The 121,108-nt window shown below is 44.2% G+C and overlaps 1 protein-coding gene across 1 annotated transcript; it reads left to right on the top strand.

Annotated features, from left to right (window-relative positions):
* Window positions 1-6,661: 6,661 nt before the first annotated feature.
* On the top strand, window positions 6,662-76,181 carry igdcc3 (immunoglobulin superfamily, DCC subclass, member 3; the record flags this gene model as incomplete). Its single annotated transcript, XM_084541958.1, has 14 exons — window positions 6,662-6,734; window positions 13,209-13,514; window positions 50,073-50,217; window positions 50,307-50,437; window positions 50,741-50,878; window positions 54,352-54,510; window positions 60,328-60,493; window positions 71,043-71,290; window positions 72,477-72,641; window positions 73,427-73,615; window positions 73,812-73,916; window positions 74,071-74,206; window positions 74,296-74,506; window positions 76,056-76,181. 14 exons carry the CDS (start codon window positions 6,662-6,664, stop codon window positions 76,179-76,181), a joined length of 2,298 nt encoding a protein of 765 aa, XP_084398084.1.
* Window positions 76,182-121,108: the final 44,927 nt, after the last annotated feature.

The raw sequence follows: 121,108 nt of genomic DNA, 5'->3' as shown, positions 1-121,108 counted from the left end.
TTTTTATTGATGTGCATTTAAAAAAAAAAAAAAAAAAATCATAAATGTTACATTTCCAAGTCAAAATATTCACACCTGAGTTGTTTATTTGTAATGCTCCTAGAGTTTCTTACCCTGTTTCAGCATAAACTGACTCAGGTAACTCAGATAAGGCTGATATTCACTAGATAGGTAGATAGACCAATCAGCCACAACATTATGACCACTGACAGGATGAGTAAATAACATTGACCATCTTGTGACAGTTCAATGTTCTGCTGGGAAACTTTTGGACCTGGCATTCATTCATGTGGATGTTACTTAGACATGTAGCACCCACCTAGACCAGACCAGACCAGACACAGTGGTCATAATGTTATACCAGATGGGTGTATATGCGGATGTTGCCCTGTGGCATTAGGTGTAGTTTGGGACTTCTTCTTTCAGATTGACCGTTTATTGAGTTTTGACTGTTTTCGGTTCTTCTTCACACTTTTGACCTCCCTATCTGTTGCGAGTTCGCCTCACTTCTTGTTTTCCATGCCAGGCACCCCCTCCCACCCCCACCCCATAGCAATGACACTCCTTGATGTACAGCAGCAGCCATCCCCAGCAGGATGCAGCCTGACACAGACACACACACAAAAACACTTTAGGAACAACTAAAAAAAACAAAACATGGAGAACAGCACAAGGTGTTGACCTGGCCTCCAAATTCACTAGATCCCAAACTGATCAAGTATCTGTGGGATGATCCACAGAGGCCCCTCCCCTCAAAGGCCCCCCCACTAACAACACCACAGGACACCCTCAGAAGGCCCATGTCCATTCTCTGATGAGTCACCACGAGGGAGACCTACACAATATTAGGAAGGTGGTCATAATGTTATGCCTGATCGGTGTATGCTGCATGCATGCTTCTTCCAGATGACGCAGAATTCTCCAGGTAAGGAGTTTTCCTTGGCACCTTTGCCTTAGTGCTTAGTGTTTTAGTTTGGATGTTTTTCTGTTTGCTGACAGACTGTAATGTTTTCCATAAAGGCTGTTATTTATTTATTTATTTATAACTGCTCGTGGTGCAGTGTCTGTTCTGTTTTAGTGGTAGACTAATCCCTCTGAGCTGATAATACAATTAAAAGCAACTCCTGGAGGATATATGTCAGGATTAGACCTAAACACATGGAGGTCAATGTAAACTGGTGAATCCTTCATGTAAATAATACTCTTACAGTCTTTTTAGATGAACAGCAGGTCAGTTTGACATTTAACTGTCTCTCTGTTACAGATAAGTTCCTTGTTGTTTTGCCTGCAGCCTGGATAGTGTTGTGTTAAAGTATTAACAGTGATCCCATGACAAGAGAGGAGGAGGAGGTGAACTGATCCAGACAGATGCAGAGTGTTTGTGGCGTTGAGTCTCTTCTCTGTGGGGTCAACGAGGTCACGCTGGTGTTTCACACAAACATTAGTGAAATCTCTGCAGGCGATATGTCAGCGCGACCTCCTCTCAAGGATTTTTCTGTGTGGGTTAAGTTGGAAAAGCGCAAAATGATCAGATCTGAAGCCTGTGTACTTGTTTTCCTCCCTTCAAAGCTTAGCATGTGTGCCCCTCATCTGATTTGGTTTCCTCTGCTGAGATAGTCAGGCTTCAGAGACCACTTTCAGGTCGACCTGTGGTTCCAGTGTGTTCATGAGAATCCTTTCTGGACAGTTTACGGCTGCAGATTTCTGCCATTAGTGTGATTGAGTCGCATGGTTTACCTTTATGTGTTGTTTCTATTTACAGTGACCTCCAGGGACACCAGAGATAAGATAGAAGAGTAACGGTTTAATTTCCACTGAGCTCCATATGTCATAATACTAACGGGCTGGGGGCCTTTTAGGTCCTGCATTATGTTTCCCATGGCAACGGTTCGTAGAAACGACATTGCTCTGGTGCCATTGTTACGCAACATAGCTGCCAAACGCTGAGATTTTCTGCTTATATTCACAAGTATCCTCCAAGAAGGAAGTGGTTGTGTTGAAACTGAGGGTGGACAAATGGAAAAGGCTGTTCTCTGTGGCTGAAGATGTAATGATCTTATTAACAATGCATGAACTGGAAACAAGAACTTGCTTTTACATCAATTTCTAAAGTAGGAAATGTCTTTATTTAATAAGATAAAATTACAACACAGTGAACTGATTAACAGTTGCATCCTGTTTACGTAATCCACATCTCACTTTCTGCATCTGAGGAATCAAACTGCAGTTTTAAAAGTGTAAGGGTGAACTCTTGTTCTTCAACAACCCCTCCAAGAACCCAAGTCTGAACCAGTTTTGTTTTTCATCCAGGACCCAGGAAAATTTGAAATTAGACGTCTGCCTGAGGATCTAAAGGTTCATAGCGGTCTGTATGGTACTAAAAGGTCAGTGATAAAGCCACGGGGCTATATGAAGAGCTTTAAACCTAATCAGTAAGATCTTAAAATCAGTTCACCTGCACTGGCTTCCTGTCTGTTTTATTACTGGTTTTTTAAAGTCTCAATGGCCGGGCCACCACCTCACTAGCTCCTGAGCTCCTACATCGTCACACTCCAACCAGAGCATTGACATCATCAAGGCTCCAACACAGAGGTGATAGAACCTTTTTGGTGGTGGCCCCCCCAAACTATGGAACAACCTACCCTGTCATTTGAAAGCTTCCCAGACCTTGGATCTTTTTAAATCATTGTTCACTAACAAGACCACGCCTCTTGATATTCAAAGAAGTTTATTTGACCAGGTTAAAGAGAAGGAAAAGATAGGAGATCGAACGGAAGGGTCGAGGGGTCGAGGGTTCGAGAGGAAGGAAAAGAGAATTGAGTAGCGACTGATGATGATCCTTGGACGACTGGACGTAGGAATCGAGGGAGAGAGATTCAGGGTGGGGGCACATCTCTGGAGGAGTCGGCTCCTTGACCCCCTGGTTCCTGCAAAGAGATTGTAAAGGAGAAGAGAGAACAGAGAGGGTCGGGGTGGAGGGGTTTGAGAACCGAGTCAAACGGGCGAGGAGAGGTTAGGTGCGTCTATATAGGCAGGTGCGGGTAATTGGGTGTTTGAGGCGTGGCCCTGTTCCTGAACCTCAGTTATTTACCTTGATTTAAAGACCCAGTTCTTCTCGCTTGCCTTCAGTCCAGGTTGAGGAACATACTGTATCTTGGCTTTTATTGTGCAAACACAAGTTTATTTTACTCTTTTATTTTATTTGGTGAAGTTTTATTGCTTATTTTATCTCATATTTATTGGTTTATGTTAATGGAGATTGTTGATTTATGTATATTTGTATTCCTTTTACAGCACATTTTAAGCTTGACTTGACTTGACGTTCTAAAACCAGAGTGATATGATCCCTCTTCCTGGTTCTGGCTTTTAACTAGAACCAGGAAATAGGATCCATGATATTTATTTATTGTTCAGACAAGGTAAAAAGGCCGTTACAATCATTAAAGCATGTAAAATAGTCTTTAAAAGATAATAGAGTTCCTGAATTGATTCACTGATGCTCTACGTCATTTAAAAAGGATTGTGTCGGGTTCCATACTGGATGCTTTATTCATATTATTGTCCATCTACAGATGTCATTTTGCTCACGGCGTACCTTTTTTTAAAATCACCATCAACGTAATCTCTCTGAGAACAGCTCGGGGATTGTACGGAACAACTCACAAACCACACTCCACCAATTAAGTTGGAGCAGGTTAATGGGCTGCGTGGCCTTCCTGGTTGGAGATGAACCACTCAGCAGATTAAGCAAATACCAGTGATGGCTATAATTGGTGTCCACTGTCTTCAACCTAAACTCACAGCTGCTGTTTTCAGCTGATACCGGAGCTCTCTTTATGACTTAATGGAGGTCACAAATCCCAAACTCCCTGAATAATAAGCCAGCAGCAAAGACTATTTAAAAAAAAAGCACGTCAAAATCCCCCTATTAACTACTATCTAGCCTCAGCGCCCACTTACAGATTCATCTTAGGGACTTTGCTCTAATCTTTTTTTAGTGGGGGTGAAATGTTTTTCTCCCCGTGGGCCTCAAACGGTTATTAAATAATCTCAGAAGTCTGGTCTCTTTGATGGGACTGCTAACCTCTCAGCCACCTGATACACGACGAGGGGAACCAATTAAAAGGCGCCATTTAAATGCTCTTAATTTTAGTCTGGGGTTTTAGTGTAAAATCTTAATTTAAAATAACAAGGAAATGTAGCTGTTAAGGTAGAGCAGAAAAACCATAGAAATGTTAAATACATTTTAATTTATTGTTCTTTTTTTTTTCAGCAAATCTAAAGATTCCTGGTAAAATTCATGAATGATAAAATAGAATAAGCACAACTTCGGTATTTAAATAAAATCCTAATAAGTCCTACGATAATTAAATGTATTTTTTACTCGGTTGCTGGCACTGTCCCGTTAAAAATGGCTCAAAACATCAACGGATTATCACACGAGTCCTGAAAATAGACAAAGAGACCCTAATCAAACAAATGAAACAGAAATATTATACTTGTGTATTTATTTATTCAAGATAATTAATCATTTGTTCATATAGGGTGAAGTGTAAAAACTAAGTGCCTCCGTGTTTCCAGTATCTGCTGTGACCTCCTCCTTGTAACTAAACATTTCTGGTAACTGCTGATCAGTGGTCTACAGCAGCTTGGAGGAATTTTAGCCCATTCCTCAGAACAGAACCACTTCAGTTCTGAGATGTTGGTGGGTTTCCTCACATCAACTGCTTGCTTCAGGTCCTTCCACAACATTTCTATTGGATTAAGGTCAGGACTTTGACTTGGCCGTTCCTAAACATTCATCTTGTTCTTCTTTAACCGTTCTTTTGTAGAACCACTTGTGTTCTTGGTTCTCGTTGTCTTGCTGCATGACCCAGTTTCTCTTCACGTTCAGCTCATGGACAGATGTCCTGACATTTTCTTGTCCTTTTAGATTATTTGTTATAAAATCAAAACTTCTGCTCATTTGTCACTGTGAATGTGAAACATTATATGCTAGTGCATAATAAATTTATGGAAAATAATTTCCTTAGTAAGTAGTTTTTGACACTTTTTCAGATGATATTTCATCATAAAAATCTAGATAAATATGTGGAAATCTTATTCATCATAACTTATTCCCTTTTAACTAAATGACACAAGCTGGTAGGATACTAATATTATGGCCATTGATTATAAATAGATTTTTCTTCACTTGTTTTGCAACTCCTACATGACTGATGAAACACTTATACCAGAAGTAATTTGGGTCGAAGGGTCTAATGGGTTGAGGGGAGGGGCCTCTGTGGATCATCCCACAGATACTTGATCAGTTTGGGATCTAGTGAATTTGGAGGCCAGGTCAACACCTTGTGCTGTTCTTCATGTTTTTTTTTTAGTTGTTCCTAAAGTGTTTTTGTGCGTGTGTCTGTGTCAGGCTGCATCCTGCTGGGGATGGCTGCTGCCATCAAGGAGTGTCATTGCTATGGGGTGGGGGTGCCTGGTCTGGTCTAGGTGGGTGCTACATGTCTAAGTAACATCCACACCAATGAATGCCAGGTCCAGAAGTTTCCCAGCAGAACACTGAATTGTCACAAGATGGTCACTCAATGTGCCACAGATTCTGCCAGAGCCACAAAGTTGAGCTGTGAAGTGCACGGCTGTGTCCGCTAGGGGGCGGTAGAGCACAGCTAAAAACAACCCTCCGCTGCTGCTGCTTTGTTGTAACTGGGTCCTTCTTGTTTGTTTATCATATCAGGTTCACATGCGTTGAAGCGTCATCTTTAAATAAAACACATCCACCTGACATGAATCATTTTCATTTATTTAATTAATTCTGTTTATTTCATAAAGCAAAAAAGAGTGTTCCAGTATGGACCGAATGGTTTATGGTTGCTCTTTTTTAATATTTCTTTCATCATGTATGTTTTTAGTTGTTTTTAAATCTACTCATTTAAAAAAAGTAAAAAAAATAAAATAAAATAAAGACAGGGACAGAGAGCTGGTTCTTTAGGAGCATCTCATGTGTATTTCTTATTATCTCTGTGATGTGTTGATCATGTTGTCTGCTCAGATTCATCCCCGGTTCTGTTATTGTTTGGAACATTATTACATCATAGTTAGGGTATCACGTGCAGGGCGGAGTATTACGTTGATTACGGTAATTATTATTAATAGTGGCTTCTTTTTTTAGTGACATGCAGCAGAAATCATGTCGTTTTCCTGCAGTTTTCTCATGTGTTGAGAGCGAATCAGTCGAGTCCTTTTGTTCCCGGTGCAGATTCGGATTCAGTGTGTGTGTGTGTGTGTGTGTGTGAAAGAGAGAGAGAGAGAGAGAGAGAGAGAGAGAGAGAGAGAGAGAGAGAGAGAGAGGGAAATAGGGGGGCAGTCTTTAGGATACAGCAGAGTGAGTGAGTGAGTGAGGAGAGAGGGAGAGAGTGGGATGCTGACAGACTCCTGATAGATGGCTAAAATGGCGAGAGCTTGTTCGACCCCAGCGAGCCTCCAAACTGTAGCACTGTAGGTCGGATCATGGACTAATTGTATCTGGAGCTGGATATCTGCGTTCCTGCGCTTTTCTTTTTCCCCTTTTCTTTTTTTTTTTTAACTGTTCACCCCTTTGTGCTCATCTCTGCAAGTGCTGGAATATAAATATACATATACATTTTGTTGCTGTGTTTAAATGGCATCCACAAGGCGCCGCCGCCTTGTTCCGGGCTTTTTGGGAATACTCGTCCTGCTGAACGCTTTTATCGGTAAGTGGCATTAGCGTAATGGAGAGGGGGAATGGTGGTGGTGGTGCCGCTGCGGGGTTTGCGGGGTGTGTGGGTAAGGGTTCGGAGAGGAGAGGAGGACGCGCCGCTGCCAGCACGCTTGCTCGGGGTTTGCAGGCTGCAGGCTGCAAGCTGCAGCGACTGACCAGTAACCCTGAACTTGGCCCCTCTCCTGTGTCCATTAGAGAGAGAGAGAGCTGGAGTGCACTGCGGAATTTGCACTCGTGGGTTTCTGACTTGCCCTTGTCCCTTATTGTGCATCAAAAAAAAGTTGTGCATTCTGTTGAAACTTGAAAGTTGTGTGCAGAGTTACTTCAAATCCGGATGGCTGGCTCAGTCATTGGATGCACCATAATAATACACGGGAGCCACGTGCAATGCTTCAGCACCGTTTCTGGATTATTTCTACTTATTTTTATAGGAAGAATTAAATAATGTTCTTGTGGAAGCTGTCCTCTCAGTGCATTTTGTTTTATTTTATTTTATTTGCATTGCAGTTGTAGCAAACTGTGCAGAAATAGACGTGATCAGCGTCCACATTTAAGGATCTATTTCTTCCTTCTAAAACTTCTACAGTAATTTCATTTCATATCAGGGGGCTTTTAAAGCAGATGGAGTTCTCTCCTGGTCAGTCTTTAGAGCCCACCTCCCCGTGGCCCGGGCGAAATGACAGTGGTTATTGCTCCGAGAGCAGATTAAAAGACCGTGGTTATTGCCTGCTGGGGAGAATATTTGTACAGATTAAATGTCAAGACTGTCTCTCTCCTCCTTTTCACATTTTCTTTCACATCCCTTTGTTGAGCGTGACAGACAGTTTCTCTCTCTCTCAGTGCGGGGGCCCCTTAATTCAAAGGCAGGAGAGAGTATTGAGTATTTTGCAAAGCACGCCACACGGGGAAACCACAAAGGCTCCGCTGGAATCATAAAGGCTAGTACACAGTGGTACATAACATGTTGAGTCAGAGGAGTGGGAACAAAAATGTCAGAAACACAGCTCCGTGATGGATGGAGCTCCAGCCTGGCCAATCGTCGCGCTAACGAAGCCCTTTCAGGCGCCTGTCCCCCCTCAGAGATTAGATTCGGTTTAGATGGAGGAGCTCCTTTTCTTTTCTTGTTTTTAATGACATTTTAAGCGGCGTCGATAAGAATGAAAGAGGCTCCAAGATGTGCATCTCATAGGGTTCAAAGTCTGAGGCACAAATGCGGGAGAGAGGGAGAGAGATCACCCAGAAGATCTGTCTCTCTTCTGGGAAAAGAAACTTTATTTCTTATCAAAGAGGAGTCGTTCGGCTTTGAGTGGATCGTCGGAGATGTGCTTCAGAGAGGACGGGGCAGTGTTGGCGTGAAGTCAGAGCAAGTGGGAGACATAAATAAAGTGTTAAGGACTTTCATTTAACTTTGTCCCTGTTTGGGTTCCGGCCTGCTAACACGTCTGTAAGAGGATTTCTTTTAATCCAAAAGTGTGTCCGGTTTATCGCTATCAGGTCAAGGATTAGGGGGGTTACAAGTCTGTTGCTGTGAGGGATGATTTTACAGAGCATTGGCCATGGACACGGCAAACAGCTGCCACACAACTACTTTTCTTCCAGCTCTTAGATCATTTCAAATCAAATCGAGCTCTATTGCCATTGTGGCATACAGTACATACAGGCGTTTCTGTCTGGGATATGTGCAGACTACAGTAAATAATTAAAAACGCAGATAAAATAAATAAGTTAAACCGAATAAATATGTATATGTTAGTTAAGTGCACATCCTGGATGCAGCCGTCTAACAGCTTGTGGAAGAAAGCTGTCTGCAGGAGTCTGCTGGGTCTCCTTTAATGCCCTGGTACCGTTCTCCTCATGGCAACGGTTTGAAAAGTTTATCAAGAGGGCTAGAGGGCTCTTCTCCGACGATGTTCAGTGTCCCGTTTCCTGCACCAGTTCTCGGGACAGGTTGGTCAGGGAGACTCCAGTCACTCTCCCCTCACCACCCTGTCGTCTGCCACCGTGCAGCTGGAGTTACCACGAGGACGCAGCCTACTCTCGTGTTGCATTTTGGCGTCTATAAATCCCATCATCGCCGTTTTATCACAATCGTCGCTGAGATTGTGTGAATGATCTCAAAAGCCAGAAAACTCATAACTGCATCCACATTTAATGAGCGCGAGCATTAAGGTAGCAAGAAAACAAGAGTGTTGATTAATAATTTATCAAGCCTGTGGGAGGGAATGCAAATACCAGAGCTGCGTGCACAGTCTCCCCCCCTGCAAACAGAATAAATATTGCTTTTCAGAAATTGTAGGGCTTTGAAAAGAAGAAGGAAAGAAACCGAGCTGTTCTCGTTTTAGTTTGGGGGCCACATGCAGCCCAATTTGATGTGCTGGAGCCTATCCCAGCTGTTACTGGGCGAGAGGCGGGGTCCACCCTGGACAGGTCTCCAGTCTATCACAGGGCTAATAATTTAGAATCACCATTTAACCTAACCAGCATGTCTTTGGACGGTAGGAGGAAGCTGGAGTACCTGGAGAGAACCCACGCAGACACAGGGAGAACATGCAAACTCCACACAGAAAGGAACCAGTCGACCCATGATGGATTAGAACCCAGAACCTTCTTCTTGCTGTGAGGCATCAGTGCTAACCACCTCACCTCTGTGCCGCACTGAAGCTAATATCTTCAGTGTAATCTTTGCACTTTGCAAATTCATCCCACTGGCCAGATTGGAGACTCTGGCGGGCCGGTTTTGGCCCCCCGAGCCGTGTGTTTGACCACCCTGTTTTAATGGCTCGTTAATAATGCTCGTTGATGCGTCGTCCACGCTGGTATACACTTTATCTAAGGACTTAAGCTGAAAACGTTTAATGCTCTCCACTCGTGTGGAACATATGGGTGCATCTTTTTATTTTCTGCAAAGTGATATCGCTGCTTCAGCTTTCCGTGTGTGCGTTTTTTTGCCAAGCGTGCAAACCGTCGTATCACATTTAAAACAAACCCGAAGCTGCACTCCTGCAGCTTCGGGTTTGTTTTAAATGTGGTATGACAAATTCCACAATTTAACCTGTTCTTAGAAATGTGCTTTCAGTTGTTATCATAGTGAACCTGCCAAAAATATCTAGCAGCTAAGCTAATTTAGGCTGTGTTTAATCTGTGCTATTACTCTGACAGTATAATTATATTGTACCTCTAGCAGTAGCCCATTATATCCTCACCCTGCCGCCCGTGAGAGGCCTGTGGTCTGTCCTGAGCTCACTTAGCTCTGTCAGTGGTGGCCATGCCTGCTAACCACATCTGTCTGTCTGTCTATCTGTGTCGTCTCCACTTCGCTGTTGGAGCTGTAAAACTTTTGAGCCACACTTATCCGTCAATAGTTGGTAAGCCCGACCGTGAGCCGTTCTTAGCCGACACTTGTCTCTGGTCTTACCGGGTAATCCTACGTGCAAGTGTCTGTTTTCTCTGCATGAGGAGAGCGTTAAGATGTGTGCGCCTCCTTATCCGACCATGAAAATCCACACTTGCGATTCATGTCTGCGAACATGTGTTTTTTTGTGGACAGAGCATGTTCCCCTTGCCTCTAGTTTCTGCAGCTGTGGCCTCCTCTCCTTCGGCATTCAAGGATTACCTTGACCTGAACAAAGTGCAAGATTCAGCCGTCCCCCCTCTCTCCCCCTCCCTCTCTCCCTCTCTCTGTGTGTGTTGTCCTCTCATCGTCTGCGTCTTATTGGATGCGTCGCTCTATTAATTTACTTTTTGTGCTCGCAATTATTTTTGCTGACATTTCTCACGCCGATGTTTGTGACCTTCTGCACACCCAGAGCGCAGGCCTTGCATTAATCAGTCACCGCGGCAGCATGCATTATTCATTAGGGGAAGGCCAGAACCCGAGAACTTTACTTTGTGTTTGCGTGCACAAAATGTTCAGGTTTTTAACTTCTTCTAAAAAGAATAAAAGAATAAAGAATAAAACAATATCCCTTACAGAGCTGCTGTTTACATGTGGAATGAATATTCCATTGTTATTCCTGTGCAGCATGAGTTTCTCAAAGTTTTGTCTTTTATTCCTTTAACCACCTTCTATTAAATGTCACCTTTGCCACATTTGCACAAATTGCAATGCATGCATATCCCTAAAATATGAAGTTTCCATCAAATCTCTAATAATTGCTGAATATTAGTGTGCATGCAAACAAACTGAACGCTCCAACTAATGAAATAAACTCTAATTATTTGCAGCACAAAATCATTAAAGTTGTTTAATCCTCTCCTGAACAATGATGCACTGAGGCATCGGGACGCTCGAGTGTTATTATCCTGTTTGCTGCGAGGCTTGACAGCGCTGACTAATTTAATTTGTCAGCTCTGAACGATTAAAATAAGTAAAAAAAAAATAATAAAAATAAAGCCTCAGATATGTTTCAGTTTATCCTCTGTACATGAAAGGGAGGCTGAGCGCGAAGCAATGTATGTTTGCATCCCCATTTTTCTTTTTATGTTTTTGTCCAGAAGCATTTTTCAGCGTGTATATATAATTCTCTTTGACGTTTATCCGTGCTCGGATGGAAACATCAAGTGTGACTGACTCAATGCATGGCTCCAGATATTATTTTTATCTGCTGCCTGGCTGCTCCCCCCCCCCCCCCCCCTTTTTTGCTGGATCAAAGGACGCGGTGCTCCGTGGCCGGCGTCGTTTTGGAGCAGCAGTAGCAGCAGCAGCAGCAGCTCGGGCGGTGGGATCGCCATCTGCCAGCTAAGGGTTAAATATTTCTCCCGACACCACCCCCTTGTTTTTCACAAGTGGTAGCACTGATGTCTCTGTGGTCTCATGGCCATGTTACTTACCGTGCTCATTGAGTGTAAAAAGGGGAAGGGGAAAGGGGGTGGGGGGAGTGGGGAGGGGGGGCACGTAAGGAGAGGATACAGAGCGAGATGGAGGGGAAGAGGAAATGTTTCATTGCGTTATACTTCATACGTGAAGAGTGTGTCGGTGAATTCCTCGTCGGCTCCGGAGGGGAAGCATTTCTCTTCTGGAATTTGAGGGATGAAGCCGGAGGTTCTCTCTTTTGACCCTTGTGCTTTTGCCCCCCTTCGCTGCCCTCCCCTAGCCACCTCCCACCAGATTCCAGGGCCTGGGGCAGAGACTGGTAGTGCTTAGTCCATCAGCAGCTGAAACATGATACCAAGAGAGCTCTCTAAGCTCCTCTTTTATACTCTAAGTCAGGTCAGCCTGTTTACATCCTATACAATCAATATAATCTTTTTTTTTTTTTTTTTTTAGTATCACTTTGGTGGACGAAACAGAGAAAGAGCGATGGTGGTGAGATAACCTGCCGGTGCAGCCCATGCAAGGCCGTGCACGTGTGCGTTTACGGTACAAGAGTACACATGCTCGGGGTGCATTCAGTCCATAGGCTATGAATTCCCTGGTGACTGTAGCCTGGAGGTATCTCAGTGAAGGCTTTTTATTTATGAGGTGCAAGGACTGGTGAGCAGCGATCAGGACATAACAGAAGGAGCAATAGTCCCTGTTTAGTAGCGCAGAGATGAATGAGGTAGATACAGGCTCGGTGTCTCAAAATTTAAAGAGTAAAATAGTAGTAAAAGCTTTCTGAGCTGCAAACCTCACGTTTTAAATTATACAGGATGCAGAACAAAGAGGTTCTTTGTGCATCTTTGCTCCGAGCTGGCATCCTCTGAAGTTTTACATGCATGAATACAGATAAAGTCAGCGTATTACCCGGAGTAGATGGCCATCAGAGGGTCTGGTCCAGAAGCTGTGGACGGGGCCGGCGGCAAAACATAGTTTGGTCGCGTAAAACGAGAAAGAAGGAAGGAAATCAATATCAGTTTAAGTGTGTGCTATTTTTGGAGTAACGTGTTTGTTGTCGGACGTTTAATTTCACGCTCTTCAAACCCACCAGACTCCACTGACCAAAATGCCTCTTTAAAACAAAATTCACGTGTACTCGTATATTTCTGCATTTGGCTTCAAATCTTGTAAAAAAATAAAAAATACAGCAACAAAACACCAGCTCTGCTATCCATCCTGCAGTCTTTACACTAAAGGTGATCCTTATCTCTGCAACAAACCCTGGAAAGCACGCTGTAGTACAGTAGTATAGTGAAAGGAACAATGTTTGAAGTCTCGTCTGCATGAACTGCATGAGAAGCGCCACGCTAACTGCTGTGAGATGTCTCAGGAGAGAACGATAACCCATGCTGTGATGTGTTAACACAGCTGAAAACAGATTTACATACTTATTCTGCTATTTTGGAGAATTTTATGTCGCTGGAGGCGGATGACAGGGAACAAATAAAAGAGAGAAATGGGCGACAGACGTCTCCAGGCGGGCTCAAGCTGGGGATGTAGGGGGGTGCTTCCCGGTCAGCGTATTAACCGCTGAGGCCTGGGCGCTTAAGCTGCGTGGCTGTGTTTGATGGAAGTTGCTCATTTGTGCGTCCCTGCGTGTCTCCTCAGGTGGGACGTGCGAAGCCGAGCTCTCCTTCACCCTGGAGCCCAGCGACATCATCGCCGTGCAGGAGCAGCCCCTCATGCTCCACTGCCAGGTGGACGGCATCCCCCCGATTACGACGCAGTGGAGGCACAACGGCCTCCTCTTGACTCAGGGCCCGCGTCACGCCACCTTCGCCAACGGCTCGCTGCTCGTCGCTCGCTTCCAGAAGACCAAATCCGACGGCTCGTCCGACGAGGGCGACTACGAGTGCGTGGCCCAGAACTCATTCGGGCTGGTGGTGAGCCGCAAGGCCCGCATTCAGGCAGCCAGTAAGTGCTTTGTGTGTTTTTAAAGCATGTACACCGATCAACCACAACATTATGACCACCGACAGGAGAAGTAAATAACATTGAGCATCTTGTGATAATTCAGTGTTCTGCTGGGAAACTTTTGGACCTGGCATTCATTGGTGTGGATGTTGCTTAGACATGTAGCACCCACCTAGACCAGACCAGGCACCCCCACCCCATAGCAATGACACTCCTTGCTATGGGGTGGTGGGGCCTGGGAAACACACACAAAACACTTTAGGAACAACTAAACAAATCATGAAGAACAGCACAAGGTGTTGACCTGGCCTCCAAATTCACTAGATCCCAAACTGATCAAGTATCTGTGGGATGATCCACAGAGGCCCCTCCCCTCAAAGGCCCCCCCACTAACAACAATGTGTTACCACAGGACACCCTCCGAAGACCCATGTCCATTCTCTGATGAGGCACAACTGTTTTGGAGGCACAAGGGAGACCTACACAATATTAGGAGGGTGGTCATAATGTTATGCCTGATCGGCGTACTTCCTTCTCAGGGAAAAATGAAAGGAAGTGAGTTTGTTTGCATGCAGATGATTTTATTTTCTGCATTTATGTCACCTGGTAGTGTGATAATAGTCACGGACATCGCTATAATACACATATAATGCTGCAAATAATTAAAGAGCATCAATTGAAATTGTGGCTGTGAACTGTGACTAGGATGCTGATCTACAGACGTGTTTTGAGCTGTGTTTTCAAATGCGTCCGGCTGATGGGGGGTGTAGAAGCAGCAGTGAGTTTAAGAGTCACGGTGCAGAGCAGCTGAAGGCTGAGGCTGCAGAATTTACATCCGTCTAACGCGGTGGACTTCAATCTGGAAGCAGCCGGGAAAAGACTTGGATTCTCGTCTTTATTCTTGTTAGTTAGAGTGTTGAGACTCAATCATTGTAAAATGTCTTTCTTTCTTTCTTTCTTTCTTTTACCTTTATTTAAACTCGTTAGTACACTGAGGCGAGCCTCATTTACAGTGCAGACGAGAGTACAGAGCAAAACAAACAAAATACACAACAGATATTCACAATAAAATACCATCTGCAGAGGCTCTCAGTCATCCAGGTCATGGTATATCTAGAAACTCTAAAGAAAGAAAAGCAAATAGGCTCGTAGAGTTTCTTGAAGACGTTTCATCCGAGTAGCTTCTTCAGCTCTTAAGGACTTGTGGAGAGTTATCCATGCATGTACAACTAGATACAGTACTTACCTGTAGATGGAGGAGACTGTTTGACCTTGTCCTCTTTCTCCGAGGGGTGATACTCTAACAACCTGTCATCCACGTTTTCCTCCAAGCTAAATCCGAACCTTCCCTGACTCGATGCAAAACAAATGTCTAATAATAGCACGTTGCTTAAAATATACACAGAGAACAGCAACGCCGCAGCTTTCTCACGTTGTCTCATAAATTGACTTAATTAAACAGAACCAGCTCACAACCGACCGCAGGGCCACAGGAGAATCAAACAAAAACAGGACAATTAAAGATTCACTTTCTTTCAGCCTGAAATTAAAGTCAATTAGCGAGACTTTATAGGCTCATTAGAGTTTAACGGCCTCGTCTGACGGCCCGTGAAAAATGTAGAAACATGAATTCAGATCACAATTAACTGTGTTTGGCTCATCCTGTTATTTGGCCAGATGTTAAATGTTGGGTAAAAGGTTGTGTTGTTGGTGTACACAAGAAAGAAAGGCAACTAGAAGACTAGAAAAATCTATTTCTTGAATAATACATAAAGTTTTGATGCAGTTGCGTCGGAAACCGTCTGATCTTACCCAAATCATACAACAATATTCATCTCTAATCTACTCTGTCAATGAGCAAATTGTACGATAATCAAGTAAATGTTTAAAGGGGTCGTAACGAGATGAAGACATATTCTCTCTCGCAGTTTTATTTTAATGAATGAATTGATATTTAAGGAATTAACAAAAACCATTGGACATTGGACACCTGTTATTTGGCCAGATGTTAATTGTTGGATAAAAGGTTGTGTTGTCGGCTGCAGTGTGTCTGTGGAGGTTCGCATATCTTTGGGATCGGTGGGATATCCCAGAAACTAAAGAAAGAAAGGCAACTAGAAGAAGTTTCAGTTCTAAAGGACTGGTGGGTGAGTTGGAGCTTAACTAGTGTCTAGTGTCGTCTGTCTTCCCTGGATAAAACGTGGAACGTAGTTGTCTTCAAAGAAGCGTCCTTCATCCTGCAGGTGTAGATGGACACAGATGAATCCACCTACACCTGAAGTATGGATTGAGAGGAGGGACCTCTGTGGATCATCCCACAGATACTTGATCAGTTTGGGATCTAGGGAATTTGGAGGCCAGGTCAACACGTTTTTGTATGTGTGTGTGGGATGGAGTGTCATTGCTATGGGGTGGGGGTGCCTGGTCTGGTCTAGGTGGGTGCTACATGTCTAAGTAACATCCACACCAATTAATGGCAGGTCCAAAAGTTTCCCAGTAGAACATTGAACTATCACAAGATGGTCAATGTTATTTACTTCTACTGTCAGTGGTCATAATGTTATGGCTGATCGGTGTACATATACAGTATGTGCATGTACACGATTGGCTGTTTCCAGAACACAAGATGGTCTCGTCACTTGTCTTCAAGAAACCCTCCATGTCTTTCTTTCTTTCTTTAGCGTTTTTTGTTTTTTTAATATAATCGTCATAAACGATTTTTAAACGCTGACGTAATAGTCAGTTTGACTGTGTCACGACTGAGTGACGCAATTTACAACACAAACAGAACCGCCCGCTCACGTTTGATTAACTGGTGATCTGTGCTCCAAATGTAAACACTGTAATTGAAATATCGCCTTAAGTAATCTCATTTTAGCTCAGTCCCAGTCGTCTGGAGCGCCGCTGTGCATGTAAATGTACTTAATAGAGCCCCGTCTGTTGAGTCATTTGAATATTTTAATACAAGTCTCGGAGTGTAATGAACTTTCTGATGCTCATCTGCAGCGCCGCTTAGAAAAAAAAAAAAAAACGAGGGGAGGCCTTTGAATTTAGCATTAACAAGCGCTCATGCTGAGTCTCCAAGCTGCTTTGTGAGACTCGGAGCAACCCGGCAACCCGCTCACCGGTCGAGGCATGGAGATGACATTTTCTCTGACTTGACTACCAGAGCCTTTATTTGAAGTTATTCTACTTCGCCGCGCTGAGTTCCCAGCATTGTTGCCATGGTTTAATTTTCTTTTTAATCATATCTGACTCACCGTCTGAATGCACACCTCTCCGGAAAATTCGGCGATACTGTGCCGCTCCACGCTGCGCCGGGTTAAGACTTCTTGAAGCCTCTGTTGTGTGTGTTCTCAGATGGACAGAGCCTCGCAGAAAGCCTGTTGAGTCACTGGCTGTGTGTGTGGACACGATATCCGCTGTGCTGCTGTGGCCGGTGCAGCTTTTCCACTCTGTGGGACGGGGAGGTTGGCATGGACGAAGAAGGGACAAGTCACTTCAGCTCAGTGGCTTGTCAAACGCACGCAACCTTTTAAGGGGCCTCCCTGATGAGTCTTTCTTTTCAAAAGACAGGTTGAATCTTCTACTGTAGAGACGTATTTAAAAAAGAAAAGTCAACAGTAGGAGGTTCTTTATAATCCAGGGAATCACTTTCTCACAGCTGTAAGAAGACACGCAAATGAAAAGAATCCTTAGATGTAGTAAGACAAACTTAATCATCAGAAGAGGCTGCAGAGAAATCAATTACACAGATCAGGCATATCATTATGACCACCTTCCTATGTTTATATTGTACATTACTTATTTATTAACTTCTGCACCGGCCGCACCAGTCACTTTATGTCTATCTGTTCTTTTTCGATTCTGGTCGAGTGTTTGCACCGTGGGCCTTTGAGTTACGAAAATTTCAGTCCTGTGTATGTGCTGCACACACGGCAGAGGTGACCATAATGCTGACTTTGACATTGACTAATATCGTGTAGGTCTCCCTTGTGGTGACTCATCAGAAAATGGACATGGACCTTCTGAGGGTGTCCTGTGGTGGGGGGTGCCCTTTAGGGGAGGGGCCTCTGTGGATCATCCCACAGATACTTGATCAGTTTGGGATCTAGTGAATTTGGAGGCCAGGTCAACACCTTGTGCTGTTCTTCATGTTTTTTTGTCGTGTAATTGCTATGGGGTGGGGGTGCCTGGTCCGGTCTAGGTGGGTGCTACATGTCTAAGTAACATCCACACCAATGAATGCCAGGTCTAAAAATTTCCCAGCAGAACTGTCACAAGACGGTCAGTAGTATTTACTTCTCCTGTCAGTGGTTATAATGTTGTGGCTGATAATGCACAGCAATGTGTGGCATATCTTGTATGGAGTCAGGTGTCTTTTTTTTTTCAAAATCATTTTAAATGTCCGATCAACGACTGCTTTGAGGTGCAACTTGAAATTCGACGTACAACTTTAAAGTTAAAGTTTTCCATTTAGCTTAAATATATGAAGCTCGTTACTGGAGACTGCTGCATATTTTAGTGAGATTAGTGCTCGGCAGGAATTATGCATTACCCTCTGAATTTTAAAAAACCTATTTCTTGAATTAAACATTGACTAAAGTGAGAATTCATCAAGTTTTGATGCAGTTGCTTCAGAAACCATCTGATCTTACTCAAGCTACACAACGACATTCATCTCTAACCTTCTCTGTCAATGAGCAAATTGTACGATAATCAAGTACAAGTTTAACGTAACGTCAACAAATTAATTATTTAACGTAATATTTTGCATTTTTTTAGCATGAGCTTTGATGAGATGAAGAGGAATTCTCTCTCGCAGTTTTGTTTTAATGAATGAATTCATATTTAACGAATGAACAAAAACCCAGAGCTCACGTTGGACCTGCTGGTTCAAGTTCAAAACCAACCGTGGTCGAGTTAATCCTGTTTTGTCTGGGGCTTTGTTTTCCTGCAGCTCTTCCCCTGCACCAGAGGATTATTAAAGCCACATTCTGACCCCTGACCCCTCTGACCTTTTGGGTTTTGTCAGTGGAGTCTGTTGGCGAGGCTCGGTCGTAGCGATCCCTCCTTAATAGAGTCTCAACGAGAAGCCGTCACTGAAAATAATCTTCCTGTCATCCTTCAAAGGCAATCGATGCAAACTCCTACAAACGTCCCGGTCGTGTTCATCGCTGTCGACTAATTCCTTCTCTGTTCCGGACGATTTGCAATGAAACAGACGTTGTATTTACAATGCTTGAGTTGTTTTTTGATGTAGGGGAAGAAAAAAAAATCCAGAGGTCTTTTAGAAGTCAGATTAATTAGGCTTTCATTAAACCCTTAGTTGTGGTAATTAACTTCCAGTCTGACATGGGGATCTTATATTCCCCCTCTTGTGTCAAGAAGCAAAATCCGATGTCTTTGAAAGGCTTTGTAGATGTTCCTTATTTTTCCTCAGGCTCCATGTTGCTGCAGGCACCTGTACCCCTCTTTAATACAGCATTCATTTCTCAGTCTGTTATACACTGCCTGGAAAAAATTAAAATGTCCTACACTCTAATATTTCGTTGGACCTCCTTTAGCTTTGATTCCAGCACATTCTCTGTAGCATTGTTTCTATAATCTTCTCCAATGTCACCAGATTTATTTCCATCCAGTGTTGCATTCATTTTCCACCAAGATCTTGTATTGATGATAGAGAGTCTGACCACTGTGCAAAGCCTTCTCCAGCACATCCCAAAGATTCTCAATGGGGTTAAGGTCTGGACTCTGTGGTGGCTGATCCATGTGTGAAAATGATGTCTCATGCTCCCTGAACCACTCTTTCACAATCTGAGCCCCATGAATCCTGGCATTGTCATCTTGGAATATGATCCATTGATGGAATAACCTGGTCATTCAGTATATTCAGGTAGTCAGCTGACCTCATTCTTTGGACACATAATGTTGCTGAACCGAGACCTGAGCAACTGCAGCAACCCCAGATCATAGCACTGCCCCCACAGGCTTGTACAGTAGACACTAGGCATGATGGGTGCATCACTTCATCTGCCTCTCTTCTTACCCTGATGGTTCTCCACTATCCTTCCAGTTTTTAATAATGCGTTGGACAGTTCTTAACCCAGTTTTAGTAGTTTCTTCAATCTCCTTAGATGTTTTCTCTGCTTGATGCATGACAATGATTTGACCCTTCTCAAACAGACTAACATCTTTTCCACGACCACAGGATGTGTCTTTAGTTGTTTAAGAAATGAGAAGCTACTCATTGCATCAGTTGGGGTTAAATAACTTGTTGCCAGCTGAAAGATAATCACCCATGCAGTAATTATCCAATAGGAGGCTCCCACCATTTGGTGCGAAGCGTTTCGTTTCCTGAAGAGAAACGGTCCAAAGCTAGAAAACTCTCCCTTTTCAGAGGTGAATGTTTGTTTCTCCCTCTGTTCTTAGTGTTGGTTAATGTCGACGCTCTCTTTGTGTGTTTTCGGGGCTAATTTGCTGCGTTATAGTTCCTCTCACAACAGAGCCCTGACTTGTACCACTGTGATGCAATGGGTGGTGTGATTACTGAAGCCTCTTTATAGCCCTCCCAGTGCACACAGCCTCCATCTTACCCTCCACACTAACACCCTCCATAAATTTCACTTTTTATTTGCTTGACAACCGTTTGTGGAGCTCGCTGTCGGGGGCTGGTGTGGGACGGACTCCCTGTCGGCCCCGAATCGGCAGTAGGTCTAGGAAACACTTATTTTTTTCTTTTTTCCTCCTCCCAAATGTTATCTCTTTGATGGTTTCTCTCCCTCTCTTTTCCTCACTTTCTCCGGGACCTCCTCATTAGCTTAGCTTCAGGAAGCTTTTCATCATTTGGATGAATGACAAGCTGGGTACAGTGGACCCGTCCAGGGCCCCTCCTTCCGCGGGACGGCCCGCGTCACTAGGCAACACACCACACAAGCCCACCCCTGTTACAAAATAGCTTTTAGGATCAATTGAAATGACTTGCTTTTGTCCGTTTGTCTGGAAGTAATTGGAAAGAGTTGAAGCTTTGTTGGGATTTTTTTTTTTCCCTCTTCCCCACCTCGTCCCGTTCTTTGACTGCAGTTGACCTTAGGGAACATTGGAAAAGATTTCAGTTTGTGTAAACATGAGTGGGGTGAAAACAAACAAAAAAATAAATAAGAGCAATAAATGCACGTTTTATTAGCTTTATTATAGGCGTTATTACTTTTATATAGTGCTTTAGTGTATATATAATTTCCACCTTGGTTAACTGTGGAAATCGTCACGGTGAATTGTGCGCTGCTATAATGGCCCGGCCTCTGAATGAGACTTTAATGAAAGCGAAGAACCCAGGGGGCTGAAGAGGATGAAATGGGAGAAGACAGAGGAAGCCTGTAAAAGTGTCTCAGCTCATACCCGTGCCTGTCGTTTTGTGCAAATTTAATTCCTCTCAGGGAAGTGAATGTAACGGCGTCTGATAGAAGCTGCACATGTGGTTTATGGTGGAGCATGCTACTTGTTTTCAGCTACCGGGACTCAGACGGTGGTTAGTGAGGGCGATTTATGTGGAGCTCGTGCTAGTTTACGTGAGTGTGTGTGTGTGTGTGTGCGTGGGGACCTTCCCGCGCCCACCCCTCTCGTGGCCTCCTGCCGAGGTGAACGTCGGAGCTCCATCCCCGCATCTCCTCGTAGCTCCCTTTGTCTGCGAGCCAAACCCCGCCCTCGCTCCGTCCCCTCTCCAACCCCTCGGCCCCTCTCTGCTCGCTTGCCACGTAGCAAGTCACCTCTCTTGTCGTATCGATTAGACAAATATGATTCTGACGTTTGGTCGTGCTTCCTTTGCATCTCTGTATGCTGGATACACAGGTCAGCCACAACATTATGACCACTGACAGGAGAAGTAAATAACATTGACCATCTTGTGACAATTCAGTGTTCTGCTGGGAAACTTTTGGACCTGATATTCATTCATGTGGATGTTCCTTAGACATGTAGCACCCACCTAGACCAGACCAGGCACCCCCACCCCATAGCAATGACACTCCTTGATGGCAGCAGCCATCCCCAGCAGGATGCAGCCTGACACAGACACACACACAAAAACACTTTAGGAACAACTAAAAAAAACATGAAGAACAGCACAAGGTGTTGACCTGGCCTCCAAATTCACTAGATCCCAAACTGATCAAGTATCTGTGGGATGATCCACAGAGGCCCCTCCCCTCAAAGGCCCCCCCACTAACAACATTCTGTTGCCAGACACCACAGGACACCCTCAGAAGGCCCATGTCCATTCTCTGATGAGTCACCACAAGAGAGACCTACACAATTTTAGGAAGGTGGTCATAATGTTATGCCTGATCGGTGTATGTTTGACTCTTCATGTCCTGCACATTTCTGTAGATAGAATTAAACTACACTGCAAACCATGGGGCATCGAACATTTTACAAAATATCTTAAGAAAAATACCGTTTTGGAGGAAACAAGGGAGACCTGCACAATATTATGGTTATAATGTTATGCCTGATCGGTGTAATTTACGGCACATTACATGTTAAAGCATTGCTAACTAATCATGCCGCCACAGATACAGAAAATCCGTTCCCGTCCCAGCTGTCAGTGATATTCCAGTCTTTAGTGCTTGTACTGTAGACGTGGCCTGTAAACGGCCTCTTCCTTCCTCTGGGCAGGTATGTGTGTTGACGTTAACCCAGAGAGCTGCCTCCCGCTGTGTGGTCAGCGCCCCCTCCATCTATCTGCCAGTTTGTCAGAACCATTGAAGGGAAGAAAGGGCTTTGAATCCTTTCTCTCTTTTCTTTTCTTTCCTTTCCTTTCTTTCTCCTGCGCTCTCGAGGCGCGGTAAAACGACGAGAGCTCCGACCTCCGCTGTGTAATTGCGCCAGAAACCGGTTATTACTGTACACCTGCAGACCGAATTCTCAGATCTCATTGCCTGATTGTGCTAGAACTGGCAACGCTGAAGAGATTTATTTATTTTTTTTTAGTTGCTTATTCCGGCAGCAATCTGTCTCTTTAAGGCGTCAAAGCAGGTTCATTTACCATGCTCCGGTTGGATGTATATCTACCGTCTCCTCGCTCTCTCACGCTCTCTCTTTTCCCGCCGCCTGTAAAGATGCAGTTTGTCCTCTGCGGGTTGTTTCTGCAGTCAGGAATCTGAATAAACGGCAATACCGGATACCGTCCCCGATGACGACTCTGGATGTTTACACTGACAAATGCTCCAACTTGTTCAATCCTCCTGTGGGGAGGGGAGCAGGGTGAATCTGTATTATTTCCGAAGAAGACACATCATTGACCTTGAAGCGTTGGGAAATCACCAAGGGATCGTGCACAGCTCACGCTGTGTGCCTTATTGTCTTAGTTTACTGTATGTCTTTGTGCGGTGGAGGAACAATGTGATGCAATTAATAAAGTCGGCCTTCAGTGAGATTTCCAGGCCAGTTTTAGTCACTTAATTGCTAATCAAATATTAATTAGAAAGCAGTAATTGCTGCTTATATTTTATGACAATGTTGATCATGCAGGGTGGTTGGGAAATGTAAAGAGCACACAACCCGTCTTGTTTTTCTTTTCTTTTTTTTTGCAGAATTTCATTATTGTCACTATTTCCTATTTCAGGAATGCAACATATTTGCGAGCACAATGGCTGCTATTGTACTTAATGGCGAGACGTCAGCCGCGCGCAGAGATATGACCCGTCTCTCTGTTCGAGATGAGCTTCTGTGCGGAGCAGAACGGAGCTGCGCCCGTAAGCTCTAAAAATACCCGCCCGTGTAAACAGCGTCACTTGGCAAGCGGTGGAGGTGAAACAGCTGGGTGACAGGAAATATGGTTTTAATCATAGCCGCGTCTTTCCGAAGGTGACAAAATAACAAACGGGATTATGTTCGCATGTGCGTTTGCGCTTTGTGAAAACAAACAAACTGATCTCTGCCAAAGTCCCGCAAAGAGGAACGCATACATACAGACATGTTGATTACGGAGAAGCAGCACAAACTTTGCTCTCTTTGCGCCAGTGTTTCCAGCAGCTCCTCTCGTCAGCTGTGTACACTGTCGCTGATCAGTCAGATAATGTCTGCTCGTTTCAGTGTCATTCAAAGCAGAGGTAACTTTGGAAAAAATATCGTTGAATGGAGGGGGGAAAAAAAGATGCATCCCGTTTCCTGTGTATTGAAACGCGTCCAGCTGATGGGTGTGTAGTAGCAGTAGTGAGTTTAATCGGCGGTTTAGGCCTCTACGTCAATTTGACAACGCAACTACGGCGACAACCCAGACCCTAACGCCATAGTCTGACGTGCACCTCCCCAGAAAAATTAAACTACGTGAAGCGGCGACGCAGACAACAAGAGCTGTGATTGGTCCACTTGGTAGTAGCGTGTTTCCACTTTAGTATTTCCGGCTGCTTCTCCATCTCCGCAATTTTTAAATCTATTGTTGGAACACATCGAGGTAAGGTTAACTGAGGAGGTTCGGAGATACAAACATTTGTACAACACATCTTGGGTGAAAGTTTCAGTCGCAGGAAGTGGAAACAAAAATTAACCCGACTGGCAAAAAAAGACACAGCGCCAGACGAGTATAAATTGCGTAGGTTACGGCGTCTATGTCGTCTATGTACCTTAAATGAGCCTTAAGAGTCACGGTGCAGAGCAGCTGAAGGCTCAGACTGCGTAATGCGAATGCAACTAATGTGGTGGACTTCAATCTGGAAGTAGCTGGAAAAAATTGGATTCTTGTCTTTATTCTTGTTGGTTGGTGTCTCAGTTTGTCAGTCATCGAGGTCATGATCTATCCAAAAATGTTAAAGAGTTCAGTTCTAAAGGACTGGTGGAGGAGTTGGGTCTTAAACAGGAACATCTGCGGGTGCTACCCATCAAGAAACTTGAACAGGGGAGGTGGACTGAGATAGAATCTGCGACGCAGTCTGAACATCTGTCCCTGAGAAGTTTGACACCTTGGGACTGGAGCATCTGATTGACATGGGTGGTTAGAGAAGCATTCACTGGAGAAAGAGGACGGGGTCAAACAGTTTCCTCCAGCGACGGGTAAATATCTGGTCGTTAACAGACACTAGTCATGCAACAGATGTTCCTGCTTAAACACCAACTCCTCCACCAGTCCTTTAGAACTGAAGACTTGGATGAAACGCATTAAAGAAAGTCTAGTTGCCTTTCTTTCTTTAGTGTTTTTGTCTCTCTCTATATATATATATTGTTGGATAGATATTAAATAAACCAAACATTTGCCCTTTAACTGCTCACAACACAAAGATGAGCTCAGGTTCTTTGTTGAAATTCAAGTTCAGTGTCGGGATCCCGTCAACGTGTCCGTGCTTCTGCACCCGCGTCTGACTCTGTCTGTTCTTTGTGTGTTGGCCCAAGTGGGACGCCGGATGTCTCCGGACCACCCTTGCTATTCTCAAACAAACAACTGAAAAGGGGGCCTAAAATTCCTTCCTGCCCGCTTTTAAGGCTCATGGGAGGAATTCCTGAGTAATAGAGGTGAAAGGTGAAAGGAGGGAGAGCAGAGGCCGGGCCAAAGGTTGGACGAGGAGGGCCGCTCTCTCCGAAAGGGCTATTTTTTTTCCTCGACCACCGCTTCATTCATTGAGGTTGCGTTTTATAATTCAGAGAGTGAAGAGCTGGGATCAGACAAAGGTAGGATTTACGTCGACAACAGGATTTGAATTTTTCTCCTTAACTGTGGAAGCTCAAAGATGTACGGGTTTGTTTTGAGCGTTGCACGTTGGTGTTCCCGTTCCTCCAGGCTCGGCTAGGGCCTTGGCTAGCCGCTCTCGCCACTGCCCCGTCACCGCGCTTCACTACACTTAACAGAGCCTTTATAGCCAGATTGCGCAGTTAAAAGTCTTTACGGGGTCTGCACCATCCACCAATAAAAAAAACTCCAAAACTCCCTCTTCCTGTCTTCTCCCTGGCATACATTTCTGCTTTGCATGTGTGAAACGTGCAATCAGGACGATGACGGGCAGGAGGTGGAGCCAGTAGTGGACATTATTATCGCCTTCTTAGTTTTTCACACACACACACACACACACACATACGCATATGCAGGGGCCTCACAGTCCAGTTTTGTTTAGGCAGGGATCTGGAAATCTTTCTGCCACCAAGCAGAAGAGTCTGAGACAAAGGCCAGTCAGTGATGGGCATGCGGCAGCTTTCCTTTTGGGCCTCCGCCACCTCTCCCCTCTCCAGCCTGCATGTGTGTTTGCGTCTGTGAGGGTACCCCTCGGAGCGGAGCAGCACCCATTGTCCGGCTGTGAAGCGCGGGGCAGTGGAGTGGCTGGGAACAGGCAGAGGCTGCGGAGATGTTCAGCCTCTGGTGGCTGCGCTTTGTGGCGGTGGCCTGAGCGTTTGTTCCCCTGACCGACTCAGCTAGACGCAGACCGAGGCCCCCTTTTGTCACCGCTGACTCTGGGTGGGTGTGTTTCCCCTTGCACCCTCCCACCTCTTTCTTCTCCCTCTGTTCCGTCATTGACTTAGAAATAGAGGGGTGAGAGGTCATGAGGGGCTGGACGACGGAGAGGGGTGGGTGGGGGTGGTTTATCTGGGAAACGGTGACCTTTTTGTGTGCACTAGGGCAGAATACCCCTCCCTTTTTTTCTTTTTTTTTTTTTTTTTTATTCCCCTCCCATTAGGTTTCCCCTCCTCCAATGCTCAGCCTCCTGCTCATTCCCCAGTGGGCACCCATCCCCCTGTCTGATGGCCCCGGGGCAGTGGCAGTGACCTTGGCTTTGGCAGTGAAATAAGGTAGAACCCAAACCTGCCACCGCACCGCCGCCCTGACCCTGCCCTTTTCCCAAACAAGCAACGCAGCAGCCTGGAAGGTGCAAGAGCTAAATAAGCACATTTCTCCCTCACTCACAAAGGACATTTATTTGTCTCCGTCGCGTGTTTTCTGTTTCTCCGTGAACAGGCTCTGTGCATGAATGTAGCCCTTTATCTCGGTTATTTCCAGCCACATTTCACACAATGCTGCGCCCAGAGGATTGCTCGAGGTTCTTCACACAGCTCCGATGATTGTGTTTTACATTAGATCCCTTTATATTTCCTTACATACGCGTGACCTCATGACCTCAAACCACGTCCTTGAGTCCTGTTCACGAAGCTGCACGTTATCATAATAATAAAATAAAAAAAAAAGCTATTCTTCGACGCCTCAATTGCTCGAGTGTTTACCAAGGCCGTTCTGTGCAAGGAGTAATGAAGTCATATGAGTAAGAAGCTGTAAATGATTGAAACGTGTTCAATGTGCACATGCATTGTTATTGTCTCTGCAGTCAGATTCTGAAATGAGTGATTTATTGTGAAAACCTGAGCTCGCTGAGATCCACAATCCGTAGTTGTCACATGGTGATGGAGCCCCTGATGCGTTTGGGGTTAAAAGCTTGTCAGGGGACCGGTGTGTGTGTGCGTGTGTGTGTGTGTGTGTGTGTGGATTCGGTCGCCAGGGATAAAATGAATTCCACAGGAACCAATTAGAAGAGGTTACCGCCAGCATAAGATGAAAGATTTCTGGGACGGGAAACTAACCTGTTTGCAGTATCTTGTTTTCGTTAGCGTCTGAACATTATTATCATATCGAGTGTTGTAAATGTATAAAATCTGAGGCTCGACGATGAAAAGGTGGCAGGGTGAGTAAGAGGTTTAGAGATTAGAATGAAAACGTGCAGTGAAATTAATTAAACTGCTTTCCATGCAGCTTTTGGATTTAATGCGTTTCTTTACCTTTTGTTGTGATCTGATTATCACTGGGTTTTGGACTATTAGTTGGACAAAACAAGACGTTTGAAGTAGGGCTGTCAAAATGAACGTGTTAACACGGATTAATCCATCATCATGATTAATCTGATTAAAAATTAACTCACTTGCAGCGCAGAATGACTCTAAACGTCTCTGGCAATGTATTTCGGGCAGTTTGTCCAAGTACCGTCGCGCTGTAGCAGAACCAACCGATTATGATGAAAGACGCCAAACAGCACGTTATCTTTATCTGTCCAAAATACGTTGCCACAGTCATTCTGTGCTGCAGGTGGGTTAATTATGTTAAAATGAATCCATCATCATGATTCAGATTAATCATGATGATGGATTAATCTGCGTTAATGCGTTCATTTTGGCAGCCCTAGTTTGAAGATGTCACCTTGGACATTGGAATCTAAATGCTCTCACTATTTTCCTCACATCTTTTTATTCATTCATTCATTTATTCATCTTCTGTAACTGCTTGTCCTATGAAGGGTCGCGGGGGGATGGAGCCTATCCCAGCTGCCACTGGGACGAGAGGCGGGGTACACCCTGGACAGGTCTCCAGTCTATCACAGGGCTAACACAGAGAGACAGACAACCATTCACACTCACACCTACGGCCAATTTAGAATCACCAATGAACCTAACCAGCATGTCTTTGGACGGTGGGAGGAAGCTGGAGAACCTGGAGAGAACCCACGCAGACACAGGGAGAACATGCAAACTCCACACATAAAGTCCCCAGTCGGACTGGATTAGAACCTAGAACCTTGTTTTAGATCAAACAGGTGGAATAATCAATCAAGAAGTCTGGTTCAAGATTTAAAAACCAAGCAGGGGTACATGAACGTAGAGAGAAATCGGTGGAGCGTGTGCCGGTGGTCACAGATGATCTCCAGTGCCCCTCTGGCTCTGGAGGCTGGACCTTGAACCGGGTAGGAACATTACATTCTGACGCTACGCCGTGACCCCCTCCCCACTGACCCAGGGCAGCTTTATTTCCGGGGACTGCTTTTCAACGACAGGCGGCGGGCTCGTTTAGCTTGAGGAAGCACGCCTTTTGACGGTTGCTAGAACACGCCGGATAAAAACTGATCCCCTGACCCCCGGGGCTCGTAATTCAACTCTGGAACTTGCACGTTGCCTACGCTTACCATCAAATAAATGCACTGACATGACCGTGCGTATGGGCTTGTATGGTCTGTGACTATACATACAGTACAATACGGCGATCTGCTGGTGCTGTAGCAACAAAGCAATATTGTGCATTACATCAACATGACGCTGTTATATCTCTCGCAAACCATTGGTGGGAGCCCTCTAGCCGCCGGAGCCCTCTAGCCGCCGGAGCTCGCTAGCCGCTAGCCGCCGGAGCCCGCTAGCCGCTAGCCGCCGGAGCTCGCTAGCCGCTAGCCGTCGGAGTCCGCTAGCCGCTAGAGCTCGCTGGAGGAGCGTGAACCTGTTGGCTAAATCCATTTGCTGCGCTCCAAATGTTATCTGTTGTTTGCCTTACTTATCATTATATCTATAGACAAAACAATGAAGCTCATTTTTGCACTGTTTCTTGTATTTTCATTTGCTTCTCGTGGGTCGGTTTTGTCGAACTGTGGTAGTGGGGTTCAAGGACATGCTCCCCACACACCCTTGGGTCCTTCCAGGTCAGTGACCAGCACCTCACTGGCTATTGGTAAATTGGACCAACATCCAATGCTGTCCTGTTGCTTGCCAGGAGAAATTCACGTATCTCTTCTTTCTTTGATGTGTATATCTGTCTTGCAAGACAGTTTTATACACACAGAAACTTCACTCATTGATTTGGTAAATTCCAGTATTGATGATAAGGAGTCAACTTCTAATATAAAACGAAAATGTTTTATCCTTCTTCTCCTCTTACTATCAGGCAATGTTCAGCCTAACCCAGGGCCCTTTCTGAAAAACATTAGTACCCCTGATGAATTCAAAGCCAGATCAGGCCTGGGCATCTTACATCTCAATGTCCGGAGCCTGCTCCCTAAAATTGATATAATTAAGATCTGGATACAGACAACTGAAACTGATATTCTTGTGTTGTCTGAAACTTGGTTAAATAAATCAGTCTCAGATCAGGTTATCTCTATAAATGGTTATAATGTATTCCGCTGTGATCGTCCCAGGAAAGGTGGAGGTGTAGCCATTTATATAAAAAATAAGTTTCATACTACTCTCCTTTCCTCTGTATCCATTAGCAAACAGTTTGAATTTTTGGCATTGAAACTTGAATTTCAACAGAGACAGTCCCTTACAATCATGGGCTGTTATAGGCCTCCCTCAGCCTGCAGTGAGGCTCTAAATTCTTTAAACAACTATGTCTCAGGGTTAAACTCTGGCGAGTTTGTCTTAGTGGGGGATTTAAATCTTGATTGGTTGTCATCAGCCTCAGATGGCCTGAAATCGATGTGTGATTCATTAAATCTAAGCCAATTAATAGACAGCCCAACCCGGCCTAACATTAAATACCCCATAAGATCATCGCTCCTTGATCTTATAATAACAAATACCCCCCACAGGTATACTGATGCTGGTGTTTTTGGAAATGATCTGAGTGACCATTGTGCCATTGCAGTGGTCAGGAATGCCAAACTTCCCAAAACTAAACCACGAATTTTACTTAAAAGAGATTTTAAACTTTTTCATGAGCAGGCTTTTCTGCATGATTTGTCCAACTTTGAGTGGGAACGAATCTCCCTCCTTGATGATGTTGAGCTGACCTGGAATTTCTTTCATTCTGAATTTTTAAAGTTAATCAATAAACATGCTCCCTTACGTAAGTTTAGGATAAAGGGGCGAAACAATCAATGGTTTTCCACTGAAATTGGAAACCTCCTCAAAGAAAGAGATCTTGCATGGGCCAGAGCACGAAAAACAAAACTGGAGGCTGATTGGCTCAATTTTCGTCAACTCCGCAACAAATGTACCTCCTTAATTAAGAGGGCTAAATCAGAATTTTATTTATCTGAAACCACCAAAAATTTAAATGATCCCAGGAAATTTTGGAACGTTGTGAGATCTGTTTCTGGTGCTATGCCCTCTAATGAACTGCCGAACTTTTTGGTCAAAGACACTGGAAACCTGACCGATAAATGTGCCATGTTAAATTATTTTAATGAACATTTTATCTCAGCAGGGCACTTGTTTGATTTTTTTAACAGTGATTCTAAAAGCACCATTTTAACTGATGAACCTTCTGTTGAAAGCTGTCTCCCTGTTGATTGTTCTTTTCATTTTGAACCTGTGTCTATTTCTGAGGTCCATAGTGCGCTAAAAAATTTGGACTCCAAAAAATCAGCTGGTCCAGATAGTTTGGATCCATTTTTTCTAAAGCTGGCTGCTGACTTAATTGCTGAGCCTCTAACGAGTATTTTTAATCTAAGTCTCAGTACAAACAAACTTCCTAAAGTTTGGAAATCTGCTTTTGTCCTCCCACTGCTAAAAGGTGGTGAACCCTCACTTGTTAACAATTACAGGCCTATTTCAAAATTATGTATTTTAGCCAAAGTATTTGAAAAATTGATCTGTGATCAACTGAAGGACTTCTTGGAACTGAGGAACATTCTAAATCCCCTTCAGTCAGGGTTTAGGAAGAAGCACAGCACTGCTACTGCTGCTCTAAAAGTCCTTAACGATGTGTTTGAGGCATTGGACTCAAAAAAGTTTTGTGTGGCTCTGTTCATTGACCTGTCTAAGGCATTTGATACTGTGGATCACAATATTCTGTTGGAAACTCTCTTCAAGAATGGCATCTCCAAACAAGCTGCCTCTTGGTTTGCTGATTATTTGGCAAATAGAACACAATGTGTTCGGATGGCTGGAGTTAGCTCCACCTTTCTTGAGGTCACAAAAGGTGTACCTCAAGGCTCAGTCTTAGGACCCATTCTGTTCACAATTTACATAAATGATCTCTGTGCAAACATGTCAAATGCCTCATACCATCTTTATGCAGATGACACTGTAATTTACTGCTGCTCACACTCGATTGCTCAGGCATTTGAATTTTTGCAGTCCGCCTTTGATGAAGTGCAGATTTGTTTGGAGAAATTGAAGCTGGTTTTAAATGCTGATAAATCCAAACTAATGATTTTCTCAATGTCATCTGTTCCCTTGGAGAATACCCCCAAAATCAGAACTGTCCGGGGTGAAACTCTAGAGCTGGTTACCAGCTATAAGTACCTGGGACTCATTATTGATGAGGAGCTTTCATTCAAGTTGCATGTTAAAAATTTGATCTCCAAATTACGGGTGAAGCTTGGTTTCTATTACAGAAACAAATCATGTTTTTCCCTTAGAGCTCGGAAGTTTCTGATGTCAGCTACTTTCTTGCCTGTGCTTGATTATGGAGATCTTGTGTATATGTCAGCTTCAACCAGCTGCCTTCAGTCCTTGACTCCTGTCTATCACTGTGCTCTGAGGTTTATCACTGGTTGTAGCCGCCTCACCCACCACTGTGAACTGTATGCAAAAGCTGGCATGCCTTCCCTGGACATAAGACGCTATACACACTGGTTGACTTTAGTTTATAAGGCTCTTCTTGGCTTGGTTCCCATGTATTTATGCACTTTTCTTCAGAGAACTAAAAGCCGTTATGCCCTGAGATCGAATGACATTCTGCATCTTACTGTTCCTCGTGTTCGAACTGAAATGGGTAAAAAAGCATTCAGCTTCTCTGCCCCCTCTGCTTGGAATGCCCTCCAATCTGAACTGAAAATGTCAGAACTTGTTTCACTGGAAGCTTTCCGCTCTATTTTAAAAAAACTTCAATGGAAATCGTTCGAACAGTGCCTATGTTCTTAACTTTTACTGTACCTACAACCTCTGCACTTTATTTCTCGCATCTTAAATTTTTTATATTTTCATGTTTCATCTTTTACTGGTTGTTTGTTATTGTTGTTTGTCTGTCCTGATTACCATGACGTGTGCTGCTGCCTTTCTTGGCCAGGTCACCCTTGTGAAAGAGGTCTTGATCTCAATGGGTTTTTTATCTGGTTAAATAAAGGTTATAAATAAAAAGCAACCACTGAAACATTTAAGTCAGGAACTTTAGGAATCCCTCTTTTTATCCTTCTTTCAGTGGCACTGAGAAGATGAGATGTTTATTTTATATCGTAAATAATCTGTACTCAGCTTCCAACTGCAGTTTTAATCATTTTTATATTTTAGACTCCTCAGGTGTTTTTTTTTTTCACGTTTCATGTCACGCGTTAGTGAGTCGTAAGGCGGAGCATTTCATTGCCCCAGCTTGAAAAGATGAAACATGATACTGGGAGTGTAATGGCCCTCTCCATTTTCCGGCATGGGCATTATTTGTTAGTGGGAAGACAGCTTTAGAGGGTTAGCTGGCTGATGGCGCGTTGTACGAGCCGGTGATATGTGCTTATGTCTGACAGCTTATGGTAGTGCCCCTCCCATCCACTCGAAGGAATGGATGAGATGAGGGCAGGACAGTCGGAGAGTTTCGCCGCCACAGGTTGCTCACAGGGGTCGGGAGTGGACGTGCAGTGAACACTTGTGCAGGCTATCTCCACAGTTATATGCTTGAAAAGTGATAAATCTGGCAAGAGATATTAATTAATTTGGTAAAAAAAAAAGCAGAATATATATTCCCTGGTTCCTTTTCTGTAACCTCTTGGTTCTGGAGGGTCGCTGGGGGGCTGGAGCCTATCCCAGCTGTGATTGGGCGCAAGGTGGGGTACACCCTGGACAGGTCGCCAGTCCATCACACATTCACACTCACACCTACGGCCAATTTAGATTCACCAATGAACCTAACGAGCATATCTTTGGACGGTGGGAGGAAGCTGGAGAACATGCAAACTCCTCACAGAAAGGGACCATGATGGATTCAAACCCAGAACCTTCTTGCCGTGAGGCAGCAGTTCTAAACCACCAGTGTGCAAATGAGTCAGAAATAAACGTGTCTTGCAGCCCTGAGGTGTAGCCCTGAGGTGCACACCGTTTCACCAAAACTGTCGGAAAAAAAAGTCCCGGCAATCATTGCTCTGAGTCGCTCGGAGGCACAATTAGCGATTTGCGCGTAATCTAGTATTAACAGCGTGGTAATCCTGATTGACTGACAGGAATTTGATTTACAGTAAAGGCCCTTTGTTTCATTATTCCCAACCTTCTTGAGAGAGAAAAAATAAATAAAAAATGTCTCTCAATTTATGTAAATCCAGAGCCGCTCTTTGTTTACCCAAACCCTGAAAACGGTATTTCATTATCTGATGGAACAGATACGGCATTGAACCTAGTATCTGCGTGGTCTTTGTTTGCACGCGCTATAGGTAGCAGCAGAGACAAAGGGCTTTCATTTCTCACCCACTGTCTTGTAACACTAAGTGGTTATGACAGGCCTTGCACTTGCCTTTCCTTGTCTTCTCCCCATGCTCGTCTTCTTCTGTGTTTTTTATTGTTCTTGCCGTTTTTTTGGGAGGGGGGGTGTGAGGTAGACACCGTGCTGTGGTCGTGGCAAGGGGGAGTCACGTGTTTGTACAAAAGGAGCTGGAGAGAAGAGGGAAGGGGCGGCAGTGGTGGTGGTTACTGACTGCATATTACAATTAATTCATCGGGATTAGCCGGTTTGGAGGCGAGTGTTGAGGTCGGTCGGGGCGGTGGGGGAGGGGGAGGGGGAGGGAGAGGGAGAGGGAAGGGGGGCTGGGTATCTCCGGCGAGCAAAGGGCAGCAATATCCCTGGTGACCGCAGTCAGCTGGCAGTGTGAATGAAAGGGACGGAGGAGGTCTGGTGGTAAAAGGAAAAAGAAAAGAATAGGAGGCAGACTGTGAGTTTCCAGCTGTCTCAACAAGAGGATGTGTCGCTGACGATGTCTTGACACGGCCACGTATGAGGTGACGGTGGTTTCCCATGCGTTAACAGCTGCCACTTCCCTGGTCATTATCTTAAACGCTCCATACTCTCAGAGGGGTGGCTGTCACTTCTTCGGCGGTTATATAATTATTCCATATTTATACGCCGCATGTTACGCAACACACGTCTTTTTACATGTGTGTCTTTACAAGTTCCTCAAGGCACGCTTTGGTTGGCAGACACTTCACCCACGTAGGTACCTTGTTAGTCATGACTGATGTTGCGGCATCTCTTCCTCGCTGTAATTAAGCATCTGATCTTTTGCTACCTCGTGTCGATTTATCCTCCATTAAACCCAGATCGAGCCGAGGCCTAAACTTTCCCTCAACAAGAAGAAGCGTCTAATAAAGCCGGCTTCATTATATATATATTTTTCCCTCATTCCGTCCCCGTCATTCCTCTCCTCCTTTTGCTGTGCCGTGTTGTAGCATGGCCCCTCCCTCCCTCCGTCCCTCCCCAATGCATCTCTGTTTGCCACACACGTGATGGCACTGGCGTTGCCCGGGATTGTGATTAATGGCCGCAATTCAGCCTGAAAAATTCCCCTGAGTGGGTGCCAGTTGGCTTACGCAGAGAAGAAACTCATTACTGCTGTCAGTTGAGCTGACGGAGCAGGGACGGGCGTGAGTGATCGCATGTGTGTGCGTGAACAGGCGAAAGGAAGGAGGGGGGGACGGCAGGGTACGGGAGAGGGAGAAACTTAATTTCTGTGCATGTCAGTAAGTGCGTGCATGCCTGTTCACCTTTTTCCGCACATCAGCCGTCATGCGTGAATAAGAGCGTCCACGTGCTTTTTTTTTTTAAAGCCGGGAGCAACGGTGACAGAGAGTCCCGGGGCTGGCATCCGAGTGAAGCGGATCATTTCTCAGAAACGAATGAGCCCCCACCCCCACCCCGCCCTGCCACAAACACTCCAACTTAATGTCTTTAATGGATAACCTGTGCACACCACATTGATTTATCTCCTTTACAATATGTTACATGTATTTGGAACATATGCACTCATGTTTGCGTATTTCTGCATATTCCCATCCACCATTCACACGTGCAGTGAGGTAAATGTATCAGGTGGGTGGGAAATTACGGCCATTAGGGCTACGCTAATGCTGGTTCTTGTAAAATAATGGAAATGCTTTCATCGCCCCTTCTTATTTATGGTCTTGTGGCAGCATGAGAGAAAAGGAAGAAATCTAAAATGGGAAAATCTGCACAAAACGGATAAGCGAAGACGTGCGCCATTTGCAGAGGAGAGATCTCTATCTCCATTCACTGCGCCCGCAAACGGGACCGAAATGAAGATTTGAAGACACACGTGTCACATATGGAAATTGGCTACGTACAGGATGTGTCTGAGGCTTCTGCTTTGCTGCTTAGGCTGTGACAAAACCCGGCCTGCGACCCCCGGAGCAAGCACTAAGGGGACGGTGGCAAGAAAAAAAAAGCCTTTCAACAGGAAGAAACCTTGAAAGAGAAGAAAAGCACATAATTATGATGCTATCTCAACTATAACAAACAATTTATACATTATATGAAATATCTACGCATGCATTTTTTATCAGTCTGTGTTTAAATTACAGTGGTAACGCGAAATACTGGATTTAGCGACAAATAGCAGCAGCCTGTTGAGTTCATCTACAGAAATACTAAGGCTGTTGGGACGTGCTATTTTATGGACAAACAACTTACGATGTAACCTAGCCTTATGCATGTTTTAGCTAGCATTTATCATTTAATTTCTTTACAGACACCCAACGTCTCTTTGTACCTTTTCCTTGTCAGCAGTGCTCTGTAGAATATGAGGAAAATAATATGTACTTTAGATTTAACTTCGAACATTGGTTTAGCAAAGTCTGAGCTTGACCAGAAGGTTTTTGGTTGAAGAACAGCCGACGAGACTAAAGCCCTGTTCACATGTGAAGCGCTTTGTCCTGTTGCTGCTGTTGCTGTTGTTGTTTCGTAGCAGACTGCTGGTCCCCAGTGGACGGTCCAGGCCGTTCACCGCTCCCTATCTGAAAAGAAAATAACGTCATGTGTCGATCCAACTTTCCCCTCTTCACGTCATTTTATTTATTTATATATTTTTTGTACCTTCTTCATAGTTTCTTGCCTCCGCGTCGCTGCTCGTCTCCTCCCGGTGTGTACACCTCTTTAATTCAATCAGCTCTAAATGTGTGGTCCCTCTCCGATACTACTAATCACCATGGCAACGGGTAAATAAAGGGCCGCCTCCATTACAGTACACTGTAGGTAAAAACACATTTTATTCAATTAATTTGGACCATAAAGTGCTGCAATCAATCTTGAGGCTGGTTTGTTCTTGCACGGGGAGGTTTTGTTCTCTTGTGTGTGTATATTTGTAGGAAAAGGCAGTTAGTGGGCGATGTGTCAACACAGAATATACAATAAAAACAAAGAAAACCTTAGTGACTCTGTTATAAACACGAATCTATATCTTTAATATAGGCTCAAATTTCATATTTAATGTTTAGTGCAATCGATGATTTTGAAAAATAGGAGGGAGGCACACCGGACACTGCTAGAATTTAAATGAAATAGACTGCTCATGATTTTATAGGTGCAGTTGTCGCTCTGATGATGGATTTGTTTGTGTAAATATTTGATAGGATTGCAAATTTGCAAGCTGTGATGTGAGGATTTGCAAACCAGCAAGGACAGCAGCGAGACAGATAAATGTCCAGTGGGAACCACCCCACTGAGCCCGCCCGCCCCCCCTTCTTCCAACCACCACGGGCTCCTCTTCTTGTGTGGGTGGGTGGGATGGAGTGATGGAGGGGTGAGATTTACGCAGCCGTTTCAGTCATTTGGGGACCCCCGTTTTTCAGGGTGCTGTGAGATGCAGTGGAGCGCATGGGACGGTCCCGCCCTGCGTCTTTCAGATTTCCCGTGGGAGTGCCAGATGTGGGGTCATCCATCTAACCCCGGGTTCAGACCAACCCCCCTCCCACTCCCAGCACCGACCCTTCAAAGTCACTGTTCTCTCAGAGAACCTCACAAACGCGTCAAGGTGTATTAATCTCAGAATTTTTTTTTGCGAGACTCGTGTTCTTTCCGCCCGGCGATGTGCGATCAAGAAACGGCGAAGAAAAGAGGAGAGATTCATCCCGGCGTCCTCAGAATGGCCTCCCCGTCCAACAGTTGTCCTCTAATGAGGGGGAAGTAATGAGTGTTACACTGAGGAGAATTGTGATGCCAAATGTCCATCCAGGTTGTTATTCAGAGCCTCCGCTGTCTGCCGGGCCTCGCTTATTCCTGGCTTCACAAAACAAGAGGCGTGCACCGTTCAAAGAAGAATTTAATGGCATTTCCATTTGAATATAAATGTTATTTAACCCCAGATGTCTCTTAACGTTTAAAAATATATTTCAAACTCGCAAAGACAAGACAAGACAAGGGATTAAGCGCTGCAGGACTTTTGCTTTTGTGCAGGGAGCGTACAGTGAATGGGCCGAGTGGATGAATGAACGGCAGCACATAATTCATGCGAGCTCTTACATAGCAGTAGGATGATGGACGAGGCGTCTCATTTAAATTCTAAAGCGGGCTGTTGTATGCTGAGGTGTTGGAGATATTAATTAGATAATGTGGCCTCTGGGCAAGTAGGGAATGGCACTGAGAAGGCGTAGCCGCTTGTCAACAACTATCAGGTGTGAAAAAGAGTGTCAACAGATTATTGTTTTTTTTTTATTTCATGTGCATCACTATCAGCAGGATGATGGCTTGGGGAATAATGGGTTTGAAAACTGAACAAAAAGAAACGTGCACGTGAGAGTAAATTGGGTGAAAATCTCCCTCTACGGCTAAAATAATTCGAGGAGCTTATTCCTCCCTGAAACGCTCAAACAGAAAAGGATTTCATTAACTTGAAAGATTTACTTATGGCAGCCTGGCAAGTTAAAGAAAAGGTAAGAAATAAGAGAGAGAGACCCAATCCTGACCCACTTTGCCTCTACGATAAGACTTAGATAGACTTTATTGATCCACGAGGGAAATGGCTCGGGTCGCAGTGGCTCAGTTGCTGAATAACATGAATAACGTTTGTCTAAAAAAAAATCTTTTCTTATAGTTTTCTGAACTATATATTCTGAGCTAAAGGTTATCAGAAGAACCAGAAGAAGTTAACTTCACATCTGAACAGAACTCCGGTGACTTTATTTAGTGTTTCATAAAGAACATAATTAGGTAGTTAGTAGAAAACCGCCTCATTTGACGAGAGAACTGGACTTAATCACACGTAATTTAATAAACTTAATAAGGGAGCAGTAGAAAATATAAATAGAACAGAACAGAATGTGTTCATGATGCAACTGAATTGCGAAGTACCCATGGCAGCAGTGCTTTTAAAAGAGTAAAATACAAATGTGTAAAAAAAATACTCTACAACATGCACCAACAAAATCAATCTAGTTGAGGAGGTCTGAATCCTCAAATGCTATTTACTTCACAACATTATTTTAAAACCACATACACCGGTCAGGCATAACATTATGACCACCATCCTAATATTGTGTAGGTCTCCCTTGTGGTGACTCATCAGAGAATGGCAACAGAATGTTGTTAGTTGGGAGGGGCTTTGAGGGGAGGGGCCTCTGTGGATCATCCCACAGATACTTGATCAGTTTGGGATCTAGTGAATTTGGAGGCCAGGTCAACACCTTGTGCTGTTCTTCATGTTGTTTTTTCTGTGTGTGTCTGTGTCAGGCTGCATCCTGCTGGGGATGGCTGCTGCCATCAAGGAGTGTCATTGCTATGGGGTGGGGGTGCCTGGTCTGGTCTAGGTGGGTGCTACATGTCTAACTAACATCCACATGAATGAATTCCAGGTCTAAAAGTTTCCCATCAGAACGTTGAATTGTCACAAGATGGTCGATGTTATTCACTTCTCCTGTCAGTGGTCATAATGTTGTGGCTGATCGGTGTAGATACTTAAGTCGAGAGTAGAAGAGCATAGACAACATGAGATTCCTCCAGGTGTGACGTGCGAAACACTAAAACTCGGCGACATTATTGGTGTGAAGGAACCGTCCCTCACGCCTCCGCCCCACATGTCATCCGCCCAATTATGACACAGTGGGGGCGTGACGGCGCCCACTCTGAACCGAGCACGCCACCGCGAAGACCCGGAAAGATGACGAACACTCGAGAGGCCAAACTGAACAGACACGCGAAGGGAGGACAGAGGGGACAGGTCTCTGTTCTGCATTAACCCTTTGAGAGATCAGGACGATAAACCTCTTAAACACCGACTGTGTCGACAACACAACCTTTTACCCAACATTTAACATCTGGCCAAATAACAGGATGAGCCAAACACAGTTAACTGTGATCCAAATTCATGTTTCCACATTTTTCACGGGCCGTCAGACGAGGCCGTTAAACTCTAATGAGCCTATAAAGTCTCGCTAATTGACTTTAATTTCAAGCTGAAAGAAAGTGAATCTTTAATTGTCCTGTTTTTGTTTGATTCTCCTGTGGCCCTGCGGTCGGTTGTGAGCTGGTTCTGTTTAATTAAGTCAATTTATGAGACAACGTGAGAAAGCTGCGGCGTTGCTGTTCCGTGTGTATATTTTAAGCAACGTGCTATTATTAGACATTTGTTTTGCATTGAGTCAGGGAAGGTTCGGATTTGGCTTGGAGGAAAACGTGGATATTATAGTTTGGGGGCCACACACAGCCCAATTTGATCTGAAGAGGGCTGGATCAGTAACATAATAATAAAAACTCCAGATTTTCCATTTGTTTTAGAGCAAAAAAGAACATTATGAAAATATTAACATTTAATGAACAACCAGAAATTCATTCGTTCGTTCATCTTCTGTAACTGCTTGTCCTTTGGAGGGTCAAGGAGGGGCTGGATCCTATCCCAGGTGTCATAGGGCGAGAGGCGAGGTACGTCCTGGACAGGTCTCCAGTCTGTCACAGGGCTAACACAGAGAGACACTCACACCTACGGCCAATTTAGAATCACCGATGAACCTAACCAGCATGTCTTTGGACGGTGGGAGGAAGCTGGAGAACCTGGAGAGAACCCACACAGACACAGGGAGAACATGCAAACTCCACATGGAAAGGAACCAGTCGGCCCATGATGGATTAGAACCCAGAACCTTCTTGCTGTGAGGCATCAGTGCTAACCACCAATATTGTATAAATACTTAAGGAAAAATAAGTGTAATTTCGGCGCATTGCTGCCACCTGCTGGTTAGTTCTGGCTCCCTGTGTCGTGTTATGTTCGCAACTCTTACGAAAACAGCGCAACCCCTAGAGGACAAATTAGGAACAGCAGTTACTTTTACTGAAAAACTCAACGTAAAGTCTTCTGTGTAATTTTCGCACTTTGTAAATTCACTGTCCGGTCGGAGGGTCGCTTTTGGCCCTTGCTGAGACACTCTGTGTTGAATCCCGTCTGGGACCTTAGATGGAGCTGAGACAGGACGTGTGAGCATAAATTATAATCCTGCATGTTGAAGGGATTAAATGTAAACACTCTGGTTTTGAGGGAAACACAAAATGTACTCCAGCCTGTTGAAGCCGTCGCTCAGACTGTCACCACTGTCAACTTTTAGGCTTGTTCTCACACATCAAATCCCTCCTCTGATTGCTTCTGGGTCTGTAATCCTTATCTATCACTCGTTCATTTATTTCATTTAAAAAACAACAAAAAAACAAAGTTGAAAGCAAAGAAAAACGAGAAACACTGGCAGTTAATTTCAAATCAGTTCTGCTTCTCATGTCAGCGGTTTGTCTTGTTATTTTAGCACTCCTCTCTCGTTTGTACCCCCACCACCCCCCACCACCCCTACCTCTTTTTCTCTCGCTTTTCTCTCTTTGCTCGTCGCTAATCTCACCCAAGCCGTGACTGGGAATCATTTGAATAATCCCTTAATTTTCAGCATCTGTTGTGCTTTAATGGGTCTCTCTTTAATTAGGGCCTGCGTGCTGAAGTGAGTAGAGGAGGCTAAAGTGTGGAGATTTGGGTGGGAGTGTTGGGTGTGTGTGTGTGTGGGGTGCTATAGTGGGTGGAGCGGAGGCCGGAGGAACGAGGGGGGTGTGGTGTGTGGTGGAGGGGGCTTAAGGTGGTAAGGGGTGTGGCAGAGGCACAGGCACAGCGCAGGGCACCAGGGGAGGCCCCCGGCTTTGTCTCTGGGGTTGAGAGGGTGGTTAGGTGGGGGGGTGGAGGGGCGGTGGGTGGGTGAAAAACAACTAGACAGTGAGCGATGTGCCTTTCCCATCATGCTGTCTTTGTGCCAAGGAAAGCTGTCGTCTATTCAACATCTTTGCTTCTACGAGAAATCTGCATTTACACAGTACTGGGGAATTATGCAGCGTGTTTATCAGCCATGATGGCCGACAATAAAACACTATTATTTAATGTTATACGGATGAATTCATCTGACAAAAGCAGGAATTATTTAAACCACGATCAGATAGATCAAATCAGCCACAACATTATGACCAGGATCAGTGAATAACATCTTGTGACAATTCAGTGTTCTGCTGGGAAACTTCTGGACCTGGCATTCATTCATGTGGATGTTACTTAGACATGTAGCACCCACCTAGACCAGACCAGGCACCCCCACCCCAATAAAAAAATAAATAAAAATGCTGTTGACAATAATATAACTGTTTTTTTCCCTGCTTGCATTGCAGGCTTGTTTGCATTAGTCCGTCCAGCGGCGTGACTGTCGGCAGTCCGTTGTGTTAATCAATAGCGTGGAGCTGGTGCGCGCTAAGTTAAATACATAAAGATGGATGGCTCCTATCAAGGGGTCTCTGTAGGAGGAGGAGGAGGAGGGAGCAGCGACGCTTTGTATTTATTCGTCATTTAAATTTGATGACAAAAACAAAAACATGTGTGCACACTGGAATAAAATCCAAACACAACTAAAACCAGACGACTGCAGTCGCTCATGATGGCAGCTCCAAAACAAACTGGAGTTTAAATTTTTTTTGGGGTTTTTTGCAATTGTACACTGATCAGGCATAACATTATGACCACCTTCCTAATACTGTGTAGGTCTCCAAAACAGTTGTGACTCATCAGAGAATGGACGTGGGCCTTCTGAGGGTGTCCTGTGGTGTCTGGCAACAGAATGTTGTTAGTGGGGGGCCTTTGAGGGGAGGGGCCTCTGTGGATCATCCCGCAGATACTTGATCAGTTTGGGATCTAGTGAATTTGGAGGCTAGGTCAACACCTTGTGCTGTTCTTCATGTTTTTTTTTTTAGTTGTTCCTAAAGTGTTTTTGTGTGTGTGTCTGTGTCAGGCTGCATCCTGCTGGGGATGGCTGCTGCCATCAAGGAGTGTCATTGCTATGGGGTGGGGGTGCCTGGTCTGGTCTAGGTGGGTGCTACATAAGTAACATCAACACCAATGAATGCCAGGTCCAAAAGTTTCCCAGCAGAACACTGAATTGTCACTAGATGGTCAATGTTATTAATTTCTCCTGTCAGTGGTTTTAATATTGTGGCTGACCGGTGTAGTTTTGAGTCGTTCATGGCTACGGTGTTGTTTCTTCTTCTAGCACCACTGTGACTCTAAGATGTGAATTTGCAAGGCCCCACCTTCTCCTCTAAATCTGATTCCATCTCTCCTGGCTGAAGGGCCGTCCATATAAATGATACCTGTCTTTGTTTCCCGAGCCTTACTGTCTTCATGCTAATGTGCACACCTGCCACTCGAGCTCAGGTGGCAGCTCGGCCGACGCTTTTTGCTCACGCGGGGGTCAAGACATGGTAAAGGTGTCGCTGTGACAAAGCATTAACCGAGGGGAATGGGTGTCAGGAGAAGACGGAGCAGCCCGTGCACTGCGTACCCCTTCTCTTTCATGGGCGATGAGCATCAGGCACCGCAAGCCGGCAGATTGATCACGGCAGTGCCCGAGCCTGGGTGCAGGGTTCGGGGAGGAGGAGGAGGAGGAGGAGATGCTGGTGGTGGTGGTGGTGGTGGTGGAAGGGTGGGGGCTAGCGGGGCAGGGAGCCAATAAAATATCACATCTGCATTAAAATGCCATCTCCAGGGTCCCGGCACCGGGTCTGCTATTTCAGGGATGCCTATTTAAAGGCTGTTGAAGTGCGGGCTCTCCACGCTGGAATAGCACCGTACACCATCTCCATTATTTATGGGACTCATCTCTATTTTACTGGTTTACCGAGGTGGGGGGGCGGGGGTGGTGGGAGGGGGGGCGGTGGGCGCGGCAGTCATCACCGCTGCTTGAACAACATGTGCTTAATGATGTCACAGGCTTGAGAGGACTCCTGGGGGTGGGGTGCGATGAAGAGCTGAGCAAACGGTGGAAATGTACGATGGAGGGCTTGGCGAAGGGGGGGGGGGGGGTGTAGGTGGAGGCGAAGGGAAGGGAAAGGAAGGGAAGTGGAGGGTTTGGGGGGGGCTTTGACATTATAACACGAGGGTTCACTGAAGCTTTACGCCATAGCTGCAGGTTTGAACGGTGCTGCAGGAAGTCTGTCCCTCTGCTGGCATCATTACCTCTGTCATAGCAATGAATCATCCAACAGCGTGGTGGGGGGTCGGGGTGGGCGAGGGGGGGGCGACGGGGGTGGCGGGCATCCACATGTGAACACAGGTCTGTAAAGAAAATAAAAAAAATTGCTATTGGCTGATCCGGTCAGCGCAGTGGGAGTTGTCGCGGGAACTGCAACAGTTTGGTCTTTTTAATCACCGTGTTAATTATTGTCTGTTGAGTATTTGTGCGAAAGTAATAAAGAGAATGGATCATTACTTTGGGCCATTAGACGAAAAAGCAATTCACCGATGGGTTATTCAGATAATCACCATTTAATCTACATTCCTTCATTAGATAAATGTGACTCGCTCGCACGGAGGCGCCCGTAAATCCATTAAAAATGCGATGTACATGACTTGTGGTGGGGAACTGAGTGATGGAGATACTCATCAATATCGGCTGCCCTTCCAGCTTGTTATTGGCCCTCAAATCCAATAACTGGTAATAGTATATCTGCGCTTGCGTTCATATTTCATCCTTTGTGGTTTTTCCAGATTCCAGGCTAAGCAATTCAAACTTCGGCCTTTTCAAACCGATTTCCGTGTTCTGCTTCACGCCAACGAAGAACGGGACGGTGCCAATCGCTTTGGACAAGATCTAATTTACAGCTTAGCATCTTGTTTAAATCACAGCGCTTCCACCGTCTCCGACCTTCCCTCATATTACTCCCTCAATCATTCTCCTTTTGCGGTTGTCACCGAGGAACTGTCAACCATATGTTCAACGGGCATTCTGCTCCCCCGCGCGCTCCTGTATGGATTTCTTTTTAGCGTGCACCCCGGCCATTCTCTGCCCCTATTGCAGTAATTAGACCTGCTCCATTTAAGCCAGCAGTGTCACGCTGGCAGTGGACAGTCTTTAATCATGTGTGAGTGTCTGTCAACACTTAGCAAAGCATGAGCGAAAAACAATGGAAGCGCAGGTCTGTAGCGGCCCGGGCATTCGTTGGGTGGTGGTGGGGTGTGAGTGGGGGGTAAGTGAGAGCGCCTCATTGCCTCGTGCTTGTCCTTCTCTCTCTTACAGCACGGAGTGGGATCGATATAGTCGTGGGTTTCTGTCGAAGCAGCTCTTTGCGTTTGTTAATATGCGCCGCGTGTGCATGTAGCTGGTGGCGGTTAACAAGTTTCTCTGCTGCATGCATTTAACCGCGTATGCAGATCTCTTGTGATGTTTTTAAAATTGTTTCAGTTTTTTTGTTGCTTTTTTTTTTTAGTTTCAGGGGTGTGGGCCTCTTAGAGAAGTCATGTTTTATGCATGAGGGCTATGGGTGGGGCCCGTTAGGGGGTTGTGTCAGCGGACGCACACAACAGCCAGATCAGCGGACACCATGACTACTTGGCAGAGATGCACAAGAAAGCTCTCGTAGGCACTGAACCCCCTTTGTTCCCCAACGTTCGAGTGCCCCTGTGTTCTCGGTGGACAGGGCATGCAGCAGTGTGCGTGCATTGGTGTATCTTCATTTGGGACTGTATTCTAAAGACAGTTGATCACATCAGTGACCAAAGGGTATTTAATTCAGTGCTATATGCACGGTTTATACTTCTGCATCACTTTCAGGTAGGAGGAAGTGCCTGTTGGCTATGGCACTAGGGTTTCCACAAGAGCCGTGATTGGTCCGCTTGGTATTTCCAGCTGCTTCTCCATCTCCGCAATTTTCAAATTGATTGTTTTGGATCAATAAAGACGGAACACATCGAGAAAAGGCTGACCGAGAAGGTTCGGAGATACAAAAATTTGTAGGACTCGTCTTCGGTGAAAGTTCGGCGAAACTTCAGTCGCCATTGTTGAAAGTGAAGCAGGAAGTATAAATGGTTCGCACCGACGTATGTAGGTTACGCCACCCATGTCACCCGTGCAGAGGCATAATTCGCTCTTGGATGGGAAATATACCATTTTTTACAACCTGGACCTTATTTCTGGCATAAAATACGATCGTTTACTCACCCATATAACTTTGGTGTTGTTTGGACGATACTTACATCCGCTTATATCCATATAGTGGGAGTGACTGGGGCACCGAAACGCAGCCTCTAAATAACGCATTATGTGCCGCGAAACTCGTTCATTTCACGCTATTCCCCGTTGAGTCTGGAGTTACCTGTTATCATCATCCGATGAACGAATTTCACGGCAGATAATGTGTTATTTAGAGGCTGCGTTTCGGTGCCCCAGTCACTCCCACTATACGGATAAACGCGGATCTAAATATCGTCCGAACGACTCCAAATGACACCAAAGTTATATGGGTGAGTAAACGATCGTATTTTATGCCAGAAATAAGGTCCAGGTTGTAAAAAAAAAGGTAATTCCCCTTTAAGGAAGCCAGTCGTAGCCTGTTCACAGCAGACCAAGTCAGAAAGCATTGCTTTTGTCAAAACTGTCTAGAGCAGAAGTGAGAAACCCACAAACGTGCTCTTATGATTCAACTCTCGATTGAAACATACAATAATAACTTCTGGCAAGTTTGTAGTGGGTTTCATTTTATTTTATAGCCTCAGAAAATTGAAATGTTCAAGAGCTTTCACTTCAGCGCGGTAAAAGGGAGAAGAGGAAAAGAGATGGACGGGCACAGTGAAGGTGGTTTCGTGATGAAATATCTCCCTGACATCAAAGCCGCCGATGCTTTGCGGCGAAGTTGTCCTAAAACATTTTATGGGTAGAAGGTTGTGAGTCCCGGGTGGAAAAAAAATAAAAATTGCAGTTGGGCCCTTGAGATAGGCACTTAGGCTGAATTACACCAGTAAAATGTACAGCTGTTTAAGTGCGGCCTCGTAGCGGAGGGGCAAAATAAAAATAATATGAGCCAGAGAAAAAAAAAAAAAAGAAAAACTGTCAGGCTAAGAGCAGGCGGCTTTTTATTTGAGACAAAATACCACATGCCACAATGTGCCGCCTCTTCTCACAGAGATGTCGCGGCTCGTGAAGAGAGAAACCGTCACTGTGTGCTAAATTAGCCTGGCCTCGTTTTCATTAGGGCTCCGTATATCCATTCAGAGATCTAAGTTCAAGCTCTGAAATGGAATAATCACAGTTTTAGACTACATTACAGACACTGGTGTAAAGTACAGCCTCTCTACATGAAGGATCTATCTGTCGCCACTTCTCTTGTCCATTAACTTTAACGTTTGGGCTTTGGTTTTTATCTAACTGGCTTCTAAGCGGCTGTGGCTCAGCAGGTAGCTCGGCGGGTTAGCGGTCCCCAAATGTCCTTGAACGAGACGCTGAACCCCCGCTTGCTCCCAGTCCTCGACGAATGGATAGATGTGTCACTGGGCCTGATCAGACCTCGCATCAAGATCCAATCTGGTCGAGCCGATCACGTAGCCCCCCCAGGTCGCACTGAGATCGCATTCAAAAGATCAGACCTCTTTTGAATGGGTCGCTTTAGAGACTGCATGAAAAGGAAAAGGCACCGTAAGTGATGTTTGTGCAAAAGTAAATAAATCTAAGTAAGAATTTACAGATTAAAGTGTTTAATATGAGTACACGAGTGAGACTGTGTGTTAATTATTGATGCGGTCATGCTGGGATGTATGTAGACCAAGACTGGTCACATTAGCTATAGTAACTTGCACATAAAAAACGCTCTTGAGAACCACAAGTAAAAAAAGACAAATAGTTGAAGATTGTTAAAAAATAAAAGTAATAAAATAATTTAAAAAACAAATAAATAAATAAATACAAAATAAATAAATAAAACTAAAATATAATAAAATAAATAAAAATGAAATAAAATTAATTAATTAAAATAAAAAATAAAATAAAATAAAATAAATATATAAATAAAGATCTAAAATAAAATAAAATAGACAGACAGAGACAGAAGTGAATATATGTAGATAATAAGGTGGAGTTACAGAGAGGTGAGTTGTTGTACAGCTGGACTGTGTAGGGTGTGAATGAATTCCTGTAGCGTTCACTGTGGGAGTGGAGCTGGATCAATCTGTTAAGTTTATTAAGTTTATTTACCTTCATTACCAGAGATTACGGTGCATACGGAAAGTTATGATATGAGCTTTTGTTTGGGTCTAACTAACGTCAGGACGGAGAATAATACAGAATAACTAAAGGTGTGATCACACGTACATTGCTCAGGACAGATCTGAAAGTGAGGTCTGAACTGACTGTGATTGTAAAGAGCTTCGAGTACCAATAGGTTGAAAAGTGCTATATACTATAAATAAAAAACTATTTACCTTTGAAATGCAGACATTATTAACTGTGCAACATCTTTTAATCAACTCTCTACAGTAGTATAAAATGAACGCAGATGAACATGTCAGGTTTAATGCAGACGCAGTCGACAAGTCGGTAAAGAAGAAGTAAACTAACAGAGCAACACAAACACACAGAGACAAGCCGAGCATGTCTCAGGAAGTAAATAATAAGCCTCCTAACTAATGCTGCTGACTACTCGCTCACGCTCTAAGTAATTAACGCAGAGTCAGGGAAGGAGGTTACGAAATAATAAGGGATTCGTTCCTCCCGTTATCCTGACAGTGTTCGGATAAGTCCTCGTTCGTCCGAGTTAATTATGGCTGACATTTAAATGAGTGCACTTCTGTTGGAGACGGTGGAGTGAATGTTGAAGAAGAGGGCCTCTCTCTCTAATTGAGTTTGTCGCTGGCTCCACCTTGGACGCCGTCTTTGTTCCTCGAGAGGAGATGCAAGGTGCAGCAGGAGAACGCTCTCAGCAGGGACATGGATGCTGGTTTTTCTAATCAGCACTCTCTCTCTCTCTCTCTCTCCCTCTGTGTGTGTGTGTGTTGTCTGTATTAGCATGTGTTTTTAAAAACCTGCCCGGCCTACATACTAAATGTTAACATATGGCAGGAAATCCATACGCCTGCTCCGTGCCTTACATGATCTGCTTCAGATCTGCTTCTGCAGAACCGATGGCTGCGGTTTACGTAGCGCTGCATGTACACGTGTCTCAGAACGGGACGGAGTCTTTGAATGGGTTTTGTGGTGAAACGCAAACGCGCTATTAAAAACCTCAAATGTGTTTCTTGGTGGTGATGCTATTTCAGGAGCTAACTCTTTGGAAGTAATGTGGGAAGTAGGGATGACACGGTCAAGTTTATATGCCACTGCGATACAGATCTCAATCCGATCTTAAATAAACTAAATGTCCTCCCTTGGAGATTCATAAAGTCTTTTCTTCTCTTCCTTGTCTTCTCCTAGAGTTAACTGGATTCAGTCCAGTAAACATTTCTGTCAAAGTTAACCTAGTGTGGAGAGGGTAGCTCGCACCTTGGCTCCAGAAAACCTGTGTCCTCTGCTCCAGAAGTGTTCTGGTTTAACTCCCTAACCCTCTCTAGACGTCTCCAGGAAACTTTTCTCTTCTTTTAAACGCAGCGTTTGTTCTTGTTTCGGTGCAGCCTTTGCCTGAGTGCACTTGGCGTATTCAGTCTTTCTTTTGCTTGTGTGTTGAATCAAGGTGGTCGTGTAAGCATCGTGGGTGTATTAGAGTGTACTCTTAAAGAAGATGCAGACACTGGAGCACTTTCTCATAACTTTTAGTAAGGAGAGCGTTGTAGTGATCCCACTCTTGCTCTTTCCCTAAAACCAAACAAAACACAGAAAGACTCTTCTTCCCTGGACTTTTTTGAGCATTAAATAAAATAAACCATATTGACTAATCATTGAGGGTCACCAAACATCCACTTTGCATAATTTACAAATTTCTGTCTGACTGACTTCATTCTTCATAGTAAAGTTCTTCCACACAGCAGAAATGTTTTGTCACATAATTTTGGTTCCTCCTCTTCCGCAGTTACTGCAGCTTTGACGCTAGCCAATGAAGAGGATTGTTTTTTTTTACAATACAGGGACGGGGTTTTAGTTTATCTCAGACCTAAAGTAAATAACTATAAAAGATCAGGCTTGGCTGAAGCCTGATACCGATCCGTAGGGGGAAGAATGGCTGTATGCAGTTAGAATCAAGACTGGATTATTACTCAGACTTTAAGAGAATCAGTTCAATAGTTAGTTGTAGAGCGGTTTTCTTTCTAAGAAATGTACTCTGCACGAATCTCTGCACCAACACCTGCAAAAGTGTAACTTCACCACAATTTATTTAGGAGGAAAACACCTGCAGAATAATAAAAAGAATAATTTTGTGATATCCAAAAATGAAATCTCCTCCAAGCATGCATCTGCGGATATAGTCCGTCTCCGTTGCTTGCCTCTCTCTGTCTTCTTGTAATCCCACACTGACTGTGATGTTGCGATCCGTGGGGGCTACGCCATCTGCTGCAGCACTCCTCGAGCAGTCAGGCTCGCCGCGTAGCCGTTTAGCGACGTTGCGACCTAATATTCCTCTCTCCCTCCCTCCCTCTACAGCCATGGCAGACTTCCACGTCCAGCCGGAGTCTGTGCACGCCGAGGAGGCCGGCGTGGCCCGCTTCCAGTGCCAGATCCACGGTCTGCCGGAGCCCGTCATCAGCTGGGAGAAAGACAGCCGTCCGGTGGACACCAAGGACGAGAGGTTGTACACGACAGCATGGCCTGATATTTTGTTTTTCTCTTGAAAACCAAGTCTCATCCCCTTTTTTTTTTTATCTCCTTCGCTTGTAGGTACACTCTTCTGCCCACAGGTGTTCTGCAGATCACGGGCGTGCGCGAGGAGGACAGTGGACAGTTCTGCTGTGTGGCCCATAACAGCGCCGGAGTGAAACATAGCGCTGAGGCACTCCTGACTGTTTCAGGTTGTTATATTTAACTAATGTAACATCTACATTATATGAGGAGACTTTTATTTAGGCTAAGCGTACACATTTGTTCTCTCCACTGCTCAAATGCCATCACTGCGTCCTGTGTCTTCTATCTATCTATCTACTGCGGCATATAAACCAAGAAGACTTCCCAAACCTATTGTCCCTCCACCTGATCTTAGAGATACAGCATATTGAGCTAATGCACTCCAGAGAAATCCAATTAAAGGTTGCCATCCATCATGCTCCCTCTCATCTCCGACTTCCCCGTTTCTTTTTTTTTTTTTTCTCTTCCAGGCTCTCAGTCATCTGTTTACAAAGAGCCCATGATCCTGGTCGGTCCGGAAAACCTAACCCTCACTGTTCACCAGACCGCCATCTTGGAGTGCGTTGCCACTGGATACCCTCGACCCATCGTGTCTTGGAGCAGACTAGGTGAGAAAAACTATAAGAAGCCGCATATACAGTATGTAATTTGAATTTTTTTTTAATTTGTGTGTTTTTGAGGAATTACGTGTCACTGAAGCCTAGATGCGACCACAGTGTGAACCCTCTGTGTTTTATGTGTTCTTAGCAACTCAGTTTTATGTTGTGTAATGCACGCGCGTGTGCAGAATACATTTGATACAGCACATCTATCGTGTATACACGAGTCAATGGGATCCGACATCAGGCCTTAAGGCTAAACATTATGTTCCTCTCCGTGTTGATAAATCCACGCTTCGTCTCCTCATGAAGTTCAACCTCCTTGGAAGCTCTGGAGAGCCTCTGAGTAATTGCTACGAAGTGCTGAGACAGATACGATTAGTTTTCTCCTTCCTCTGTGTGAATTTTTTATTTTTTTCCCCGTGACAATCACTCAAAGTCTGTCGAGTCCGATTTTTCAGTCTGTTTTCTTTACCTATTATCCAATCTGTTTTGCCGTTTCAAATGTAAATTGCCGCCCCTCCCAAGCAGTTGGGCCTAATCAGATTGGGGGTATTACCTTACACAATGTTGCCGGAATGAAATGCTAACACGGTGGGATTTGTATGTATTAGATTACGGCGGAGAGGCCGGGATAAGCCGCATAATGAATCTGATAGTTTCACATCAGTCACTCCTTAATGCCAGAGTTCGTTTGCTGCTATTCATTGAACGGCACCGCGGCCCGCTAGCTTGTGCTCTTTCTTCTCTGACACTAAGTTAATTAGAGCCTGACAGAGAGAAACTGATGGGGAAAGGGGAGGGGGGAGCACATGAGAGAGAGACAATAAGAAAAATAGTGGAAAAAGGGCAAGAAACGAACAAAAACCCGCTTCTGTTGAGACAAAGACGTGGCTGTCGCTCCTCAGAAAAATGCAGCAATAAAACACATCATAATGGCAGCGGCAGGACAAAACCACTTGGCAGGGAAGTTGGAGTGATTTATCTGATCTCAATAACCTGTCGTGAATAATCACATATACTGTCTTCATAATTCATTACCCTAAAATGACGTATTGTTTATTACAGAGACTGTGAAGAATTGAGATTTAATCTAACTTCGAATATAATGGAGGGTTTGGAATTGAGTTGGAAGATGTTGGGACTTTTAAATTGTTCTTGCTGTCTTATAGCAGGATTGTCTTCTCTGTTATCGGTGTTACCAGATGTATTTCTGCATGCTATTATCCAAACAACTATTCGATTTGCAAACAGTTAAAACTTGCCTTGATGGTTAACAGTGGCGGGCTGTTCATTTTCCACCTAGGCCTTCAATGCTCTCCAACCTTAAAGGGGAACTACTGTTTTTTACAACCTGGACCTTATTTCTGGGATAAAATACCATAGTTTACTCACCCATATAACTTTGGTGTCATTTGGAGTCGTTCGGGAGATAATTAGATCTGCTTATATCCATATAGTGGGAGTGACTGGGGCACCGAAACGCAGCCTCTAAATAACGCATTATCTGCCGCGAAACTTGTCGGATGATGACAACAGGTAACTCCTGATTCAACGGGGAATAGCACTAGCGTATCATAACAAAATATTGGTGAAATGAACGAGTTTCGCGGCAGATAATGCGTTATTTAGAGGTTGCGTTTCGGTGCCCCACTCACTCCCACTATATGGATATACGCAGATCAAATTATCTTCCGACTGACTACCAATTACACAAAAGTTATATGGGTGAGTAAACGATCGTATTTTATGCCAGAAATAAGGTCCAGGTTGTAAAAAATAGTAGTTCCCCTTTAAAACACGTATTAACACGATCATTACGAACCCACTGCCGTAGAAACCATCAACGTCATATACGCAATAAAGATTACGCAATAAAACAGGTGGTTGCATCTTATAGGGAGATGAATGCCATTACTAAAGCAAGAAACTCGCTGGGCACCAGCGCCACGTACGTCAAATCCAGCAGAAGCATCAATGTCGACCCAATACAATGACAAAAATATACATAAAAGATGTAAATATAATTCATTTTACTCGCTAGAACTTAAGAAAAAATTTTGAGTTCTCCTCTGAGCCTGTCAGTCAAGGGTAGCGCTCATAGTCGCTGACCTGAAAGTGGCAGACACACCCTTTCGCCACCTGAGTCAGGCTAGCTAGCTCCAGGGTTGGGCAGCCCTTTCTCACAATGTCCAGCTTTTCCTTCAAAGTCCACAGTGAAAATTACTTTCTAAGAAGATCTGCAACCAAGTCAATAGCCTGTCCTCCTTCCGCCATCGTGGGTTCAAATAATAGTTGTCAAAACGTTAACAGGGACGATTTGTGTGTGCATCTCACAACAGATGAACATGAACCGCTAGCTTGGCTTAAACGGAGTGGCTCCGTGACCGTCTAATCAGAGGACACGAAAACGCTGACGCTACCGTAGGCCACAGAGAAGGCCTAAGAATATGCACTTGAAAGGTTAAAGGAACAGCGTCATTACAAGGTGTTTCAAACTTCAGCCGCCTGCAGTTTTAATTGTGAAGGCAGATTTCTTTGACTCCGGCAACACATGACGGCTGAAATATGATTGATAAAAGTTCTAATGCATCCACGTTTAGGCCAACAGAGAAGGCTTTGCCCACCTCTGATGGTTAAAGACATGAAAGGTTAACCAAAAAAAAAATAAATAAAATACACCGCTGACTTTTGACCATATGTGCTGGAGCTCCTTTCTCTGTGTGAGTCCAGCACGGGGCCCATCTCGCGGCCCTCCCTCCCTGCCCCCTTTAACACGTCAAATCTTAACCGTGCAGGTGCGCAAGGCTGCAGATGGCGGTCATAGATGGGATTAAAAAATGCCCCCTCGGTCCCATAGCTAATATCAGAGGGCCGGCTGAACCATTGTCTGGGTTGACTCTTGCAGATAGGGGACGCAGGGAAAGTGTGAGCTTATCATGTAAGCGCAGCGAGAGCAGAGAGGAGGCAGCTATGGATTGTGTGAGGAGATTAGAAGTTGCAGTTGGAGTTTCTGGTGAAAGAGTGGAGGCTGAAACTGCTGAGAAAGAAAAAAAAAAACGTTTCTGCTTAAAGTTAGAGAGAAGCTGCACTTCACCATAAAACTAAAAAGAATACAGCTTTTCACTGACGACGTCTCGAACTCTGAGTTAAAAAACTGCTGTGTCGCTACTGTAGCTGCAAACTCATTGACCCTCCTCTATGTTGCACCGGCCGCCTCGTCGCATTATAGTCCTGAAAATCACACACTGTTAAAGCTGCATCACTGGGGGGACAGAAATAGCTCAGGCTCTGTCAGCTTGAGGCTGTAAACTTTCATGATGTTGAATTACTGTTTCTTTCTAGCTCTGATCTTTACAGCAGTACACACACCCGCCGACCGCCCCTCCTAACATACGCATTACAGCATGTGCACACTGGTCCTATATAAATTCCTTTCACATCCTTCTGAACTCTTCTTCTTCTTTTCCCCCCCTGATTAGACGGCCGTCCCATTGGGGTGGAGGGAATCCAGGTCCTCGGCACAGGCAACCTGATGATCTCGGATGTCGGCGTGCAGCACTCAGGGGTGTACGTGTGCGCCGCCAACAAACCGGGGACCCGTGTCCGTAGGACCGCTCAAGGACGCCTGGTGGTCCAAGGTGAGTCCTGGATGAGAAGCATGTGATTTTTACATATAAAGAGGTGTTCAGACAAACTAACGGCACTTAAACCAGCTGTGGTAAGTTGATAAGGTAAAGCTCTGTGGGAGGACTGAACAGGGAACATGATCACCGTGACATGACTGCAGCCACCTCCGCCTCTAGCTGAAGCCGTCTCTACTCGGATGTGTTGTTTTGCAACCCTACCCCCCTCCATGCCACCAATGTTCTTTAGAGTAGGTGGCGTTTGATTTAAATTCCTAACGGTGGTGCAGATCTGTCAGACTTCAGGTTTTGCATGATTTGCACCCAAAGGAAAACCAAACCATATGTTTTCGGTTTAGCACTGATGCCTCACAGCCAAAAGGTTCTGGGTTTGAATCCATGGGCCCACACGGTCAAAGTTATCATGTGAAACTGTATTACATCTGTGGAGGAACATGTGATTGCATCTTTTCTAGCAAATAGCTTTTTTAGAGATAGGGTGGACGAGGAATGGATTTTATTTATTTATTTATTTATTTATTTTTTTCATTTGGCAGCAGTCCCATCTCTAATCAACAGAGGAGTGGACACTGTGCTCAAAGTTTCCATAGGGGATAGTTGCTGATTAGAGATGGGACTCAGGAGGTTCAGGAGATGGTATTGAGACCAGGTCTGTATGAACCAAGTACTGTAATCATGGAGATGAATAAAGGCAACTCTGGGGAATTCTGTGTAACCTTCATATGGAAATATTATGGTATTTCCGCAACTGTTGAGTGTCTCGTTGTGAAATTCATGTTTTCATTCCACACTGAGGATGATGATTTAGACCTTCAGAGCGAGGACATTTTGTCCGGTCCTCACTTCTTTACAGGAGTGTTTGAGGGTCCAGGCTACTACTAGGGTTAGGGAATGAATTATGTCTATGGTTTTCACTACCATCAAATTCACCGAGCCGATAGCGAGCGTCGGGTGAACACAGATGTAGCGGCGTTTGGGGAATTTAGTTTTCAAAGAGAAAGCGATGATGGCTAGAAGAGCGTACATGGGCAATGTCTTTTATGTTCTGCTTGTGTTACTGTAGCAGGTTAGCCAGGCAAAATCTGGATGACTAAACTAACACTAAAATACACGATAATGTGGCTCTACTCTCGGACTGGACTGATCAAACTTTGGCTCCAAACTCGTAAAAAGGTGCTGCCCACATCCCTGGGAAAATACCGTCCGTTTGGCCAATGAGAGGAAGTTAAGACGCATTGTCCATGTTTATTTATATATATATATATATATATATATATATATATATATATGATACACACCCCATGTCTGTCCTCACCCATTTTCTCTCATCCACACTCTTTTAGCTTTCCCTCTTTTTCTCATCCCAAAGTATGACTAACATTGCAGCAAGTTATCACGCCACAGTCTCTGTTTTCGTTCATCCACTCTGTGAAAATGTGGTGAAGCAACACATCGCCGTCTCTGCCGCAGCGATCTTAATAATCACTTATAGCGTGCGGTGCGCCGTTATTTTCAAATCTTGCTGCGTGTGCATGTGTGAGATTACAAATGTGGGGAAGACCTGTGAAGTTTTTTTTCCCTATACTGTACGCGCACGATGCAACGCGAATCACAGAATCGGTGTGTCTGAACCTGGCTTCTGCTCCCATCAAACACTTTCATGGTACCGGGCTGCAGGACTGTGAAGAATGGATGAAGAGAGAACCAAACAGAGGGAAAGCACTTTAAGAGGGCAACTTCAAAGGAACATCAGACTCTACATGCTTCACCTCGCAGCAGATAATTGGCCATTAAGTTATGGTCTGATGCCAGCATGTCGCACATACTTATATGAAAGATTCACTAGACTTCATTAAAGACATATGGTGCATATCTATGTATTGAGAGTGTGTTAGTATCACACAGAGATATTGGTATTATCTTTTACAAAGCCTCATCACTGTATCACTTGGAACAAGTGCTTGTTGCATTCTCTACATGATACGGTTTGAATATTTCGGCCTGTGATACGTGGTATACGAACGAAACGCTGCAGTTTGATGCTAGTTTGAATGCAGCAAATAGTTATTTTAAAAATGGATGTACGTGGCATCAGAGAGAGGAAAAGACTAAGTACTATCACACTGAAGAAGAGGCTGGATGTGTGAAAATGCAGGAAATAGAACGATCAGCCACAACATTATGACCACTGAAAGGAGAAGTGAACAACCTTGATCATCTTGTGACAGTTCAGTGTTCTGCTGTGAAACTTTTGGACCTGGCATTCATTGGTGTGGATGTTACTTAGACATGTAGCACCCACCTAGACCAGACCAGATCAGGCACCCCCACCCCATAGCAATGACGAACAACGTTCTGTTGCCAAACACCACAGGACACCCTTAGAAGGCCCATGTCCATTCTCTGATGAGTCACCACAAGGGAGACCGGCACAATATTAGGAAGGTGGTCATAATGTTATGCCTGATTGGTGAATAAATAAAATTTAATTAAATCTTCTCTGATTCGGGGTCAAAGTGCCTGTAGTCTGAGTCCGGCACTAGAGAGATGGATGGTTTAGACCAAGAGAAAGAGCGCGCTGTGGGTGGCCCTGAGCATTAATTGTCAACAAGCAGGAAACATTCAGCGTCCGCCTCGCTCTCATATTGATCAGGTGGACCACACTTTGCTTCAGTACATAGCGGCATTGATCGGGATCAATATTTCATTTCATCTGCCTGTCAGCTCTGAGACAGGCCCTTACCCTAGCGGGGACAAAGACAAAAAGCCACGGATGTTAATTATGTGCCGGTGCCTTTGGTTTTTGTTATTGATCTGTGGAAAACAAAGGTGTACCGTCGTCTCCGTGCAGGCCCGTGTTCCATTACGAGGAAAAAAATGTTCTACTCGGAAAAGGTCTATTAGTGTATGTAGTCACAACTTGACACCTGTGCGACTAAAGGGCTATCATTTCAGCGTCAGTACAGCGGTCAGAAACTCGAAATTAATGCAGACGAGAGTAAAAGTGCACTTATACAGTAAATGGGGTTGATTCCAGCTCCTTTGGGGCATTAGGAGAGAGAGAGGAGAGTAACAAAGGTCGAAGGAGGAATCAAATTGGAAGAGCCAAAAGGGAAAAACAAGAGCAAGATGGATGGCTGGCGCTGATGGTCTAACCCACACCCTTACAGGTGCAAATCAATATCTACCCGAGCTCCCGCCTGACCTTCACCTTTAAGTCAGCCCTCAAAGAACACAGCAAGAAACAGAGAGAAAGAGAGAGAGCGAGAGAGAGAGAGAGAGAGACAATGAAGCCAGGGAGGAGAGAGATAAATGAAAGGACCATCTCACGCTGTCAGCTGCGTCCATTCAAGTGCCTGTGGGCCCCTTAGCTTTTCCAGTGGGAGAATGGAGGCGCTTACATTGAAAAAGTGTCAAACAACAATTTTTTTTCCCTATTAGGACGGGAACAACAAGGAGGACGGAAGCAAACAAACGACAGGGACCAGAATGAGACTGGACAAAAGGCAGAACACGGGCGTCGGTGATAAAGAGCGGTGGCATTCTGTACGATTGTCTCCAAACAGATCAGACTCAATAAATCGTTCCCGCGGATCCGTTGTTTTCCGCGCAGCCAGATGCGGATGTTAACTGTTCCCTGCTGCCACGAAGCTCCATTGTTGTCAAGGTTTATCGCCACTGACGTGTTTCTTTCGTTCCAGTGAACACTGACGGCTGCAGTTTAATTTGAGTCAATCACGCTCACACTGCGGCTATAAATATCGACTGGTGCACTAAATGTGTATTAATCCAGCTGCAGCTGAATGTTATCCAAAGAAAACTCAATAAAATTTAGTGTTGTTTGACAATGATTTGATAAAAAACAACATCTGTGACTGGGGATTTCAGTCGACTGGATTCAGCCCAGTAAATATTACTGTCAAAGTTAATGTAGTGTGGAGAGGGTAGCTCGTACCTTGTGTTCTCTACTCCAGAAATGTTCTGGACATTCTTCTTCTCCAGTCATGAACTTCTTCTTCATGGTTTTTGCACCTTTGACGCTAGCCAACCACCATTAAAACAGAAGAAGAAGAAGACATTTTGCTTGCGGCACAGTGGTGTGGTGGTTAGCACTGATGCCTCCCAGCGAAGAACCTTCTCTCCAGGTACTCCAGCTTCCTCCCACCGTCCAAAGACATGCTGGTTAGGTTCATTGGTGATTCTAAATTGGCCGTAGGTGTGAGTGTCTCTCTGTGTTAGCCCTGAGATAGACTGGCGACCTGTCCAGGGTGGACCCCGCCTTTGGGATATGACCCACCAGAGGACAACCGGTTACAGAGAATGAATGAATGAATGTAGAAGACATTTTGACGGTACAGGGATGTGGTTTGGGTTTGCAGCAGACCTAAAATAACTTAGCTGAAGCCCGATACCGATCTAAAATGCCTGGATGAGATTTAAGTCTTCAGTGGGAATCAATGGGTGCTTCATCTTCTCTTCTACTTCACAAAGTGCTGAGCCATGGACTGGTGAAGACATTCGGTCAAAAACAAAGAGTTACTGCGACTACATAGAAACTCTGACGTTATTCAAAACTTCACGACACCGTCTCACAACATCACCGTCACCCAATCAGAGTCTATGCTGCACATGCTGTTTTAACGGGCTTTGCAAGATTAATGTTGCTCCAATGTTTTCACCACAGACTTCAAAGTCTCACGCGCTGTGGCCAAACCTTGTGCAATATTTCTCGTCCTCCTCCAACACATCTGAAACTCATGAAACTCATCTGACAAGCCGTTGAAATTCAGTCTGTAGACGCGGCTCTTCCAGCTTCCAGACCTTTCTGCATGCGTTGCGAAGGAGTCACATTAAAGGACCCCAACCCACATGTGCTTCTTTAATGTGATTCCTTCACAAGAAGAAACACAGACTAGCGCTAGACCTATATTCACGTATGAAACATGGAGAAAACCGGAGATGGCAAAAATAGCAACGCGTGTGCAAATGCATGTGGTGTGTGTGTATGTCACCGATCCAGTTTATTCCTTCAAAAAGCGTTAGGGTTGATATATATATATATATATATATATACACAGCCTCCCTGAGGTTGTTCAGCTGCTTTAAATAATGATGAGGTAAATGACAGCGACGCACAAAAGATAGGACAATGGAGTATTTTTACAGCAGGCATTAGCTTAGCTATCTTTATCCTCTAATAACTCTTGAGATATAATTAACATAATGTTTCTGTATTACGTGGCTTTAAATTATTCAGACTATCAAATCACTGATAACTGCCGGGACAATAATGAGACGACGCGAAAGCAAAATTACCGACGCAGGAATGAAACTAAAGCAAATGGAACTTTAATCAGTCTTTGATTTAAAGTGTAGCACCTGCTCTGCTAACAGAACCATAGTATACTGTGTGAATAATTGACCAGCGCTGGAAGCTTGCTTCAGGGGGAAGAGACACCGGATATGATAAAGCTTTGAACTGCATCGCTTTATTTTCATGGTAGAGCGTCGCTGTCTTAAAGCACATTAGAGCCAAGTTACGCTGCTTTTCATTTTCCTGCCTCCCCCCCTCCCTCTCTCTCTCTCTCTTTGTATATTTCCCTGCATCTGCATCGATCCGGTGTCTCTCATAATCCTGCTAATTGACCCTGAATTATGGATTTACACGAGTATTTATACCATACACTTAAACCCAAGGCTCTTGTATTTCTCAGGACCGGATTTCTCCGGCACCGATCCGCTGCCTTTTGATTGTGGGAATAAAGGTTGCCTCCCCTGATGATATCCCTGTTTCCCTGCTTCTCTTTTCAGCTCCGGCAGAGTTCGTTCAACCTCCGCAGTCCATTGCGAGGCCCGTCGGCACCACCGCCATCTTCACCTGCCAAGCTCAGGGAGAGCCTGAGCCTCAGCTCACCTGGCTGAAGAACGGGCAGATTCTGGAGCCTGGGGGACACGTCAAACTCAGGAACAACAACAGGTAGACGAAACAATAAAAAATCAACTTGTTTTCACATGGGTGGGTGGTTAGCACTGATGTCTCACAGCAAGAAGGCTCTAGGTGGTTCCATGGGCCATGGTTCCTTTCTGTGTGGAGTTTGTATGTTCTCCCTGTGTCTGCGTGGGTTCTCTCCAGGTACTCCAGCTTCCTCCCACCGTCCAAAGACATGCTGGTTAGGTTCATTGGTGGTTCTAAATTGGCCGTAGGTGTGAGTGTCTCTCTGTGTTAGCCCTGTGATAGACTGGAGACCTGTCCAGGGTGGACCCCACCTCTCAGGGTGTACCCCGCCTCTCGTCCCAATGACTGCTGGGATAGGCTTCCACGACCCTCCACAGGACAAACGGTTACAGAAAATGAATTAAATTAGTCTAAAGTGAAAAAAGATTCTGATAATTCTGCCAAAATTAACGTCGTTAGTGACTAGTTTTGACTAAAGCCCTATTCGCACGGGATCCCCCCCCCCCCCGTCTGTGTTTCATGTTGCACATTCGCACGGGATGATCAAACTCTGTGTTTTACTCTAATTTACTATCCATAGTTCTGTCAGTACTACTTTCTGCATCACTCCACTGCATCTCAGAGGTCATTTTACACTTTCTGACAGATTTAGTCACTTTGCAACTGATAATAAAAAAATACATTTTTAAAAATAAAACATAATGAGACTATTGAACCCGGGGAATAAATTATGAACGACTTGGCAGTATTTAAATCAGCCCCAACTTGAGCGTTGATGAACACATTAATGCTTGATTTAATGATTTCATCCATCTAAACGGGCAAATGGCTCTGTGACATCTCCACTTCGCACCCTAACATCTGTCCAGACTTTGATTTACAGAACATCCTCCATGATTCTTAAGCGACAAGAGGCAGAAAATCAAACAAAAGTCTTGAAAAAGTAAAAAGGCACCGTCCCCCATCAAATCACAGAGATGCCAATTCACGCTGGATTAGTTTCATTACAGGACCTCTGTGTTATTTTTACTTTACAAATTAGGGACATGGACGATTCGAACGGGATTAAGATCACAGACGACCTCCGACATTATTACAAATTACCGGAGGCCCCCAGGTAAAACTAGTCCCGTGTGAATAGGGCTTAAATGGTTTAATTAAAAGTATTAATGTACTCAAACTATGAAAGATAATGACTCAGATGTGACTAATAAGCATTTTCGTCTGAAGACCAAATCAAAAATGACTGTCACACAGCGCAGACGTCTTTCACAGCCATCACACTGTATCTCCACATATTCGATCCCGGTTCACAGATTTGATTCGGGTGTCGGCGTTAATCACTTGATCCGATCGCTTGGCATCATCGAATGTTCAATTCGTCCGCGTTCCTGTCGCTTCCAACGCCGCAGCTGCTGGAATTCATGCCTGCCAAGCCCCGGTTTATCTGCGCCTTTGTATGTGAGCAGCATATCGACTGGATGTTGGATGTTTTCCCATGGCGGTCCCCAGGAATGTCATGAGGAGGAGGAGGAGGAGGAGGTGGAGGAACCAGCTCCGCTCTCAGCACCTCACACTGTAAACCCACACAGTGTTATTGTGTTACGGTGCTGCATGTGGCCTTGCACAGAGATCTAATATATATTTAAACATAAAAGAATAATGGCTGATAACCCATCAGAGCCGGGGTCTTCTGCACTGCTGTTGGTTTCAAGGCATCACTCGTGGATAAACACAAGTTTTTCATCTGTTGCTGTAACTGCTGCGTGAGTTATGGTATAAATAGACATGTTCTCCTGCAGTAAATGTATTTTTGAGTGAATTCTGTCATGCATTATTGCACGTTGACCCCTGGCAGCCAATCATCCATGTCTGTTATTAGATTCTGCACCAAAATAAAAAGAAATATGAAGTGGATATGTTAAGTATGCACCAAAAAAAATAAATAAGTAAATAAATAAAAATCGATTCTTGCACTCCACGGCAGTGAGTGAAGGGAGCAGACACCTCCATCGCTCACACACTCTGCTCCACTCCCACTCGCCTCCACCGGTCTATATTAGTCACCCAGATGGAAAGAGGGACTAACAAAGCAGCAGAGAGGAGAGGGAGCATATAAATGAGAGGCCAGACATAGACGTACCATAAAAAAAAGAGAAAAATTGGACGGGTGGCCGAAAGAGAAATGATGAGTCGGCGGGAAGAACAAATGAGGAAAGAGATAGAACGGCCGGTCGGAGCATCGCTGCTTTTCCACTTGCCACCATTACTGTATGACCTGCTATAATATGAATCTCATGCATCACAAACCCCGCTCTGTGATTGGTTAAGGAGGCAGGCCCGAGCTTGAGATCTGCCATTAGCTAATTAGCTCATAAACTCAGCTGGTTGACCAGGAAATGCAGTCAGCCATTTGGAGAACGGAGCCGCTCGATGTGGATCTCAAGAGTTGGCACCGTGCAGCCGGACTGAGTAGACACGGAGAACATTACCAAGTAATTCATTAGCACGCTCACTAGTGTAATATTACAAATTATCTGAAGGTGAAACCTCTGTCCTATCCAGACAGGGTCTTTATGCACATGCTCCGATCAGCCACAACATTATGACCACTGACAGAAGAAATAAATAACATTGACCATCTTGTGACATTTCAGTGTTCTGCTAGGAAACTTCTGGACCTGGCATTCATTCACGTGGATGTTACTTAGACATGTAGCACCCACCTAGACCAGACCAGGCACCCCCACCCCATAGCAATGACACTCCTTGATGGCAGCAGCCATCCCCAGCAGGATGCAGCCTGACACAGACACACACACAAAAACACTTCAGGAACAACTAAAAAAAAAAACATGAAGAACAGCACAAGGTGTTGACCTGGCCTCCAAATTCACTAGATCCCAAACTGATCAAGTATCTGTGGGGTGATCCACAGAGGCCCCTCCCCTCAAAGGCCCCCCACTAACAACATTATGTCGCCAGACACCACAGGACAAAGAGAGGACTCAGGCCCATGTCCATCCTCTGATGAGGCACAACTGTTTTGGAGGCACAAGGGAGACCTATACAATATTAGGTCATAATGGTCATAATATTATGCCTGATCGGTGTATACGCTGCAGGAAATAAGCTTGCTGTCGTCTCAGTGCAGCAAAAAAACACAAATATTCAAATTTGTAAAGTACACGTGTTCGAGCAGTTTTTATCTGAATCAATTAACTGTGGACTGCTGTGACTAATCAGACAATTGGTTAAAGTCGAGGGGGAAAAGGAAAATGCTTAAAATAATTTAAACAACCACAGGATGCATTATCAGTTCGAACCAAATCTTAAGTCAGATTCTGTTTTTCTAAGCATAGCGCCAACCGATCGTGGTTGCAGGACCAGGTCTTGTGGGGCAAACTAATTAAATAAGTGAATAAATAAATGAAGAGTTTAAAACATGCTGATCTCTCTCTCTCTGAGCTATAGCTATTCTGTACTTGTTAGTTAAATGTGAAATATACTGGTGTGGAAAGTTCATAGTATGAAGAGTTTTACCTGAAGGCTGAGATTCTGTGTAGTATATCATAGTAAAATTTGCCTCCTAAATCAAGGCAAACACAAATGTAATGATATGCTAATGAATTCAACAGCTCCAGGCAGCACAGTTATTCTGTTTATATATATATATATATATATATATATGTGATAGGGGAAGTTAAGATATACAGCGCACCATACCTACCAGAAATATTTTAATTAGTGTGTGTGTCTGTTTGTGTAAAGATATACCTTCTCCCCTCTGCCGTCTCTCATGACGCTGACCTTCAAGAGCAAATGGACAAGGGAAGGAAGGGGAATCGATTGTACATTTCATTCACACACACGCATGCACACACATTAATCAAAAAAAAAAAAAGAAGAAGAAGCAGGTGAGTCCGCGTGTGCACAAATAGCCCCCGTGGTGCACGCCATCATTCATTTTGCGCACGCGCATAATCAAACAGGAGAATTCGCAGGCGTGCTGCCCTTTATTCCCGGTCCGCGAGCACGGATCACGATCAAGCTTCGTGAAACAAGGGCAGGAGATGCGGCGGTGTCAGGGAAAAAGGTGATTGGCTGCCTCGGTGGCGTGTGCGCTCTCTCTCTCTCTCTGTCTGTCACACATCTGCACACGTGCTCGGACGCAAACGCACATGCTGCACATAAGCACTACTGCTGAAAAGGCTCTTGGAAAACATGCTATTGTGGCTATTTGAAGCCTTTCTGTGGACTTTGTTGCTAGTTATGTTTAAGAATTTACCTTGAGTCTCTAAAGCTGGCCTGTATGACCTTCTGCTATACAAGGGATGTCCCGATCAAGTTTATTTTTGCCCCGATCCCATACCGATCTCTGTATTTTAAGGCTTTTATTATCTTCTTTGTATCCTCCTAGATCATGTGGGCCCCATGTGGCTGCAAGTAGAGTAAATAGAGCTGTCAATGCTAATGTAGGGCGGCACAGTGGTGTGGTGGTTAGCACTGATGCCTCACAGCAAGAAGGTTCTGGGTTCTAATCCATCGTGGCCGACTGGGACTGGGGCCTTGCATGTTCTCCCTGTGTCTGCATGGGTTCTCTCCAGGTTCTCCAGCTTCCTCCCACCGTCCAAAGACATGCTGGTTAGGTTCACTGGTGATTCTAAATTGGCCGTAGGTGTGAGTGTGAATGGTTGTCTGTCTCTCTGTGTTAGCCCTGAGATAGACTGGAGACCTGTCCAGGGTGGACCCCACCTCTCGTCCCAATAACAGCTGGGATAGCCTTCCTCGTATTCTCCTAGATCACGTGGGCCCCATGTGGCTGCAGCAAGTCAAGTCAATATTTCTGTCAGTGCTAATGTAGTGCAGAGAGAGTAGCTCGCACCTTGTGTTCTCTACTCCATCATCATCCAACGCTGCCATAAACTCCCTAACCCTCTCTGGAATATTTTTCCCCTTGTCCCAAGGTGCAGCGTCAAGTGGTTGTTGTTTTCGGTGCAGCCTTTACCTGAGTGGACTCGTATCCAGTTTTTTGGTGGTATTTGTTAGTGGCAAATCAAGGCGGTAGTTTTGAATGATCTCCTACTACCACCTCACCAAACATCCCCATTGCCTAATTTACAGATTTCTCACTTCAGTTTCCATGTTTAGTCAGTAGTGATTTTGGTTCCTCTTCTTCGTAAATTTTTGGCATCTTTGACTCTAAGCAACCGCCGTTAAAACAGAAGAGGAAGATGTTTTGATGCTACACGGACGTGGTTTTAGTTTACGGCAAGAGCTAAAATAAGTGACTTCAAAAGATCAGGCTTGTCTGAATCCCGATACCGATGCAATCATTTTTTAAAAAACGCCTGGATCGTCCCAGATAACGATCCCCCGATAGACGTCTCTACTTCAAATACAAGCCGCGATCTCGGCATCAGGCTAAAAACTCTAAAAAGGTTAGTCTTTAAAGCGAGGCGGTTTCTCATTAACGATAAGAAGAAAACCTCTCCCTTGTGGCGAATGCGAATCGTTTAGATAAACGTTAGGGTCCTTCTCCGTTTGCGTGAAAATAATTTAAGCGGATGAAAGACTGCGTTTCGAGTGCGTGAGGCTATAACTGACGACATCTGAAGGAGCAGGCGACCGCGCAGACCTGGGCGTTTTGCAGCGGGATCCTTTCAAAGAGCTTTTTTTTTCTTTTCTTCTCTTTTCTTTTTTTTTCCCACTTTCTTTCACCGAGACCTGCCTTTCTTGTCGGCGGCCCCTCTCCGCACCCCACATCCCCCTTCCTGCCCCCGTTGCAGGGAGCTGGGGCCTGGGCATTGGCCTTGAACTCTGACCCTGCCTGTAATCAGTCATATCCCCGGGCCCTTCCCTCCTCTCAGGCCACAGACAGCTCATCGCTCCTCCCCTCCCCCCCTTCCCCCTCCTCTTCCTCCTGTTCTCTCTTTGTCCCCGTCATTTTTTTTACCCCCTCTCTTTCCCCTCTTGCTGAAGCCAGAATGGCCATGCTGGCTTTTGATGGGGCGCTGCTCAGAGACAACAGAGAGTAAACACGGCCTCGGCAGCTGAACAACAGACCCAAAGGCCCGGTGTCAGACGTTCCCGTGGCCCACGGCCGTATCCGACAATCTGTGAAATGACCTTGAACGGATGAGTAAATGATGGTGTCGGCCTGTCAGGACGGGACAGCTTGGTTTTGGAGCTCATGGGAGACAAGCAACTTCTTTCTTTCTTCTCTTTCCTCCCCCTCACACTGTGTGGTTCCTTGTTCTGCTGCTGCGTACTGATAGATCGATCTATTCTAACAATATCTGCTTGAAAGAGTCTTTTAAAAACATTAATAAAGGCGTCATTTGTAATCTTCCTGACTCTGAATTGTGCACATTACTTCAATCAAACATCTCTCTGACCTCTAAAAGTAAGAATGTCGTGCGCAGACAAAGGACTCCGTAAACACAGCATTCACCTTTGCACCTTTATTATTTCATCAAGTGAAACTAGCGCTACTGGCCAAGGGGAAAACGTGTTCCCTTATAATCTTGGTTTCTCTTGATCTTTAAACGCGGCTGGGATTCGACCATAAAACCGATTCTTCTTAAACATCCTGCATCCGTCGGGTCTTTCCTGAGCAACATCCTGGTGCAAGAAAGAATGCAATTGGCATTTCCAGCTGAGTAACACCAACAACAATCAGAGAAGCTATGCTCCTCATTCGCCAAAGGAAATGTCTAAGAGATGATGCTGAAGGTGAACCAAACATAGAGTCTTGTGAACATACATTCATTTATCTTCTAGTTTCCTCTTCTTTTGTATGTTTTGACAGCAGGTTGTAGAAGTTCATAAAGATCAGTCCAGGCTTGAAAGTGAATTTTCTATGTTTCGGCAAAAAAATAAATAAAATGACTCGAAACCTCAGCGGATTTTCACACGAGTTGTGAAAGTAGACAAAGAGAACCCAGTCAAACAAATGAAATATTACACTTTGCTATTTGTTCGTGGAGGTAAATGCGCCAATATTACATACAGTATCTGTGAGGTGCAAAAGGAAGTAAGACTTTACAATCAATGCAATAAGACTGCAGTGATTGTAAAGTCATGTGGTGCCTCTCAGGCTGCCCTGTCTGCAGTTTGATCAACATCATGTGGACAAGCCAGAAGACTATTGGGACAATGTTTAGTGGATAGATGAGACCGAAGCAGAATAGTTTGGTGCTATAGGGGTGCTAATGTCCTGGTTTGGGCCTGTTTTTGCTGCATCTGGTTCCAGGACGGCTTGTCCTCATTGATGGACCAATGAATTCTGAATTCTACCAGTGAACTCTAAAAGATGATCTGAATGTGAAGAGAAACTGGGTCATGCAGCAAGACAGCGAGAGCCAAGAACACAGGTGGTTCTACCAAAGAACGGTTAAAGAAGAACAAGATGAATGTTTAGGAACGGTCAAGTCAAAGTCCTGACCTTAATCCAATAGAAATGTTGTGGAAGGACCTGAAGCAAGCAGCTGATGTGAGGAAACCCACCAACATCTCAGAACTGAAGTGGTTCTGTTCTGAGGAATGGGCTAAAATTCCTCCAAGCTGTTGTAGACCACTGATCAGCAGTTACCAGAAACATATAGTTACAAGGAGGTCACAGCAGATACTGGAAACAAGGAGGCTCTGACTTTTGTGCCTCACAGATATGAACAAACGATTAATTATCTCGAATAAACAAACACAAAAGCATAATATTTTCGTTAGTTTAATTGGGTTCTCCTTGTCTACTTTGAGGACTTTTATGAAAATCCGCTGAAGTTTTGAGTCATTTTATGCAGAAATGTAGACAAATCCTGAGGGGTGCATACGTACAGTGCTGTACCTTTGTGGTATTTCCCCTCAAACGCTCACCCTCCTCCTCTTTGTCACTCCTGTTGCATCCGGTCAGACTGCCTGTCTGCAAACACTCCATCCATCGCTGATATGAAAGGCTGTCAGAAATGTGACGGTTGAGTAGCAAGCTGAGGCCTGGTGGCTGCTGCCACCTCGGGGGTCAGAGGTGAGATTGGCTCAGAGAGGTTTGAAATACAGTGGGCCTCTTTGACCTGATAATTATCCAGATTGAATCCACCTGGCAGACCGGAAAGAATAATAACTCCTCCACCTCGCAGCCTATATTCTAACCCAGATTACGCCCGTACAGTGACTGTATCCCCGCAAATCAATTTTGAAAAGGAAATAGAATGATTCAATTCTCCGTCCTACCTGCTGACCCTGAAGAGCCCTCACCCCCCCCCCCCCGTCCTTACAAATCCGTCCTCACAAAGACCGGTGTTAGGTCAGTTCTGCTGAGAGCTGAAATGCCACTTTCCTCATGTCCCATTTCCCAGGTCCAGAAGGTGTCCAATAACAAGCCTGCACACGGGCTGACATGCTGCTCCTTCAGTAGATTGCTTGCTTTTCCTCAATGGATCATTTCTTAATAAATTTTGATTTAATACACCGAGGATGCTTCCTGTCCATCAAAGACGGCCGGCGTTGTGCTTGACAGGCTCTTTCAAACTGTAGGTGACAGATTAACAGGATACTGCTGGATATATTGAACTCCCGCGTCATTCAGTCCCTCCGTCTGAAAGCCTTTCTCTCTCTCTTTCTTTCTTTCTTACCTCTGTTTGAAAAATAATTCCGTCCTCTTAAAAATGCCATGACCGAGGGGTGATAAACCATCCTGAAGTGGATAAACCTGTTTTTATATTCACGTCACACTCGTTACAGGCGTGCAGTCAGTCATCCTTCCGTGCACGTCTCACCTTAAATACAGCAGAAATGGCCTTGGCATGAAAAAGGCATGAAGAAATGTTTTACACCACAGGTCCTCATTTGCATATATACGTTAAATGTTTTATTTTTCCTTTTGCCTGAGGTCAAGCAAAATGTGAGTGGATTATTTATTCTCGTCTAAAGACACCTACTCAATATGCGCACATATATATATATATATATATATATATATATACACATATATATATGTGCGCATGTTGGGAGGGAAGAGACAGAAGCAGAGATAGAAATACGAGGACAAAGAGCAGAGTGGCAGAGGTACAATAGAGAAGAGTGTGCGTGTCCGTCTATGCGAGTATGCATGCGAGCATGGACAGATGAAAGGTTTTACTGATGTAGGCAAATTACTTTTTTTTATTTTTTTTTTGAAACACTGGAATAGATTAATCGACTCCCATAGGAGCTCCAGGAGGAGAAGAAGAACCAGTGTGTGCTTTGCATGAGCGAGGATCTTCCATACATGCGGCCGCTGTCTGTCATGTGTGATGGGTGCCACGAATATCGTGTCCCTCGCGCTCTTCGCTCGGCGTCCCATCCGTCTTTTGTGCCTCGCGCGGCGGCCCTTATCTGACGCACCAAGTATAACTGCATTAAGTTCACGAGCACGGCTGCGACTCGAGGCTTGAAACGTTTGGTGAAAAGCTTTTAATCTCAAGTTACTTCGCAAACTGTGAACCCAGATGATAACAAGTTATGCTTCTGTTAAGAAGGAGGTGTTGTTTGTGTTTCCAGAAGAATATTTCAAAGGCAAAGTCCTGTATGGGTAATTTCTATTTACAGATTTCCACTGTTTTTGCACCTAACCTTCATCTAATCTTCTCCAAAATAGGTGCACAACCTGTGTGGAAAATGAAAAGCTTTTTACTGTACAGTACATAGGACTTCTCTCCCAAGAGTTTTGTACCGTCTGCAAGAGTCCCCTGTCTTCATGTAGCTCCATGGTCCTGGAGGTGGAGGAACGTCCTCTCATCTCAATATGTACTGCACATACACCGATCAGCCATAACATTGTGACCACCTTCCTAATATTGTGTAGGTCTCCCTTGTGGTGACTCATCAGAGAATGGACATGGGCCTTCTGAGGGTGTCCTGTGGTGTCTGGCAACAGAATGTTGTTAGTGGGGGGGGGGGGGGGGGGGGGGGCTTTGAGGGGAGGGGCCTCTGTGGATCATTGCACAGATACTTGATCAGTTTGGGATCTAGTGAATTTGGAGGCCAGGTCAACACCTTGTGCTGTTCTTCATGTTTTTTTTTAGTTGTTTTTTTTAGTTGTTCCTAAAGCGTTTTTCTGGCTGCATCCTGCTGGGGATGGCTGCTGCCATCAAGGAGTGTCATTGCTATGGGGTGGGGGTGTCTGGTCTGATCTAGGTGGGTGCTACATGTCTAAGTAACATCCACATGAATGAAACGCCAGGTCTTAAAGTTTCCCAGCAGAACATTGACCTGTCAGAAGATGGTCAATGTTATTTACTTCTCCTGTCGGTGGTCATAATGTTGTGGCTGATTGGTGTATGTTTATGCTACAGTTGCTACCATATTATTCTTTGATGACCTCTTTTGCTTTTTATTCATAAATCTTGGGCACGATTAGCCTTAGTGATGGTTGTAGTTGAACTTATAGAAACCCTTGTTCTGTTACTGTTCCACCTAGGTGGTTTGGTGTTACACATTGACATGTCTTTCTTCTGTCTTTCTAACCTGCGTCAGACAAATTTCACCACCTCCTTTCTCTTTCTCTCTACTTCCCGTCCCCCTCTTCTCTCAGCACACTGACGATATACGGCATCAGCCAGGACGATGAAGCTATCTACCAGTGCATCGCCGAGAACAGCGCCGGCTCCACGCAGGCCAGCGCCCGGCTCACGGTGCTCTGGGCCAACGGGCTCCCCGGCGTGCCCGCCCACGTGCAGGCCGAGGCCCTCTCGCCCACCACCATCCAGGTGTCCTGGAGGGAGCCCGACCAGAACACTCAGGACATCATCGGATACGTGCTGCACATCCGCAAGACCTCAGGTGGGCCCGCGCTCAAGACGCAGATAGTCGACATCTGAGTAGGTTTACAATAAAAGGCTGTTCAGGTGAGAGGAGGAGAGGCAAATAAAACCTCAGGACGGCTAACAGGACAGAGATTAGCATGAAGAATATGCATATAGAGCTGCGGCTAAATATTTCTGTGCTAAATCTGCGATTTTCCCCCAAAAAAATAAAATAAAATAATAAAAATAAAAATAAATGTTGTGAAACGAACGCCGGGCAGAAACACACCAGCAGCGCTATTGATAGTCTCCACTGCAGTGTAATGGGGGGTAAAAAATGGTTTTAATAGAAAAGAATTTATTGACATTTGCACAAGAACGGACAGGTACATCTGAATTCTTGTGCAAATTTCCCCTGAGGACGTTTTAGGTTGTGGAGTAAAAAGCAAGAGAGAGAAATAGGACTGTAACTAAGACTGAGGCTATTGTAAAACTATAAAAAATATAAAGTAGGTTATTGCACATAACGTTATTGCCCTTGTGGTGTTGGAGAGAATAGCTCTCTGCATAACGGAGTGAGGTAGTTGAAAGATATTTGCTATTACACTTAGAAATCCAAATGCTTTTGTCCAAAAAAATTCATCCTGTCCACATAAAAACAATAAGAAACCATTTTTCTTGCACTTTTCTCTCATGTGTGTGTCCATAGCCAGTTGGTTGAGTGTATGTGTTTCCGTGTGAGCCAGCTGATGTTCCCCTCAGCGGTTCCATTGGATGGATAATTAAGGGCCCCGAGGGGGACGACCAATAGGATCTGCTGTAATTACCTTTCCAAGATGGCACGGCCCAATGGATTGAGTGCTGGGAGTAGATAGTGGTTATGGCTGGATGTCTCTGAATTAAAAGCAATAAAATTCTTTAACACATCCCCCCCCACCCCCACCCCCGTTTACTCCCCTCCATCTCCTCGCTCCGCCCTTGTAATTCCTCCAACCGGTGTTACTGTGGCTTCCAGGGCCAAAGTAGGTTAGCTATTAACTAAAAGAGCTGCACTGATAAAACAAGTGAAATGGACAATAACCACAAATTATAGCGGGACCAGAGTGTGTTTATTGTTTCCTCTCTTCCTGTTACTTTAATCTCACCCGTGCTCTTTTCTCCCGTTTCTCATCACCTTCACCTCCCTTCTCCGCTCCAACTCTCCATTATCCGTCGTCCTTCAGACCCGGTGGACAGGGAGTACGAGGAGGCCGTCAGTAAGGTGACGCTGCAGCAGATCATCCGGGACCTGGAGCCCTCCACCAGCTACACCTTCTACGTCAAGGCCTACACGTCCCACGGGGCCAGCAAACCGTCGGACAGCGTCACCGAGAGCACCCATGGGGAGGGTGAGTTGGAGGCAGAAACATCACTGAACGTTCATAATAAAACCCCTGGACCAATTAATCAGCCATTACCGCTTTAATATTTGAATCCTGTCTTTGTCAGATTACATTTGCCTTTAGTTGATGGTTTGTTCAGTTTGGCCTTGATTTGAGACTGATTGCAGTTTAAATTGCTTGATTTATTTTTGTCACACATGATCAAAAAACCAACAACCAGCACAATAACATTAACTTTGAGTCTTAAATATCAGCAGAAAATGATCCAGCTTCTCTGATTCACATCTTTGTTTAGACACAGACAGACTTTATTGTCATTCATGTATTAAAATATTAAATTATAAAGCAGTAGACTGGCTATGTACAAAAGTTGGAATAGTGAATGCAAATATTTAATTTTAATTTTAATTTAATTTTTTTATAATTTAATTTAATTTAATTTTACATATATATTATTTATTATTATTTATATATATATTATTTCTTTTTTTACTTTTACCTGTTTTTTACTAGTGGTTTTCAAGAGTATTTTATTCATTTATTTATTTATTTTTAATGTGCAACTGAGCCACTGTGAGCAAGCAATTTCCCTTGTGGATCAATAACGTATTGCATTAAAACCAAACGAACAAATTCAGCAAATAGTCCGTGAAGTGTAAAGCTAGCGGCAGAACAGTTGTTTAACCCGTGTGCAGAATGCACTCTATACATTCAGCTATAAAGTGCAATAGTGCGTCTCCCCTGCTCTCTCTCGTACCGCCTCGGTTGACGTTTTCATATCCGTGTTGCAGTGCCGGCTCCTCCTTCCCTCTACACGAAGGTGTTGAACAGCAGCGTTGTACAAGCCACGTGGGAGTCGTCCTCCAAGATGGGCCAGCACCAGGGATTCAGACTTTACTACAGACGAGCGCACGCGCCCCTCTTCACCGGCCCCGTCACCTTCCCCCGTAACGTCACCCGGTACAACATCAGCCATCTGGGTGAGACGCGCTCTTACTGATGGTCCACTCTGATCTGGGCCCAAGGATTCCTCCATGGGCTTGTTATGACACTTAATTCATCTATGGAGCATCCCACAGCCAGAAAATAAGAAGTATTGTGTCCGGTTGAGATGGTAGTTATGTGTCGCTGAAAATCACACAGGTCTGATTCCCTGCTATGTCTCTTTCTGTCCAGATTCCTCATTGGTCTACGAGATAAAACTGCTCGCCTACAACCAACACGGAGATGGGAACGCCACCGTGCGATTCGTTTCCCTTCGGGAGACCGTGGAGAAATCTGGTGATTGCCTGTCACGACTTATCCCACAGCACTGCATGAAAGTTTAATGCCGAAGCCCCTGCAGAGTCTGACGTGCCGTCTTTTATTTATGTTGACTGTGCACGTACACGCCATGCACGATCAATGACTGTGATGTCTGCTATTATGTCCCCAGTGCTGGACGACCCGTGTGACTGCGTGAAAGACGAGCAGGGCAAGACGTCCACCACGGGCATCATCATCGGCATTCACATCGGAGTCACCTGCATCGTCTTCTGCGTGCTCTTCCTCGTCTTCAGCTACCGCGGCAGGTCGGTTGAACCGCGCGCCAAAATGATTGCTGGTTTCGGCGTTAATGGCTCGCGGGGGGGCTTTCAATGTGTGCTGCTGTAATCCTCAGGTTAATGACGTGTAAGGCGGCTCAAGCCACCCCCCAGGCGGGACACAGCGCCGTGCGGGAGTCCTCTTCCTCTTCCCAGGGGGCTTCGGGGCTGAACGAGGCCGGCAGGAGAGCGATGGAGGTCAACGGCGGCGCGGCGGGGAAGAAAGTGGTCGACAGCAACGAGCTCGAGAGGCTTTTCGCTCAGAGTAACACACGAGACGCATGCATGGTCAGTGTTGACAGCCAGAGCGCTGGGTTATATGCTCTTACACAAACGTTGAAGGGAGAATTTAATTTAATAAGTCTTGCACGTTGTAGATTTAGTTTTCTATTTGCTAAAAACGAAGCAGTGGAGTTATCCTGGTTGTTTCCTTGACGTCGGTGGTCCAGGTTGGTGCATAGCTAGCAATAATCACACATTAAAAAGCAGATTCTGCAAATGGATTAATGTTTGGGTGGCGACGTTTGCATGCACGGCAGTCAAAAAGTAGAATTAATGCAGAAAGCGATCAACAGCAACAAGCTCGAGAGACACAAGACGCATGTACGGTCAGTGTTGATGAAGCTTTGTTGAAAGGGAAATACTGCTCCTTTTGAAAGATTATCAGTGGCATCGCAAAAGCTCTCGTGTCTGTAGTTTTACCTACAGGTTTTTACACGTTTCTTTAATCCAGTAAGTGTTGCACACTGAGTCCAGCGAAGATTTAGTCTTCTGTTTGCTAATAAAGGAGCAGTGAAGTTACACTGGTCGTCTCCAGGACAGTTTCAGGATGCCGGTGGTTCAGTTTGATGCATAACTAGCAATAATGATGTTTGATGTTTGTGTGGCAACGTTTGCATACACGGCAGCCAAAAAGTAGAATTAATGCAGAAAGCGATCGACAGCGACAAGCTCAAGAGACACAACACGCATGTACTGACCGTACATGATGCAAAACTAGCAGCTGATGCACTAGACTGATCCTGTGCAGCAGCAGGAAGTACGTTTGGATGGCAACGTTTGCATGTACGGGTGGCCAAAAAGTAGAATTAATGCGGGAAACTGAATTGTTAATTAAATGTCCATCAGTGTCGGACACTAAATACACACTTTATTATGACTAATAGACACGTTGTCTGCAGCTCGATTCACCTTTAAATCAGTTTTAGAAAACAATACAATACAGTAAATAATTACTTTAACACGCCGATCTCCAGCCTTCACAGATCGGGCATTTCAAACAAAAACTATTTTCCACAAACTGGTCACTGTCCACAGGAATCATAATCAGATTTTCTGCACATTTTTTTCAAAATAAAACACAATGCAAACTCATCATCTTCTGTTACTGCTTGCCCCGTGAAGTGTCGCGGGGGGGCTGGAGTCTATCCCAGCTGTCTCCAGTCTATCACAGGGCTAACACAGAGAGACACTCACACCTACGGCCAATTTAGAATCACCAATGAACCTAACCAGCATGTCTTTGGACGGTGGGAGGAAGCTGGAGAACCTGGAGAGAACCCACGCAGACACAGGGAGAACATGCAACTACACACAGAAAGGAACCAGTCGGCCATGATGGATTAGAACCCAGAACCTTCTTGCTGTGAGGCATCAGTGCTAACCACTGTGCATTCCGGCCCCATGCAAACTCTAATAAAATTCAATAAACACTCAATAAAATTTAAATAAAATAACAGATCAAATAACTGTGCAGCCCTCTATAACTACACCCAGTAGTTTGTATATTAACATTCAACTCAGCTTAACTATAGATATTGCTTGCGTCTGTTTTCAGTCCGACTCCTACGCGCTGAACGACACCCAGCTGTCTACGATACCGCTGGACGAGTTCGCCGTGGAGCGGGAGACCCAGTTCCAGGAGCATCCTGCAGCGGGAGCGGCTCAACAGGACCAAGGCTGACCGCGTACGAAGGCCAACTCACACGGCGCTACCCAGCATCACACTTAGACTCTAATCTCACTCAGGTTGACAAGTGTTTCTTTTCAAAGTAGTTTATTTTTTTTTTTCCTTTTGTGCAAAGACTTTTTTTTTTTTTTGATAAGTTAAGAAGTTCTGGATGATCTAGGACTGTAAGTCGGGGTATTTCTGGCCCCGGCTACTTCTAGCTCGGCAGGCCAGGGAAATATTTCATGGTCTTTTCTATTTTATTATTTTTATTTCTTTTTATTTCCAGGTGTTGGGCAGCACAGAGAATAGAGGCCCCAAGAATGTCCTTGTTATACAATGACTTTATTTTTAAGTTTACAAAAATATATATATATACATATATATCTTTATCACCTATATGTCAAAGTGGTTATAAGTTATTGGTCTTATCTCTACTTTTCTGTGGATGTCAAAGACTCCTGCTGCCTGCTCTCACCTACCAATGATTCCACCTTCTTGCTCAAAGAAGACCTCAGCCTTCTTCCAGGGATTCGACATATTCTGTCTCAGGACTTTGTTTCAGCGATATCAGCATTTTTTTTTATTTTACTTTATTTTATTTTTACTCTATGAGTTCTCGGCCTTCCTTACAGGCGTTAGACTTGGCTGTGCGAACCTTACGATTTGACAAAAACCTACCTCAGCCGGAATGAATGTGTTTGCGGAGGAAGCTTTTAAGGGACGCTTACCTTCTTCCCCACTCTCTTTTGTGCTCACAATTACTTTACACACGGAGGAACTGCTTGGTTCGGGAAAAAAAAAATGACAAGATCAGGTGCCGCTCTACCTCAGATGTCAAGGATCTTCTTCTCTTCTCCTGCTCGTCGAAGACAAAAAAAAAAGAAAAGAAAAGAAAAAGAAATGAGTATCCAACGCGAAGCACTTCCAAATGCTGAAATTAATGTTCTACCTCAAGATAACAATGTTAATGTTGTCGCTGTTGTTGTTATTGTTGTTTGTCTGTTTATTGCATAATGAGAAAAAAAAAAAAAACGACCCCCTTTCCCTCGCCCCCTCTCCTTCGTGAAAGTCCCGGCTTCCCTCTGTTAATGAATATGGTGTCTGTAGATTCAATGTCAGTACCTCATGCAAGCTGACAGACTGATGACGTGTTATGAATTATGCTCTTTTCTTTTTCCCTAGATTTAATTTCCTTTAAAAGTTATTGTTTTGATTTTTTCCGTTGCTTGAATTGATGAAAATACTGTTAGAGATACACTGCATTACTGATTATTACACCTATTTACACTGAAGTTGAAGTTCAACTAGATGAGAAGCAAAGCTCTATAACATCCAGGCACCACTGGCTCTAGGATTAAATTCTATATGTGTGTGTGTGTGTAGATATGCTTTATTGATGGAATGAATGTTTACAACTAAGCACAAATCTTAGAAAAATGTCCCAAAACGTAAATATACAATTTGTGAGAAAACGGTTTAAATGGAGGTTTTTGGGAAACTGTGCTCTCATTGGATGAGAAGGGGCGATACCGCTCTTGCTTCTGTTTTAACTACATGGTCATAACACAATGTCATAGGAAGGATTTTTATTTTCTGGTTAGCTTAGCTTAGCTTAGCTTAGCTTACCCTAGCTTAGCATAAAGACTGGAAACAAATACTGGCACCTCTAAACCGCCGCTTATCGACGTATCCATATGTTTGTTTAATCAGTACAAAAACCAAAGTGTAATATTAATATTGACTATATTTAATTAATCTACACCGATCAGCCACAACATTATGACCACCTTCCTAATATTGTGTAGGTCTCCCTTTTTCCCCAGTTTGGGATCTAGTGAATTTGGAGGCCAGGTCAACACCTTGTGCTGTTCTTCATGTTTTTTTTTTTAGTTATTCCTAAAGCATTTTGTGTGTGTGACTGTGTCAGGCTGCATCCTGCTGGGGATGGCTGCTGCCATCAAGGAGTGTCATTGCTATGGGGTGGGGGTGCCTGGTCTGGTCTAGGTGGGTGCTACATGTCTAAGTAACATCCACACCAATGAATGCCAGGTCCAAAAGTCACAAGATGGTCAATGCTATTTACTTCTCCTGTCAGTGGTTTTAATGTTGTGGCTGATCGGTGTACAAGAGTGGTATCGATTCTCTCATCCACTGTCATCATGGCAGAAACTGAATAAGCATATTTCCCAAAACTATTCCTTCAACAACACAGATATAAGAGTGATATTGACCTTAAGTAAAAAAGAAAAGAAAGCAAAGAAGCTATCCCCCAAAATGTTAATCTACTTTAATTTAAATCGACAGCAGTGTATCTCTAAACTTACCCCGATTGTTTGATGCTGCAGCTCTCTTTCAGTTACTTTCCACATCACCTCCACCTTCCTCCTCCTTAAACGAAAGCCTTTTTACTCTTTTGGTGCCCGCTGGACGCGGCGGTTGCCGATCAGGTTCCCACCAACCGCTGCTGCTGCTGTTGTCAAAGGTGCTTCAGGAACCCGGTGCTCATGACATCCACAGAGAGCTGCGTGAGGGAGATGGGTTTAGCAGTCACTTCCCTCTCTCTCTCTCTCTCTCTCTCTCTCTCTCCAGCTCTCTTGGCTCAGTGTCGTCACATGCTGTACAGGACTTTGGTGCATTCACGGTTAACCTACCTCATCCCTGGTTTTTGGCCTTTCTCTCAGGTCTTAATGAAGGAAACGTAGACAGTGCGAACACTGAAGTAAAGAAACAAATAAACACACGTATATTTATAACAGAAGCTGATGCTCAGACAGAGGAAACACAAACACACCACACATGAAGGGAGTAATATTTAGGACCTTTATGTTGTGCACTGACTATTTTAACGGTTCATGCTGAATGTTTAGTGATCAGATTTTGTTTTCCATACTTTATTATTATTTTTTTCCCCGTGAATAAAGTAAAATGATAAAAATATTTAAAAAAAAAATAAGTGGGCGACTCTTACAACTCGTATAATTCCACACAATTGGGTTATTGATTGATTTTTCTTCTCTGACTGAGCCTGACTTATTACCTTATCTGTGCCCCGTTTGTGATGTTGTTAGGTGTTTTTTTTATGAGACGCCAGGAGGGGAATAAAAAAAAAAAATCAGATTCCTAGCTGTATTACCAAGTCTTAAAGGGGAACTACTGTTTTTTACAACCTGGACCTTATTTCTAGCATAAAATATGATCGTTTACGCACCCATATAACTTTTGTGTCATTTGCATTTGATCAGGAAATAATTAGATCCGCGAATATCCATATAGTGGGAGTGAATGGGGCACCGAGACGCAGCCTCTAAATAACGAGTTATCTGCCACGAAACTCGTTCATTTCGCCAATATTTTGTTATCGTACGTTAGTGCTATTCATCGTTGAGTCCAGAGTTACCTGTTATCATCCAGGGCCTGCAGATTGACCTACAGACCCCGGATGATGTCTTCTGACCTGGATGATGTCATCTCTGAGCACCGCACGCACCCGCGACAGTTGTCTTGTTTATCTGTAATTTGCTACTGCTATGGTTCATCCACAACCTCAGAATCCGGAGTTTCGCGGCAGATAATGCGTTATTTAGAGGCTGCGTTTTTCGGTGCCCCAGTCACTCCCATTATATGAGTATACGCTGATCTAATTGTCTCCTGAACAAGCGCAAATGACCCCAAAGTTATATGGGTGAGTAAACGATCGTATTTTATGCCAGAAATAAGGTCCAGGTTGTAAAAAAAAAAACAGTAGTTCCCCTTTAAAGCTACGGTGTCACTTTTTTCCTAGCGGTTCATCTTGAAAGGTTGAAAGTCAGCGAACACTTAAATCCACGTGTACTGCTTTGATACGTCTCAGTTCTGTGTCGTGCATTAGAGCTAAGACAAGACTGGTGGCACGTTTTGATTGCATTTGCAGATTTTAAAGGCTCTACACACGTCTATGCATGCTTTTAAAATGCAGATTTGGATCCGGCGCTGCATAAAAATCCACACCAGAGTTGTATGTGTCGCCCGCCATTAAACCGTACACTTTCCATGTTAGCCATCATCCCACAAACTATCATTTTTATGCCTTTTACATTTTTTTTTTTTTTTTTTTCTTGCTTCTGTTTCTTGTATTTAATTGTACACTTTGGTGTTAATATCACGTGTGGTGGGGGGAGAAAAATAATGGTTATTGTCAAATTAGCAGAACAAATGCCCGCTCTTAATGTCTCCTTTGTGTATATTTATTATTAACTATCAATGTGATATGCTGCTGCAGCCTCCATCAGCATTTTAACCTCTGTTGATGAGTAATTTCACTCGGGATACACAGTGTGTGTGTTTGTTTTTCTTCCTTCCTTTCTTCCTTCCTTCCTCTGTCCCTCGGTGTAATTTAAGGTTAATCTCCTCCTGCAGGAAATTGCCCACCCTCCTGTGGACGTGACAGGTTTCGGTGCCGTGCCGATTAACCTGATTCACCGGGAATGTGGCGCAACGACGGTCATGTTTACATGATTGGACTTTGATAGGTCAGGTTGCTGTGTATTGCCGGAGCTGTTTGTGTGTTTTAACGGTCAGAAGTGTTCTCGCTGCTGCTGCTGCTGGAGCTCCACGGGCCTTTGTCTCACCACCAAACGGTGCTGCTGTCGGTTAGAAAAGCCTCCCCTCGTTCAAAACTCCTGACCTTAGGGTGTGTGCTCAGGGACTCTCTGCTCCTTGTCTTGTAGGTACAGCATATCCCAACGGGCTGCACAGCTGGCACATTTGATTTTTTAATTCTTAAACAGCCCCTTTGTGCTCGGCTCAGACAGCTATGCTGCAGAGAGATGCCCTCGTTGTCGGTCCTTTAGTGTTGACAGGATAGCGTCTCCGCCAGAAAATACACCGTTGCACATAAAGTTGGACTGATTTGTTTTTCAGACACGTTCCTTCTTTTTTATTCCTAATTATACGCATCAGATTTGAGAAGATATACGCTTTTCATTTCAGAAGAGGTAAAAAGAAACGTGTTATAACAACTTTATGTGCAGCTGCATCGTTGATCTGAGTCCTTAGTGCACCCAGAGGTGATGATGAAAACAAGGTGGTAGAGGTTACATGGCATTCATCAGGTTACAGTCTTCCTTGAAAAGTATTTTAACATTCACAAAGTACAATTGAGATTCCTCTAAGCTTACAAAACGATGAGAATTTGCTGCTCTTTATTTATCTCCAGTATGAAGTGAATATATTTGGACTAGGTAGGAAGATTAATCACTGACACGCGTAAAGAAAAGTATTAGCTGTAGCTGCATTTCATCCGTGCATCTTTCTCAGGTTTTAACAAAGAAGGCATCCATCCCGGGACGGACCGGGCACGTGCAGGGAGCAGGGAGCAGGGTGCAGGGTGCAGGGTTTCCTTCCCTTTTCTCCTTTTTTTTTTTTTTGCCAGTGTATGAATCTCAGTGACTATTAGCGCTCTTATTATGCATTTAACTAAACCCAGGCGACGAGATGGAGTCAGAAGGAGAAGTTACTGGTTTGAATAACTAGAAATATTCTGATTCTGGTTTTCCTAAAAAAAGGACATTTTTAAAGGAAAAGCCCACCTCTTTGATGAGGCTACCCCCTTCTTCGTGGCACCTGATTGGATTGAGAACCGATTCCGTTTCGATGGTGTGGTGTCCTCTCTCCGAGACCCCGATGACTGTAGATGTCGAAATAAGTTTTGAGGTTTTTTCTAAGTCATTTATACTCTTGTCAAATGGTGATTTAATGTACTTGTACTTTCAGTGTTTGAGATCAGTATTATTATATTTTACATAAGCAGAAGTGTTTATACTAGGCAGAGGGGGAAAAACCTACAGTAGATCTGCATGAGAAGCGAAAGGCTGACGTGTTATTTTAGCCCAATTTTAAAGTGTTAGTTAATCCTTATTGGAGTTATTGGTGGTGGTGGTAACACTGTGATATTTAGCCAAGTAACGGCAAAAATAATGTTGTGATCTCGGTCTGGTGCTATTGATGGTCCTGTCTCACGTTGTCAGTCAATCTGTTTCGATGGCGTGTATTGATGGAAGCCGGTTGAGTGACCTTTTTCCCATTGACAAATCTACGTCTGTCTCGCCCTCGCTGGCCGTCACCTCATCCTCATCCTCATCCCGTCCCCGGCCGCTCATCCCCGCGCGAGTGACTCGGGGTGAGGTCCTGTCACTCCTGTCGCCCGTGACGTGACGGGTCGTCTTCGTTTTCCCCTCCGCGGGCCGCCTCTGGCTCGAGGAGAACGTCTGCTTGTTTGTTCTGTCTCACGTCGACGCTGTCAACGGTCATCGGTTTATTTGACCGCTTAAATGAAAGAAAGAAGAGCGGAACGTGCAGGCCTCTGCCGGTGTGACCGACTCCCCCCAACCCCCCACACACCTGTCCAGTAAATTTAGCATCAAACATGATACGTCAATAACAGCTTCTCAGTAAAAACGCCTTTGAAACACTTGGAAATTCTAAATTTCAACCTGCACATTATCACATTAGACAACGTTAGGCCACTTCTTCTTCTTGGTTCCTAATAATAAAGCAGTTACCCTCAGCGTTCATGCAGAGGTGGACCTTGCAGACCACATTTGACCTGAGAACGTTGCCTTGGTCTTCTCTGATTGGCTGAGAGAAAACCACATGCTTCCAAACCTCACTGACAGAAACTTAAAATGTGCCGAAGTTTCCAAATGTGGTTTCTGACCTTCCAGCAGAGACACGCACAACAACACAAACACAGTAGAGTCTCCTCAAGCTTCAGGCTTCTGCAGCACTGCAGGCGTAAGGAGCAAGCGGAGCATTATGCCAATATATTGCGGCCATATCAAACCGCGTAGGCGTGAGGACGATGTTGCCGCTCGGCATCAACTCGTGCATTAAACCGTTTTATTGATTGATGAGTTTAAACTTTCGTCTCCGCCTCCAGCGGCGAGACGTGGTTAGAATTTAAAAAACAAAAAACTGCTCAAACAAAACTCTTGAGACTTGAGTTTAGTCTCGATCGCTTAAAGTATTTCTCCGGCACAGAAGTTTTCTCAGTGATTAATTATAGATAACGTGCTTTGTCGAAATAGATCAATAACCGCAGGAACCGTCGTCGGATTTGGAACCACGTGGATTTAATAACTGTATTCCTCTTTTAGCATTATAGAAACTAGCTGTAATCCTGACGTTTCATATCCTGTTAGAATTTACTCGCTTATTTATCAAAGGAGAGCCTGTTCTATTTGCTTTCATGGTGAATTAATCTGACGTCGTCTTCCCTTTTCTGGATCATGGTCTAAAACTTGAAAGTGGACAAAAAAAAAGGGGGCGAAAGAAGTTCAGCTCGTTATAAGCGTCTGTTTAATCTATGCAGTTTTTATTTTACTTTATTTTTTTCTCTACGTCCTGCAGGGTTTTAAACACGGTGCCAACCCGAAGCCAAAAACCACGTTAACCGTTGTCACCTCCACGTTCTGATTAACTTGCCAGCTCCGAGGAATAAAAGGGAACACACCTCGAGATTTACGCTCATGATCATCCATAATCATGTCTTTCTGTCTCTCTGTCTGTCTGTCTGTCTGTCCATGAGTTTTTCCTTTCCTGTCTCGTCTGTCCGCTGGGGTCACTGCCACCTCCCGCATTTCAATTCAGGTCGGATGTTTTAATAAAAAGTGCGTTTGTCGGGGGAACACTTCGAAGGTTTCTACTCTGTCTCTTTCTCTCTCTATCTCTATCTCTCTAGGTCCGGGTGTCGCTACTATTCTAAATTATAAATCTGTATACATATCCACATATACTCTGTGTACTGTATGTGTGTATGTATATTGTAAAAAGGCAAAATAGACCATTTTTAGTGGTTTGTATTGTTTTAGGGGTTCATTGTGCAACACTGATTGAAGAAAAGAAACAATAACAGTGATAATAAACTAGCTCTAGAAATAATAAACCCAGAGTCGGCCTTTATTCTGTGCGTATATATATGTGTGTGTGTGTGTGTGTGTGTGTGTGTGTGTGTGTGTGTCTGGTGGGTAAGAAGCGTAATTTACAGCGCCCATGAGTGTTTGCTCGCTTGCTTCCTGCAGTCCGCTGAGATGCAGTCGATCAATCTGGTTCAGGCTTTTTGCTCAGCCTCGTCTTTTCTTCTTTACTGTCCTGTTCTCCTGTTCGCCACATTAACTCGCGGCCTCCTGGCCAGACAAAGAGTATTGAGCACGGGGGCCCAGAGCTCCTGGTCGATGAAGGTTGGTGCCGCACTTCTAATCACTGTAAATCCCAATGCATGGCTGCACTTTGAGACAAAGAGGGAGCCCAATATGAATCAACCTCCTCCTTCTCCGTCTCTCTTTTTGGTTTTCTCTCCCTCTCTCTCTCTCTCTCTTAAGTGCTAGGACACCGTAGCATCATTCAGGTTCAGGTTTAGTTTTATTGGTCCTTTTCCGCTGTATTCCTGCTGCTACACTGATAATGTTGTACTTTCAATACAGCAACATCATTGTGAAGATGTCCAGTGGAGCAGAAAACATGAGAAGTCTGATTATGGCACACAATAGGACCTATTTCCTCACCAAATGGAGTGTTTTCTCGGTTATTGAATTGAAGCTGATTCCATTTTTTATTTTTTATTTTTTAGAGGTTGTACATCTACCATTGATCTGCATTCATACATACATTCTGCTCCCAGCTATCTGTGCGTGGCGCAGTTCACTTCAGACCTGTTGTGTTTGCAGCGGTGCGGCGTCCCTCGGCAGCAGAAGGCGGCGGCGTGCGGGAGCGGGAGCGGGAGCGGCGTCTTGTCAGCAGGTTCAGGTGTGCTCACTCCTCGGTTTTGCCACCCACAAGTGTTTTTTTTTACGTAATCCGGCCCTTATGTAAACCGTTGCATAACGACCTGTTTACAACCTGTTTGAGCGCTCGCTGCAGAGGACCCTTTTTTTTTTGGACAGATGTGGCCACGGTCGCTGATGAATCCGTTGGGACGGCCAACAGAGATGAAGGTTAAAGGTCAGGAGACACCTCGGCTCAGATCCACAGGACAAAAAATAAAAAAACACTGCCTCCTCCTCTGACCTAGCTCCACTAATACCATAATAATTACCACTTATTATACGATATATATCACAAATTATTATACTATTACCACTATACTGTATTACAAATTAGCAATGTTCTTTCATGCATTTATTTATTTTTCTCCCTTCTACACATACACCTGTCAGGCATAACATTATGACCACCTTCCTAATATTGTGCAGGTCTCCCTTGTGGTGACTCATCAGAGAATGGACATGGGCCTTCTGAGGGTGTCCTGTGGTGTCTGGTAACTGAATATTATTAGTGGGGGCCTTTGAGGGGAGGGGCCTCTGTGGATCATCCCACAGATACTTGATCAGTTTGGGATCTAGTGAATTTGGAGGCCAGGTCAACACCTTGTGCTGTTCTTCATGTGTTTTTTTTTTAGTTGTTCCTAAAGTGTTTCTGTGTATGTGTGTGTGTCTGTGTCAGGCTGCATCCTGCTGGGAATGGCTGCTGCCATCAAGGAGTGTCATTGCTATGGGGTGGGGGGCTCTGGTCTGGTCTGGTCTAGGTGGGTGCTACATGTCTAAGTAACATCCACACCAATGAATGCCAGGTGTAAAAGTTTCCCAGGAGAACATTGAATTGTCACAAGATGGTCAATGTTATTCACTTCTCCTGTCAGTGGTCATAATGTTGTGGCTGATATGTTCCAGATTTACTATGAAGTGAACCCTTTTGTCTTTAAAATACATAACATTTCAAATGATAATAATGATAACCTGCAGAAGTGCAACAAACCTGGTGACGTCTGGCTTCATAATTACTGATTCACTGATTCTGTGTCTGTGTTAATTAGTGTCTTCGTGTGGGACGGGAGGTTGCAGTTTGAAAAGGGGGTTTGTTTTTCGACCACTGCGGCGAGTTTCTTCTTCATTTTAATTGACGGAAAACAACAGAGTACTTTTCCACAACCTCTCAAGGACACACACACACACACACACACACACACACAGACACAACAGTCCAGACTGGCCGTGTAAAGCAGTGAAACCCTATCCCCGGCTGGACCACCTCAACTGGGCCCCGGCTCCTCCTGACCCCACAGCGTTTAAAGCAAGCTGAGAAAGGGGACCTCGGTTTCCCAGAGAGAGCCCAGAGGAGGATGAGGGAGGGGTGGGGTGGAGTGGGGGGGGTGCAGCTGTCTTCTGGCTCCGCACACCGCACGCCTTTTAGCAGCTCAAAGGGAGCACTGGAGAAAGAGGGAGGCCAGAGGTCGCCCCAGCCAACTTTCATACCCACCTCTGATGTTCCCAGCTTCTTTTTTTTCTTTTCCTGTTTTCCCTCCTCTTTTTTTTTTTTTTCTTTTTTACTGTTTCCAGATTCCCCAGACGTAACACACTTCCCAGGTGACATCTCTCCTCAAGTCGCAAATAATCAAAGCCATCTTGTCAGCTCCTGTATCCTTTTTTTGTCGTTTCGTTTGTGTGAGTGGTTTTAAGTGATTCCTAAATAGTTTCACAATCAATATTAAGTTGAATGTTTTAGAGCAATGTTTATTTTTAATTAACAAACTAACTCTGGATTTTGTTGCACATCGCAAACAGATTATATTCATGGAAAGAAACGATCTTCATGCTGGATGTCAGGTGAAAAACAACATGCAAGTCTACGTCGGTCTTCTTTTGGGAAGTCAAGACAATAGTCAGCTGTTGATACCATTTTTTTTGTGTCCTGCACATAGACTGTATATAAGTATGGACAATGTTTTCCCACTTCCTTGCATTTGGTCAAACTGATGCTATTTTCCCGGGGATACGGGCGGCATCAACATTATATCAATTACCTAAAATGACAGAAAACAACGTTGAAAAAAACATGTATTTGTATTTATTTGTATGTATTTTGGCCCAAGTCCCGCCCACTAACATGGAGGAGGAGGAGCTTATGACCTATACTGCAGCCAGCCACCAGGGGGAGCTCTACTTGCTTTGGCTTCACTTTTGAGGAGCAGTTCCACCGTCCATCTTTAAACTGTCTATAGTCCTGCACATTGACTGTATAAAAGTACGGACACGTCTCCAGTTCCTCCCATTGGTCAAACTGAGGCGCTGGTATCCCAGGGATACGGGTGGAGGCATCTTGCGAAACTGGAGCCAGCGTCTGAGCAGTGCTGTCCAAGATTGGAGCCACGTTATCGATGACCCGCCCACAGTCCCTCTATGACTGCCTCGCATTTTCATTTAATCACCACTGCGCTCTGCTCTACCTCCACCAGTTACATGGAAATGTTGGATTATACACTGATCTTATTCATTTATTTATTTATTTATTTATTTATTTGTGACAACTCTCACAATCCTACGGGACAGCTTCAAGCCGTAGTTGTCATAGCAACTGTCAATCATTGTGACGTCACATCCTGTTTCTATAGCGTCAAACAACTGAAACAAAACTTCTCAGGAAAATGGACATTTGAATATGCATCAGTATAATGTTAAGTTCCTAAAATGAAAAGTCTTTTGATTTTGGCCCAAGTCCCACCCATTAACATGGAGGGGGCGGAGCTTATGACCTATACTGCTGCCAGTCACCAGGGGTAGCTCTACTTGCTTTGGCTTCACTTTTGAGAGGAGCTGTCGTGGCGTCCATTTTTTTTTTTTTATAAAGTCTATGTGTCCTGCCGGTTTGACCCCTGTCTTTGAGCACGTCGGCTCGGCGGAGGAGCCCATCGGTGAAAGCGGTCGCCCTGATTGGCTGCACCGCTGAGGGAACCCATGCACAAGAAGAGAAATGGAAGTGACAAAAGCAAGCAAATGACAAAGCCAAGAGGGCGCACACTGAGGGATGCTCTCATTTTTCATCTTCACCCCATCTGAACATTTCCATAAGCAAATATTTTTACAGCAGTGTGGGTCCATGTAGTGTGGATTTAGACTCTAAAATAAAAGCTAAATAAATAAGAATGTATCAGTAAGTTTAGCTTTCGCCCCTTTAAAAGATGAAAGAAAACAGACAGAGTAGAAGTAGAAGAAGAAGTCGTTTACAGCAGTCAAGTTCTGTTGGTCTAAGGGGAGCACGGACATGACTTTAGAACAATATTCAGATGTAATTTTAGACTTTCCGACACAAGGTATGTCATCTGAATTTATCTGTGAGCATATGGCTTATGAATCTGAAGAAGCACCAGGTTCATTTAGTGCTGAACACAATGATCCATGCCTGGACCGGAGAGACCTGGAAACTCCCTGGAAAATGAAGACTAGGTGATACGATATTTTGTACATTTGCAGTCTTACCTCTTCGTCCTTTTCAATGACGAATAAAGACTACCGCCACCTGCTGGTGCCCAGACCTATTTTTTGTTTTGTGCAGGCACGGGACGTAGATACTGGTTAGCTGTTGACTGTAGTCTTTTCGGCGTGTTAGAGGCGACGTTAAAGTCTGCTTTTTGTTGCTGGTAGTTCATTGGTGTTGGATTTATGTGTCACAGCCTCAAGGTACAGAAACAATCGGTGCTTCTTGTTGTGATGTTTGGCCACATAGTGCAGCTGTAATTCAACTCTAACCTCTCACTTTATAATTTAATAATGCAAACCTTATTTTCACATCCAGATGTCCTTTTATTTTAGCTTTGCTTTGGTCTCCACCAGCTCCCAAGCTCTACTTAGCAACTAAATGTGCTCACCAACTCCTGGTCACGACAGCATCATGATTTACGTAAAAAAAAACTCATAAGAGCAGCTTTTAAGGTATTTATTACACATAAAGGCCCATTTAAGTTCTTCAGGTTTGTCAAGTTTTCACTACTTCAAGTGCCGTTGACTAATAGCTAATAATTGCAAGGCAGGAAGACTGAATCTCGGCTCATCCGGCCTCACGATGTGTTGAAGTGTCCTTGAACAAAAAAGTCGACTCTATTTGCTCCTTTATAGTTCGACTAGTACTTCATATATGACGGCTTGCCACCAGCGGTGCAAATGAGAAGCAAATTCTTAAGTGCTCCGGGTAAAAGCGGCGTAACAGCTCAGTCCATATTTCATAGGATGTCTTGTGTTTGCGTTGAAGTAAATGGCCTGTTGTGTAATATGAACGCGCTGTGACGGTGTTCTCGTGGAGTGCGCTTGTGCGGAGGCCTTTTCTCGAGGCAGACAGTATGATTTCTGCCACTTCTCCCGTCCCCTGCGCCGTTGCCTCTGGCTCCGGTTTAAGATGGAGTGTCGTGTGGTGGAGGGTGACTGATGGAGAATGTGCGCATTAACATGCTGAGGCCACGGGAGACGTGACACTGAAAGCATTAATGGAGTGACTGTTTCTGAGAAAAGGAGGGCTGATGTGATTGCAATGTGTGCCGAGGGAATCGTTCTGCAGGAGCTGACCATGCAGACTGTACGGCTGACCTTATAATACATTTATATGTATTTGAGAGATAAATCGGGTGGCCTTTTCTTTTGGCAGCGGGAGCAGGGCTCACGTGCACAGATACGTAGTCATCATCTGTGACAAGTGTCTCTTCATTTATCACTCAAACACACACATGCGTGCGCACACGCGGTATTAGGGCAACTACTCACCGGGTAACATGTATAATGTACTCAAGCGCCCTGGAGAAAGAAACTGAGGGTGGCGGGGGAGGAGGAGTGGTGGGGGTGGGGGAGGGGGAGCAGCAGAGATATTCCTTCCCCCCGTGTGCATGGCGGCAGTGATGTGTAGAGCAGGACAAAGAAGGGATGGGTGGGACAAAGGGAGCGAGGGATGGAGGCGTGAGGCGGCTCTGAGAAAGAAGACGGAAGGAAGCAGAGACAGTATATTTTCTGATTTAAAGTCTAAACTGCAAAATGTTTGCATCCAAACCTGTAGCAGACATCTAGCCAAGCAGGGAATTTTTTGTTTTTAGATATTTAGCCGATATATTCCTGCAGACATTAATCTCTTTTAAGTTGCAAAGATCATAAAACACATCTCTTAGCTTCGTCTGCCTTAAGTTTTAATATCACAACACTGTGAATAGTGCGATGTTTCCCTTAAAGAAGGTCTGCTAAATTGAGGAAGAGGCTCTGACGCCACCCGAGTCCAAATGCACACATAAATCATACACCTGTCACCCACCACAACAAATTATTTTGTCCAATTTAAGAGACCTGCAACCATGGTGTACAGTAGGTACAAACATGATGATATTTATGGAGTCAAATAAATAAACCTGTACTTGTACCCGATGAAAATGAGCTCATATTTTCCTCATTTATAATCCAGGTTCCCGTTCCACCTGCCTGCAACACATCTGCTGTCAATCAGACCTGTGGATTAACCGTCGTCCGATTGAGGCTTCATCCAAACGTGAGTCGGTCCCCGTAGACCTTCATCGTACGATACAAAATCTAACGGCATAAATAAAGCGCTGAAGGCCTGATTAAAAGAAACCCTGCTGCTGTGGGGTAAAGGCATTATGTAAGGGTGTGGCCTCTTTGGTTTACAGGTGGGCGCCGTCCCAGGTTCGCTTTTGGCTTCGGCTACGCTCGCACTCTTCCTCTTTGCAGCCTTTTGGGAGTTAGGAGAAGTCAGGCCCCTGCAAGACAGCGACGGCAAGTTTAGTGGCTTCAGAAATCCTGTAGTTGACATCACAGAGGGTTTGTTCATCTTTAATTCAGTCAGGTGTACTTAGAGCTGTCCACTTCTGCTTTACGATCCCCCAAAACAAAGGCTGATGTCAGGTGTAAACATGGCCATTTGCAAAATATGAAAATTACGTAGAAGAATATACTTGTTCTTCTTTGCACTAAAACAAAGGGAAACATTTTAAGTTATTTATTATGCTATTACATCTCTAGTCCGGCCCACTTGAAATCGATCGTATTTTATGCCAGAAATAAGGTCCAGGTTGTAAAAAAACGGTAGTTCCCCTTTAAGTTGACGCTTAAAATGAGAGCTACCACAACCTCTAAAGGTTTTAGATGAACACAGACAAGTGCACAGGTTCTTTTACAAAGTTAGAATTTCTTGTTTTAAGCATCTGATCCTTTAAATTTCTTTAAATATTAAAAACAAACAGTGACCAAATGTAATTTGTTGATTTATTGTCAGTCTTACGACGTAGTACAGCAATTAAATATGTCCGAAGGTGAAATTTAAAGTTTAGTTATATTTACTTGTCTTAAAAAATCTTGGCAAATCACATTTTCCTCTTGTATTTGCAGATCGTTTTGCTTTTTTTAAGTAATATATCCCTAATTTTAAAACCATTTTAAGCTGAGTTTTTGCAGTGTAATAAGTGTAGTGAATGGAAAGGATGGTGGGAGGTGATGCCAAGCTTTACACTCACTAGTTGCCCTTCTTTTTGGATTCACTCACTACAGCTTAGATTTCTGCTCAACGCCCGGCTCCTCATTCATTCAGTCACTCTCTCTCATTATTACTCTCTTTTCCTCTTCTCCTGTTTCACACTTGATCTCACTTCCTGTCGCCCCAGCGTGTCTCTTTTTATTACCGTCAGCCGTCACCTATGCTCAGGAAGAAACCCGCTCAAAGGCCGTGGTTGGTTTGTTAACAGGACATTGTTCCCGCACATACATGTGGCCTTGATGAAGAGCTGTTTCATAGAAAATAAAATGAAGAAGAAAAAAACCCTAAAGCTTTCATTTTTTTCTTTTTTTTTTTTTTTTTTTGATTGACTCAAACATTTTGCGTATTGATTTTTCTGGGTCTAATCACGCTGCTTTACGCCAAGGTCGACTTCCTGTTTCATTGCCCTGAACAGAGTGCGGTTGTTGGCGGCTCGGTGAAACAGCAAATGCAGCAGCACGCTCCTATCCGTCAATGAAGGAAGCATGGGAGAGGAGACCCCGCCTGCACCCCTTTCTATCCCAGCATCTCCCCCTCCCTCCCTCCCTCGCTCTCCCCCTCCTGTCTCTAGCCGTTTAATCACACGGAGCCATATGGATGCACAGTGTGTTGTATTAATTAGACCCCAGGGCGTGGCCACACACCAGGGACTGGAGTGGAGCTAGCAGTTGCTACGCTGGGAGCACAAGTCTATGGGATGATGGTATGGTGACCTGACGGTGGGTCAAATGCATAAAAAAAAAATATTTTCCTGGTAACAGCGTTGGTGTGTGGTTTTAAAACGAACCCTCAGACTGAGCAACAGCCGGCAGCATGTTGAAATAACTGTAAAATACAAGACAATATCTATAGATTTTGATTTGGTGGATCTATGGTCCCTGTAGTAGTAATTAAAGCTTTTTAATCACTTATTTTGTTCAGTTTTATTGATTATTGGGGGGGGGGAGACCAGATTGTCTATATGTCACTTCCATCTGTTCCTGTTGACTCTTTCATGGTTTTCATGCCCGGAAGAGGAAGCCATCAAACTAACCCCAGCCAAAATCAGCAAAATAAACAAGAGAGCCTCTTTGAAAACAAAGAAAGAACCAATGTTGAGAGAGCAGATGATGGCAGAAAACATGATTATGATTCATGTGCGCGATGGCCGGGTTTGTGGAAAACTGTTTTTGTTTGAAATGCCCGGTCTGTGGTGAAAAAATGGGTTGGATGCTGCTGATCTACGCTACGATCTATCTATGACTAAGATGTCACTTCCTTGTCATTTTATTCATTATAATACTGCGTTGAAAGCATTGCTCTTCTAGTAAGAGCATGCTTTTGCACAGTTTCTTTTGCATCAAAAGTACAAGTCATAGTAAAAGAAAAGTTTCCTGTGAAAAGTTTTTTTTTGAGTAATCGTAAGGAAAAGTGGAGTTCAATTGGTACCCTTCTTATTAATTCCAATTAACCGCCTGTGTCTGATAGTAATGGTCCTTTTGTTCCCACTCCTGTTTAATATTTAATTTCCTGAGCAAGAAACCAAATTACACAGATCTTTCCAGGAAATGTGAGTGACAAGATAAACCTCGATGAATTGGCAGCGCAGAAGTGAAATCTAACAGTGTCTGTGGTATTTTTTTTCATCATTAATTCATCCATACTTGGAGAAACTGGACTTGCATAGTTTCCTGGAGGCGTTTCATCCAAGTCTTCAGTTGTAAAGGACTGGTGGAGGAGTTGGGGTTAAATAGGAACATCTGTGGGCGTTACCCATCAGCTCCCAACTCCCCACCGGTTCTTTTTCAACTGAAGAAGCTAGTATAGTCGTCTTTCTTTGCATTTTTTGGATATACCATGACCTGGATGGCATCCATTTTTAGAAATATGACCATCAGCCAGTCTGTGTAAATAAACGAACAAATAAATGGCCAAAGTATCTCACCTTGTCTTATTTAGGTTTCCGCTTTAGTGTTTCCAGCTGCTTTATCCATCTCCGCAATTTCCGAATCATTAAAGATGGAACACATTGAGGAAAGTTTGACTAAGGAGGTTCGGTGATAGAAACATTTGCGTGACTCGCCTTCTGCGAAATTTTGGCGAAAGTTTCAGTAGCCATAACTGAAAGTGAAGCAGGAAGTAGAAACATAAATTAACTCGACTGGCAAAACAGTATAAATGTCTTGCACCAGCACAGACGTGTAGGCAGTACACAAAACAAGTCTTAAGAATGAGAGGTCAGTTCGTAGAACAGCAGATTATATAAGGCTGAACCCTGAGGGAGTTAAAGAGTTAACCCACAATGGAACAAATAAAGCGTGGGTTGTCGGATGTCAGTTTGTATTAGTTGTTGAACAACTTCAGATTTTTTTAAAGTCAACTAATGTGTGGTGAAAGTCAAGTTACTCATAAAAACACAGTAGAAAGTAATGCTTCGCAGCAATGAAATCTATTGTTGGTCCTGAATACATATTGTAGAGTCTCACACAAAGGAGGCTTTTCTGCAAGTTTGTTGAAGCTTGAACACGGGCTACTGTCGGCTGTAGCTCACGTCAACACCATAAACACCGTCGGTCTGACACTTCTAATCTGCGGCTCTCGCTCGGCAAACTCTCAGCTCTACCATAACTCCCGTATCGTGGTGCATTAACTGACATCAAGGACAAAAAAACATGCTCTACGACCACAGCAGCAATGTCAACTAATAGAACACAACAGAACTGAACACAAACACATGAGCCTATCAATACTGTGCATGGCAGATATGTATAGATTGGCACCGTCAATAGCGTTTAATAGTACTTCACAGCATGTTGCAAGATAGGATAATTTACTTCTCTGAATCCTTCTCTGTGTACTGCAGCTAAAGGTCTAATAACTTTATCAAATAGTTGATGTGCAGCCTCCTTCTCTCTGTTACCACAGGACGTTTGGTGAAGTTGTTAACTGACTGCTGTCCAGAGAATTTGGACCATTCCTCTGCTAGCGTTAACCTTTCCAGATGCATTGCAGTAGTACTTTAGTTGTATTTCAGGACTGACATGTCACAGTAGTATGGGCTTCATCTTTAGTGAAGTATTTCCACACACTTGATGAACCGCTGCTAGTTTGCTGCAACGACCCACTGGGCTCCTCACCTGTCTTCTAGGAGACGGCCATGTTGTTATTGTCATGTGATCAGTGTCAACATGATGCTTAAAGAGTTGACTAGTTGGAACAACCCCTAGTGTGTATGTGTGCAGAGTCAGATATGGAGGAAGAGAATCAGTTTTATCCATCCCTCATTGGGCCACCAACAGCTAGCAGCACAAACCTGAGGATAAAGAAAAAAAAAAAAATCTTAACCGGCTATGTGATAGAAAGAAAGAAAGAAAGAAAGAAAGAAAGAAAGAAAGAAAGAAAGAAAGAAAGAAAGAAAGAAGAAAGATGGCGGCCGGTCTGGTTAACAGCACAGTGTCTAAAGAAGAAGCTGACCCTGCTCCTTGTGTGGAGTGACCTCCTGTATTTGCTCGAGCTCTTAAGTGTTTTGCATTCCTGAGGCTCACACGTCGTTCCCGCTGAGGGACTCCGGACCTGGGTGGGCATCGGGGCCAGTGGCCAGTGGAACTGAGGGGCCAGCCAAGGGGGGTTCTTAATGTGGGGGAGCTGTTGGGGGTTGAGGTCGGCTTAAGGGGGTAGCGGGGATAGGTGGAGATGCATGTCAGTGTTTGCCCAGCTGTCTCCTGGGCAGCTGAAAGGAAGCTACTGGATGGAGATGGTGTGGTTTGTGAAGATAGATGTGATGTGTTATTGGGGAATTTTATTCTTATTTATTTATATTGTGGTAAAAAAAAAAAAAAAAAGTGACTAAATGCTTGAGCCACAACATTATGACCACTGACGGGAAGCTCAGAAGATTTCACATCAATGATACCCATATGAAATTAAATGTATTGTTATAGCTTTGAAGTTTAAACCTGTAGATAGAGGTAACAAAATGATCTTGGGTCAGTTGTTAAAAGTTGAAACACTGCATGTTTTGCACCACTTGGCTCCTGAATTTGCAGTTCATGTAGTAATGTAAGATTAACTGCATGTGTCTCAACAGTGTATGGATGCTGTTTAGTGTCAATACTGAGTTCCTTGTAGTAGAACCATCCAAAGAAGCTCGCTGTTGCTTAATTGTCCATTGGATTAATTTTAGGCTGTTTGCGTCCACTTCTCTTCTCTGATGCTCTTTTCCTGCGAAACATCTGCAGCCGTTACTATCCCCTCAGACCTGACCTCCATTATGTACCTATCCTCCCTCCTTCTGAGAAGTCCCGCGAGAATTAATTTCCACCGCCCCATCTGCTTTGCCAAATCCTGAGAAACAAGCATGCAACATCCTTAATCCTGTTCACCAGAGGTGTTCAGACATGTTTTGCAAAAGGGTATAGTTCAAGCTTATGATGCAAATAAGCAATTAGACGTATTAACACCTGAATACTGTGGAATATATGTTTTACCTCATAGTTGTACTCTTTGTGGGAACAGTGACGCTTTCGACTGAAGGATGATTGGCAGGGCAGGAGAATGTTTGGTGGTTGAGATATGAAGGACAGCACAGAGATAGTTGCTGGTCATTCTGGTTCTCAGTCTGGTTTTCTGTAAAGTAAGTTATCATCCTGATGAAAAGTTAACAGCTGAGCGGTGTCTGTGGAATCACATGCAATCGACAAGTCTTCAATTCTGGACATGCTAAAGGTGTTGAAGTGTAATGATGTGATCTTTTATGAAGGTTTCCCATGTCGAGCAATGAGTTGAGAACCTCATAACTGGTTATTGTGGCATTTCCAGCTTCAGACTAACAGCAAATTGCTGAACTTTCTGCTCTCTATCTGCACCAGTGCAGGTTTGACGTTTGGTTTCATGGTCTCATTTTGCATTCACTTGCTATCTTTGTTTTTTTCATTTTTGGTCACCTGTGCAAAAAGTCTTCTTTGTTTAATCTTGTTTGTGGAGAAGCTGTAGTGTTCAAGATTCTAGCGTCACCTGCTGTTAAAGCTAAATACTACAACACAGTCAAGTGCAAGTTCCATTATATGTTTAGAACTTGCTTCAGGCCAATTCAAAATGGACCAACGGGCTGCAGGTGACCCATACTTTGGACACCCCTGCTGTACACACTCAAAAACACATTTATTATATCTGTTAGACTGCTGCAGATTTTATTTTAGACCTCAACAGTGGTCTGTTGGTTACAGGCAGCAAACAGTGGACGTGTGTTGATACGTTTCGCATCTGCTCCTGAAGCAGCAACCTGCAGTACCTGAACTCATCATTCTTTTTAATCCGCTTGAAAGAAACAGAAGGCAAATATAATATTTTATGTGAGGTGTTTGATTAAAGCTTTAGGACCAAATAAAACGCAGAAATATGAAGCTGCTGAGCTTGTTTTACTGACATCGGAAACACATAAAACGAGGAGCGGCCTGAGGGTCCACTTTAATCCCGCGGTTCGCCAAGATTGGATCATGTGGAATGATTGCATTGCCCTCATGTTGCATCATCTCCCTCAGGATGAAGGGGAGTCGTCCTAATGGATGGACCGACTCCTGCGCTGAAACACTGAGCCCATTTTCCAGGCTTCATGCGATCAAGACTCAGGTCAACGTGAAGCGATGAGCGGGCGAGGTAACACCAGTGGAGGTCACCATGGCTGCTGGTGGGTCTTATCAAATCAGTGGGCTGGTTGTGGAGGCAAGGTGAAGGTCAGGGTGGTGGTGGTGGTTGCCGCTACCCCAACCCCCACCCCTCAGTCCACTACCACTACCACCACCACCATGTTCCTCTGGTCAATGTCCTTCTTTACCATTGACAGCTTACTCAATATCCATTACTCTCAACTGGACATGAAGTGGGTGGAGCCAGCTGGACCGCTAATCGCACGATCAATAGGTGACCATAAAATACCAGTGAGCTCACCAGAGGGATCAATTAGTGCAAAGAGTGTAACACTAACTGAATCACAGCACACAGTGGTATGAAGAGAGTGAGAGTAGAATGCACAATATTATCGCCTCAGTGAGACATACTTTATGAGTTTTGAAATTGCATTTTTTTGTCGAGAAACCATTTTTCTGGCTTTGTCTCACTGGGAATAATTGCAGCTGACTGGCCTTTGTCCTTTTAATACAGCCATTACCAAGGCCGGCCTCTCCTTTGTTGTCTCAGCCTATAGGCACAAGGCTATTGGTCTGCATGCTTGGTAATGTATGGATGATGACACACACACCCTCTCTCACACACACACTAACACACAGACCGACATAAACACCAAAATCCTCTGAATGCACAGGAAAGAAATGCATTGCCACCTGATGGTCAGAGGCAGTCACTGCACCTCAAACCTGCTGGACACATTTGCACAGATGATAAAAAAAATATATGATTTAATAAAAAGCACTTGCGATAGACATCCTCTGTTTTGGAAACTCAGCTGTAAAACATTAATAAACACAATGGATTGCTGATTATCAGGACTATCTGCAACCTGATCCTAAATAAGCATTTGTGCACATCAGGGATGTTGGTATTTCTGGAGTCCAATTGATCCTAAACAAGTTATATCACTATTTGCACAAGGTGTTGCACGACTTCAGATTTTTAAAGTCGACTGTTGTGATGAAACCGTCTAGTCTCTGATTACGTCACTAATAAAAACACAGTAGAAAGTAATGAAATCTATATTCTTGACCTGAATACATATGCTGAGAACAGACAGCTCATGTGCTACATACTGTGAGCTGCAGGTATGTATAGACTGTATAAAAACAGGCAGCAACTCAGCACCCCTCAGTAGCATTTAATAGTACTCCACAGCGTGTTGTTAGATGGGATAGTGTAGCAGGTATTTCTCTGCAGCTAAAGGTCTAATAACTTTATCAAATAGTTGATGTGCAGCCTCCTTCTCTCTGTTACCACAGGACGTTTGGTGAAGTTGTTAACCGACTGCTGTCCAGAGGATTTGGACCGTTCCTCTGCTAGCGTTAGCATTAGCCTTTTCAGATGCAGTGCAGTAGCACTTTAGTTGTATTTCAGGACTGACATCTTTTATCTTTAGTGAAGTATTTCCACACACTTGATGAACCAGCTCCTCACCTGTCTTCTAGGAGGCGTCCATGTTGTTATTGTCACGTGATCAGTGACTAGTCGGCATGATGCTGAAAGCACTGAAGTCGACAAACCCCTAGTACAGTATAGGCCTTATACGGTGTATAAACAAATCCAACAAATATTACGTAGATGTAATGTAGATTTTTATAATGGATTTAGTAAAGCCACAAGAAATTAAAATAAAAACAAAACTTTTAAACCTGTCCTAACTGCATGAGTTGTCTGTTCTCAGCAAAATAGATTGCATTGCTGCAAAGCATTACTTTCTATGGTGTATTCATCTTATAACAGTTGACTTGAAAAAAATCTGAAGTGGTGCAACCCCTAGTATACAGTATAAATATATATCTTACCTATATCACTGTCCTTTGAGTGAATATGTTCAGTTATGGAGCCACATTATCATTCATTTGAAGCTGTGTCTCTGGCCATTTGGTGAAATAGTGAATTTTAGAGCTCAAATTTTGAGAGCAGCAAGAACGAACTAAAACAATGTCACAGACTGGAAAGATGTAATTCATTCTGGAACAAGATGAAGCCATGGGAAGCTCATTTTCACATTGTCATTTGTCTAATTTAAAGATGATGAAAATATGATTAGATTTTAGGTGTGAAGATTGTAATAATAATTAAAAGCAAAGACTAATGCTGCAGACTGACTACAGAATAACACTTCGGCCATCTTGACTTGGCTGCTTGGTGTGGTGGCGTCGCAGTGGAATAATCTCTCCGCACACACGGGACATGTAATCCTCCACGTGGGGTGGTGGGGTGGGAGCATGGTGCATGCATGAGGCCCGTGTGAGGATTGTGTGTGCGTGTGTGTTGAGCTCAGGAGGAACGGGAGCATCCAGGTCGTCGGGACGGTGATTGACTGTGTTGCTGAGTATTGCTGACGAGGGTGCAGTTTCTTTACAATGTCAATACAAACAGTCCTGCATCTCTCTAACTAGACGGACACTGCACGCAGACACACACACAAACACACACACACACACGGTCCAATTGCAACAACCATAAACCCTCGCAGGGCAATCAGTCATCCTGTGCTGCATATTGCTGTGTACAGTAAACCAAGTAGCAATAAGGCTGTCAGAGAGACACACACTTTCTCTTCACAGTGCATATGTCTTTGTCACAACATTTAATACCCCTCCTGCTTCCACCCCCTGCGCTCGCTTCTTACCGTATCTCACCGAGGCTTTGAGGGGATCAGTTTGGACGCATGTGTCCAGAAGCTCCTGCATCCAATCAATATCAGTGGATTTGTCCAACACTCCCCTGAGAAGCCTGCCCAGTACATCCCCCTACCCCCATTCTGCATCCGTTGACTTAACCCCCCACCTCCCACCCCCCTTCTACCTGTAACCTACAGACGCTTCTTCAAAGCCTCACCACGCCATCGACAGCGTGTTGTTATCGATCAGGTGTAAATTTAGATCAGAACAGTGCTGGGGCCCTGGGTTGGCGACAGTAGTTTCTCATGGTGCATGTTCAGATTTCAGTAACAACAATTGTGAATCATATTTATTTTTTTTGGTTGTTCATAGAAGAAGTTGCGTATATTCTTGTTGCGTGGAACATTTTCACACATTTTTGCAAAATTTTATAGTGAATATTTTATATCTTTACTCCATTTCCCTTCTAGATCCCTCTAGATTGTGAAATGAAGTACTTGGGGGGGTTAATACTACAAAATAACATGTTATATTAGCTTGATTAGCTAATTAGCATGATGAGTATTTACTATTACTCATGCATGAGAAGGAATGTGTCTTTATCATTCTGTTACTTTCCCCAAAATACTTGTTGTTGCCCAAGGATACCATAGATTGGGTGTTTTTTATACCCTCCATCTACCCCGACCTCCTCTCTATGATTCTGGCTGATTCTGTAGTGCGTCGTTCATACACAAAAATGTGAATTTTTGAAGAGAACTTTTCCAAATGAAGCCGGAGATACGTTTGTGAGTAAAGCTTGAGGATGCTTCTACGAAACGTAAAGAGCGTTTTCTCACAGCCGGAGTAGTATTTACATGTTGTACTCTTTTGAGGCCTTTTAAACGTTCTAAAAATAGAATGTTGTTAATATTTAATGCGAAATAAATAAAGATATATGTTACAATCAAGGGCAAATCACCCTTTAATTAAATATTAACCGTTATTTTCAAAGCATCCACAACATTCCTGCACGTTTTCCACGCAGCTAAAAGGCCCAAAGTGGTAATCCGGTGACATTTCTCCCCTGTGACTCCCCTATATCAGACAACCGCTCTTCCAAACCAGCATCAAAAGACTCGACGGGCAGCAGTCAGCGAGCCGCCGACTCAAACAGAGCGGTATCTGTCGAAGCTGTGCCTCGATCAGAACGAGTTGATTCGAGGGAACACAGAAAGCCGTTCATACAAACGACTTCAAACTCGCACCTGATCAAAGTGAAAGATGAGACGAGACTGACGCAGATTATTCAAAGATTCGAAGATGTTTATTGTCGATTCTGTGCATTTTCAGGACGTACGCGAGAAACGAAAAGTAAATATGATATAGTAGCAGCTTGTTGAGATGTGCATGGACAGTAGTTAAATATGCAAAGAGCATGCACGCATGCTATGTTTTTATCCACGAGTGTCTCTTTCAAATAAAAAGAGATGATGATTTGAGTGAGAGCGTCTGTTTAAACAAAAGATGAAACAGATAAATGAATAAAATGCACGACGACAGAAGCAGGTGACGCTTTGTTGTGCTGATGGCCTGTCATCGACACCTGTCATTTTCCACCGTCTCTCCCTGGGAGGCCGTCCCCTCCTGTACCCCCCCCCCCACCCCTTGAATTCTCACGGTGGGGGACGTTAATGTCCGTTTGAGTGTCACAGTAACAAGACACCTTTTTCCACATAGCATCCACCTCACCTCTCTCTCTCTGTCTCTGTCTCTTTGCAGTTACACAACATACCCTCTCTCAGTTCCTCTGTTGGTGGCGCTGGATAAATTCTGGTGCCGTTAGTAATTAAATGACGGCGCGCACAAACATTTATGCACAAAATGTGTGGTCTGAAGGGCTGATGCGATGGAGGGAATTTCAATAATGAACGCATGAATACGTTGAGTTGTGCTAGGAGGAGCAATTGTCCCTCCCCTCACATCAGTTACAATCACATCGAAGGTCCTCCACCTTTATTCAATTATCATAACTATCCCCTGCTATTTACATACACACACACACACATATACATATGTGCGCACGCGGAAAAAGACAGATGTTGAATAATTCATCGCGCATAACATTGAAAGCATGGTTCATATGGAGATAGGAAGGAAGGAAAATACAAATTCAAAGCCGGCCGATTCTACTTGTTAATTCTCCGCCTTGCATAATTGCTTCTGCGACAAAGAACCAAGAGCCGGCAGGTCATGCGTCTGCATTCGAATGCCCGGAGCAATTTTGTTTTCCACCAAAAATGGTAAATGATTGAAGTCACTTGTGCAAATTAAAAATTGTATATTTTACAGCGCAACACATTCGATGAACCTCAATCTCTGGACAGCTATGCATCTTCTGCCTTAAAGGGGAACTACTGTTTTTTTCACGACCTGGACCTTATTTCTGGCATAAAATACGATCTTTTACTCACCCATATAACTTTTGTGTAATTTGTAGTCCATAAATATCCATATATAGTGGGAGTGACTGGGGCACCGAAATGCAGCCTCTAAATAACGCGTTATCTGCCGCGAAACTCGTTCATTTCACCAATATTTTGTTATCCGTTGAGTCCGGAGTTACCTGTTGATGTCATCTCTACTACTACTGCTATGGTTCGTCCACAACCTCAGAATTGGAAAAATATTCAGCCATGTTGCAAAAAACTTGTAGTAGCAAATTACAGGTAAACAAGCCGACCGTCACGGGTGTGCGCGACACTCAAAGATGACATCATCCAGGTCAGAAGACATCACCTGGGGTCTATCTCAAAGGGGAATAGCACTAGCGTACGATAATAAAATATTGGTGAAATGAACGAGTTTCGCGGCAGATAATACGTTATTTAGAGGCTGTGTTTCGGTGCCCCATTCACTCCCACTATATGGACATACGCAGATCTAATTATCTCCCGAATGACTACAAACTACACAAAAGTTATATGGGTGAGTAAATGATCGTATTTTATGCCAGAAATAAGGTCCAGGTTGTAAAAAACAGTAGTTCCCCTTTAACCCCTTCACGCCTAGTGTCGCGAATTCGCGATGCACTGTTTCCGCTCAGACTGCAGCCGAAATGTCAGTTTGTGCACATTCAAAAAATTCCTAGGAACCTTTTGCAAGCACTAGTTTCGCGTAGGACCGGTCGGAGTGGTAAGCAAAAACACAAATAATTAATTTCTTTATATAACTGAAAAATCAATTCTGGCGTTAAGGGGTTAAATCTCAAACTCTCTTATTCCCTTTGATCCAAACATCATCATCATGAGCTGAGTTTGTTCTGTTTCTTTCTCCTCATCAAATGCAATTAAGGTGATGCACAGACAATTTTGGCGGCGGCGGTGGTTGTGATGGAGGGGGGAAAAAAACGACGCTTAGCCGCATATAGCAAATCACACGGAAGTTGGGTTTGTCGTCCACTGATTCAGATCACATCATTTCTCCTCGGGGCTGAGCGCAGGCACAAATTTACGGTATCACACAGTCCTCCAGCCTAACCCCCCCAGCTTTAATATGAGAAATATGCTGATGTTTGCCACCCCTGTAGTGTTTTTCAAATTTGCATTTCAATAGCCGAGCAGCCACATGTAGTTTCAGGAGAGATAATGCCTGTCAAGCACACGGCAATAACGCTGAACGAGGGAGACTTCTAGATTTTTTTCCTCCTCGCTCAGGTCGTGAATAGAGACACTTAACTGCCTTCAGTTAGAGACACATCCAATTCTGCTGCTGCTGCTGCTCAGTATGTATGAGTATTCATAATTACAGCGTCTTCAATTAGCCGCTAATGCTTCATGGGCGGGTTGAACGTTGACTTGAATGTGCCTGAGGAATAGGACGAGTGTGTGCACGGTATGCCTGTATGTGCAGTCTTCTTTCAGGTGCTTTGATGTCCATTGTTGCATCCTGAACACCTCCATCGCTGACTGTGAGTTATGCGTGCAACAATTTCTCCACAAAAATAAATGTTTAGCTAATTTGTTTTTGCTTCATGCATTTTGGGAGGATAACTTAAAAATATGCCAGGCTGTCGAAGATGGGTCCGGCTTTCTAAAAACTGGAAACTGGAGGGAAATAACAAGAGGTGGTAGAGCGGGTTTTGTTGCAGTGTAGTTTTTATGCTATGCTAAGCTAGCTGAATGCTATATTTGCCAGAGATATTAGGGTGATATTCATGTTCTCATCTAACTGAGAAAATTACCTCTTTGTCATTACAGATGTCTTCACTTCCTGTCCCCTTGTGGTTGCTGCCCCTGATTGTTGCCACCCCCCACCACCCTGATGTATCTCACCTGTGCCTCACTGTTCCCGTTGTGTTTTAGTAGTGATGGGAGGTAAGGCTCTTTTTAAAGATTCAACTCTTTTGGCTCAGCTCCCTTAGAAGAGTCGGTTCTTATGGCTCTGAAACGGCTCCCAAATGACAGGAGAAGTAAACAGCATTGACCATCTTGTGACAGTTCAGTATTCTGCTGGGAAACTTCTGGACCTGGCATTCATTGGTGTGGATGTTACTTAGACATGTAGCACCCACCTAGACCAGACCAGACACCCCCACCCCATAGCAATGACACTCCTTGATGGCAGCAGCCATCCCCAGCAGGATGCAGCCTGACACAGACACACACACAAAAACACTTTAGGAACAACTAAAAAAAAAAAAAACATGAAGAACAGCACAAGGTGTTGACCTGGCCTCCAAATTCACTAGATCCCAAACTGATCAAGTATCTGTGGGATGATCCACAGAGGCCCCTCCCCTCAAAGCCCCCCCAATAACAACATTGTGTTTCCAGACACCAGGACACCCTCAGAAGGCCCATATCTGATGAGTTCTGGAGGAACAAGGGAGACCTACAAAATATTAGGAAGGTGGTCATAATGTTATGCCTGATCATGTATGGTTGAACTGACAATAAAAACCTTCGCTCCATAATAAATTCCTAACCTGCTCCTTTTTATCCAATCAGTTAGCAACATCTTGGCCAGAATGAAAAGTTAAACTGTCCAATATATTCTGATGAAGAAGCGTAATAATTTATGAATGTGATGCATTATTAACAGCTCTGTCTGTAAATATATTCATCACCCTGAACAGATTTAAGGAGCATTTAGGATTTCTTTTTATCATTATCTGCACTTTGAAGGGCAGTTGGGTTTAATAATGCTCAGTAAAAAAAATGAGGAGCTTCGTTATGATATCCCACCCGCTGACATGGGTGCCAATGACGATTTTTTTTGCCATTATAACAAAATAATCGGTGTTAATCACTTGACCAGTCGTTCGTATTGCTATGGCTAGTCAGTGCAAAGCAAGTAGTTTCTGGCAGCAGTATAGGTTGTAAGCTCCACCCCCTTCGTGTTAGTGGGTGGGCCAAACTAAAACACTAAAATACACGTCAAGTAAGGATGGATGGTTTCAGTCGTTTTTGGTAGTTAATATAACACTGGTGCATATTCAAGTGTCCATAGTTCAAGTTGCCATGCCAACCGTTCCGTGAAGCGGTTCCATATGACCAGGAGAGTTGGAAAAAATAAATAAATAAATCAGTACAGTGTATAATTAATAATTTCTTTGTAACTGGCGGAGGTAGAGCAGAGCATAGTATTAATTAAACGAAAACGTGGGTTAGATTGGCCAATGCAAGGAAGTGGTGACGCATTGTCCATATTTATATACAGTCTGGTAAATACATTAGGTGGTGGTCAGCACTGATGCCTCACAGCAAGAAGGTTCTGGGTTCTAATCCATCATGACCGACTGGTTCCTTTCTGTGTGGAGTTTGCATGTTCTCCCTGTGTCTGCGTGGGTTCTCTCCAGGTACTCCAGCTTCCTCCCACCGTCCAAAGACATGCTGGTTAGGTTCATTGATGATTCTAAATTGGCCGTAGGTGTGAGTGTGAATGGTTGTCTGTCTCTCTGTGTTAGCCCTGTGATAGACTGGAGACCAAGCGGTTACAGAAGATGAATGAATGAATGAAACACGTTAAATACGTTAAGTTTCCTAAAATGAAATGCGCTGCAACATCATTCATTCGCACAAATTAACCACTGATTCTTATTTCTGCCCACCTCAACCCGACCTTGTTCTGAGGAAGGTCGTTTTGACTGTCAGGCATCGCCGTCAATAGACATAAATTCTTCTTTATTAAATTGGTTGTCAACCGTAAGCATAGCGGAGGTGAATCTGTTGACTTTGTCTCTATACGGGATAGTCTCTCATTGCAGCCAAAGGATATTTTGTTTCCGACGCACCTCAAATGATTTTATATTATTTGCGGTAATGGCATAGTCGCCAAAGTATACTTCAAATTACAGTCTGAAGGTTGTACCGACTGTCTGCAAACACATTTTTTCCCACATCCCGTCTCCTCCAATTATTTTTTTTTTTAGCCCCAGTTCTGAACCATCTGCCAATCCATCAGAATGGCACCTCAGATGAATCCAGCTCTCAGGAAGACGAGTATTTCTTGCGACCGCGTGGATGGATAAATCAGTCCAGTCAGGTGTCATGATTACTTAAAGAGCATCCTCACTGACCTGCCATTACGGATGGTTATGGAAAATGAGAGCATAATTAATCTTTGTATTTGTTTTGTTGGCTTTTAATTTTTCTAATTGATTTCCATTGGCTTTTTTGCAACTCAGCAGATGAAGGGGCCGAAATTAGTTGGTCAATTTCTGTCCTCCTCCGGCTGGGCCAATTGATTTTACGACAAAGTTATAGTCCCTGGACTGTACTGATCAATTAATCATGATGGATTTCCAATTGTCAGAGGCCACAGTTTGTAAGATCCTCCTTTATTACCTTAGAGACTGATAGAGTAACCTTTACTGGCCTTGAAGAAACCACATGGACACCGCGCCCACCACCGACGGCGCAGACTCTTTAATACGAGACACTACAGGTTTTATCATAGATCAGGAAAGTTTTATTTTAAAAAGAATGAGATTGTAAATTGACACTGAAAGCTGTTCTTATGGCGGCCCTATGAGAGTAAGTGATCTGAGTGAAAAATTATGGGTGAATGATGGGCGGTGACAGTGACAGTGTAATTGGTCCCAGCCGCACCATTAAGGCAGCGTACGTTGAGGAATATCCCCGACACCTCATTAAACTCGGCTGCAACATTTTCGTTTCACATCCTTAGAAGTCAAATTAAATTCATCTCAGTGTTTTTATTTGATGAATGGCGCTCGGGCTTTTTCAGATCGGTCTTCGTCCGGCGCTCGACGCGGAGACTCCTCCTCTTCTTTGATTAGGGTGTCAGTGGTTCAGATGAAGGGCAGGAGGTGAATTGATCCGAGCGGTGTCCTGTTCATAGGCAGCAGCCCGGGCCATTTGATTGAAGTCAGGAGGGGACAGCTAGCCCGTCGGCGGGATACGCAGGAGACTGAGAGACATTACTCTGAGGAGGGGTTAAGGGGGGAGATGGAGGAGAGAAAGCGGGAGAAGGGATCTGTTGCTCAGCCATGCGATGACCTTCAGCAGACCTTCGGCAGACAATAATAACCCGACTGCAACGACTCCCTCTGCTCTTCCTACACAGTCAGCTCCCCCCTCATTCTCCAGTTCACACTAAACATTTATGGTTGTGACCATGTGAGAGTGTCCCAGTAAATCCTAATTTTTCCCTTTTGAAGGAAAATAAGCCTTTAATATCACTGTGTGCATGATACAACGAAATTGCAAGATAAGCAACGTAGAAGAAGACAGAGTAAGACCATAATAAATATGTAATGCATTGCACAAGAACGTAAAATATTTCCGTTGAGTTTTGCAAAGAAGGAACAGGTTAGTAAGTACTAGACGCAAAGAATAGAAGTCAAAATGTGTTGTTCAAGAAGAGCCGAATATTTGTAGCGAATGAGAAGAGCCGAGTCCCGTTGGGAAGAGTCGAATCTTCAGCCGCTCCTGCTCAGCTCTGCACCTCCAAAGACATCGAGTGTAGTGGGACAGGCCAGGTAGACACACAGAGACAGAGAGAGACAGGGGAGTCGGATTTAAATAGCGAAGGAATAAGCTGATTGAAGAAGGTGTAAAATTAAAAATATCCTTCAGAGGAGGGTCAGCAACAAACTTGCACAGACATGTAAGAAAGAACTGCCCACCCGCCCGTCATCTGCTGGAGGAAGCAGGGCAAGCATCTAATACACCTGGAAAAGTGTCCTGTTTTCAGTCAAGTATTTCTGCTGCAGCGATCAAATGTCTCAACGAAATCTGCAGGTATGTCCTTCTGCAACTCAAACCAAAATAAGCACATTTATTCCAAAACAAATGACCCCAGTGAAACGTACACGTGTTGATGAGGAGCTGGAGGACTGAGGATTTCAAAGTGTTGTCCAGGCCTTAAACCTTGTCCCAAACAATTTTCCCACAACTTTAAAACACAGAGCAGGCAGTTTTTCTGACAACTGACTGCTGGACATCCAGAGCGACATGCTAAGACATGTCCATGACTTGACACTGTGTTGAAAACTGATGCCAAAAAGATGACATCCTGCCTTCTTGACTGTTTTGAGTTTGCAGAGAGACACACAACAGAAAACCCTAGCAGAGGGGCAAGTAGACGACAAAGTGGTGATCTGTGTTACTGAAAATGCAAGAAGAACAACAATAATGTAAGTGAGTGTCGGTTGAGATCTGAGACAAATGGATCAGGAGAGGGGTTAGACAGGCCTATAGGGGCAGTCACAGGGAATGGATGTATGTGAGACGTGGTCTCGTTCTTGTTGTTATAATAACTTCATAAAAGCTTCCAGTTCGAAGTTTTGGATTGTGCTGTGAGCTACTTAAATGAGTAGAGTAATAGAGCAGGATGAATGAATTAACCAGCCTTTCCTAATCTGCTGACATGTTTTTTTTATTATCAAATCCATCAACCAGAGAATTGACAAAAAACAAACTGCGTAAAATGAGCACCGAATAAAATCCATGTCCGCCGTCAAGCTGACGGCATGGATTCAGCTGAATCGTTTCCCGACTGAGATGGCTCTCTTGTGTTGATCCATGCAACATTTCATGCATATCATGACCTGGATCACCGGGAACCTTCACAGACATCAGAGCAGCCGTTGTTCTCATTAGTTAGCCCTTGTTTTGTCGTCCAGTCCCAAGGAAGAGCTACTATATTATAAACCCCTGAAAACATTAATGCTGCCAAAAGGTGCAGCATGTTGTATATGGGTCTGGGTACCTGCAGAATGGTCAGAGTGCTCTTGCTGACCCTTGTCCGCCAATGAATGCACCCTAAATGGTGACAGAACCAAACCACCGAGTAGTGGGGATTCGCTTTGGTCTAGTCTGATGAGCCATTTCTTTTCTGGCCTGGTGCATATGCATTGCATACGTGGAGAAAATATGGGATCAGGATGCACTGTGGGGAAAACAGGCAAGCTGGCAGCAGCAGTGTGACGCTCAGGGCGATGTTCTGTTGGCAAACCTTAAATTCTAACATTCATGTGGACGTTGCTTTGTTATATTACCGTAAACATTGTCACGGACCATGTAGACATCTATTCATGGCGATAGTATTCCCTATTTTAGCAGGATAACGTGCCACACTAAAGGAATTGTTCAGAAAAAGGTGTTTACTGTTGTCCTCCAAATTCCCCAAATCCCAAACCGATCAGGTGTCTGTGGGATGTACCGCTAAAAGCAAGCATGGTCCATGGAGAACATACCTTACAGCTAACAGGATCTGAAGGATCTGCTGCTTACATCTCGGTGCCTATAATTATTCCAAACAATCTGTAATTATTGCCCCCGATGAAACATTAATGAGAGAATCTTTGACTTCCACTGAATGCCGTTTGATCAAAAGCTTATCTCAGAAGTAGGGCTCGGTTTCAAGGACGAGAGAGTTCAGAAGGGAAAATACAAAATAAAAAAAAATCCCAGAGAGTAAGAGGCCAAAGGACAGCGGCAGTGTGAGGAGGTGAACACGAGGAAGAAGGAGCTTCTGTGAAGGAGATAAAACGAGGAGAGAATCGGGGTCAGAGGGGTGACAGTATGTGAGAATTAGAGGCTGCGGTTGTTTGAGGGCTGATGTCCGCGCTGCATTCAGGTCAGACTTGTGGCTGCGGGGCTTCACAGGACACTCAATCAGTCCTTATAGCGCCTGACCGATCCACGGGCACAAGGACAAAATGAAAAGCTTTGGAAGTAATCTCCAAGATAATGGACTTCTGCTCCGTGCGGAGTTGAATGAATGCTGTGCCGGAGCGGGCAGACCATAAGAGAGACATTTTCCCTTCTTCATCCACCGGAGAGCGGACCGCTTGCGACTTAACCTCATCAATTATCAAGACTAACACAGGGCGAACGGGATGAGAGCTTCCATCTCTGTCTCTGTGATATGACTGCCAGTCTGCACTTCATCCTTACTCTCTCTATACTCCTCTCAAAGATATATGGAAATACTATGAAGGAGGGTCACACACACTCCCATATGGGAGTTCATTATCTTTACACAGTGAGGGAGGAAGAGAGGCAGAGAGGTGGTTACTGGGGATCCCTTTCCACGGTGGGGAATTTCTTCTGGCTCTAAAGAGTGGCAGAAGGGATGCAGGTCCAAAATAAAAAAACAAAAAGCAGGTCAAGAAGTGTCAGACACAAAATACAACACGTTATTCATCGCCGGCAGACACTTCCACAATGCCAGAGAAGGAAAGAGAAGTGTACTTTATTGTACCAGCAACTGTTCCAGTGTTATGGAAATGCACGGCGAGAAAAAAAGGTGAATGCTAAGTTTTGTGTCGCTTCGTTGTTCTCGCTGACATTCACTTAAACTAAGCGGGGCGCAAAGCGGATCTCGGCCTGTATGTAAGTGTTGCAGCGTGCATATCTGGCTAGGAAGGTTGTGTGCCGGGTGAATGTGTACAAGGCCGCTGTTTGTCCCCTATCGGTATGCCGCCAATTGTCAGACTGGAAGTAGCTCTTTCAGATGGGCAACAAAAGGCTCTTTCCCGAATGTTCGCTCTCTCCGCAGATACACTGCTTCCCTCTTGAATGCAGCGAAGCCAGTAGCGCAGAGACAAAGCGTGGATAAACGGGGGAACACAAAAAAGGACTTATCAACTCATGTAAGCAGAACTATCTCAAGAGGTGTGAAGAAAGAGTGAGATCCAGAGAGAGAGAGAGAGGTAGCAGGAGGGGGATGAGATGAGGAGGGGGGGTGTGTGGGAAGAAAGAGTGCCACTGTAAGTAGAGAGGGGAAACGTTCCCATAGCTGCCACGGTTATTCTTCCCACCCGGACAGTTATTATGGTTTGGAGAGGAGTTCTGGCTGCGTCCCGTGTGGTCGCCGCTGCAGTGTGACCCAGTCCAGATGGCCTCTTCTCTTTCCCCTCTGCGTCGGCAACAACACTGCTGGGACATTGACAGACGTGCGGCATAGCTAACGGCCCACAGGGAGGATAGAAAGACAGGCGCGAGGTGTTTCAAAGCAGCAAACGGCAACTGACACACTTGCAGACGAGCGACAGTTTGCAGGAAATAAAATGTAGACATTTTCCTTCGTTGCACAACGAGACTGGTTCACAGATTAAAATGATTTGAGTTAAACTCTGTGTTGAAATCATCTGAATCCCTGTGGAAGATTTTGGACCACTGTGTTAAACCGTAATCTATTTACACCTCAAACTTCCCACCAGTCCCCTAGAACTGAAGAAGCTACTCAGATGAAACGTCTTCTGAAAAAACTCTACAAGTCCAGTTGTCTTTTTTTTTTAAACGCTTTTTGGTTATACCATGACCTGGATGATTGAGAACCTTCACAGACATACGGTAATCTCCACCGCTATGAATATATAGTGACACAATGAAGTTTCCTGCTTGTAGAGTTTCTTGAAGACATTTCATCCACGTGGCTTCCTCAGTTCTAAAGGGCTGGTGATGTGTGGAGTTTATTAGGGACATCTGTGGGTGGTGCACATCTGAAACTCACATGACTAAGAAGAAGCAGCAGAGGACGCTTTGATGAGTTGTAAAACATCATCAGGAAAACTCAAAAAGTCCAGTTGCCTTTGTTTTAGCTTTGTTGTTTTGGGGGGGACACACAGGAATAGAGACTTTAAAGTACCAGCGTGTAGGATTAAGTGACATCTAGTGGTGAGATTGCAGATTGCAGGCAATCAAGTACAGGAGACTGTTTGACCTTGTCCTCTTTCTGCAATGAATTGTTCTCTAACTACTCCAGTTTCAGTATTGTAGATTGGTGGCAGATTATATCTCAGTCTACCTTCCCCGTTCAAAGAAGGATATTCCAAATTTGACATACGTCTTCCTTCAGCCTCACAGCAAGAAGGTTCTGGGTTCTAATCCATCATGGCCATATGGTTCCTTTCTGTGTGGAGTTTGCATGTTCTCCCTGCGTCTGCGTGGGTTCTCTCCAGGTACTCCAGCTTCCTCCCACCGTCCAAAGACATGCTGGTTAGGTTCATTGGTGATTCTAAATTGGCTGTAGGTGTGAGTGTGAATGGTTGTCTGTCTCTCTGTGTTAGCCCTGAGGACAAGTGGTTACAGAAATTGAATGAATGAATGAATGAATGAATGTCTTCTTTTATTCCTCTTTCAAACCATCTGTCTTCTCTGGCCTAATATGTGGCCGTTGTTGTCCTCAAAGAACTGTCCTTTGTCCTTCAGGTGTAAGTGGATTCAGCTGAATCGTTTCCTGACTAAGCTGGCTCTCCTGTGTTGAGCCATGCAACATTTCATGCATATCATGACCTGGGTGACCAGGAACCTTCACAGACATCAGAGCACCTTCAAAACGGCCGCTGTTCTCATTAGTTAGCCCTTGTTTTGTCGTCCAGCCCCAAGGAAGAGTTGTATATGGGTCAGAATGGTCAGAGTGCTCTTGCTGACCCCTGTCCACCAATGAATGCACCCTAAATGGTGTCAGAACCAAACCACTGAGTAATGGGAATTCGCTTTGGCCTAGTCTGATGAGCCATTTCTTTTCTGGCCTGGTGCATATGCATTGCTTACTTGGAGAAAACATACTTTAACATTCATGTGGACGTTGCTTTGACATGTTAACGTAAACATTGTCACAGACATCTATTCATGGCGATAGTATTCCCTGATGGCTGGCGCCTCTTTTAGCAGGATAACGAGCCACACTGAAGGAATTGCTCAGAAAACGGTGTTTACTGTTGTCCTCCAAATTCCCCAAATCCCAAACCGATCAGGTGTCTGCGGGATGTGCCGGTAAAAGCAAGCATGGTCCATGGAGAACATGCCTTGCAGCTAGCGGGATTTGAAGGATCTGCTGCTTACATCTCGCTGCCTATTAACATGAAACACATTCAGATTCTCAGTCTTGTGGAGGCCCTCGACAGGTCAGAGCTGTGTTGGTGGCACGAGGGGACTCACACAATATAAACAACGTATATAGTGGCATATTTTTGTAGGATGTATTGTCCTTTTTCTTTGTACCTCAGTTATAAAAGACTTGCAGCCTTTCTCTAGCTAGTCTTTCTCGTCTCTCTCTTTGTCTTTAAATCTCAAGATCAAGCCAACGATGAAAAACGCTGCATTCAAAGTGTGTTGTCTGCAGCATCCCCTGCCTCTAGGATACATAAAACATGCCCCTGATCTCTGGAGGCGTCCTCTTACCAATGCACAGTACACCGATCAGCCACAACATTATGACCACTGACAGGAGAAGTCAATAACATTGACCATCTTGTGACAATTCAATGTTCTTCTGGGAAACGTTTTGGATCTGGCATTCATTGGTGTGGATGTTACATAGACATGTAGCACCCACCTAGACCAGACCAGGCACCCCCACCCCATAGCAATCAGTGACAGCTATCTCCAGCAGGAGACACACACGAAAACGCTTTAGGAATAACTCAAAAAAACATGAAGAACAGCACAAGGTGTTGACCTGGCCTCCAAAATCACTAGATCCCAAACTGATCGAGTATCTGTGGGATGATCCACAGAGGCCCCTCCCCTCAAAGGCCCTCCCACTAACAACATTCTGTTGCTAGACACCACAGGACACCCTCAGAAGGCCCATGTCCATTCTCTGATGAGTCACAACTGTTTTGGAGGCACAAGGGAGACCTGCAGGATATTAGGAAGGTGGTCATAATGTTATGTCCGATCGTTGTATGTCCCCTGGGATCGTATGATTGATCTAATACAGAGTCTAATACCAAAGCTCTTGTCAGGAAACTTTTCTTCTTGCAACCACACCCACACATCCTTCCCCTGCTGTAGATTTATCAGTTGTTTTTGAGAATGCCACCCAGATCTCACCAGACCTGAAATGATCAAACTGACACAGAGAGCTTCATCATTACAGTCCCTGACCGACTGACCGTGAACCTCTGTCTGCCACCTGCTCCTCTCCTCACACTCCTCACGGCTCCATCGGTGCACCCGTCCAGTCTATCCAACCCCGGAACACCTTGGCCCTCCCGCAGACCGTCTTCTGCCCTGTGAGTCCCCCGCTCATCTATTATCGCTGACAGACAGGCACCACACTTCAATACGCCGCCTGTAACAAGCTCCCAACAACATATGGGATCTCCTCAGTCCCCCTCAGACCCCCCCTGTGCTGTGTTGTCACCTTTACTAGCCATGCTCCACCATGTGGATATATACTCCCTATTTCACTGAACATATATATTGTTTTTCTCACATTTGCTCTCTCAGCCATGCTTCACAGTTCCTCCCCTCCCGCTGGTTTTCTGCAGGTCAGACGAGATAACTCCGGGATTTATTTAGGTTTCACACTTAACACTTTACACCTGAAATGTTAGTGTGTAGTACAGAGTAGTCAACTAGTCAGTTTGTCGCCATAGCTACGATGATAGCCCAGACCTTAGTGCCGTAGCCTGACGTGCACCTCCCCAGAAATGTATCTCCGTGCTGCGGCGACGCAGACCACAAGAGCTGTGATTGGTCCTCTTGGTAGTAGCGTGTTTCCACTTTAGTATTTCCAGCTGCTTCTCCATCTCTGCAATTTTTAATTGATTGTATGGATTAATAAAGGTGGAACACATTGACGAAAGGTTAACTAAGGAGGTTTGGAGATACAAACATTTGTACGACTCGTCTTCGGCAAAATTTCGGCCAAAGTTTCAGTCGGCAGCAGGAAGTGGAAACAAAAATTAACCCGACTGGCAAAAAAGACGCAGCGTTTGGGTGGTGTTTTACAGAGCGAGCCAGACTGATGAGCACACAAGTATAAATAGGTGTAGGCTGTGTGCATAGGTTACACCGTCTAGTCCCGCAGTACCTTATATGAGCCTTAAGGTTGGGCCATGACACTTTACGCATCATGTTGACGAGTCGCTGATCATGTGACAATAACAACATGGACGCCTCCAAGAAGACAGGTGAGGAGCCCAGTGGGTCGTTGCAGCAAACTAGCAGCGGTTCATCAAGTGTGTGGAAATACTTCACTAAAGATGAAGCCCGTACTACCGTGACATGTCAGTCCTGAATTACAACTAAAGTACTACTGCAATGCATCTGAAAGGGCTAATGCTAACGCTAGCAGAAGAACGGTCCAAATCCTCTGGACAGCAGTCAGTTAACAACTTCACCGAACGTCCTGTGGTAACAGAGAGAAGGAGGCTGCACATCAACTATTTGATCAAATTATTAGACCTTTAGCTGCAGAGAAATACCTGCTACACTATCCCATCTAACAACATGCTGTGGAGTACTATTAAATGCTATTGATGGTGCTGAGGTGCTTCCTGTTTTTATACAGTCTATACATATCTGCAGCTCACAGTATGTAGCACATGAGCTTTGGGGTCTGTGCAGTATTGTACAGTTTATAATTATCAAACGGGGCAATTTATTGAGATTTGAAAAGGAGTTTTGCTTCTAAATATGTTCACCCTTGATGGTTTCACCTCATTGTGTTTGTACTTGAATTACCACAGCAGTAGTTATGTCCTCTGTACTGCTTTTAAACGTCTTTATTGCGTCTTTATTTGAAGCCAAAGAAAATGGTTTTGGTATTTGCACTTAAGCTATGCCAGCTCTTTTATCTGTTAATGTATGATCCAACATTATAAATGATCAAGGACAGCACAGGAGGCTGATATCCACCTCTGAAAAGAGTGCGTAAGTGCTAAGAGTGCAGGGTTAAATTTTCTGCTGCTACACATACATATATGCTTTGTTAAATTGGTCAAAGAAAAATTCGTCTAAAGGCACTTAAAATCAATCACATTATAGCAGCTTTATGTCAGCGACAACGTGCAAACAATGCGGAGGAGGTTGCTTGTAGCCATGGGCCTACAGAGATTATCAGCAGATCCTGCAGGCTCCCACCAGCTTTGCAGAGAGCTTTACGCCGTGTTTCAGCGCATCGTTTAAACGTTCATCCCGCGCATCTGGTTCACTCTGAATGATCTCAGCGCCATATTGTTCTCATGTCATCTGCTCATATCTAGTGTTTGGCATAACATTACGACCACCTTCCTAATATTGTGTAGGCCTCCCTTGTGGTGACTCATCAGAGAATGGACATGGGACTTCTAAGGGTGTCCTGTGGTGTCTGGTAACACAATGCTGTTAGTGGGGGGACTTCGAGGGGAGGGGCCTCTGTGGATCATCCCACTGATACTTGATCAGTTTGGGATCTAGTGAATTTGGAGGCCAGGTCAACACCTTGTGCTGTTCTTCATGTTCCTAAAGCGTTTTTGGCTGTTGCCATCAAAGAGTGAAGGCATCTGTCCAGGCTTCATACTGTGGATAATTAAAAGAATATGAGTGTCAGAGTGGCCAAGATGCTTTCCTTTCATCTGACACAGATTCTTGTTTCTTGGTCTGAGGACGTCACACGTTTTGATATACAGGCACTTGTTCTTAACACCAAAGACAGATGAAAGCTTTACCGTGCACACATGCCGACATGCCGACATGCGGTTTGCTGCTCTCTTCTTGCCTCCGTGCCGTTTAACACACGACTGCTGAAAAGCCTGTCGTACCACCGAGCTAAAGCAGGAGACAATAAGGAAAAACAAATCTGCCACATACGCTTTAATTGGGTAATTAGGAAACGCGAGATGAGGCATTGAGTGCCCCTGCTGGGAGGAGAATTACCCATTACCCGGTGATTTTCTCGAGCATGACTATTACTTATGGTATGTAAAGGCTCTATGCTACACTGACCAGTTAATTACATCCATTACTCAGTCCTGGGTGGCAACTTCACACCTGGGAAGAGTCGTATATACACACACAGAGGAACACACAATCGCATTTGTGCTCATGTGAACACACAAATGCAGCAGAAATCAGTCTTCATGTGTTTACACTTGGCTGTTCTCTTATGTCCCAAAGCTTCACGGGACGCTTATTGCAGCTATTTTAGAAACGAAAGATTGATTCCGCGGTCCGGCAGTGAAAACCCCCTTTTGTCCAATTCTCAAAGAAGCAAAGACGTTTCTTCCTCTGAAAACATTTCCACTCAACGATTATGCCAGTTTTGACCTTTACAGTCGTCTGCGCTAACCTTTAAAAGCCATCATTCTCTAACGGGAGCCGGGTCTCCTAACTGAACAGCTGGCCAGCCGTGTGCATTCATTCTCTTTACAGCCTTTTGTTTTCACCAGAGCTCCATATCTGAGACCTGCTGGGAGTCAAATGATGTATTTTTTCTTTTTTTTCTTTTTTGCTGAACTGATGGATCTCACACAAACGCTCATCTGTGAAAATCCACTGACAAATAGTGACACCTAGTGGGAGAACAGAAGTGCCTCATGCCGGTTTGGAATTATTTTGACCTCTAAATCATGATACGGTCAAGAAAATAGACGCCAGGCCTTCCAGTGTCTTACTGCACTCATACACCGATCAGGCATAACATTATGACCACCTTCCTAATATTTTGTAGGTCTCCCTTGTGCCTCCAAAATAGTGGTGACTCATCTGTGGATCATCCCACAGATACTTGATCAGTTGGGGATCTAGTGAATTTGGAGGCCAGGTCAACACCTTGTGCTGTTCTTCATGATTTTTTTTTAGTTGTTCCTAAAGCGTTTTTCTGCTGGGGATGGCTGCTGCCATCAAGGAGTGTCATCGCTATGGGGTGGGGGTGTCTGGTCTGGTCTAGGTGGGTGCTACATGTCTAAGTAACATCCACATAAATGAATGCCAGGTCCAGAAGTTTCCCAGCAGAACACTGAACTGTCACAAGATGGTAAAATTTATTCACTTCTCCTCTCAGTGGTCTTAATGTTGTGGCTGATTGGTGTATATAGAAGACCAAACTCAATCACCTCACTTCAAATCACTCCAAGTGTTCGTTCCCATCTACATCGGCTCCAATTAAATTAAAATTAGTCAGCGTCTCAGGCATTACACCAAAACTCAATGAACTTTGTGTACGACAAAGCTTGAGCTCTTCACATGCTTCCCTTTTTCAAAATCCATAAATCCAAACTGTCAAATTATTCATTTTCATTATGTAGAAAAAGAAAAACTCTGGCCACAAGAAGTTTATAATAAATAATTGTCTTCATGACTTGATGTAATTACCGATACGCGATCATCTCCCAGGTCTTCTTGCGTGCGGATCTAAAACAGGCCTCCACTAGAGAGCAGCAGCGCCGTTTGTGACCTCCAAGAAAACAAGACGAGGGCTGGCACTGCGTTTGTTTTACGTCTTGTAAAGAACTCGTGCTCTAGATTGCAACCAGCACAGAGCAAGAAAAATAATTCAACAAAAAGATTTAGTTTCCTGTGATAAAGGAGCTGCCTTAAAAGATAAAAGTGTTGCAGAGAATAATTGTCACTGCTGATTAATCGAGACCGAGTATCTGATGTTGCTGGTGTGGGCCAGAGAATTTATTAAATTTAAGAGGACTTTTAGGAAGATAAAGTCTCCAGGAAATAAATCCAAGTCAGTGGCTAGTCCTCTGTAGTGATGGGAACACGAGTAAGTGTGTGTGCTGGAGCGTTTAGGATTGATATCTCAGCTTCAACAAGGTTTCCTGCTTGCAGAGTACAAGCACTGAACTTTTTAATAAATTCGAAGAGAGATTCAGATTCTAAACAAAGACACACGGGTGATGAATTCGTTTCGACAACAAGTGCCTCTCAGATTCTGGCCGATCGTCTTTTGGCGCTTCAACGACCCATCTAAACATTTGTGAACCTGTTTTAATTATCGGTTAAAAATTAAAAACACTGAACAAGTTGGACACGTTACAAGATCAAATCGTTCGAGTTTGGAATAAACACTGGAGCAGACAGACGTTTAAGAATTATTGCAGTAAAACAGCAGCCAGTAAATTATTAGTATTTGGATCGATAATAACAGGAAGAGAGAACTGACGAATTTAAACATGATATATGTGCCAAAATGCACCAAAATACACAAATAAATCGGGACACAGTGCTACAACTGACTGCACTCAATCTGAAGATCAAGCCAACAACTTTGAGGGGAGGGGCCTCTGTGGATCATCCCACAGATACTTGATCAGTTTGGGATCTAGTGAATTTGGAGGCCAGGTCAACAACTTGTGCTGTTCTTCATGTTGTTGTTTTTTTTTAGTTGTTCCTAAAGTGTTTTTGTGTGTGTGTCTGTGTCAGGCTGCATCCTGCTGGGGATGGCTGCTGCCATCAAGGAGTGTCATTGCTATGGGGTGGGGGTACCTGGTCTGGTCTAGGTGGGTGCTACATGTCTAAGTAACATCCACACCAATGAATGCCAGGTCTAAAAGTTTCCCAGCAGAACACTGAACTGTCACAAGATGATCAAAGTTATTCACTTCTCCTGTCAGTGGTCATAATGTTGTGGCTGATTGGTGTATATAGAAGACCAAACTCAATCACCTCAATTCCAATATCTCCAAGTGTTTCTTCCCATCTACATCAGGGGGGAAAAAAGTTAATGTTTCTTAAAGGAACCACTTTATTCACATTTTTATAAATCAGTCATGGTTTAACTTCCTACATTTATCATAAAAGGCTCATTTGGTGCATTTAATTCACATTTTCCAAGACTAAATTTCTGCAGAAAGAATTAAACTATGCTGTAAACCACTGTCAAACTCGTTTCAGTCCAGGGCCCACACACAGCCCAGCTTGATCTCAAAAGCGCCGGACGAGTAACACAATAGTATAATAACAACTCCAGAGTTTTAGTGCAAATAAATACAAGCACATCATGAAAACTATTACATTCGATTAAATATCATTTTGGAAAACATTTTTTCAAAATGGCTGTTTTGGAGGCAAGAGGGAAACCTACACAATATTAGGAAGGCGGTCATAATCTTATGCCTGATCGGAACAGGTACAAGTTTTTGCATGAAAAAAAAAAAAGAAAAAAACATCTGGTAGACGTCTTCCACTTCTTCTCTTCCATGAAATCAAAGGCAGTGCATACATGAAATGATCAGCTCAGGTCAGAACATATAAATTAAATTTTAAAAAAAAAGGACACACACCGTCTCCATGTAGTAGCCAAGACTGTCCAATTACAACCAGATGTTCAGTCAGAGAAGACATCAGACAACGACAGGCTTTATCTCTGCAGCCCGGCCGTTCCAGACCGATGATTAGCTCTAACAGATAATCTGTGGAGCATGTTCACGCGTATCAGCGAGCCAATATTATAGCCTCCGTTTTCCAGAGCACTTCAATTCAGAGCAGGTCTCACGCAGTAATTGGGGGCAGAGAATAACACGACACGACTGTTTTATCAGAGCTAAATACGTCCCGACTTCCACGGATGAAAGCACCAGACTTAAACGATACCAGGTCCAAACATCTCAAGCTTCCTCTGGAAACTCGAGTCTGACTCCTTGTTTGTGTTGTTAAAGTGAATAATAATCACCGTCCAACGGGGAAATATCGGTTTTCCACTGTGGCCGTGGCTGGTTTGATAAGTAGTGGGTCTGATGAGGGAAGGAAGTGAAGGAGCTCCCAGACAGTGATGTCATGGTTTTCAGAAAAACATCAGCAGCAGCAGCGGAGGAGGAGATTTCACAACATCTTTCCCCCACTGAGGCTGATGGAAGGTGTTTTTATTTGTGTGTGTGTGTGTTACACTGACAACTTATTCTTCTTCAGTAAGTTTTCAACCTGTCATCCCTCTCCACCATAAACTACACAAACAACAGATCACTGTCTCTAAAAGGCTTCTCCAAAACGACTTTGTTATCTCAAGGAACGCTGCCGGAAATCTTTCCTGCCACAAGACATCAGTCTGTACAGCTGTCCACATGAGACAGGACCATAGACTGTATAAAGCTGGACAGTGGAACAGCTCCTCTTAAAGTGAAGCCAAAGCAAGTAGAGC

This window comes from Chelon labrosus (genome assembly GCF_963514085.1).
Source record: "Chelon labrosus genome assembly, chromosome: 3".
Taxonomy (NCBI): Eukaryota; Metazoa; Chordata; class Actinopteri; order Mugiliformes; family Mugilidae; genus Chelon; species Chelon labrosus.
This window is presented reverse-complemented; position numbering and strand designations above follow the sequence as displayed.